This window comes from Copadichromis virginalis, linkage group LG16 (assembly GCF_057382275.1).
Source record: "Copadichromis virginalis isolate Kocher_CV1m ecotype Utaka linkage group LG16, C_Virginalis_male_GT1.1, whole genome shotgun sequence".
Taxonomy (NCBI): Eukaryota; Metazoa; Chordata; class Actinopteri; order Cichliformes; family Cichlidae; genus Copadichromis; species Copadichromis virginalis.
In genome coordinates, this window is record NC_140633.1 from 26405872 (window position 1) to 26550050 (window position 144179).

At 38.7% G+C, this 144179-nt stretch overlaps 4 protein-coding genes across 10 annotated transcripts in view; 1 reads left to right on the forward strand and 3 right to left on the reverse strand.

The window, feature by feature from the left end:
* LOC146690935 (uncharacterized) overlaps positions 1-19028 on the reverse strand; it is a 99018-nt gene extending 79990 nt beyond the window's left edge. Inside the window, exons 1-6 of one of the 5 annotated variants that reach the window (XR_014915510.1) lie at positions 18809-18995; positions 18394-18441; positions 15200-15276; positions 9892-9952; positions 8932-9089; positions 7029-8471 (exon numbers count right to left, since the gene is read on the reverse strand). The gene's annotated coding sequence lies outside the window, so the exon portion shown is untranslated. Of the gene's footprint in view, positions 1-7028; positions 8472-8931; positions 9090-9891; positions 9953-15199; positions 15277-18393; positions 18653-18808 lie in introns of those variants that run through there. The other 4 variants (XM_085434129.1, XR_014915511.1, XM_085434131.1 and 1 more) reach the window with 4 other exon arrangements.
* Positions 19029-40477: 21449 nt separating this feature from the next.
* Positions 40478-64227, reverse strand: kcnj3a (potassium inwardly rectifying channel subfamily J member 3a). The gene is made up of 3 exons (XM_085434132.1): positions 62665-64227; positions 61488-61704; positions 40478-42337 (listed from the first exon to the last, which is right to left on the reverse strand). Exons 1-3 carry the CDS (start codon positions 63340-63342, stop codon positions 41742-41744), a joined length of 1491 nt encoding a protein of 496 aa, XP_085290258.1. The 5' UTR covers positions 63343-64227; the 3' UTR covers positions 40478-41741.
* An 8413-nt stretch (positions 64228-72640) lies between these two features.
* Positions 72641-111480, reverse strand: galnt13 (polypeptide N-acetylgalactosaminyltransferase 13). Of its 3 annotated transcripts, none has more exons than XM_085434134.1 (13): positions 111045-111480; positions 105652-105932; positions 101146-101311; positions 98668-98834; positions 97591-97798; positions 94459-94629; positions 93724-93841; positions 92612-92792; positions 90791-90930; positions 87393-87491; positions 86144-86278; positions 82696-82918; positions 75278-75339 (listed from the first exon to the last, which is right to left on the reverse strand). In XM_085434134.1, exons 2-12 carry the CDS (start codon positions 105791-105793, stop codon positions 82733-82735), a joined length of 1713 nt encoding a protein of 570 aa, XP_085290260.1. In that variant the 5' UTR covers positions 105794-105932; positions 111045-111480; the 3' UTR covers positions 75278-75339; positions 82696-82732. The 3 variants fall into 3 exon arrangements, with proteins under 3 accessions (XP_085290261.1, XP_085290260.1, XP_085290259.1); XM_085434133.1 differs by having other exon boundaries at positions 101146-101314; XM_085434135.1 differs by lacking the exon at positions 82696-82918 and having other exon boundaries at positions 72641-75339; positions 101146-101314; positions 111045-111478.
* Positions 111481-120026: 8546 nt separating this feature from the next.
* Positions 120027-121183, forward strand: rprma (reprimo, TP53 dependent G2 arrest mediator candidate a). The gene has a single exon (XM_085435216.1). It carries the CDS (start codon positions 120294-120296, stop codon positions 120600-120602), a length of 309 nt encoding a protein of 102 aa, XP_085291342.1. The 5' UTR covers positions 120027-120293; the 3' UTR covers positions 120603-121183.
* Positions 121184-144179: the final 22996 nt, after the last annotated feature.

Consider the following 144179-nt stretch of genomic DNA (forward strand, 5'->3'; position numbering starts at 1 on the left):
CAATACATTAATAGATATGGACAGATAATTATAACTGTCTTCAGGAGCATGTAAGAATGTATCTACCCATTCATTTTGAAATTTAGTACAAAAACACCATTAGAGGTGAAAATGTTGTGACTGTGAACGTGAGTATTAAATATAAAAACAGAAGCACGCATATGTAAACAAAACAAAACAAAAAAACAAGAAACATTGTGTTTATTTAGCTGCTCATATAGGGGATGCAAACAGCTCTATATGTATTTTGGTGTTCTGTAAATGCCAGGGAGACACAGCAGCATCCGTTGGAGTTAACGGTGCAGCACTTTTGTGTTCAGTAGCACAAATCATTAATCATGAGGCCGGCCATATTCTTGTAGTGCCTGTGCTTTCATTACTGGGCCTAATTAAACAGTTCTGTGAACTGGAATCTCAGATTCCTCTGTTACAGATTATCATTAATTATGGTGAAAGTGCTCAGAGATGTTGGACTCAATTATATTCTGCTCAACCCTGGCAGTGGGGTGATTCATTGTTCTGAGCACTCCACAGCCGTACTGTCTCTGCTTATCACCAACCTCCACTTTTGTAAATTGGGCTCTGCCAGCCAACAAACTAAGAATTATGTGCTGCTTTTTTCATTACAGACATGTTGGAGGAGCACAGACCAATTAAGGGTGGGATATTTTGTGTGGAGTGATGAGGCAGGCATTGGTGCAAGGAGATGGGGGTTGGATGGGGGTACTAAGGGAATGAGCTCACCACCATGCTTAAGTTGGGGCTTTATTGCCATGTGTGGTGGATCTCTCCACCAGGTCTATTGACTGATTATGCTAAGCATATTTTCTCAATATCTCAATGCTCTCAGTATTGTAATTGTAAAATTAGAATGTGGACAGATATGATACTGATATTTCGCTGCCAGTACTGTATACAAACACAGATTTTCAGTGTTGTGGAGAAGGGTTTAAGTGGAGATTTCTATTATAGTGGCAGCTAGATTTCTATTATAGTGGCAGCTTGGAGTGTGTCTAGCTGGGAGGAAAGTGATAACTTTTCATAATATTTGTGTATGACATGCAACTTTTTATGCAGCTGAACAATGTCAATATTACTTCTTTGGTCTTATGCAGGGTATGTGGGGGTCTATGATGGAAACAGTGTATGAATGAGATTATTGGTCACCTTTTTTGAGGGTCAGAGAATTGAGAGGAAAATCTGAATCAAAGGGAAGTCGACGTTCCAGTGGTAAGCTTAGGCCTTAGCGGTTTGTACAATTTCATATGCCACAGTAGGTAGTGATTTTAATATATATGAAAATCAGGGGGAACTGTGTGCAGGTGTTGCTTATAATATCACCAGTGGGAGATTTTACAAAGCAGGGCTGTTTTTGTTTCCTCCCACTACAGGGCTGTCTCAGAATGACTCAAAAAAAAAAAAATAAAAAAAAAAAATCAGTCTCACTTCCATTTACTTCAAAAATTAACACCTTGTGGTAAAAAGGGAGAGATGTGAGAGGAAGACAAAGCCCAATCTGAAATGTCAAAATTTAATTTCACAGTATCTTTGTTTTCCTCATAGTTCCTTAAACTATGGCTGATCTAATCCCATAATTCCCTCGGCAAAGGGGCAAGAAATGGGATTTTTCCTTCAAGTGACATAGCACCAGCTCATTGAAAATGTAATGCACTACTTCCAAGTCACAGGTCACCCGGCAATCTGAATTTTAAAAGGACTGTGAATAATATTCTGTTTTATTTTGAAAATGAACTTTGTGGCCTCCATCCTGAATCCAATATATGTCTTAATCTTCTGGGCTCTTGAAGCTCACATCTATGGAAGAAGGCCTTTGACTCCTGAACCTAATAAGGAAATCACTTGTTTTCTCATCCATCTTCCCAGTTTTATAGGGCCCGACGCAAAACAGTCTTTTATTTTAAAAGTATCAGATGAACTGTAAAATATGTGTTATATAATATCGAGGCATTTCTTCACTTTTATATGTACGGAAAAAAAATTACTCAAGAGAGCCAATACAACACTAATCTGTCAGTAAATATAATGATAATATTATTGTCATCATCATTGTTACCATTTTTTTTATTATATTTTACAAATTCAGATAGGGTATCTTTTCCACAGTGCATCCTAAAGATGAAAAGATTATCATTTGGGCATTTATTGTTATTCTGAACTGAACGTGGCTGACAGTGGCAGTGAATTTCAGCGTTAATTACGCACTAACCTTTTCAGAATGGATATTTAGACATGCTGTGTCCTGCGACTCTGAATGTTTCAGAAATGAAAACATCCAACGCCCGATCAGTATCTACTCACATTAGCATAGTGTTTTAAAGCCCAGTGCCCTAAAACATGCCACGGAAATCCTCTCCTATTTATCTTAAAATAGCCACTTAACTTTGACTGACACTAATTCTTACTACATGAAACTGTAGAAACCCCTCCATTTCCCCCTTCTGTCTCTGTCAGAAAATTACAAAAGACAGAGTTTGTGATGTCCCCAGTGTGCAAATCCTTTTATTCTGTCAGATTACAGCATTTGATATGACGTAGTGCGGCATTCTGGCCTCACATGCCTGCCAGAAAGAAGGGACCTGTCAGCAGCAGAGGAGAGCAGTGCAGATCATCACTCTGACTGATCCACAGGCCCAGAGACTGTCATCTCCTCCGACTGTACAAGTCAACACAAATAAAAGTGAGGAAGCAAAAGCCATAATGACTGGGAGAGATCCAGGCTCATTGTGGCCATTACTTTTATTCAAACCTTACAGATGACATGATGTGAAAAATGAGCCTGTGTCTAGTCGGGTGCCCATTAGTGAGTGAGCACATTATCTCCCCTTTTTCACATTGAATCTCCTCCCTGCATGCAGTGGCAGATGCTCCCGAGGAGTCACTCACTTTTATGGGCTTTTGACTGCAGTACTCTTTTAAATACAGGGGCCTCCACTAGGCAGAGATGATGTATGGCTGTCAGTGCTCTTTACCTCACTGACAGATGCCTTCAGTGGATCCCTGCTTAAACCTTCTGTCTAAAACTAACGGGGACAGCTAACCTCTTCCTTCACAGAGCAGACAAGCATGCATCAAATTGATTATTGCTGGAGAGGGGGTGATTTCTAAAAAATCTCTATTACCAGACAATTACAGTGCAATTTACTTAAGTACAGTCTGAAGGCAATCATGAAATACAATTCCCCAAAACCCAAACGAGTACTATACTCAGAACCTAAAAATTATAAATATTGAATCTATTATATGGAGTATAGGAGAAGATAAATTTGATTACCACAAAATGAAGATGGACTAGTGGCCCACACAAAAAAGAAAAAGAAAAAAAGAGGAAGAAGACCCATTGAAGAAATGTTAAACCTCTCGATGCAGTAACACCGCTAATTGTTATCAAAAATCCCCAAGATGATGAAGGAAAATCGGTTACTTTGTCAGATTACTATGTTTAAGACGCATGGAGGAGACTGACAGGAAGAAGAAAAAGTGCTTCTCTTTCTTTTCCATCTATCTAGGTGGCAAATTTATGTGGTACACACTCAGGAAAAAAAAAAAAAAAAAAAAAAACTTGCTTGGAGATATTTCAACCTATTTTTTGGCACATTTTCAAAGGAATGAAGCAACGCAAATTTACAAAGCCTCAACTTTGATATGAATTCTACAAATTCTTTCAGTGAACAGACATAACGGCAATTCTTTGCAGACTCTTGGCAAAACCCTCCATCTGATCTTTTAAGGGCTGATGAAATGAATATGTAAAAAGTGGAACTGTAGGAAAATAAGAAAATGTGTGAAGTGAGAAATAAACATAATGTCAGCTGAGAAACATGTGAATAAATCCCCTTTTTCATTCCCAGTGGCCAGTCATGCATCAGTGTACAGTGTGCTGCAGTGAGCAAATATTCAGCAGCATGGAAACCCCCAGAGAAGGTGGAGCTTATTTTTAAAATAACAAACTTTATTCTACAATAAGAAATACATCTAGATTCGGTGCTACAGAGCAAAGCTCAGAGGTTGTGTTCGGTGACAGGGAGCCTTGGCTTCTCTCAGGCATGAGTATGAACCACAGCCGCCTGGTTCAATCTAATCTCTGACAAGAAACAACAAGCCTTTGGGACACCCCTGGGGTCCACCTCAACACCACACAACATCATAAGCAGCTCAACTCAGAGGGTTAGATCTACTGTAGCTGTCAGGGGAGAAATATGTTTCCATTTTACTACTTCAGTGGCAAGGAAGACCATACAAATGCTCCTCTATTGCCTTCACTATTGCTCACTCGTTTGAATCTCTCTTTTCTCTCTTTCGCCTCTGTCGGTTTTCTCCCAGCACACATACTCAAGGGGTTCCTTGGTGACTGCGTCCCATTACTAGCAAATGACAGCTGCACAACAGAGCTGAATGTCCCCAGTGACTCTGTTCACCACATTCCCAAATCCAGAAGTGTGCAAGATAAACAGGATTTGGTAGTTTCAACCCAATTCACTTCTGTCTGTTAAATTAGTCATTTGAAAAAAGTTGTTCCAGGGATCAACAGTTATGCAAAAATTGTTATAAGATATTAATATTTTCTGAAAGAAATTACAGCATTTTATCATTCCCTTGTCCAACACACACAAACTTATCAGCTGAGCAATGTTAATTTATCAAAAGGTGTCAATACTTGTCAGTGAAGTACTAAAACCAAAGATATACAGAGAGCAGTTATGCAAACTTAGTTTCATAATTTTTAATCAATTCCAATTAGTATATTTGCAAATACTGACAATATGAATGGTACGTCAATATTATATACTGCAGTATCTAGGCCATTTTTTAAATTATATGTTTATAATTATTACTGATTCCAATAAGCCTATTTCAGTAACAGTAAAGTCAATTGCAACAGGCTGTCATTAATTTCAGCAGCAAGGTGACTAGGTGACCATTTTATCTGGTCACAGACAGTAAATTTCAGTACCACAGGGTAATGTTAATACCATCAGGGCAATGCCTGTTATGCACAGAAGGCTTCACAGTATAATAGTTTATAGACGCAAGTTACTGTTGACTGTTCACATTGTTCACACTGTTCAGACAGTCTGTTCCACTGTCAGTGTTTATCCAAACATACTAAGTTCCAGTGATTCCACAAGGATCTCAGGCATGATTGTGTTAATCACCTGACACACCTGATTTACCGATTCATTTTCCCCATTCATCTTGGGCAAATGTAGCGACAGCTTGCAATCTGTTTGTTTTGAGTTGTCAAAAAGGAACCAAAGGCATGTATCAACACGGAATAAATGCTACTGCAAGATGTCACCGGCTGCACATGAGATGATGAATTGCAATCATATGTTAATCAGTCGAAGTTGCAGTGATGAGTTGTTTACATGGCGTTCCGTCACGAACCTTGGGCTGCTTTATAGATATGGGTTCTCAAACTGACAGGAGCAGGTTGCCATTTGTGGTACTAATGAACAGCCTTAACTTTTTTTTTTTTTTTTGTTCTTTTTATCTTGTTTGTTTTCCAGCACCATAGGAACAACTAAAAATGCATTTATGGATTAAAAAGTGTCTTCAGTGAAAAATTAGCTGAGTTTGCTCATGCGATTATAATTACTTTCTTTAAATTTGGCCGCTTGTTATTGTTGTTACAAAATGTATGCACGACGAGCGCTGCTAAGACTGCCTGACAATACTGCAAAACCAGTAGCGTTTTCATCCTTCATCACTCACTGTATTGCTCTCTGACATGCATGCAAAACCATGTAATGTATGTGTGGGTGTGTGCGTGTCTGTTGTAGAAAGCTGGCCACAGAGCAAACAGCAGTAGGTCCAGCAACAAGGTCAATACTAGCGTAAGTACCTTTTTATTTCCCTAGCCTCCCACAGTGTTAGATCCCACAGTTTGTCCAGCAAACGTACTAATGACTGGGATAGCCTTTCTGCTTTGCTTTTGGTTTCCATTGGTAGGAGAATGGGCAGGAGCTAGCTGATACTTTAGTAATTAGAGGACACTAATATGACAACACATACACAATCTGTAGACTAATATTGAGATAAAAGGGAATTAGGTACAAGAATCAATATCTCAGATATTAAAACGACCTTAGTATATATATTAACAATATTTTAGCACATAATTTAAAAAGAATATCTAAAATATAATTATTCTCTTCTATTATTAGTATTCAATAACAATATCTCAGAAGTGACCTAACTGTACCTGAAATTTTCTTTAAAAATAAATGTGGAGCTACTTGGTACGGTTGATAAAGCAACATTATTATCAGGCATATTTTCATGCAATAATTAACAGCACACTACTTGACAACATTGGTGGCTCTGCAATCTTGCATCCTGTCCTACTGGCTCAATACAACCTCTGTCAGTCATCTAAAGTGTACAGTAATGCTGGGGGGTTATATTTGATGCACTGGCATATTATTTCTTCAAATGCTGCTATAGTAAAAGTAAAACAAACAAAAAAAAACACCATGTTTCAAGAGGTGTAAATGTATTAAATTACTTCACGCCAAGAACACCATGCGTTCAGGAGCAGCCTGTATTAGATGCACACCTTTTTTCATCATATTGCAAAACAACTGATATCAGACTTCAAATTAATAACCCACAATAACACAACAAGGGACACTAGGGTCATTTCTGGTCATGCTGCATCTGTGCCGATATTATCAGCCAATATTCATTTACTGATCTATTGGTATCAGCATTTAACTGCCAATAAATGAAAGTAAAGAAGAAACAAGGAGAAGGTCTCTCAACAATGCCATCAGTGTTGTTGCATATTTCGTCCACCAGAGGGCACTTCACTATTGGCATCACATGTTTTTGAATACCACAAACACAATAATCAGCTAATCTGAATAGAAGCAGGTAGAATAAATAAACAGCTACACTTAAAAAATGTAAGAGAAATCTGTTTATAAAAATCAGTTAAGAAAAAAAAAAATAGTCCTATATTTCATACTATCTGATTTAAAAAAAAAAAATCACCAAATATCGGTATCAGTATCGGTCGTAAAAATTCTGTATCAACTGGGCTCTAGAGGACGTGGCACTATATGGCATTACATTTAACCAAAAAAAGCATAACAGGCAGAAGGCTAAGCTTTGTGTCAAACATTAATTTTTTGATAAAAGACTCAGGGTAGAATATTTATGAGTTTTCTTGGGTGATTTTATTTTAAGCTATTTATGTTTCATTTCTTTTATGATGACATTCAAGTGTTTAGTGAGCCATTGTAAACCTTTATAAAGCCACTTTTTTGCAGGAATAGTAACAATAATAATAATAACAGTATTGTGACACACTGAAACTGCCAGAACCTTTAAAAATTATTGTGATGTCAATTTCTGCCCAGCACTAATGCACAGCACACTGCAAGTGAAGTATAGCGGTGAAAGCCCATGAAGTTTTTAACTGTTAGCTGATGCTGCCTTGAGGACTTGATCAATCCTGCTTAATGAAAATAGCCATGACTCTCTAAGGGATTTATTAAATAAGTGAAAATGCAAACAAGGTAATATTTTTAGAGAACTGGAAGTGACAATATAACGAAAGTAATTATAACAGTATATGAAAAATGCAGCGAGAGGCTGCTGTGTGTAAATAAATTAGAATCAAGAGTAAATAGAAACATCACAAGCACAGACACACTTATAAACTATGCTACAACTAAATTGCTTCCACACTCCATGGGCTCAATATGCGATTTAAAAGAACCTAGCGGTGGCAATATTCCTCTGATATGGTGTTTAGTTTTAATAGGAACCCTCAGCTCAAATATGAGCTGACAAACACAGCAAGACAAACACAGTCTCTCTCCGGCAATGAAATATACACTATCAAATAGACCTGTACCTTTTTGAATCCGCCGTGTGGGTGAAACTAAAGCGCAGAACAAACAGCATTCTGATATGGCTTTGAGGGTGATAACAGCGTCTGACAGGGTGGAGAGAGCAGCCTTTGGGCTCGGTGCGAAAACACAACCTGTGATTGACATGATTCCCTGGCCTTAGAGAAGTTTACCTTTTAATAAGGGCTCAGAGAGGCCCTCTCAACAGCCTAGGCTCTCACCGACAGCAAGGGACGTTTGGGGAGGTGTATGTGCATATGTATTTATGTGTGTTAGGCTTATTTGTGTGCATGTGTATCGACCCACATGTGTATCTGTGCCCACTTGTAGCAGATTTCAATCAAGGATTTCAGCCATGCCCAAATATCCCTTCTCTTTTGGGCTGAGTTGTTTGAAGAAAATGAGTGGATTCAGGATCAAGAGCCTTTCTGGAGGAATTTAAGTCTGTTTGAGGATTATGACTTCTTCATCCTGTACAAAGCCTGCAGAGACAGCTATATGCTAGCCCTTGGTGGCCGGGCTTAGCAATGCATTCCAGACTGCGATATAGAAGAGATAAAACCCAGGAAAGACATCACGGCGTTGGGCACAGATCTGCAAAATAAACAGGGAAATCTGAACCTTTCCAATTTTCATGTTGAATAATTCTTTCATGGTCTTAGAATATGCATGCTTAAAAATGTTACAGATGTGCTGTAATAGGAGGATATGTGGGAGGGTGAAGAAAGTTTTTCCTAGTAACCTCAAATAATACTGATGAAAACACTGCTCTTTAGCTGATAAACATAATTGCAAGCCCGCTTACTGCCTTTGTGAAATCCTGCAAACATTTCTCTGTACTTCTGACTCATGATTTCCTCTTCATGCCGGGGCTTGTTTCTTTGAACTCATCAAACTGCTGCAAAAGCCACACCTCTTTTCCTCTGACTTATAATTACAATTATCACGCCAACACATCCCCTGCCAGCTCTGCTCAGCATCTTCAGGTTTCAGCCAGGCTTCCTGCAGCATTGACAACATGCCGGATCTATTTCTGAGAGATGCCACAACTAACCTAGCCTCCAGTGAAAGCCACAGTGACTGTGAGGGCCACCTCGCATAAACTTCAGCTGATGAGAAAATAATGTCTGCACCGCGGCCAGCTACTTCTGGATCATCTCTGGAGCGAGCGCTGCTCAAATCTGTCATTATTTACCCTGTTTACAGCATAACCTGAAAGCAAAACAAGAAATCAATAGAAAATGGGGACAAATTACTGTAAGCATCAATATTTAAGACAGCTGAGATAAAGGGCTCTGAGCTGGTAATAGATTCTTTCCATTTACCATAAGCTTATTGAGAAGAGGGTTTGTCAATTGCTGATAAGCCCATTAGTTAGTTGTTGATAAAACAATTTAGTATCATTAAAGCTCTAAATATAACAAATAGAGCTTGTTAAAAGATAAGATTAATATCTAGCAATCATGTTGCCTCTCTTTTCTGGTGCATTTCTTTATTTTGACATAAACTTCAATGTAATTGTGTAGCTCATAATGAGAATTTACAGCAACATTATGCAGCAAAATCCAGTGAGTACGGTTGTTATGCATGAAATGATCCAACTTCTGATACCAAGTTGCCTCAGACTCTGACATTACAGAACAGAACGTTGATCTTGCCTGTCTACCAAGAATAATGAATATTACCACTAACTATTAGAATGTTAATACCATTATAAAGTATATTATTAATACATCGCACACCCAAATGTCCCAAGTACTTAAACAGATTAAGAACTGTAAGCTTAATTTTCCTTATAAATCCTACTAACTTGAATTATTTGAGTTCCTGGGACATTTTCTTCCTATTTAAGATGTAACTGATTGACTAAGCAAAAGATACGTTTTGTTGTTATGTGGACTGTGTAAGGAAAGTTTTTGCATTAGTAAAATATTATGTATGTTTTTCAAACCACGTTGTTGTACGTTTCTTCCATTGTGTTTTCTTTTTATTTACTCAGGCTGTGTTTTAGTACCTTAGTGTTGGATTAGAGAAGCAGTGGCACCATAGGTGGAGTGACACCCCTTTGCTGGTATCTACACAGAGAAAATTATTTCTGATCAGAGAAATTCCATGCATGACAAAAACAATATCAGGACATTGATTTTACTCACGCTACAGTCCTTTTGTGTGTTTGTGTACCTTTAATCCCATGGGGTATGACAAAAATGATCATAAGTAAAAATTAAAATGCAGCATGTAATCCAAGTACAGTTTACAGTGATTTTGAGAGTAAACATGCTTTATTCAGCAATAAAAGACACATAATAGAACACACACATAGACAGCTAAAACCTCCTAACAGTATGTGAATCTCAAGAGTGCTTTGCTTTGTTGTGAAGGTTACCTGACTTTGCTTTACCCCAGAGCAAAGAGACTCAACTCGCTTCACTCTTACATCTTTTGTTCTTGATCAAGTTTACTAAACCCCGTACAAAATGCAGCCAAACGCACGAAGCAAAGCGATCATCCCGGGCAAAGGAAGCTATGAACGAGCAGGAAAGAGGAAGTAGCATCTCCAACAGACAGTCGCAGCAGGGCACGGACTAACTATAGCCACATCAATGACTAACTCTCACAGCAAGGACACCTCCCTTCACTTTGAAAAGAAAATAAATTAAACAACAAAGGGGGACACTGACATTCACAGCCTTTCAGTTTTATTGCACCAAATAACTACTCGTCATACTTCCAGCACAGGATCATTGTTAAGTTCAGTCCATAAAAACAACACGAAGAAGAAGAAAAAAAACATTTTGAGAACAAGAAGTTTTCTTCCCAGCTGGAATGATGATTGCTTTATGAATTTGTAGTTGATGTAGAAAAAGGTTCCCTCATCTCCTGGCCTAATATGGTCATTCCAACACAGGAGGACACCCATCTTTGTACTTCTTCATGCATTACACACACAATCAATAATGGAAAAATATACACTGTGAAAGGCCTTAGTTGCACTGCCTACAAGCGGCATTGATTAATGATTTTGTGCCAGTTATGACAGCAAGGTGCATGCAGTGAAGAGAGTGGAAGGCCTTTTTAATAGTGCAAGGAGAGAATTAAATCAAACCCAGGAGGGCCTCCACTGGAAAGGAGAGATGCTGCATCTCTCTGCTCTAAATCACAGCTCTACTTAAGCCCAGCCTTCTCTTTCCCCATTTTTCTACATTATCAAAGGAAACCTGTCACTGCTGTCTATGGTAAAGTTTACAAATCATGATTTATCAGAGAGAGGATCTCTAAACACCTGTGTGAGAAAATAAGCATCCCCTGCATTATTATTTATAGGCCAAAAAGTTTGTTTAGTCTTCCTTTGACTTGAGAAAGCGTTTCAAAACTTTGAAATCCAAGTTTTGAAAAATGCATTTAAAAAGCATTTGATTCCATTTGCGTACCTGCATATGTCATGTCCAAACAACGTCTCAAGTCGTTAAGTCGTCAGTGCAAAAACAAGCAAAATGCAGCTTGATATTATCCCAGAGTTGGCTAAGTTAAATTTAAAATTCCGCAAAAACAAATTAATAAATAAATAAAATACACTAGGAAGAGAAACATGTTTAGCAGATTTATAACCTCTATTTTCTTTTCAAAAGGCTGGAGATTCTCAAATAGCCATGAGTCTTTAGTTCTAACAACATAAGGGAATCCTAAGGATCCTCCTAGGTCTGCTGCTAGAGATGCAAACATCACACTTAAAACCTGCAATCCATACATTTAGCTCAGACATCTCTAGAAAAACAACATTTTAAATACACAGTACATTCTGAAATAGTCCATTACTTATTTTTAAACCTTTATGTCTTGAGAGCCCTAAACCACAACCCAGTTTTGAGACACTTTGTGCAGTGCAAACCGACAAAGCCGCAGAAGCTGGGGAGAGAAAATCCTTCTTACTGGCCACCAAGGCCAGTCGCTACCAGAATACTCCAGAAAAAAGCAGCAGCCCGAAAGCCATATAAAGAGAAGAGACGAACCCAGGGTGATGAGCACTCACTCTGTCTTCTCTTTGTTCCTAATACAGAACTTTCTCCAGGCATGAGCTTTCTGAGTAAGATATATACGACAGAATAACCACAGTGCTTTGTTTGTATAGAAAATACATTAGGATAAGACTGCTGCAAAAGTTTGAAAATGCCATTGGGGATTAGTGTGTAAATACACATTGTTGATGGGAAACTGATGTCATTAGAAAAAAAGATATATATATATTATTTTAACAAAGACTGTAATTAAATAGAAAACACACATTCTACACATGTGCACTTAAAAGGAAGCAGATGTAACACAAACACTGAATATGAACATTTTTTTCCTTTTCTATTATTTTGTTCCATTAATATTTCAGTTTAATAATTAATAATATTTTTTTCATATCAATGCCTAAGAGTGTGATGTGAGCTGATTTGTGTTGTTAGGTTAATGGCCTGTGCATTTCAAATGTTTCACAGTAACATTTGAAGACAACTGGTAAAAGTGTCCACTGACTACAAATGAACAGAGCTTTAAATCCACCACACTTCCTAATGTAAAACAATTTCTTTTAAATTTAAATGGGGGTTTTTATAACCATAACCAAAGCAAATATCAGTTAAATAATAATTTCATAATTTCCCAAACTTTAAACACTGACCAGGCCTGAAGGTTAAAGAAATCACAAACTCTTTTACTATTTAAAAAATGTTAAAATATTTATACGAGAAAAAACAAAAAAACGAGGGCTTTGGGAAGGGGAAAAAAGCAAACAAGAAAACCGTTGCTCTAAGGGAAGTCCAGGCTGTAAATGTGCACAATATTCCACATTATATACATGTCATTTCAGAGTGCGCTCCAAGTGACGCAGTGTCAAATCTGTGTGACAGATTTAGGTGAACGCTGGTGAAGGGAGCTCTGCGTGGGGAGAGCGGCTTAGGGCTGACTCAAGCAGCCAGTACAAGATCTCCAGCAGGCAGAAAGGAGCCCTTCTCAGTGCGGAGCAGATGCCTGTCCAGCCCACCAACACCGAGTGCCAAGCAATAACCTGACACCATTGCCATCTTCTGACTATATTCACACATGACTCTTGGTATATACTGCGTATGGCGAAACACTGACAAGAAAAGAAAATGCAAAGGAAAATTTAAAGCTGCTTCAAAAGGCTAAAGTCGAGTGTTCTATAGATAAAACCAATATTAGGAGTTTTTTTATTTTAGTAAGACTGAATTGGTTCAAAAAGTTCATGCTTTTCATGATATATACAGAGATGTGAACTAAGACACAGAGCCAGTATGTTGATTTATAATGTAATGTCTCCCTCTTTAGGTGGATATTGTGTGAGTCTTTCAAGAGTCCAAAACAAGAGGATTTGATTTTGACTGAGGACTACTTTTGTCATTTTTTTTTATAAATAAAAATAAATCTGTGTTTGTGTATTTTTTTTTTTCACATAATGTTTTGTGTTTATGTGCAGTGAAACTTGAATTTAAAAAAGTACCTGTGGACATTTTAATTGAACTATGATGAGATTTAACAGTTTATTTTGAGGTAGAAAGCAGTTGTTTACGCTGAAGTTTAGATGTAATAGTGCTCTGAGAGTAGGATGCTGGGAAGTTCATTCTGAAATCTGGGCGCTTCCTGACATCTAGTGGACAAAACCGAGACTTCGCCCATGCTAGTACAAGGCAGCTGCACTATAAATGCAATTTTAAAGAGTACATTTTTCCTTAACAGTGCATATCTAGCCAACATATTCTGGCAGCTTGCAGATACCATTTAGGAGTTGTGGGGTTTTGTTTTCTTTTGTTTTAAAAGCTTAAATGTTTAAATTCCATTCAGGCATATTCATCACAATAGTAGTAGAGCCTACAGTATTCTTAGTACTTATTATTTTTTTAATACATTATGAATCTTCTTCTGAATCTATCACATTCACCTTTATCATACATTATAGGTACAAAGATAATAATAATCTAGGAAGACAAATGAACCCAGGGTAAATACACATATGTAGAAATATGAGATACAGGAGATTGTTTTCCAGCAATAAAAATCTTTTTGCATTTGAAAAACATGGTGGTGAGAGCCTGTTCTCCTGTATCCACATGGGCCAGAACAGCTCGCAGTTATTGACTAACAGTAAATTGTGATTAAACTAAGAAACTTTGAAGGAAAATGTCAGAAATCTGCATAATAACAAATCGTTCTATCAAAGAATGGTCAGAGCTAATGTTTTGGAATCGCCAACTTATAATTCAAACTAGGGCTGGGCCATATCATACCGTTCACGGTAATACCAGTATAATGTTAGGCAATGATAAGAAAATGAAATATCGCGATAGAATATGGGTAAACACGCATGCGCAGTGCCTTTGTTTTCATACGCACATGGCGGAAAAAGCATGGCGGCGACGGAGAATGAGGAGGGCGAAAGCGGATCGTTGAATGAAACGGATGACCAAAGTTTAACCAAAAGGTATTTCCAGTGGAAATTGGCCGACATATCCAAATTCCACTGGAAATACCTTTGGGTTAAACTGTCAGCAAGGAATTTGCATTTGCACTGTTAATTTATATACCTGTTTAAGTGAAAATACATTGATGGGGTTCTTTTGCACTAATAAAGTTGTGGAGTTGTAAAGTATTTTGTCTTGCGTCAATTATATCGTTATCGCAAACGTTCAAGTATATATCGTGATAAATATTTTTGGCCATATTTCCCTGCCCTAATTCAAACCCTAATGCACTACAAATGTCAAAGCGCCTCACAGAAATGTAAGAAAGCCAATCAGCATTTTTTTGAAGTTGGTCAAGGATCACTGTAGTGCTTTACTCAATGTAAACAAAAAATAGGCTCAGAGACCCAATCTGTAACCATCAAGCTACCATGGATAACAAAGGAAAGATTTGTACAACAATTACTTGCAGTTGCTCTGACAGTGAGTACTAAAGTCCCATTCACAGGCCTAGAGAATGATCAGTAACAAGAATGACGGCACTCACTAGCCATTGCTTGCAAAGAGGTATATGGTGCTGTACCGAAAATCTCATTGTATACACAAGCTGATAAAACTGCAGTTGGTTTGGTCACTAGCCTGTTGCTGCGGTCACCAGTAGCTTGTATAAATGACACTGACTTCCTGCAAACTGACACAAAACTTACCAAGCAGTACTGAAAACACAAAAGAAAAGGAGAATGTCCACCTTCAAAGTAAAGGTGAAACTTTTACTTTGAAAGCAAACATTCTCTGCTTCTGGTCAGTGTCAATTTCAAGAGTCACTACAGCTCATAAAGAAAATAGAATTTTTCTTACCAGAGGTTATCATGGGTACGGCCTTAATTGGTGGTTAATAGGCTCAGACTCCCCTGCCAAGAATGGATGGACGGATGCTGCAGGAATAAGTATAAACAGAAATGTATGATCTTAAAAGCCTGTCCATCTTTACCTACAATTAAAGTTTGTTAAAGACTCAGTTAATCAGTAAAGTTGTAGTTTTACAAACAACCTACCTTAAATGTTTCTTTACATTGTTCAAAATATATCATTCATCAAGCGTTCTATATTAAATTATTATGGGACAGGTTAAGGGTAATTTAACACCAATTTCACTTCATGCTGGCCAAATAATAATAATAATAATAATAATAACAATAATAATAACAAAATACTACTATTACTACTACTAATAATAAAAATAAAACCAGATGGTATATTTGAAACTATTAAACAGCCTGCTGCTTACATAAACCGCTGTCTAAACTGTTCTACATTTAGTATAACATCGCAGCTATTGGATACAAGATTATTTTATAACTAAAATTACTGTAGGGCTTCATTTTGGTTTGGGCTGTATTTCAGCCACAACACATGTAATTAACTCAACTAATAAAGCAGTCATTACCTCAATAATCAGTATCAATAATTAAAAATTGACAAAAAAAAAAAAAAAACCTTCACTCATACCATTAGGTCTAATAACTCTAAATTAAATGCAGCTGCAGAAGCTATATAAAATGTGTCATCTTGCAAATATTGAACGTTTTGTGAGTTTCATTTTGTACTTTTCTCCCCAAAGTCACCTTGACATTAGTCCTTCTCACTGAGACAGAGCAGCAACATTGGATAGATGGAAAGCAAAGAGGACAGAAATAGAAACTAACACAAAGAACTCATTTTGTTTCGTAAGTAAATGTAAATTAGTCTCACATTCTGCTTGTAAAAAAATGACTAAAAATGCCTAAAGGCCTACTTAAGATAAGCTAGCAGACTGTTAAATTAAGTTCAACTTAAAGCAGTCCAATTAGCCATTGGAGTTTGACCAGAATATTAAAGAAATTCAAATTAAAGTGTGGACAGGTAATGTTAATGAGCTAGAATGCGAATTATTTCTATTTTAATGTGGTTATTAAAGAAGACAGGTCCACACATAATCATCCATTCATGTTAATGCTTCTTTTGAACACCATCATTTAATGTTTTACTGTAATGACCTGGTCATTTTGGAATATTCTAGCAGCTTATGCACATGCAGAGACACACAAAAACACATGTGGGTACATCCTGGACAGGTTACCAGTCTATCACAGGGCTAACAGTAAATCATTTACTTTTTGTATGACTTTGTTTGGGTACTGACAGCACTGGTTAAAGCAAACAAAATATCCTAGCTTGGTTTGTTACCCTGTGAGTTGAAAGAAGCTTTTATTTAGACTTACTCGAAACCACAATCGTTTTGTTAACTACATCAATGTGGATTTGACCACAGACTATCGGTTTCCAAATTCTGGTCTCTAATGTAAAAGTTTGTATACCTCACCAACACGCCTAAACCTTCCATCAACTCTAAGGCAGTTTAAAGATGTGGTACTTCTTTCATTTAAAACATTAATTTTTCATAAAATGGAGTCCAGCCAAAAGTTACAATGCCAGCACAACATAATTGGGAAAGTAATGAAAGTGAATGTGATTTCTGAGAAGTGGCTAAAATTATTCTTCAGAAATGATTCACTGAAAAACTGTTAAATAATGAGTCAGTCATTAGTGCTTTTCTTGAAAGATCCACTTAATTCTTACAAGTTTCTAAGGGCCACTTAGATATGCAACTTCACAGGATTAAAAAGCGTGTGCACCACCTCTTCAAAGAATGGTTCTGACACGTGTGGATAGCTGGGTGAACTTTAACTCCATCTGTTAACTGGAATTAGTTATAGCTGTTCTAGAGTCTGCTAGCCCTCTGTTAAATGGTGAAATGGACCTCTTCACTGCCATCGTGCTTGTGGTGCCTTTTGGAGCAATTTGGAGTCATTTTACAAATATCTGGCCTGCTGTTTGGTTTAAACTGTCCAAAAATTTTACTTGTGGAGAGTGAAAAATAAAAATAAAAATGAGGGACTTTTGCTAGCTGTCCTTGAATTTACTTCTACTACTACTTTCCAGCAACGGTGGCAAGAGTACAGACTTTTTTTTTACTTAATTAGAACTACAGATACCTGTGTTTAAAAATACTCAATTAAATACTGAACTATTGAAGCAACTTATTTACTTAAGTACAAAAAAAAAGTACAGGCTCTGAAATGTACTAACAGTAGGAAAGTAAAAAGTAGCTCTTTGAAGGACAGTTCTAATAACTTTTTGTAAAAAAGTAACTGAACTTGTGCTATAGTAATATAATATAAAACAATATTAGTACATGGAAAGGAAAATATTATTTCAATCTAAATTCTAATTCTCATGAAAGCTTCGATCTGTTATGTAGGACTCATATGGTGAAAGAGGTTTTTTTATTTTTAAAAACAGCTATTTTTTGTTGCCTGTGTTGTAAAGGGTGACTCTGCCTCCACAACTAAGCAGGAAAGTTTGTACAGTCAGGGGCTACAGTTGGATGCCTCAGCATAGGGAAAAGAATCACAACTCACAGTAATTTCTAATGTGAGCTTCAACAGGTTTTCTTAGTGTACATGCTGTGATCAACTGACCTGCTGCTCGTTGTGGATTTACAAAGCTAATTTCAACAATATGTAAGCAGTTTCATGAGCCATCTTGACTGATATCCATCCCCTACACTGACACTATATTGTTTATACTATCTTTATGCTAGATAATACACAGTTGGTATAAAGTTGCAATTCAGTTAATTAATGGAAGCATCATCAGCGTAAATGCAAATTTATCTCTGCTACACTTGATGTAACTAAAATCCGACCTTCAGCACCACAGCCACTGTGTATCAATCCAACACAGAGCTTTACTCTGAATTCACCACAGTATTGCAAACTAACCTGGTTTTTTTTTTTTTTTTGGAAAAAAAACTACCCAATGTTTTCATGCAACACTGAATAATAAAGTTAGTATAGTTTGTTTTGCAGGACTTTTGACAAAATAAACATACATAATTTATCAAAACACATGATATACAAATCAAATATATGAAAATTGAAAAAAGTCTGTAAAAATATTTAAAATTTTAATCTGCAGATTTAATTCACGTTTGACTGAGTAGCCCTTACCATTAAATACAACCCCTCTCTTCCTCTCCAGCTCTTTTCTTTCTGGCCCTGGGAAATACAGCAGCTGGAATTTTAGCTAGCAACACAATGTGCGAGAAACTGCACACAAACAGTTTGCTGGTGTTTCTTGAGCAGACAGAAACGTTACATTTGAAATTACAGTATCTCCTAATTTAAAACTCCCCTCATGCGTCCCCAATCTTCTGTAGAGCTAGCTAGATGCTAGTAGCACAAACACAACTTGGACACCTGCACTCCTTCCGGCCTCCTTTAACTGCCCTACGAATGATACTGTTGAACTTAAACTAACAACTCGGCTTTAAAAGGTAAGGAGTAGAAAGTACAGATATGTGTTTAAAAATGTAGGGAGTAAAAGTAAAGACTTGTCGGTAATGCTCAAGTAAAGTACAGATACCTGAAAAATCTACTTCGTTACCTCCCATCTCTGGAAGTATGACATTACTTCCGTTGTAAGTTTCTTCACTTCTCTAAGGGATGCAAATAGAAAAAAAAAATGAAAATGAAAATTTTGCACCCTATAACGTGCTGATTTTAGTTTCTGTGTTCAGGATGGGGTCACCATTACTGTTCTGAAGGCAGGACTGTGATGCAGTTTTCTGCCTCGCCACTAGAGGGCACGGCCGTTTTGTGAGTAATGATTTGACTGGGATGAAAAATGGTGTTCATGGAGACAGTGTGAATCACAAGTTATGCTCGGGAGCAGTTTATGTGGGTTCAATGAGAGTGTGTGTCTATAAGACTGAACCACCCACACACATACCCACACCCACGCTAAATCTGCCATTAAAGAGCTGAACGATCATCCCCTGTCCTCGTTATTTTCTGGAGGGTCATAGTGGCACTTGACCTGTGCACACCCTGCTATCACCACCGTAGAACTGAACCTCATATCAGAAATCATCATAACAATTACACTGCCAACACAACTTTGCACGCTGACTCAAAAGTAACCTAAAATCCAGAATGATATTAAAGCTCCGTGATTACTGACCCCAGCCCAGCAGTCAGACCATGAACTTCAACAGGTAACGAAGGCAGTGATGAACAGTCACGTTTGTAGCATAGCCTCCATTTCCGCCTGTGCAGTGCATGTTTCTTTGGTGTGGCTGTCGCTTTAAAGTCTCGGTGGGCTGGTTTTAAACTTGGCTTTTTGTTGGCCGTTTTGTGTCCACACTAAAAACTACAGACAGCTATGTTCCCTCATTAGTCCTCAGCAGCAATTATGTGATCGGCATGACTGAGGAGGACACTGAGCAGATGCGCCTATGCAGGTCAGACTTTTGGTAGTACCCCATATATGTCTTTGGAACCAAAAAGAGGTAATTCATCAGAGGTATGTAAACCTACTGTCTTATAAAATTATTTTAACATTAAAAATACTAATTATTACTGTGCTGAATTTGTCTTGTCCTTTGAGAAACTTTGAAGATAATTTTGTCGACGTGGACAAACTAAGATAAATATCTCAAACTTCCCATCACATCATTAAGCTGTAAATGCAGTTTTTCATGTTAACATCCTTGAAAATCTAATTGAGAAACAGTGGTGGGGACTCTTGAAACAGCAACCTGAGACTGGTAGAACAAGAAAATCATTCATATCTCCGCACTCAAACAACAAACACATTGTAAGTGCCTGATGTGAATGTAATGTTTTTGGTTGATGAGGCACAACGTTTTTGTGCAAAATAGTGTCTTTTGCCAGCTCTGTGTGAAATTTCATATAATCTGAATTTTAAAAAATGTAGACAGGGTTATTTATTCTACATTTACCATATACTGCAAGCTGAATAGATTAAGTTGGATCTTACACATTTAAAAATTACATTTGTTGCAGAGTGAGAATATTGTAGGTATATAGTGGGTTAATAGGATTTACATACGGTATGTCTCCTCCTGGAAAACCAATGAAAGTGTGAAATTTCACTCGTAGGTTTGTCTAAGGTGTTCAAAGCCTCAAATTAGTTTGAAACACGCCTTGGTGTGCATTTTACAGTTGGTAAAATAAGATTTGGGTTTTATATACAATGTTTTAGTTGAAAGATTTATGTCAACTTTAGCGAGGCTTTCACTTTGTGGATGCAGGAGACTACAGGCAACAAAAGGAAAGCCTTTGCTGCAGCAGTCCAAATGAAAAATTAATTAAAAAAAAAAAACTCCAACAAACTAGAACCCAAACAACACAAAGTGTGACAGCAAAAACAGAGGGGGGCATGGCAGACACTTTGCTAAAGACTAAGGGGAAGACAGGAACATAAATACACAGAGGAGTCATTAATCAACAAGAAACATGAGCAGAAGACCGATGAAAGTAATTAACACATGAGAACAATCTGGGAATTCAGCAGAAAACAGAGACAGGAAGTAACAATTACAGGACATGAAAGAAAAAAGAATCTTCAAAGTAAAAGCGAAAGTAACCAAAATACAAATGGCAAGGAAACAAGAAAACACAGTAAAAAGGGAACACGAGAGGGCAAAGACACTAAAGCTAAAACAAGACAAAGAGGAGGTGTAAGACGATAAAATCAAAGCAGGTCTGGAAGATCTAAACTTAAAAGACTAAAACTCGTAATATTTAAGAATAATAAAGAAATCCAAACAGGAATAACCAAGAAATAAAAACTGTCCAAATACAAAGAACCTCATAATATCATGACAAATATGACAACATATATATGTATATAAACACAATTTTTACACCAGAACCTGAAAAAAAAAAGTCCCACGATACCGATTAAGGTACAGCCTACTTATAATAATGGAAAATTACTTATATATATATATATATATATATATATATATATATATATATATATATATATATGTGTGTGTGTGTGTATGTGTACTGTTAGATCAGCTTTACTGTGAGGGAGCATCACGACTGCGAAGGTTTTTTCTTCTTTACAAAACAGCTTGACAACGATGAGTGAAAATCAAAAATAACAATATTCAGAAAATTCAATAATTACAAAATCCATAGTTTCAGCCTTTCACATTGTCTTTCAAAGGTTTCTTAATTTTAAAACTTGCCACAGTCATACAAATATGTTATTCATCCAATAAGGCCCTTAATTACATCAGTTTTCAAGAAATTCCACCTTGACTTTACACATTACCTGCAACCAGACTGTTGTGATAATTGTGACCACCTGGTGGCATTAGAGGAATATGTGATTGAATGGGGGGGGGGGAGAGAGAGAGAGATAGTATTTTTTTTTTTTATGTGAATACTTTTATGGAATTGAAACAGCAGTTTGTTGTTACAGGAAACCATGAGATCAACACAGTTAACACTCAAAGACATTTGGTAAAGATATGAAAGTAATGATCACAACATAGCAAAATATCCAGTGTTAATGATTCTGGCACAGTATATACCAGACAGACCACTGCAGCCTACTTTGAAATTTCAGATTCCTCTGCAGCTCACACAACTATGGTCATCACCCAAGCAGGAAACTATTTTTCTTTGTATTTTCATTAATTCATTTGGATCTTCTCATCTTTTCTTGTTGTGGCTGATTCTCCAACAACAGTGAGGAGTTTTAAAATGTAAATATTTCACTATAGATACAGATTTTATTTAGAAAAATCTATCTGATTCTGGAATCAAACCCAAAGTATTTTATTCTATATAATTAAATTAAACAATCAAATGAGCACATGATTACTTATAGGTTTATCTTCTGGGATTAAGTCATTTAAAAGCACCTAAGGTACCACTTTTATAAATATATATTCCTATGCATTTAAAATTTGAATATCTTATAAGAATTAAGAATTTCAATTGATTGGGGACCCAAGTGGACCAGCAACACATAACAACATGGGACAACATGACAACAAGCAGAGGAAGAGACAGAGCACTAAATACACAGAGGTTAACGAGGGGATGGGAAACAGGAGGGAAAAACAGCTGGAACTAATCAGACTAACAAGCCAGGGAACATAATGCACACAGGATAGGAGACTATGAAAATAAAGCAGGAAACAAGAGACGCACAAGGACACGGACTGACTGAATACAGGGAACAGAGAAACAGACATTGACTGATGAATAAACATGGAGACAGAACTTAGCATACTTGTTAGACATGACAGACTACACAGGGAGGCACAAAAGACAACAGACTAAAATGAACAAGAACCTAAGAACTAGGAACTAAACTGAAATTAAATGAGAACATAAGGAACATATAACACTGGGTCATAGACTCAGTACCATGGCAGTTTGCCTCGCATCTTGCTGGGATTATGCTTCAACTGAAATCCTAAAAAGGATAAGCTGCAGGTAAATAGATGGATGGATGCAGTAAGAGAACTGGAGTAATCAGAAAAAACTCGAGATGTTATCCAAACATTTTAAAGATAGTTGGAGAGTCGTTGTCAACATAACTAAAGCTTTATTAATCATGCAACAGTATTTAAAGCCACGTGCTTTCCAACATGATATTTCACCACAAATGAGGTGATTTGAAAAAATGACAGGCAACACCACCAGCTCATCTACCTTGCCTGAGAGTGAAGATTGTATCAGACACTAAAAAATAACCTCTGATGGGGGAAGAGTAGTGTGTGTGACCACATAAATATAAGTCCAAAATAAAACCAAATATAAGAGAATGATGGTGACAGACAAGTACCACATATTGGTTTAGAAAAATGCTTAGGAGAAACTACAGGTTGGTCTGTGCTGGGTTGATGTTCTGAGTTGTCAGATTAATATTTTTCCTAAATGTCGAACAAAGTGGAAGGGTTCAGTACAGAAAGTTTTAAATAGTGTCAGTAACACTGCTAATCTGCACACATGAAATCAATATTTCTTAATGTTATCACTTTTGTCTCCTCTCTGTCGCATCTCCTAAAAATATGTCCCAGATTAAAGTTTGTCAATTTTAAAATGGTTGGGGGAAATGGGATTTGGTAGCAGCAGAAAAGCTGCCACGCCCACATAATATCCAAATTCAGCTAATAACATAAAGAAAGGAAGGGAATGACAACAACTGAGGAAAGAACTTGGCAACCTTGTCACACTCACAGGAGAGTGCTGTCAAGTCATACTACTGTACTACCTGTCTGGAATGATGGAGAGGCAAATGATTAACAGCGACGTGATTTGAAGCCAACACACACTGCATTCAGTAGATTACACAAGACGGCTTCAACTTTGACGTGAAAGTGGAAATAGACAGGGAGATTCAAGGAGACTCTTCTTCTTCTTTGACTGAAAAACCCTCTAGCCCCAAAAGACCTAAGATAGAGATCATAGATAAATACTACTGATTCCAACAAGAAGCTTCAAAGAATAGTAGGTATCAATGTGTTTTAGTTTAAACTCTTAAATATTTTCCCCATTTTCTTTTAGTGCATTAGATGGCGCCATTGTCCTTTTATTGTGGTTATTTTCAACCCACAGTCATATTCACATATTTTTTAATCACCAATAGTGATTAGAGCACTCTGCAAATTGATAACATTAGGCTGAATAGGGTTTCTATTTTAATTTAAAGCATGTTTCATGACAAGCTTTTGATGTGTGCCCACTTTTTTCTATAATCATTAATACTATATGTGAGCAGGAATTGATGTTGGCTTATATAACAACCTCACAGCTGAATAAATTTTGTCAACAGATAAAAGAATCAGTAACTACATCACAAATAATGCACCAAAAATTAGTTTAAGGTTATTTAGAAGACTAACATGAATATAAGTATAACTGTATGACAGTACTTATGCTCAATTGCACGGCCAAACCATGCAAGAGATAGCTGGATCCTTTTGTGGATAAATAATTTGACTTGCCTCTTCTCTTGTGACACTTCCTGACTCTGTAAAGGCTGATTTGTTTGCTTCATGTACCCGCACAAGTCCAATGTTGTCATCTTAAATGAAGATCCATGGCACTAACAGGCTTACATCCTGCAGCCGCTTTGCCTTAATGTGTTCTTGGTGCACTGAAGGATCACCGTGCATTCTCTATATGTGTATGTATATATGCTTTATAGCTTTTCCCACTTTTATGAAGGGTATCAGTGGTAAGCACACAGTGTCTTAATTTTGTGTAGGTAAACTATAAAGACTGCCACACCTAAAAAGTATATGGAGTATAAAGCAATAATATAAGTATAGACACACAAGTGGAAACATCATCACAGAGAAATTCATTTTTCCCCTTTTGGCTCTGTTGATTTCTTTACTTTTAACTATTAACCTGCACTGAAAAGAGAGATGGTGCTTAATGTAATAAGTAAAGTTTTTTTTATCCAAAGCCCTTTGATCCTGAGCACGCCTGTATATGATGTATCCAAAATGACACACGCATATATGTCGTTAAGAGCGGCCGTATAAACTGCTGTTTGTGCTGATGTTGAAAGGCAGGATCTCAGACTGCGAGATTTATTTGCATCTGTAGTTCGAATTGTTTCGATATGAATTTAAAACCAGTCCCCGGTGTACAGTACGAGCAGCATGAGGTGTTATGGACGAAAGAGAGAAGCACTTTTTCACAACCCCTGCAGAGCAAGGTGGCCTGCGCTCCATATCAAAACGGAAAATCTTCTACACCTGACAGAGCTCGTCTGACAGGAGAGCAGTGTGTCATTATAGGTGACTCATTATCTGCTCTCCTTGCTGCTTGTGTGTGTATGCGTGTTCTTCCCTGCGCATTAGTTTGTGTGTGTATGCACACGTTTGATATGGCATTTTCCCTTTTTGAGTATACATAGCAATTATAGAGGCATCGTGTTTAATACAAACACTGTGTTACCAACAAAAGGGGAGGCAAGTTTCATAAAGGTAAAATACAGCAGTGAGCATTAAAGTCAGCATTTCACAAAACACAACAATTCTCTGACCTTCACCGCATGTTCGGTAATTATCCTCGTATGTTCTCTCAAAGTGTGACAGCGTCTGTCTTTCTCTTTGCTCTCCCTCTGTATGTTTGCAGGTGTTTAACTCACCTGTAATATGACTAAACCTTCATGTGACTCTGCCTTTACCTGTCCTAATCCCTCGTCTTATTATTTAAAAAGGTGGTGTGGACTGAAAAACACAGCCTTCTTCACTGGAGTGGCTGTGAGGATGATTTTAATTAGCATAATTGCAATGACCATGTGGACCGAGATTATTGTGTGGCTGCTAGGCTGTCTGTTCTATTGTAGCTCCTCTTAGAGAGAGCCTGTGGATTGCTCATTGACTCACCCAGCAGTAGCGTTTCCTAGCAACGCCTCTTGAATGTACTGTACAGTACTTCCCCATCTCATGGGCGCCTTTAATAATCTGCTTTGCCATTTCCATGTAAGCTTTGTTAAAAGATTTACTGTACGAAGCATTTGAAAGTGTGGTTTTCCTGCCGCTGTCCGCACAGAGTGTGTGCAGCAAACGGTGCTGATTCGTAGGATAAAATGCCGTTTACAGCAGGGCTTTTCCATGCGTGCAAGCGAATTAACGTGATGCAGGAATCCAAGGACTTCAGCTCATACAGTGAGGGGGGAAATGCTGATTGCTCATAATGAATTGCCATTAATGATAACGCTGTTCTGCTGAAGAACAGCTTTGACCTGGGCAATTTTATTAACTGTACCACATGCCTGATAGACAGTTTTAATAACTGAGGCTAATTTCACTGAAAGACCTCACAGTCAAGATGAAGCTCCCTGAATGTAAATGTTGTGGTGTTACACAACTTAACCATGCAATGGCCTCAGTTTATTCTGCACAATTTAACTAACAAGTAATTGTGATACTCCACAAAATCAGTGCAAAAAGGAGTGCATCTGACAGCCAGGAGCCGAGGGCAGCAGCAAGGTTATCATGAATCCTGGCATCACATGTATTGTTGCTGCCTGAGTTCTTGCTGATGGACAGCTTATATGCTCCGGGACAGGAGATCATGAGTCTTGCTGCCTTGTAAAATTGTGACTGAGTTGCTCTAAATCACCGCACAGAGAATGTGTCTGCGTGTGGGTTGATACGTAGACCTCAAAGCTTTGGTTTTGGCATGGAATTAAAGTGCGTATGCCCTTTTGTTTTATATTTTTATTTTCCATCCCCCTCACTTCTATCTTCTTACCTTTATCCTGGGTGATGCGTTTGTATCTTACCACTGTTATGACACATCCCTTCATGCACAGCCAGCTTATTCAGGGTTACACACACAATAATCAGCTGTTATTGTGTCTTATTAACTGGACACATATGAATATTAGCATCCACAGCACCAGGAAGAACCCTTTGTTTTCCCTACTTCCTTTTCACTTCTCTGCTCGTCCACCCCTTCACATTGTTTTGTTTTATTCATGTCTTTCTCTGAACTTCCGCGATTTCCTGGCTGCCACATCCGACATCCTTGTGTCGCGCACACACAGTTCCTCTAATTCTGCTTCAGTTGCTTTTATATTCTTTCTTTCTCTCTTCACCTGTTTCTGTTCACTGCTTTTCCCTGCGGTGAAGATGTCTCCCATCTGGCTGACTTCACAGCAGACTGACAGTCTCTTGCAGCTCTCTTGTGACTCCTTGCTCCTAGTGCCCACTGCCAGAAGCTCTACAGAAATAACACAGGTAAATTTCTTTTAATATAAGAAAGGCCAGAATTGCAAAACTTGGATTAAAGAACATAGCCTTAAGTATTCTAACACAGGTAAAACAAAGCACATTATTTTCCGAAGTTATGTAAATAAGGCATTTTATATCTTTTGTAATATAAAGTTTTGGTCAGAATGTTTCATACACTTATCATGGGCATGAATGTCATGGTAATTTTGGTCTTTTCATGATTTCTTTGCCCTGTTCATTTTCCAGGGTGGGATGAGTGTACAGCATACCTTTTGTGCACAAAATCTGCGTGCACAAGTTTAAATTGGTAGCCAAGCTTCTGGCTTGATTCTGGCTCAATATTTGAACGATCCTCTTGGTAGAATTGGTTTAATTGGTTGGTTTCCTGCTGTAGACCCAGATGTTTTAGTCCACAACATTCCTATAGGGTTGAAGTAGGTTATTTGAGAAAGACATGTCCATAAACTTAATGTTACCTTACTATATCCATTCCAAAAGTTGAAGTTGAGGAATTTGTAAGAATTGCTCCTTCATTACTTTGTGCAATGTACCATTCCCACTCGCAGCAAAGCAGCGCCTCAACATGATGCTACAGGCACCATGCTTGACAGTGGGTACAGTGTTCTTAGGTTTGAAAGGCTCACTATTACTCCTCTAAACATAAGAAAACCCAAATAAATTTAAACTTCTGCTCCCAGCTCTTGTTTTTTTTTTAAAGTTATACAGTTCAAGTAAATCATTCAAAACCAAAAATTGACATGACATTTATGCCCACGATTATTGTATATAATCTTCAAACCACTACTATAAATATGCTAGCCACATAGAAACTGCTTTATTCTATCTTATAATCATTCTTTATTTTCAGCAACAGCAGGGAGGAAAGCTGTCACTGATGTGACCCCACTAGGATAAGCTCACGGTAAGATTCATACATTCTTTTCCTTAAGTAAAGTTTTATTATATTTTCATAGCACACCAACTAAATATTGCATCGAATATTCAGACAGCTCTAAAAGTAAGATATGTTTTGAGAGTAGGTTCGGGTTCTTTCATATAAACAATTTCAGGTCGAAATATTGCAGCACAATACCTGCAACCCCACACTATGTCTTAATTAAGCCATTAGGAAGCGCGTTTCCTAGACTTGGACACGTCTGTTGTTAATGAGCCACCTCAGCTGTCCACTGTGGTTACTTGCAAGGCTAGGTGGTTCTCTTTGGGCAAGGATAAAATGGAATGAGGAAGCATGAGCCAGCAGTGAGAATTCACAGTGAGGTGATTAAAGGTAGTAGTGAAAGCCCTGTCTGGGAGCAAAAGATTAAGATGATGCTACTCTCTCATCTTCCTCAAAGCCAAAGTCATTTGATGTGGCCCCCACAGGCTAGTTGCCTAGAGCCAACGTTCTTCGGCAGAAGATCACAAATGAAGATACACATATTCAAATATGTTTTTGATGAGAGTGGCTGCCATTAGACGATAAATTGAAAGATTGGCTTGGCACATCACAGAGTGCATTTGAAATTCCTCCTGTGGAGGAATTGGCAACACAGAAGATTTTATGTGTCCAGAGCCAAATGTTTGCAAATATACAAAGTACCGTAGCTCTCTAGATAGTGATGTATCAGACGTGGAAGCAGAGGACGTCAATTTGTAACAGAGTTAAAAACCTCAGTCTTTGCTCAAAGTGCTAAAAAAAGATTTTTTACACAGGTAGATAGTTAGGTATGGCAAACAAAAGAAGAAGCCAGAGCAGCACGTGGAAGTGTGACAAACACTGAGATGTAATCTCTGACATACGGATGAAGATGAAAGGCATTTTTAAAGCAGCTACTGCATGGAAAAAAAAGAAACAGGTGTTACCAGTGACAATGATGAAGATTAGGTGTCTATTTAGGGGCAGTGCCTTGATTAATGTAATTAGTAACACCTGTGTTTACCTACTAATTTCTGTCAAAATGTCTGCTGTGAAAAAAAGTGTATCTGGCAGAGGACAAAGGGAACACGTGAAACGTAGGGAACGAGACGACAGTTGGACACAGGTGCAGCACATTAGGGTGGGGCAAGAGATCACACAGGAAGGGCAGCAGGTGAAGGATGTGCGAGCACATTTAAAACAGAATGTGACAGCGATAGTCCAAGGAAACAAAAACATAACTGAACTAATTAGCTGAATGCTAACAAACAAAGCGCAGGCAGATAATGCCTGTGAGGATTTGCTGCTTTTTTGCCTTGTTTTGCAGATTGTATCCACTCTGGCTGGAAGACTCAGAATGACCTTTTTATTGTCTTTTTTTTCTTGTTTGTTTGTTTACAATACTTATAATGCAAAGAAAAAATGCCTGGTGTCATATTGTTGAAAACTTTTTTTTTTTTAATGAAATGTTGTTTTTCCATACTGCCACTAATATAAGCAGAGTTAGTATTCATGGGTATTAGGCTTACAGCATGACTGCGACATGCTGGGTGTAACTAACAGTCTGCTGTGTGTTGCGCAGAGACGGAAATTACCATAAGAAAAACGTGACTCAAGGGCACTGATCTTTAGTGGTGTGCTGCTTGACCTTATACAGTACTTGAATTCAAGGCAAATTCAAGTACTGTAATGCCACAAACTTTGTTGAAAATGCGTGTCTTTCCTGTTGCACGGTTTATCTTAGCGTATATGCACATCCCTTAAGGATTTAATTTTCTAATCACTGAGTTGGTCAGTGGAATGTTAGTGTTTGGGAAACCTACACATGTAATTTCAGTCGCTTCTGTGTTCTTAATTGTGTATGTGTACATATATTTAAAGTGCAGCATGTGTGTGGGTGTTTGTGTGTATGTGCATGTCTTATACAGTATATGTATAAGCAAATGTGCCTGGAAGGGCCATTAGATATTCCACTTCCATATGTCCCCCATATATTACTCAAGGGAATGATCTTATTAACGTCAATCAAACTTAACCTCGCAGGCTAAAGATTTAAATAGATCTTAATACTGCTGTAGTGTGGTCATCTTACTGATATATAACTCTGTGTATTTCATACTTTTCAAGGCAATGTATATTTCAGAAGGTCGATTATGTATGGGCATTGTCCGTTTCACCGGCAATGAAGCAGTTTATTCAGATAAAAGGTCGTTTTGAAAGCATTCATGCAGCCAAGGTCTCCCTTTTGATTGCTTTCACTGATTTCCTGATGTAGAGCAGGCCATTGTGCTGTACATGGATGATGCTATTATCACAGATACATTAAACATGAGCCATGAGCCAGGCACTGGAATAAAATGGAACAGATGGTAAGCATATTTTGAGCTGAGCCAGAATGAATAATTCCCCCAACTGATGACACAGCAAAGCCTCAACAGCTTTGAAAACTTCTAAATCGTTGTGGGAAAAGTTTTAGTTTCTATATTGGAGTGATTTGTTGTTGTTGTTGTTGTTGTTGTTTTTGGATGTCAAAAACCTTGGAATAACAGATTTTTTTAAGAGATGCTTTGAACAGATTGAAAATGCAAAACTATGAAAGAACACTGTGTACAAATCGTAACAGCAAAAAGCTCATTCTCAAACCAATTCCCTCTAGTTTTATTCCTCCTCTCGCTATGATGATCTTTAGTTTACCTTTGTAAACAAGCTGTTGCTGTGTGTGACATTCTCCTTTTACAGCAGCTTAGCTTTCCAGGTCCAGATGCCGGATGTTTGTCCTTGAGGGGACAGTTGCCCTCAGACCTACCTGTCAGTTTAAATAAGAGGTGGCAGGGCACTTTGCAGTATATTTCCTCAAAGTACAGAGGTTATAAACCATTTTTAAAAAGTAATAACAGACTTTTGTCTGCAGTGAGAGGTGTGTGTTTTCAAATTGTTATGCATTTATGACTTCTTTCACTAGAAGTCGTGATTTTTGTTGACCTTTTTGCTATCCACAGTTTGCTTTAGCTCACTGCTGTCCATAAATCACAGTTCAGACCTAATGGCCCAGTCATGTTTTCTCTGCACAGGTTACTTCTATCTTTTTTTCTTAGTGATCATTAGTTTAAATGGCAAGGCAGTACCACCAAACCATGATGGTCATTAGTTCTGTAGCATAGGATTATTTTTCACAGCAAAGTTTTGTTATTGTTTTATTTTTATTATTTTTTGACTCCATCGTTCATTACAGTCGGTGAATGATTTATTGTGTCTGAAAAGCAGCCCATAACTGAACGTAACTTTTAAATGCAATCTTGTTAAAGCTATCAAATTCACCAACTTTCAGCTTCATTGCCTCCAGGTAGTGTCCTCCCCATTATACCCTAATTAAGACTGTTTCTCCATTCTATTACTTTCAGTATGACTTTAAAAATGAAATGCAGGGAAACCGAAAGAAAGGTCAAATGTACGTTTGAGTAAATCAGTTAGGATTTGTTTTTCTACAGCTATTACCCCCCGCAGGAGATTTAGTTTATAATTGACAGGCAAGTCAGTCAATCACTTGTCGGGATGTAAAGAGATGAAAACATCTTGTCCTCTTCTATATCTACTGTGAGCTTTCTATTCCTCTTACTCCATAAGTCATTAGTTAATTTATCTGAAGTCAAGCTGAAAGGCATGTTTTCCTTTTCATGGCCCTCACGCATCACTTAAAGTGGCCTTACCTTCCTCAGCTCATGTTAATCTTTATTGTCCTTCCTCTTGTCACCTATTGATCTTACCGGTCCTTCAAAATAACAATTGGGCAAGAAAATTAAGCTCTTGTGTGCTTACATGACCCTGACAAAAAGGAAGACAGAGGGGGGGGGGAGAGAGAAAATAGTTCTTCATTCTGCAACATTTAGTCCAATCAGCTTCCTGAGGCTGAAAGCCGACGGGTGGTTCGGCTCCTGTGGTGAAAGAAAGTGGAGGCTGTAAGCCTGCTCCATTTTTCTATAGCATCAAAAATGCATGGGAGTAAAGTGCATTATGAATTACATGCAGGGCTATGTCTAACAAATTTATATAGCCAATAAACACATGGCTGTTCAACGTCTCATAACTGGCGTTTTCATCAGATTCAAACATCTGGCATGGATTAATAATGTATTTTTAAAGGAGAGTCTGCTTTAAAATTACCCTGAAGAGACACGAATCTAACATTTATTGTTATATAAGTGCTTAGTTTCTTTACAATGCAGGCTAGATTTCTTTAACAGTGATTTTATTCCTGCATGTTTATTTAAAATGAACACATTTTAGAGTGGAAAATAGGTGAACCAACTCAGTTCAGATGCATAAATCGTACGGTAATAGCATATTAGCAAACAGCCTAGTGTTTGTGTAAAGTGAACAGAGTTTTTTGGCAGCATGTAAACACCATGCTACCTGGGGAGGAGTCCAACACTGTTTACAACCAAAGTAACAAATGGAACATAGTGTAGTCTCCTGAAATATTCATCCCAGAGCCACAGCAGACACTGCAATGGCAAAGAAAAGACAATGATGAAGTGAATGACCAACAGCAGGGCAGAGACTTTGCTCAGTCAAGTGAAACCACCCTTCAGTCTTCTCCTGGTTTTTACTCCTGCTGCTCAAAATGGAGAGAAATCATCATCAGTCAGCACGTCTTTCCTATAGAAATCACGCGGTGTGCAAAATGAATCTAGGTTTACATTAAAACATGTTAAGTTGTGGGAACATGCAGATGTAATGTATTCCGGTTGCAGTTGCTAGGTAACAAGTGTTTCACGGGGAAACCCTCATTATGAAGTGTTTAAAATGCGTCATTAATTGCCAATGTGCAGATAGAAGTATTTGAACGTTAACCTTCAAAACTAGTGCAGTACAGAGCGATTGCTTGTGTGGATTGTGGTTCACGCGCCTTGCATACTTGTCTGAAATAATCCAAGCATTGCTCGCAAATTGCCTTTGTGAGTTTAAGTCATATTCAGGACAAATGACCGGATTGTGTGCTGGATCAAAAACCTTTATGTGCGTGCAGTGGAACAGAGGCACACCGTTATGTACAATCTCTTTCTCATAGCTCTACACTTATCAAACAGTTGCCTCCACAGCCACAGAGCAGAGGATGCAGCCGAGAATCTGCCACCCTCGTCTGAACAGGATTATTTTTAGCAAGCATGGATTGTGAGAGAGCACTTGTTTTATTTCAGTCCTACTGGCTGTGCCTGAAGCACCACAATTATTTGGTGCCCTTCGAGTATGCAGTCATTTTCCTCAAGCATACATCCAACACAGGGATGGACAAAAGGTGGCAGGTTTTATGAATTCTGCTATCCTCTATAAGAGCTGTTCACTGCAGCTTTCAAAAGCATTCCTCGTGGCTAGTTTCTTGGATAGTGTCCTTTTTTCTTTCCTTTTCTTTAACAAGTTAAATGCGGGGTAATGTGTTCGATACTGACTTAAGTGGTTCCCACATTAAAATCTATTTATTCTAGTTTTCTTGCTTAAAGGCCCAAAAAGAAAAGGAAAAAAAACCAAAACAAAAGGCATACTCAGAGCATTAGCATTTCAAATGATTCTTTAGTCCCAAATTTCAGCTGTGAATCACATTTGGCTTCTCATAACTAAAAAAAAATAAAAATAATAATTCTTCACTGCCCATCCTCTAAAAGCAATAGTTTTGGCAAAGGAGGGCAACAGTCACTTACTGATCTTAAACCAAACATGAAATGGAAGGGAGCAGATAAAGCGAGCATCAGGCGAACAGGCTCACTATTCTACAGAGAGAGTGGGCTTGGTGTGATGTGTCCTACTCAGCTCCTTTTCCCCTGTGCTGTTGGCGACTACAGCAAAGATGGATTTTGACTCAGGTGCAAACTGAGCTGTTTTGCAGACGCCCACACCAGCCCGTTATCGTACAAATACAATACACCAGAGACGAGGCATCTGTTGTGGCTTTTTGTGTGCATGTGTGCGTGTGTTTCAGAGTAAGTACGGAGAGATGTGTTTTCATGTCCGTGAGCATGAGCTTGTTTAAAATGATGGAAGACAGATGATACCGATTTTTTTTTAGCATCACTTGTTCTTTTTTTTCCCATTTTTTTTGTTTGTTTTTTTTACAATGCACTTCAGAAAAAAAAAGAAAAAGAAATGGTGGGTTATGGACCTTTTATAAATGCACCGCAGTATGCTGCCTCGACAGAACTTGCATTAGGCTGTGGCAGCTGTTTCCACACCGAATTATCAAACCTATTTGTATTGCCAGGAGAGGAGCTGAGGGATAAAGAGGCAAAGTGTAAATGTAAAACAAGTCATGACAGAATCTGACAAGAGACAGAAATATTCTCTATCCCCCTCTGGTGTTCTCTTTTACACTCTCTCAACCATTTTAATCTCCCCCTTAATACCATCCCTTCCAGACTCAACTTTGATCACTGTCATTTTGAAAACTTACAGGATTGGAAGGATTGAGACAAATGTATTATTCATCCCACACACCAATTCGGCTCTCCTCTGTTGTCTGTAATACACTTCTCTCATTTTCCTGTCAGTTTTGTCTTTTGTTCACTTTGCTCTGTCGAAGCCTCATAGGAAGGTACTGATCTTTGATGATCTGTAATGGACTACAAGGAGGAAAATGTCACAAAAGTCACAAAAATGTTTTTTTCAAATATAAAAGATATTGTAAAAAAGTCATAAAATCATAATTTGCACGTATATACAGTCTTAGGGTATTGATTCGCTAACTATGAAGAAAAAATATTTATATATTAGTAAAATATGGACTCAAAATTCACATCACTCCCAGAAGCAGTGGGGTTCTTCAGTAGTCTGTCTTGGATTCATGGTCTTGGAACAACGGACAGAAATGCCACCCTCGTATTTGTTTCATGAAGCAGATATCATGATCACCTTCAGCTGGCGTAAGCACTAAGCTCCCTAATCCAACCGGCACCTCAGAAAATCACACCCAGAGCTCATGAGTCAGGAGCTACGGCAATAAAGATGAATTGGAAATCACTACGAAGGCCTTGAAAAGTTGATTTACTCTGGCCAGAAGGGTTTAAAAGTAATCTGACAATTTGGAGGAGGAGCAGTGCAAAAACGCTTGGCATTCCAAAGTCTGATTGTCAAGCCAACAAGTTTACATTTACCCGCTGCAGCTAGGCTCATAGTGACAAAACTGAATCCTACGGTCATGCTGGATTTTTTTAATGTGTTTAAACACAAGAAACTTTTGCTTTAGGAAGCAGAGCTTTGTAAAAGGAAACACTCACCTACATTTGCTTGCATGTTAGATAAAGTGAGTAAAAAAATAAATAACAGACACTTCATCAGCTCACTAAGCCTCTTTTTCTCTACTTCAGCATATACTGTGTGCAGTTACCTATGCATGACAACAAGCAGGGTAGATTTACCACTTGGAGCTTTTCGATAGCAGACATTTTGACTTGCCAGAGCAAAAATAGCACAGGTGAGACTAATTTGGTTTGTGATGGCTCAGTTCCATCAAGTGTCCCATTATGCTATGACTGTGAGCCAGAAAGCACTAATTTTTGCTCCAATGGCTCTGAGGTTTCAGAGAGATAAAGACAGCCTTCAACCTTTGATTTTTGTCAGCAAAAATGGCAACCGTACATAACATGCAGATATTGTTAGCTGTAAGAAATCAAGACTTTAGGCTAAAATGTACTTCTCAAGCAGCAGATGTATTAAAACACGTAACTGCTAATATAATTTAAATATTCTCTTAGTGTAGACAGTCCATAAAAGACTGAGACAAAGGGATACTGTATTTGACTAGAGTGCTTTTTAAATAGTGAATGACTTCACCCTTTATGCATGCAACTTTCCAGCATGGAAACCAGCAGCTACTTCCACCACCAATCTTCTGAAACTGACAGGCACTTCGTGCAGTGGCCCAGAGTGTGTAGGTGTGAAAGTGTTTTGAATTCACAACTCAGTTTTTACACATAAAACCAAAACAACAAGTGTGGCTTTTTTAGTTTTCACTGCTTAACGAATTTAACAAATCATCACCCACTGTAAGGTTTATGCTACAGCTGCCCTAAATCAACAGTATTGGTGATTACCAAAATTCTTTCTTTCATGTTTCTGTACTGGTTAATACGAGGTCAATCCCAAAAGTAAGGTCTCCTATTTCACAAATATAAACAGCTGTTTATTTTCTATAATATTTACATCATTTATCATTGAAGAATCATTTCTTTTTAATGCATTTTTGTTGACACTGTGGCAATTTTAGAATGCTGATGTTATACCAGCTTGCCGTCATGTCTTTCAGGAAGCATTGAACCTCATCTTTCACCTCTTCTTATGGCGGTAAACTTTCTACACCACTTGGTGCTGAATTTCAACCAGTTTAATGCCTTTTGAGTTCAAAAATTGAATAACTGCGCGAACTTCATATTTGGCGGTAGCGTTCAAAGGGAGCTCCATTTTCAAGGGCTGCCAAGCATCCCAGCGAAACCGTGCATGCTCATTTGGGGGTGGAGAAAGCACCAATCGCAACAGTGTGGCCAACAGCCGTACGAACAGTTTCTCTACGTCCCCACAGCTTTGGATACCTTACTTTTGGGATTGCTCTCGTAAATAAAAGTATAATTTTTAGTTTCAAACAAGTTTCTGAAAGAACTCTAAAATATTTGCTCCTTGTTTCTGTTACAGGTGGTCTGATACATTTGTTAAGCACTGCGATACATAGATTGTTGCATGTCGCAGGCAAGACGTCAACATCTGAGACACCTGTTATTAATATGACAAGGAAAAAAGTAAGATAAGCCTGTTTAATTCAAGTTAACCCAGATTGGTTACCTTGGATTTAATCAATACAGAAAAAAGAAGTTTGACAAGTTCTTCTAATTATCTCAGAAATTCAGAGAAAACTTGTTTTTCTGAATTTACAAAAGAACTTAAAATCCTGAAAGAGCCTCTGTTGACTTCAAAGCTTGATTTAATGAGCAGTAATGACCTCCCCTTCCAATTAGTTTAATACACCTTTCTTTTGGTTTAGCTTTGCAACATTGAGATATACAAGCGTCTTTGTGTCTTGAGTCACCACAGAGAAGCCAAATTGAATTTTAGATGTGTCATCTTGTATCCTGGAGCCATACAGGTTCAGTGCCATCTTTACTACTGAAAAAAACTGTATCTCCCAATCTTTTCAAGTATGTCTGCAGTGGGACCATTATTCCACGTGAAATCTTTCAAGTCCAAAAAGACTCTTTAGGGATTTTAAGTTATATTGTTAATTTAGAAAAACAGAGTACATTTTTGTGTTTCAAATTATCTCTGAATTTCTGAGATAATTAGGATAAATCTTTTTGTTTTCATTTGCTTCCATAGCTTTTTGGCCATGCGTCTGAAATGCATGTCACAAGTTGATGGATCGAAATTTGCTGAAAAAAACAATGAGCTAGAATAGAACCAGCAAAGTAGAAAAGAATGTTTATAATATAGTATAATTATATAGTATTAGATAGCAAAGATTATAACTTTTACTAAAATGATGTTTAATATGCTATGATTGAATTATTTTTGTTAGCTTAACAGAGTGATTTGGATGCTGAAACTCTTTTGGCCACACAATTGGCATTGGTGGGATACACTGTGAGGAGATTTGTGTTGCAATATTTTAAGCAGTGCAAAACCACCAACAGTTCAGTCTTATGTCGCACCACTCATCATGTGTGATGTGTCATATATCATCCCATCTTGATGCTGGCACAGAGTGAGTGTTCAAACAGCTAGTCAGCATACCATATTTAACTTTGAATGTTCAATGAACTTTCACTGTCACTGTATTTTTTACCAACAAAGTGTTAGATTTGCACATTTCTTGAAGTTTGAAGACATTCTCTTCTCGTGCGTCTTGTTTCTCTTTTCTTCATTTTGGAATAGTTGAGAAATTCTGCGGGCAAGCTGATATTGTTGAAAGTCTGAATGTACAGTTGTGTTTGTCTTGCATTTATGTTGTTTTCTTTGCCACAGGTTGAGTTTGTGACAGATTTTTATTGGTCAAGGATTCTGATGATAATTTTAAAAAAATCTCTCCAAGACTTTATTTTTTCTGGAATGCGAACAAGATTTTCAGAGAAACCCTTTTTCTGCTTCCTACTACAGTCCTCCTACATCTTCTGAATCTGCTCGTGTCAATTATTTTAGCATTTAATTACTATGTTGTGGAGAAACATTGGCAAAAGAAAACCCCACCACCATCATCACCACTCAAAAGAAAGGCAACATCTAGATCAAAGATCTCTTAATGCTGATAAAGGGCGATTGTGTGTTTTGGCTGTTTCGAGGTGGCCTAAAAAGATTTGAACCCTGTTTCCAAGATGTTTAAGGATAATGACTTTTGCAATGTTGATATACTGATTCATCCATGGGCTTAAAGACATTTTTTGGGGGGGAAAGGTTATCTTAGGATAAGGACAGCATTAACCCAACTTCCTGTGATGCCTACAGTCACACCACTGACTTTATCTCCACAAGTCCTTTAAGGTACCTCTCAAAAAAGACTTATTTCCCATAGCATATTTAACGGTAGCGAAGGCTGTACTGTGAAATTCTAACGGCAGCAATGATTACACAGAGTATGACCAAAACAATGAAAGATGCTGAAGAAAAGACTTCTCACAGTGTCACTGGCTCTGTCGATGTGGAATCCTTTATCTGACTCAATTTTTGGCCCGATTTAGAAATACATTGCATCACTTTGCAGCCCCGAATGTGTCCTCGGCAAACAAAAGTCAAATGTACAAAAATACCACAATGCTTGATCTCCTGTTAGTATTGTATCTGATTTTTAAAGGGCTGAAAAATGTGCCACTCACTGTAAAAAGGTCCTCTCAGTTCTCAGTTAACTCCTATGGCGATTGTCATTATCAATCCTGCACAGAAATCTGAAGTGATCATTTAAGTATGTAATTTTTAACAGCGTTCTCTGAATCTGCTGATTAAAAACACACAATACATGTCCCTCTGAGACATTTACAAAGAAAACAACTGGTTAATGAAATTGCTGTAGAATTTACCTGGAATACAGAGGCATCCTTGCTTTTCAGGAAAGATTTGCATGCATTTTGATATCGCAACCCTAAGCATGATACTACATTTTACACCAGTATTTGAACGTTTTTACACTTCACGTTAAATTACAAATGGAAATATAGAGAGCTTATACAAGAAGTTATGTGTCAAAAATGTTTCATGTCATGCTGTGGCAAGTGGACCTTTTTTCATCTTGGAGTGGAAAAAGAATGGGGGTCATATCAATAGTCTCATCTTACACTCGGAAAGTAACGTATTTTCCCAAATGTCAAAGCATTCCAAAATTTAAAAAGAAAAGGTTGCATAGCCAAACTGAACACTCCCCAGACACTTTATTAGGCAAACTTTTCCATGCTCAGAAATGCTTTAATTCTTTTTGGCATGGATTTAGCATTCCTCATAGATTTTGTTCTATAATGGCAGGGTAGCATCACACAGTTACAGCACATCCATTGATGTGAATCTCCTGCTCCCCCATATCTCAAAAGACCTCTATTGGATTACAGTGAATTGACTTAAACTTTGTGACATGGCATGTTATCCAGCTGAGAGCAGCCATCAGAAGATGGGTAAACTATGATCATAAAAGGATGGACAGGTTAGCAATGCTAAAGTTGTCTGTTTAAAATGATGCACAGTCAGTGCTAAGAAGCTTAAAGTGTGCAAGAACATATTCCCACATCATCACATCTGAACCAATGCTGAAACGAAGGATAGATCCATGCGTTTATGTTGTTTACATCAAATTATGTCCCTACCATCTGAGTGTTGCTACTGAATCTTAAAGAAGTCCAGTCGCTTTTCTTTCCTTAGATTACCATGACCTGGATGACTGAGAACCTTCGCAGACAATCATCACATCAGTTTTCTATTGTCCAATTTTGTTGTGAATTATAACCTCAGTTTTCTGTTCTTAGCTGACAGGAGTGAGACTCGGTGTGGTCTTCTGCTGCTGTAGCCCATCTGCTTCAAGGTTCGTTGGACTGTGCATTCAGAAAATGCTCTTCTGCATACTTTGGTTTTAGTGAGTGGTTATTTGAGTTGCTGTTGCTTTCCTTTGAGCTTTAACCAGTCTGGCCATTCTCCTTTGACCTCTCGCATCAACATGGTATTTTCACCTGGAAAACTGCCACTCAGTATTTTCTCTTTTATGGGACCATAACCCTAGAGATAGCTGAGTGGGAAAATCCAAGTACAAACATCATGCCACATTCAAAGTCTTGTCAAAGTTTAGTCAAAGTTCGAAGTCACTGCATTCTGATGCAAAGTTAAAATTTCAGCACGTTGTTTTGATCATTTCGAAGAACATTTGGGTGCATTTTGCTGCCATGCGATTGGAAGTGGCCAGTGAGTGTACACAGCTTTGGGTAATTCACATGGCAGTAGATGCAGCCACACAGGTCAGCTATTAACAGTAACGAAACAATGGTGTTGGTCTTCCATCGTTTTGACCGCCCTTAACACGGTGACATTTTTTCACCAACTCAGTAAAGTATGCATTATATCAAGTCAAAGGAGCAAGATGCTCAACAGTTACTTTAGATCTTTATTCCTGAAGAGATTGGGTATCATACAATGTCTTTGATGCATTTAGAGAAAACCAGATTTCATGGCATGGATTCAGTCAACAGAATGAATATGGGGCTGTGGTAGACCCTGTGGCTATATAAAGATTATAGTCATTATAATATTATTGCTTTCATCACAGAGGAGGAATATTATGGGCCCCTAAAACAAAGGTTATGATTTTCTTATAGGCCCGGTAAATCTAAATAGTAACACCTAAGTTGAAATTCTAAAGGAGTGTCTTGTATGACCACACAGGCCTACTATAGATTGTATTCTGTTATATAATGAAAAATGTGATTGCACAGTACTAGACTACTGCCCTAAGCAGTCAATTTAAAACAGAATGCCCATAAATAGGTTTTAATATCACAGGGTATAATATAATGATTGTTTTGTGCTTATCAGGAACAAATATTCAATCTTTCAACTTAAGTGTTACTTTAATAAGTGAAACTCATTGTGCCCAGTTCCGATAGGTCATATGAGGCTGATAATGCACTCCTACGTAAATGTAAAATGCATCATTTAGCAACATATTTTGTATTTGATCATCTAATAAATTCATAAAATCGCACATGGTAAAATAGTCTATATATGAAATGCCAAAAATACGGCTGTGAACAAACATGAAAATGGAAACAAGGTAATATAGTTAAGGCTAAACATCTTTGTCTATTACCTTTGTATAGCTAAGTCAATAAGAGAAGCATGCAGTTAACATAACATTGCCACGATTTTACATTAAACAACAAAAGCAATCAACTCAAAACAAATGTATGTGCCTGTCGTCACCACAAATTAGAACCATGTAATGTAGGTTTTCCATGTTGTAAATCATATGGCTTTGTGCAATTGTTCCACCGTCTGCAAATTCATTAATGAAATTCTTTTTGTAAAATAATATATCAATAAATGTCATGCCAGAAATTATTTAGATTCTGTTCTACATGCGCTGTTTCTTACATGCCAGATTGTGCTAATTGTACATCATCCTTAAAAAAACAACCCAAAAAAAATCAGAGGTCTTTCATCAGAGCATGTACACTTACATCCAGAGACAAATGTGCTCAATTCCATCCCCACACTTTATATAAGGTTTTTGTGCACATATTCTACATTTCGTTTAATATAAGAATATTGTCCATTAATAAATTAGGAATAGTACAAGGACTTCAGTTAGGGAAATAAAAGTGGATGGCATAATTTAAAATATGTTGCCTGCTTTATGTAAAGCGATCTGAATTCATCTTTCTAAGTTTAGGCGGCAGGTGTCCGTCCATCCTGCCCGCCCCTCCTCCAGCCAGTCGCTGCAACTTTGGAGGTAGGTCCGCCACTGACTTACTGATGGGCTCTGTGCTGATCTTGGAGGCCTTCCCACCCTGCTTGTCGTCAGAAACGCCAGGAACAGAGCTGATTCGCTGCAACTTCATGGGCAGGTCGCCAAAGCTGTAAGTCATCTCTGAGGTGGTGGAGCTCATTCTTAGTAGCTTCTTAGGCAGGCCGTCCCGCCCTGTGATCTTCTGGAGCTTGGTAGGCAGCTTGGTGGTGCTGTCATTGTCCTCCAGGGTCTCCAAGCAGTCCAGAGAGCTGTTCTTCTCCCCGCTGTTGCAAAGGGATGGAGCCATGAGGGGCGAGGAGAGAAGCAGGGCCTCCTCCTGTTCCTTCACGCTGTAAGGAGGGGTGGGCACCTCGAATGTAGCATGAAACTGAGAGTAGTCCACTTTAAAGAAACCTTCTTCCAAAGATATGACCGGGAAAAAGCGATGTCCCCACAGAACCTCGTCCTCGGTGTACGATGTCCTCGCTTGGCAGGTCATTCCTGTGACGAAAAGACAGAAGACCCTTTAAGTTTCACAAATTATGTGTCACTGACTTATAACAGTACAGTTAACCCCAAAAATTTAAATATGAAATATTTCAAGACTCCACTATTATACAGCAGAGCCCTGATTTAATTATGTGCTTGGCACTCTTCCATAAGAGCCAATATGTTATTCACCAGAGCTATTTTTAGATGACAAAGCAAACAATATTGCAAACAAAACTGCCTCAATGATTAAGCATTTACTGTATTACAGAGCCAGCTGCCTAAATAAAAAGCTTAATTGATTTTCCCTTCCTAAATGTGATGTTTATGAGCAATTTCCAGGCTAACATGAACATTAATTAAAAGTATAGTTGAGTAATTGGCCGCACGTGTTTTATAAGAATGAAAAAATAATAATTACAAAAGTCCAATTTTAATTAAAAATGATGATTAGTAAGGAACTTCCACTGCACCTGTCATGTATTCAAAGAGTACAGTGCATATTAATATTACATTTACTCTTTGGTTTAGCATCGTCTTCACTTATGGCAGTCCAGTACAAAAATACAGGAAAAAAAGACCTCAAATCCACTCTTATTCTCTAATTCTATCTGTCCACGCCTTAGCAACTACAACAGATAGAAGTAATATTTCTTTTTAAGACATTAAAGGGGAATCAGATGTTATGCAAAGCACACATACACACACACACACATACAGACAAAAAAATGTTCATTATCCTTTTTCATGACATTGTTAAGCCAAAACCAGCGTGACAATTTGGGTAAAAGTGCTCAATTCTGTCCTTTGGAGATTACAAATTAAACCACAATAGCCTTATTAGCATGTGTCTGGCTTGTGTGTGTACTTGTAACCATGCCTTGCAAATTTGGCACATGATAGCAGACTATTATACATTTGGAATAAATGTTCCCTCACTGGGGAATTAAAATCCTGCTTTAAAACTCCCCTCGCATCCTCAGAAACAAATTAATGCAATTAGAAAAATCCCAAGGTTTGAATTAAACAGCATTAAACATTTGTTTTCATCCAAAGTTATTGGATGCTTGTAAGTGATTACTCATCATCATTATTCAGCAGTAGCTATCAAAGCCATGTGTGCATTATGTCACACTCCCCTGCTTACAGGAAAGCCTTTTCTATCCCAGCATAGTTAACATTCCGCTGAATAAACAATTTTAATTTCTAGCTGAAAGTGAGTGCAGAAAAACTATAATTAGGTTTACATCTTGAACAAAATACTAAATTGATTATATCACACAGCTGAATGGCTGGGACATTCATGTTAAAACTTGTTGAAATCCATCAGGAAATCAGCAACTGCGGTTCATAATTATCACACATTTTAATTACCAAACTAATATTGTTCTAGCAGCGACATTTGGGTCCAAACTAAGAGAAGCGCTTATTCACAGTGAGACACTGCTGCTGATTGCGAGGATGTCATCATCGAAACTAGCAGCATCTGCGATTCCGCCTGATAAAATAATTCACTGATAACAGCTCTGTACACAATCACAGATGTGAACATCAAGTGCGTTTAGGGTATTCAGTGTATTACTTCTGCACTATTGCCTCAAAGTCCCCGAGCCTTTTGGGCATATACAAATGTGCTGCAGTGAATAAAGTGGGCAAAGCTAATGAGAACTGTAGGGCCAGAGCGATAGAGTTAAGCCTGAATGGAAATCTTATTGCATAGTGAACCTGTTAAATTTCCGCCAGCCAAAACACAGTCGCCATCAACAGGCGTGCAAACACCGATTGTGAGAAAATTCTGGTGGAAAATGCTTTCAGATTATAGCTTTTGACAGCTACTTAATCACCACCACAAATGAGCTGCACCTTCTTAATCAAACATGTTGCTCAGTGCTAATTGGACATTGATACTATATCTAAAAGACTACAACACTCTTTAGTTATTATTTTTTAAATCAAAGGAGTGAAAGGGGTTGCTACAGTAAAAACAAAATCCAAATAGCTTCATCTTACATCTATTAATAACACTATCGGCCCTGCAGATAGTGTAGGAGTTACTGTAAGACCTCTGTCTCTGGAAACCCATGAACCCTGCAGGCCTGGGGCCGAATCCCTGCTCAACCTGTTCCCCTTCCTCTCAACCCACTCAGCCCACTACGGCAGAAACCTCTCTGATGTCAATGATCTAATCCGCTGTATCATCCTTCAAGAACTAACAATAGCACCAGGCTTAATCAAGATCATTAATATAGATTTCAATTCCATACATTATTCAAGAACAGATACTTGAGCCATTGCATAATTGTAGACACTGTTGCATCAGATATGTACAATTGTGTTGCTAAAGACCTGCTGTTCTGCAACGCCCACATTCATATGGCCACACCATAACAGACACAGCAGTGATAATGAACTGTGCACCTCGACTTTCAGTAAGGCCAAGACACTGCAAATTTGTATGGAAATTTAAACATTATGCTGTGTATATCGAAGTTTCGTATCAGTTAGAGAGGCAGCCCTAGATCGAGTAACAGAGTGCAGTTACACAGCCTAAAATAGCAGCAGCAAGAAACCATAAAACCTCATTTAGATATTTTTTTTACAGTTACTATGTATCATTGCTAAAAATAGAAATCTACTCAAATGAGAATGCCCATATTGGATTGTACAATGTATTACTGGTAAAGCCTTATGTAACTCTTAAACACACGCCTGCCCAGAACTCAGCGTTTCTATGGAAACAAAACTGTAGAAATGTGTGCATGTGACAGCCATAAAGCTTTTTCTCTGCTTAGTTTGGTCAAAAGTAACAGTGACACAACACAAAAGTCTCTCAACAGCTGAAAAAAAAATGCACAACCCAACTGCTCAGAATGGATTTTCCACTGAGGACGGGCTCAGATCCTCAATATGGCTCCCGAGCCAGACCAAAATAGTTTTATTGTCACTGAAATGTGACCTTTTACAACACAAAACCGCACAGCTCAAAAGTGTCTGCCTTTTGGTGAAGTGGGGAAAACATATATTCTGGTGACATCTCATCAGCGAAGCCCAAAACTCATAATACAAATGTCATTTTTAATAAAGCGCAGAGCAATTTTCTCATCCCCTTTCATCCATCACTCGGGCGGAATATTGCACTGTTTCCCTCGGATGATCTTTGCGGCACGCACGTTCTGTATCACACGAACGGGTCATAAATGCACGCGAAGCAGGGGTAAAAAAAAAAAAAAAGAAGAAGAACACAACAAGCAAACGCACAAAAATAAACATATCTGTTGTGCTCTGTGCTGCTGGGAACAACAGCAGGACGTCACAGCAGAGAGGGGGAGAAAAAACACCTCTGATATGTGGTGTACAGTGTTGTCACTGAAACTTAGGTTTATTGATGTTACCAACACCTCTATGTCAAAAAAGTGAAAGCTAAAATAATTTTGTAGTCACAGTTTTTATACTGTATGCTTGATATAGTATAGGCTTCCCAGTTATACTGAGTTGGTACCACTGGAACTACGCTACATGGATTTTTAACCACTTCTGGGAAATTCAAATTCTTTTTATTCACCCCATCACTTCAAAAAGAACAAGTTGCAGTTAACATCCATGGCTGTCCTGATTAAAATATTATCTTTTCTTATTAAAATATGTACATTGTGAGAGAAATTTATAGGTGGATATGAAATATTAAAGCCACTATTTCAGCATCTGTGAAAATGTAAAAATAAATTGTCACAATCTCCCCTTCTGTTTCTGAGTTATAGCATTTAATAATGGTGAGAAAAGATCATCGCGCCACAATGAAGTTGATAAAATTCACTTATTCACTTCACTATTTCATCCGATCAAACATTTATGTGTAATTATTTCAGTTTCGCATTTACAGCCCAAAAGTTGTTTTGTGAAATGTCGTTAGCATCGAGGCATAAAAACGATGTGCTGTAACAATAATTTAACCTACCTCTATGAGTCATGACAGAAAAAACAGAAAATCAACATAATGTTTGAAATTTTTAATCCAAAAATCACTAAAACAGCGCTTTCCAGCTTTTCCAGTATTTAGATTTTTCTTTCTTTTTATGATTTTTATGATAAAAAAAAGTAATTTGAATATGTAGAATTTTTTAACTGTCCTTTGAGGAGACACAATGACTGACAGATTTATTAATTACACTAATAATCATAATAATAAATCAACCTGTGGTCAGTTTCATTCATTCTTCAGTTCATGTAAACAGAAAACCGTCAGGTTTCACCAACTCTGTTAAAGAAAAGAGAAGCCAGAAGAAACTAAGTGGGGGAAAAAACATCACTGGAATCAGTAAAGAGGCAATTCCTCATTCAGCCCATTAGGAGAGAAATTTGTAACTGTGTGGATCCATTACACTTCTAATTTTAGTAAATCGTTATCTGTTCCCTTCTGTGACTCTGTATAAGGCAATACCAGTATATTTCAAATCCTCTGTGGAGTGGCTCTTCTCTATAAAGTGCTCCGCAATAAGAGATTCTGAACACCCCTCTTACAGATTCTCTGGAAGACAAATCAGGGTCTTTTGGCTGTTTTATCAACAATACACAAGTTTCACAGAGGAAGACCTCTCTGTTATCGACTTACAACATCTTAAAAAAATGTATCTCTCCTTTTGTCTGATTTTTTTGGTGTGTGTGTGTGTGTGTGTCGATAATGCTGTTGCAAATTACTGAACCACCTCAAAGGCACTTATGCTGGCAGGCAACATATGGGGGAAGAGGGTAGACTCGGATCAAATTATTATCTGCTTTCAGTCCCTCAATTAACCTAAGCGAGTGGTACAAGAAGTGCAAAGTCCTTTAGTAAAAGTAGCCGTTCGACTAAAGACAAATACAACAGTAGAAGCAGAAGTCCCACATTGAACACCGAGCATCAAAACGCAGACAAAGTTAACGTCTGACTGCTGAACATAGTAAACAGAGCTAAAGATGACTTAGATTTTCCATCTCCACAGCTGTGAACTGATGTCATTGTTGGTAACATAATGAGTCCATCTGTTACATGCTTTAATTCTTACTTTATTATGTATCGCTGAAACAGGGGTAAAAACTGCGTCTCTCTTCAGTTTTGATTGACAGTCTTTCAGATAAGAATCATTTCCCGTTTTACCTCAACATGCCAGTATATTGGTTGTTGAAAAAAAAGTGAAAGTCACAGATATTACTTAGTGCTGACTTTTATTGCACAGCTTTTTAAGACAGATTATACATTCCCAAATCATTGCAACATTTAAACCAGTATTATTACCTGTGAACTTTTTAAAAAACATTTTAAGGATCTCTCTATTCATAAAAGTATCCCTACATTGCACAGTCTGTGTGATATATGGTATTTTGGGGCCTAAATTGAAAGTATGAAACCCCATCAGAACCGCCCCCCTTCAGAACAGGACTCACATGATATGTAATATTCATGTAACAGCATGAATAACATTTGAATAATCCTCTGCTGAACTCAGGAATGTTGCACAGATATAAAAATGCAGCTCATTAAAAGTAGATTTCAGAGAGGAGAGAACATGGAAAACAGAACGAGCATGCAGATCTTCTTTTGTCATCTCAGCAACAACCATGTTTGAAAATCAACTCACAGGTATTTTGCTAAACCCTGAGGAAATTAGTAGAGAGCAGTGAGATGTAGAGGCTGCCTGTGCCCTATCTGCACCATATTTAAAATATTTCACCGACTGACTCCACAATGGAATGAAAAAAAGAAGAACAGGAAATCACGTCAAGAATAAGCTTTGAGATTTAGGCGCCCAGAAAGCCACCTCAGTTTGAGACTCTAAATAAATGCTCTTTTGTGATAAGACAGAGCTAGCTTCTTCTCTGGGCTAACAAAGTGAAGCGGATTGACAGCAAAGATAAAATGGGTTCTTTGGTGACTGGAACAGAAAAGCACTGTAAACTCAGAGGCAGCCTGCCAGTGTTTCTTGATAGTAGCTGAAAAAAAACAAGACAAGTGGTATTCACAGACACGACGGTCTAAAAGAAGCTTATCCAGGCTGGAAAAGCTGCAGGATCATATCCGATTGGTACTCGGCTCCGTAAAAATCACCGCTGCAAATCTGCACTTGACATACTGAGGACAGAGTAGAGTCAAGGGGCAGACGTGAGAGCAGAGGCCTATTAATTTCAGCTCTGTCAAATTATCTAGGCAGAGTCTCGATCTAGATTTTCAAATAAATAAATCAGAGCTATTGTATGATTAAACAACCCACAGCCACCCGGCAAACGACACTCAAAATTGACGGCTATGTGAAAATGAAGGTTTATTCAAATGACTTCTCATCTGAGTGCTAGTCAGAAGAAGAAAAAAAAAGGGAAGGTGGGTGTCAAAGAGTTCTTCGCAACCTCATATTTAGTGACAAAATCACAAATAACCTCCTTATTCCTCGCTCACTCTCTGTCTGGCTCTCCCTTTCGCTCAGTCACTCAAATGGTTCTACACACACACACACAAACACCAGCGCAGTGCTGTCAGCAAAGTCCCCTGACAGTCTATCACGGCTGTGGAAACAGCTCAAGTGTTATGTATGAGAAAAACGCTAGCAAAAACAAGCATGAGAATCTGGACATTGCACACACACGGTCACACAACATTATTCAAGATTCAGCCTTTTATCTGTGCGCCGCTCCTGTCAAACATTTGCTGCAGCCGAGGCTATCCGCATCACGTCTTTGTCTGCAACGCGCGATTGCGAGGTATAACAATTAATTCATAATAACTGCTCTGTTCTTCAATTAAATCAGGGAGGAGCATTCCCCTGTCTGTATTAGGTCATGAAAAACTGAAGAATATCAGAGGATGATGACGATGGATGCCATATCTGCTTGCTGAAGAAAGAGAAGTGCAGCTCACAGGTCTGAATAACATGTTTTTAGTTTGTCACAGCTATTTTTTTTGTAAAATTTGACTCTAGTATTAAATTTTTCCTGCAACACAATAAAATTTCTTATTTGATAGTGATAGTGCTATTGCGGCCACAAGTCCTGATCAGCTGTTTCTATGGTGACCACAATCAACTGGTAAACTGTAGAGAAATCCAGAAGCATTCAGTGACCTGTTTTTCACAGTTGGACTTTTCAAGGATGCAAATAAGTCCCCTCCCTTCATTAAATACTGTTTTAGTGCGTAATCCCTTTGTGAAGATGGCTTCAAGTTGCTTGGAGCTCTCAGATTCTATTCCAGCCCCACAGCGCGGGGCTCAGCAATGAGAACAAGAAGGAAGCTGATGGAGGGAAAAGGCAGGGGAAGTGCACTGCTATGGGGGAGGGGAGAGACTGGATGCTGTGGCAATTGCTTGAGTGTGGAGGCTGTTGGAAAGGGAAGGAAGGAAAAGGAATAGGAGCGGGGCTGCCAAGCATCTCCACGCAAGGTGGGGTGTCGGGCAGGCTACAGGAACATATGGCTGAGGGCCATTAACACAGCCAGAAGAGCGCATATTACCAAATGAAGGCAAAGCTGATACCGTCATAAAGGGACGCAGTTGAGCAAAATGCCAATCAATGGATTTCCTTTAGGCCAAAAAACCTTTATTGTTCATACAGGAGAAATCACACTGAGTAGGTGTCCACACCAGCTGAGAATATGAAAGATTTGCTTCTCATTATAAAGTATATTGAGTTCAGAAACGATCAGAAAGCCAATTTCTTTCCTTAAAACAGACTGAATGAGTGAAAGAAGCTATAATCTCATATTGATCGCCACTATTAAATCTTCTTAAGTCATGAAAAGGAGTTACAGCTAAGAGGGGGGCAGACAAAAGAGGGATTTTCAAGCCTTAAGAGATCTCGCTTGGATGGTATTAAAAGGAGTAAAGAATCTCTATTGTTTTTTTCAAGTTTGTCACTTGAGCTTGAGAGCGCATTATTCCAGTAAACTAAACCATGTCTGAGCGGCAAAAATAGAAAGAGACATCCCAGAGGAGGGCCTTGCAAGAAGACAAGCCTTCAGAACAACATGTTCATGGGGCTCTGTGTTTAGGCCTCGGGATTGATTCACCTGCACTTCAGGGACGGTCACAGCTCCGCAAATCAATGCTGCGAGTGCATCACAACCTTCTTTGGGGTGATAACCTCTTAAACAAGCATAACAACGTAACACTTGCCCTGAGTGTCTGTCCTCTATTATGGCTGGAGTCATGTCAATGTTGAGGTCTCCAGTTTGTGTTATTAATAAAAATAAAAAAAAGAAGTGTCCTCACAACAAAGTGGCACACACATCTTCTGCGAGACAACATCTATTCAAACCAAGTCAGTTATTTCTCGCACTCGGAGTAGAGGCAAATATTGAGGTACTGCTATTTTATCGCGCAGGTTCATTCCAGGTCTGCCACCACACCTCTTCTACCAGTGATTTATTGCCATCCAACAGAGACTTGACAAATCCCTAAAGACACAATTACCGTGCTCACCCCTTGGGATGGCAGCATCTGAAAGGGATAATGAATCCGGTATGTCATAGCTAGTTCGTTGCAATGTCCATTATGAGGGGTTCAGCCCCAGAGCAATTATTGTATGTGCAATAGCCATAAGATGTTAATCTTACACGTCTTCCTAGAATATCCTTGTTTACCTAAAATTTGCAATGCTAATGTCGCAATACGACATGAAGGAAACGCATTTGTGCAGAGCAGCAGTTGCTACAGGTGTTGGACAAAATACGTTGAACACATTTTAAATATAACATAAGCAAATCAGCTTTGAAATAAATCTGTCTGATGCCTATAAAGCTTTGGCTACGAGACGCTCTGACTTGTTTCTATGATGAATATGAAGCTTCAGTTTTTCTTGTTGTTGTAATGGAGTGAAATATATTGCAAATAAAACCCAATTACCCAATCCAGTGCAACTACAGCATAATCTAGACTCAGACTTTAGCTGAACCAACACCTCTCTGACATTCTCATAAAATGAAACGGTTTGCTTCATAAAGTTAGTTCTTACTGTGGGACTAGTGTGACGCATTGCATTAAATTTATATAGAACTTTGTGATTCTGTGTCATTTCTTTTTTCTTTCTGGATGTGTCACAGCTACAGATCTTTGAAGTTATTCATTTCAAGTGAGAAATACATGCAAAACCTGATTCTTTACTCAGGTACAATAAAGCAGTTTACAGTAAAGTGGCTTTTGAAATACAGTACATAAATGAAAACACAACTGAATTCATTAAATATTAATGCAAAGTGAAGCTATACTGTAGGTAAAGTTTATATAGGAAAGTCTCATTGAAAATATTTAAAGTTAAAGCTGAAAGGCATCCAACACGTGGTTTATCTCCTCAGCTGCACAGGTGGATCTCTGCGGGGACAGACACCTCTCTCAGGAGCTCTCACCCCGAGCACGTTAGATTTAATTGGAAAGCCTTGCTCTCACCTGAGCTGCGACTCTCAACTTCTCCACCGAACCCACTTTAACCCTTTGACCCGCAGGCCCGAGACAGGGAGCATGACACTGAGATGAGAGGACATGCTCTCGCTTCAATGACTCAAAATGAATTATGGTCAGCTCCTCTGATCTTTCACAGCTGGCTCATAAACGGGGTTTGCGTCTGTAACTGACGTCAGGTGACCCCAGACCTCCGGGGCAATGGCCTCTTGCTCATATGAATGAAACTGTGAGGCCTCTGGCGTAAAAGAAAGGTCTCAGTGTTCATTTCAATTACTGCTGCTGCTGATGATAAAGCACAGATCAAGCCATGACATTGGCTGCTCTGTTAATCAGTGGCAATGAATGTTCCCAATTAATTATGCTGGCTGGCTTTACCACTAGACAGAGTCTACATCAAAGTGATTATTACTCTTAATTTCATTTTCCAAGTATGTGTATTTGTTGCACAACAACTTAATTGATGATATTATATAACTTAATAGTTTTTCCTCCACACAAATCAGTATTCATTGTTGTTTATTTACATAAAATGAGTGCCAAGCCTTTTTAATTCCTTTTTTATTACTGATTCCACAATCTGATGATAAATCTCGAGCATCTGTTTATGTAGACGAATCCAAATGCTAATATTTTCTGCATCGTGTTTTAAAACTTTAACGCATGCCCAAACACAAACTTCATTTATAACAGACACACTGCTGTTCCAACAAACTGAAGGTAGAAGATTCATCATTCAGGGCTGATCTCTCCAGTCAGTATTTATACAGTATTTATGCATACAAAAGCACATGAATAAACATTAGTAGCTGCTCCAGTCTATAAGCAACCACCCCTGCCACCTACACTCATTTAACAAAAAATGAGCAGATAGCTGGGTTATTCTATTTTTTATTCCATAACAGTAATTCATGACAAATCTTTGTAGCAGTATGAAAAAGAGGGGGCCGAAAGAAACCTTTGCAAACAATCCAAATCAATGCACAACTTAATCGATGAAAAGAGAGTGCTTTTGATGTTTTACCCATAATTTCCTTCATTATCGGCCTCAGAACCAAATCAAGAGATGAAGCGAGATTCAGTGTTTCATGTACGACACAGAGGAAAATCATTTCGAAACACTGAGATCATTAGTTAGTGCAGTAAGCTGAATGCGTTTGTGCCCGCGGTACAAAAGTGATGCGTCACCAGAAGAATGAAGCAAAATCTGAGTGAAAACTGAGAAGAAGAAAAAAAGTAATCCAACCAACTAAATGACATCTAAGAGCACCGAGTTCATCATGAAGTATAAATCCTGAAGAACCTTGGCAACTGTGCTTAAAAACATTTCTAAATATGACCTATATGCAGCACTCTATGAATTTCGCAACAAGTATAATGATCACACTCCACAAATTTGCATGAAAGTCACATCTCTCTGAAAAGATAAAGAGTTTATGCTGATGATACACTTTATGCTCATGAATCACTGCTTTTCATAGCCGATGAGTGAATTTAGAAACACTTTTCGGAGGTTTGCGAAGATTTCAACACTGTTTTGCCGCCATGTTAGACTGAAAACATAATACAAAATTTCAGGGACAGACTAATGTGCTGACTTTCACTTCTGTAATGAAAATGAGGCCCCACGAAATAAATCATTAGCTTGTTTATCGTTATTTATTACGTCTCTAATCTGAAAAGTGCATGGTCTTAAATTACATAGATGCACATTAGCTCCGTGGGAAAGAAAAAAACACAGCATTCGCACAGGAGCGCTGTGGAAATCATGAAATACATTTATTCGCAACACACTAATGAGTTTCATGGCTACAGCAACCTAAACGTCTGTTACTGGCAGCTACAGTTTATTTTGAGCTCTCAAGATTCACCTCCACTAACGAACAGATTGCCTCTGGCTCGGTATTTAAGCCTTCGTAGTGCTGAGCAGCATTACTGGTGTTAATGGGACACTTATCTAAACTTCTGATGTATTTTAAGACTGCATGTAGTAGTTGTGATTCATCTGGCAAGTCAAACTCAGGTCACCATCCGCGCTGCAGCAGAACAGTGAAAATGACCTGCAGCGCTATTAATATGTCATTATATCACAATTTGTTTCTATTTTTCTGACATTCAAGATCAACTTTTTTATATATATTTAGAACAATACTTGTCATTTGCTGTGCTGCACAACAGCAGACGTGCGGCATGTCATACCAGGAAAAAAGTGTGACTGCATTGTATTTAGGTGGGCTGGGTTTGGGGCCCTGCTATTGTGTATGCTGGCTGCCTGGTATGAGATAAACTGTTGCCCATGAAGAGTATGATTTCAGTCAATATGGGTGATGCAAGGTATTATATGGTAAAAGATAACGGGAGTCATACTGGAAATCATGTCAAAAAGAAAAATAACAGGGTTAGCTATCAGATTTTTTTAAAAGCAGCTCTGTACATTCATATTCTGTCTGGTGCCTGTATTATATTCTGATGCCTATACTTGTTTAGCACAAATAGTAAATGAGCTGGTTCTTTTATAGCACGTTTCCACTTGCTCTACTTTCCTATCTAGCATTCACACACACTTCAATGAAAGCACTGGAGAGCAACTTCAGTTCAGTATCTTGCCCAAGGATACTTCAGCATGCAGACTGGAGCAGTCTGGGATTGAACACCAACCTTCTGAGTTGTAGTTGACCTGCTCTACCTCCTGAGCTACAGTCATCCCAGTCCCAGCCTGTAGAAACTACATTTATGTAAAACTAACGTGAATTATTTTCTTGAAAAATATGTTCTTTCTGACCTGTGATTATATGTGACACTCGTTTTAAAACACATAAACAGATTTTTCAAGAAAGGGCTGGTTCAGTTCTGCACCTCATCTTGGAGGTAATTTAAGTGGATGGTTGAGTGGAAGGATTCAAAGTGAAGGGCTTTGACACTAGAGTTTGCATCCTGCATATCTTGTTGTTCAAGCCACTTTAAAATTATTCTGTATGAAAGCAAAACCACGATCTTTCCTCACATTCAATTAATCCCAATGAGTGGTTGCACGTTCATCAAACTATACAGCCCGTACTGCAGACCAGGAGCATGCCTTGCAAGTTAACAATTTGCAGATGTTAAAATGCATTTATAGAAAACAATCAGAGTATCTTTGTTTATTTATTTTTAACTAATTTCATATTTGAGGTAAGTTCATAAGTAGAATATTTTCTGTCATTTCATTTCCTCCTTATGCAATTCCTTTTAATTGAGTTTTATGCATATATTGCCGCTTCACAATAACAGTCATGTCAAGGTGTTTAATATCATAAGGTAAGTCCCTGCCCAACTAGAGCTAAACTCTAAGGGATGAGCCTGTATGATCAAGCACTTGGCAACTGTGGGAAGGAAGAACTCCATTTTAACATAAAAAAAAACCCTCTAATAGAACCAGGCTCAGGGATGGGCAGCCATCTACTTCAAGAAACAAAAATGAGAGCACAGAGATACAGAGTCAAACATTAATGCCGGCAGAGAGAAGACAACATTAAACGCAAAAGTCCAAAGGTGGTGTAGAAACACATGAGTGAAAAATGGTGACAGAAGAAGGAAGGTTCAGGGCATCATGGGAAGTCCCCGACAGAGCCTATTGCCGTGTAATTAAGCCATGATTTAGGGTGACCTGATCCAGCCCTAACTATAAAAGGGAAAGTTTTAAGTCTAATCTTAAAAGTAGAGAGGCTGTCCATTTCCCAAATTCATACTGAAGCAGTTCTTCACAGAAAATGAGAGGAACTTTGTAGCTGAAGGCCTTACCTCCTATTCTACTTTGAGAATGTCTGAAAACCACAAGCCTGAAATCTGAGAGCAAAGTGCTCTATGGTGGGGTGTTATTGAGAATGATTTCAAATTCAGTTAGATAGGTCATACAAAAGGCCTGAGTCAGGCATAGGTAGATGATAAATGACAAAGAAAACATTTTTTATGTGTTTGTTTGTTTTTGATTGGATATATAAGAGTAAAACATTCAAATGAATTATAACTCCTTTTAGGTCTTTGTAAGCTAACATGAAAGATTGCTGCCACTCCTCCTCCTGGGCTTATGCTTCAAGACACTTAACAGTTAGTATAATGTGAGGGGTTTGATTCATTTAAACTAATGTATTATTCCTGCCATTGCCAGGTTTCTGTAAAGCAACATAAATCACAACTGAACAATTATAAAATCATTTACTCATAAGCATTTAGAAGAGAGAAATCTAATGATTATAAAACCATATTTCATTGTTTTGCTCTTTGGTGCTGTTTCAAAAGTCATTTTTAATGTAATTTTTTGTGTTGATCTATTGTAGCTGATCTGGGAGCAGTCACAGTCTCTGTGAGGATGAGGTTTTGGAGGGATAACAATAGAAGGGAAGCTGCAGAGAGGAGCGTAAGATTGCAAGTCTGCTTTACAGTCCAAATTCTGGAATGTCGGGTTTTGGGGAAGTTTTACGTATTCAGCCATTCTTCTAGAAATGGGAGCAGCACCATCCAAAGTGGGATGGATCTCTCCTAATAAGACCAGGTTTTCCCCAGAGAGTTTGTCAGGTGTCTATAAAGCTCACATCATTTTCTGGACATGATCTAGACAGCCAGAGGTTGAAGGACAGCATGCAGCTGTACACGTACACGTACACAATTATAAATATATATTTTAACTCAAAAGTACAGTTTTTAAATGTAATGTTGCTGAAACAACAAAATATTAAAAAAAAAAAATCTATCTGATCGAGAAATCACTCATCTTTGGAAAAAAGAGTTTATTACAGACAAATGGCTCTTTCCAAAATAAAAGCTATACTATACGCTTCTTCTGGGCTATATTCTCAGCAGCATATTAAACATATCAGGTCCCCATAAGGAGAATCATGTGCTAATGGCTGTCTAAATGACTCGGGTAAAGTTTGTAGCATGCATGCTTGTTGTTTTTGTCTGCTTCCACTTGTCTTTGCACTAGGATGATGTCGGTGTAAATGTGCAGTCATATGTATTGTGTTCCCACTAGTGCTGTCAGCGTTAATCTTGTTAAAATGACATTAACGCCATAACGCCGCAAATCTCCGTTTAACGAGTAACCGCGGATCGCCCCGTGCATTTGGCTGGACGGCGTCAACACGTTAACAAGCTAACTGCGCTAATGCACTGGCGTGGCACGTCCAACATACTGTTTTACTTTCTAATGTCCATGACACGCTTACCATCAGGGTCATACTTCACATGAAAACCAAAATAGTTCCAAACGCCAGATCTGAATGAGGGTGTGAGAGGTTCAATTTCGGCTAGCGTTGAGGCAGCTGCCATGTTGCAACTAGCTTAGCTTCAGCTTGCGCTGCGCTCAGTGGATCTGCGCAGATCTGTGCAGATCAGTGCAGCCTAGGCGGAGTAGTCGAAGGCAGATCCACTGAGCTCTCAACACAGACAGCATCGTCAGAAGGAAAGTTGATAAAATAAATTTAAAATTTTGTATTGTTCGATACATATGCGTACCGAACCGAAAGCACTGTATCAAACGGTTCAATACCGATACGAGTATTGTTGCACCCCTAATATATATATATATATATATATATATATATATATATATATATATATATATATATATATATATATATATATATATATATATATATATATATTTTTTTTTTTTTTTTTTTTTTTTTTTTTTTTTTTTTTCTCAGCAGGTGTGTCACCAAGTGGGGAAAATCAATTGTGGTTATATGGGCTATTCTTGCTGCCCTGTTTTCATCATCGCTTCTGTTTTCACACACTGTCATCCAAATTGTGGACTTACTACTTTTTTCCAATGATTTATCTGCCCACATTGTCCAAATCAATCCGCCCCTGTTCTTTTAATTCTTTGCGATCTGTCAATCTCCCTTTCGAGCTGTCCTGACACCCCTCGTCCCTGTCGCCAACTCTTTGAGGTTGTCCAGAGCACCTCATCCAAAGTCTCGTCACTCATCTGCTTACTCTGCCTTCATCTGAGACTCACTGAAAAGGACTTTAATTTTGCATATTCAAATTTTTTTGTGAAAAATCTTTTTTTGTTGATTCCATTATAAATAGTATACTGCTAACTAATTCTAGTAGTAAATAAAGAGAAAAAATAACGTGACCACTAATATCTTCGGTTATGAAAAAATACAAAAAAACGACAATCTAAAGCTTTATGTATATTTATATGTATTATCAGATAAATAAATTGAGACTGTAGGCAGGATGGCTTTGTTGCAGTCTTGCTGTATTAACAGTTTCTATGAGACAAACTCTGAATAATCACAAATGGACAGCGAGTGTAAACGGCCACTAGACCACTTGCCAGGATTGATCTGGGACTCAATAGACCCTACGTCCTCTGAAGGGTGTTCTCTGCTTTCTCTGTATTATTGCAGGGTCTTTATCTTTAAATATAACACACCTTGAGGAAACTGTTGTTGTGATTTGGTGCTATATAAATAAAATTGAATTGAAATGAATTGTGCAAATACTATTGTGTTCTGAGACAGCCTCAAAAAAGGCAAAACAAAACAATACACGGGATGTATTAGTGCAGGATATGGTAGTCCTTTTTCTCACTACCCTAAATAGCTGGAATAACCCGTACATCTTGAGCCATTTAGGGTTTTTTTTTGCTCAACCTTGCTAAATAAATTTTTTGCTTCACTGGCGACAGACAATAAATTTGACCTTCTAGCGGAAGTGATGTAGAAAAAATCAGAGCACGATTGGTCAGCGAGACACCTTGGAGACACATAACGACACATGACACAGGTCTATGGTGACTGAGCCACGCTTTTCACACCTAATTACTCTTCAGTCTGACTGTTCGAAATGCATCTTAACATCCAGTTTAAACAGAGTCCAGCATGCACAGAAAACGCTTAAGCATATAATAATCACTTTTTCCTGCAGACCCTACCTTATTGAAAGTGAGCAAATATTTCTGCCCTACAGTCTTAGTCTATCACAGACTGTGCATTTAATGTCAAATGTATAATCACATATGTACAAAATGTTATCATTACTCTAAAAGGACAAAATGCATTTGTATTTATTAAGCATTGGAGTTATACCAGAGTCGCAAACATCAGATATTAGCTGGTTTATAGTCATTACTTGTTATCCACTCCTGCTGCAATAAATTCCTCCTCTTTGATCCAAGCACCTGTCAGGCCTGCAGTGCTCGAATAATGCTGAAATAACTAAGCCGGGTATTATTTTACAGAGATCCAGTAAGTAATAGGTGGATGAAGCACACACAGACACAGAGCCTGACGCGTACTGCTCTGTAGCCCATCACACTGCTAAAATTTCTTGCTGGGAAGTAAATTGGTGTGTGTTGCTTCTATTGATTGTTTGACATTATTCCTGTTAGCGCCATTAACTCATCTAAAACTTGTTACTACAAGCCTATGCTGTTTTTTTCTAAAGCTAGTCTGCTCTTCTGGCAGCATGCACAGTACATTAACTGCAATTTATCCTCTGGAGCACAACTGGTATTACTGCGGAAAAGAAAAAAGATAGGATGCCACGAGACAACCTACACGTCTCATCTGGAAGCTGTATCACATTGAGGCAGTGATTAAAAACACCTTAGGCTCTTGTTTAAAAGAGAAGAGGGTAGGCTTGTGCCTTTTTGCACAATGTAGGGGTTTTCTGAGGTTACAGCAAAATAGAACAATTCTGAGTTCCTTCACGCTCTTCTTTTCTTCTTTTGTGCAGAAAAAGAACTGACAAAATATTTTCGTGTGATCTAGAGGAACGAAAGGTTAGTGTGTCAAAAAGGGTACAGTGTTGTGTCTGTTATTATCTAATGGGAAGCCCAACAGCCCAGTGATGGCGAGGCTTTAATCTGGAGAGTATTTTAACTCATGTTCCAGACAGTGTTTTTCCACACATAACAAGAGAGAGAAAAAAGAAAATAGTGGGGAGTTGGGCAGCTTCTTCACTAGTAAACACCAAGCCTCATAAATATTTCATCTTATTCTTTCTCTGCTGTATCACCTGTTCTGGAAAGCACTTTATGGAAGAGTAACGCCTCTGTGTGCTTTTCACATTTCAGAGGAGAGTCTCCTTGATGCCAGGTGGTGTCAACAACTGGAAATTAGATTCATGTTTAAAAAACATGTTTACCCAATTTATTACCAAAATGATTATATGATTCCTATACCATAAGAATATAAAAAATATCTAAGTTTAGGTGCAGTGCTGCAATCCTGAATACTTAAGGAGAGGTTGCCATGGAAACAGAGTTACACTGGCCAGAAATGAAAGCGTCTGAGGATTTAGACTTTCACTGTACATCAATTTTTAACTATAGATTGTTTCTACATCACCCTTCTCACCAACTTCACGTAACCGCAAGTGCTCCTCCATACAGACACTTCTGTGGAATACAAACGTGAGCACAACAATCCCCCCCAAAAAACACACGGATGATGCGATGACACATGCTTCAGCGACAGCGTAACGCTATAAATATCTGCAAATATAACAATGATGATTTTTATCGCATTGCTACACTGCAGATTTGCCGCACTTGCTTAAAACAGCGAGTTTTAGTTGTCTAGCCAAATGTGCGACAGTCACAAAAGATGTACAATCACAGCAAGATGAAAGATTAAGATTTAGATCATTTTACACCAGATGTTTAGTGATTATTTATTTAATTTATAATGAGACATCCTCAATTTGTCTTTCACAGAATTAAGTCTGTACAGATGCTGCGTACTGGAATATATTAAAACGTAATACAAACTGCAATATATTAACACAACTCAATAATGTGCAGCGCACTTTCATCTATGCAACATGCCAGTGAAATGACGAATCATAAATACTGCATGCCCTGAGCTGGAGGGTCACAGTGAGCTCAATCTTTGATACAACTGCAATAAATTGCTATCATGATTATCTATCAGGAATTGAATGTCTATGCTAATTACTGTCTGCAGTGTTGGCCTGCAAGCTTCCCTGTCACATCTCCATATGCTGTTTTCTCTGAACCAGCCTATTACAACTGCTCCTGTGTTCACTCTGTAACACTGAGGGAGCTCGCCCCACTCTTACTATAGCAACTGTGTCAAATAAATCGTCGAATTTAAAATGACCACGGTGGAGAATTTTACTCGGGGCATTGCTCATCTTGTGGAAATGGAATTCCCCTAATTCTAAAGGGACCTTAGAAAGCAAATTATCATGCCCTCTGAGAACAGCAGCCAAGAGGTAAGAGCTGTTCAGGCACAAAGACGGAGGAATGGAATTTACTGCAGATGACAAAAAGAAAAGGTGTAAAACCAAAACGGTGACCTGCTAGAGCTTCAAGTGTTCTGCACTTAAGTGTGGTTTAAAATTCTGCCTAACTTCTCAAAGCACACAAGGTGTTAAAATTCATTTAAAGCCTGCAGACAAAATTAATCATCAGTGATTTATAAATGCCAACCACTTTCATTATTAGCAGCTCTGTGTGTTTGCCAGAGAAATAAAAATCAATGAATTGCAATCAAGAGGTCAATACCAAGTCCATTTGGATGTCAACCATTAACACCTATGAAGAAGCTCAATATTATCCATTTCTGTTACAGAAACACATCAAAGTACTTTAGCACCATTAAAAAGACAATCCAACATGCTCCTATACTGAAGATGTAGACTGCAGCTATGACTTGAAGTAAAACAGGCTACAAGCTGTCATTTTCACCACAGCAAGCCAACAAAAATGCATGTTTGCTCTTACTCACCTGTGGTCTCCACTATTCCTTCTAATATAACCACAATTTCAAACTGCTCTGTTTGCATGGACCTCTGGGAGAGGTCGTAGAAGGGGCTTTTGGTGTCAATCACATGGCAGATCGTGAGTGGTGAGACGAGAAAGAGCTGATCTGCTCCGGTGCTGAAACCCACGTCCAACTCCAGCTGATCCAGCGGAAGAAACTCGCCTTCGGGGGTCTGGCGAGACTAAAGAAGCATACAGAAAGTGACAGAGAACTCTTCAGTAGAGAGAAGGAAGGGGTAAGACAGCTATCCACAGCTTATCAAGAGCCTTTGTGTAAGCTTTTCACATTTTATATGCAATCAGATCCAACCAGTCTATCAGGAAAATTACTACAATTTTCTTAAATTAAGGCAAAAGAAGGACACATGCTCTGAGAATATCCATTTTAGCATAGATTGGAGGTGTCACTGACTCTTTACATGTGTAATTAAATAAACTGGATTTAGTTTGATCCACTTGATCAAAGTGGATTCACCTGCATTAAACTCACCTGCCGTGGCTTATTTGCCCCTATGGAAAAACGAACAAACAAAGCAAAGCAAAAAAGCAACTGTCATCATTTACTAACATGGATGTTGTTGCAGTGTGGCGTATACGTCTTTAATGTGATAGAAGCTGCAGGGTTTTTTTGCAATGTTTCTGCTGTATTGTCAGCATACTCTTGTCTGTTGTTATGGTAGTGGATGTACATTTACATTATGGAAAGTGTTTATGAAGCAAAGCAGTAAAAGGCATGGGAAGTGAAAAATAAGAATATTCTTGTGTAGAGAAATGAACTCATGGACACACAATGTTATTACTAAGGTGCAGGCCGCTTGGAAAAAGTTGCCAAATTATTTTTTACTGTTATTGTTCTTTTTGTAATTGTATTACAATTCCTGGAAACCATATGCCTTTTGTGTTTTGATTTAGGGTAGGTAATGATCTTCCTGGAGTTATGTCACAAATGTGGTGTAACGTGCATCCACTGCAGTCTATGAAATTTGGAAATACAAATGAGGATTTGTCCAACAGATGCCTATGAACAGTTAGGAGTAGGCTTAAATGTCCGTGTGTAGGCCTTTCTGTATCAGTTTTCTAAACAACTCATGAGGTGAACTATGAGAAACACTGGGGACAAACCCAAAAGCATCATCACTCACTTTTAGCAATTTGCAGCGGATCTGTGCAGAGACCATATGGCTGTTACGCAGGTTCCCGACCCTGAACATGAGAGTTAGTTTTCCATCTCGCATAGAAATCGCCGCATGTTCACTGAACATCAAAGTCTCGGCCCTTTTCTTGGGCTGAGACATCTTGATAAACATGCAGCCGATCAAAAATGCATCGACGATCGATCCGAGGATCGACTGGAAAAGGAAGAGAATGATCCCCTCGGGGCATTTGTCTGTAATGTATCTGTAACCATATCCTATCGTGGCCTCGGTCTCTATGAAGAAGAGAAAGGCTGAGGGAAAGTTATAGACATTGGCCACACATGGAGTGTACTTATCATTGTGGGCTTTGTTGAGGTCTCCTCTGATGTACGCGATGAGCCACCACATAGAGGCCATGAAGAGCCAAGCGACTGTGTAGGTGAGGATGAAAATAAATAGATTCCAGCGCCATTTCAAATCTACTAGTGTTGTGAATAAGTCTGAGAGATATCTGCTGGTTTCACCACCCAGGTTCCCATGCTGGACGTTACATCGCCCGTTCTTGTCCACGAACCGCTGCCTCTTCTTCTTTTTCTCTGGGGGAGGCTGATTGAATCCAGACCCGCTAGATGAGGTGGTCACTACCTGATAATCGTCCCCAAATTTCTTTCGAAGTGCAGACATACTACGATGACAGCAGCGAAAGAAATAACAAATGATTCAATGTTGTTGTTGTTTTTTTTTTAAGTCTGGCTTTTAGTTGCTGCAGTCGTTAGTGCCCGTGCGCAATGTCTCCTTTTTGGGAAATAAGGCGATAAAAGTGCGATGTCTTCTCCCGAGTTAGACTTGCATCGTCCTCTTTCGCCACACACTACTGTTGCTACACTCTACAGCCATGAAATATCAATAATGGACGACCAGCTTACAAACCCCAAAGATAGAAGCCATATGAAAAAAAATAAAATAAAATAAGCGACGCACAGGATAAGGTATCCAAGCGCGCCAGTCGCAGTCCAGGTTTTAGAGGTTTATCAGTTGCAGCGTCGTGGATTACTCATCGCCAGTGAAGGTTGGGGGGCTATATCGACTTGTTCAAAACTGTACTCACGAAGTAAGTTTTCATTGGAAAGTTCAAAATCCTTAAGTGGTCTATAAAAGACAATTATCTCTGCGTAATTAGTCTGTGGAAACGGTTTCCAAGATGAAAACGCTCTTTGCGCACTTGCGGCTGTGTTGGAGATAATTCGGTTTCCAGTCCTTCCTTTGCGATCTCTACACATAGAAGATAAATTGCGCCCAAGTATATGACTGTAAAAAATGACGAGCTGGAGGAAGAAAATCACTGTCCCACTGTCGTCATTTGCTGCTGCGCGCATCGACGCTGTTTGCCTGGTTCTTTTCGGGCACCTTTTCTCCTCTCTTAGAGAAATATCGACTGGATTCTCATAGTTCAGCGGCAGAGATCCACCAGATGCTCTTTTGGCTGCTTAAATCATTCTTTCCCTTCGATTTCCCTGTTCGGCTCCTGCGCACTTCCACGATTTCAGTGATGCACTCACTGTTGCCTAGTGGTACTACAAAGACAGACAATTTGGAGGAGGAGGGAAGAGGATTCGCCTGATTTGACAGGGTTTTTTTTCGGGTTTTTTTTTTCAAGTGATCAAATATGGGAAATTGCAGTCAAGATGTCTTGATGACTTTCAAATAATTGCACCGAAAGCAACATTTTAGACTCCAATAATGGAAGAATGAACCCCTGGCTTAGAGATAGATTGCCAATAACAGTTATTAAGGATATTATAAATGCCTTTTGCGTGTTTTAAAAAGCTACATTTTCCTCCTGCAGCTTATCTCTATTTTGCAAAAAATAAAATAAAATAAAAAGTTGCCAAACTAATGCTCATTAGTCTTTTTAAGCAAGTAACCAGTTTAAGGAAAAATCGTCCCAATGCCAGTGAACATTTTGAAATGTTTAGTGGCTATTCTTCTGGGTCACCTGTACCGACAGCCACAGCTGACCCCCACATTCATCGATCCCATGGGTGACTGCACCCGATCTATGCTACACACTAGATCTCTTAACAGAGTAACACCTTCAGCGGTGTAGTTGCTGTCACTCCCAGCAAACTCTTTTAGATCTCAGGAGGACAAAAAAGCTGAAACCAGAATTCACCCATCATATTACCAAGATCAAGGCCACGGGGGAATACACCCACACCATAGTTACCCAGGCTTTCTCTCAAACACATGAAGCAGGGTGAGCAGCCTAAAACAAACAGCTTGTCTATTGTATCTCCATCTCTATTATTTTCTATTTTATTTTTGTGATTATGTCTTTTTTTCTTGCTAAAATCACAATTACCCCTATCGAAGTCAATGATGTGTGCCTCTTAGATATTAAAGCATTAAAGCAGGATACACACTGCATCATCAGCGCAACAGCAATGTGGATTGATTTGGCTGTATTCATTTTCACCCCAGAAAGAGTAAATAGATCAAATGAATAAATCACCTTCTGAATCAGGCCTGACAGTCACCTACACATCTTGTTGCATCCGGTGTAGTATCACACACAGTCATCTGTGAATATCAATCATTTGTTTTGTATTTACTGCCATTTCATGCGGTATCTCTTGATTTTGTAGTGTAAATATCTATAATGGCCTGTTGCTCCCTTTTCTTTAACCCTTTCTCAATGCAAAGTCTCTGCTAAGTCAGTCTGGTTCCAGGCGAAATCTACCTCCCCTAATATCTTTTATGTCCCTGTACTTAACCACATGATATTCCTTGTCCAGTCAGAACCCAGCAAGCCCTACTGTACCAATGGTAGCTTCTAAAAACAGCACTAAGGCCTGACATAACTGTTTCCAAATGAATGATTGCATGGCAGCACAGAGCAAAGTTGAGATGCCTCTGAGCACTGTCTGCAAGGCACTGTGATTCAGTCCTCTTGAGGAGAACACACAGGAAAAGATTTCCCCATCAGTCACCAGGCCATCATAATTGCCAGGTGAACATTGGCTTCAGCTTCTGCACAATTCTGTGCTTTTATAATGAGTGCAGGGGGACACAGGTCACCCAATTCCTGCATTCTGGCCCTCATTAAGAGGAAAAGGCTATTCACATATTTGCAGAGCAAAAAATATGGCTATTAGTTTGGATTGGCCATCAGCCAGCCAGCCAGCACCACAAGCTAGAAATTTTTAATTGCTGTATTTCATACATATGCTCACTGAAACAAAAGTCTGTACACTACTTTTGTCAAAGTGTCTCTCCTGCATGTACTTCCAGAAAAAGAGCAATTAACTCCAGGATACAGTGGAGCTTTTTTAATGACAAAGTCCCTTTGGATTATCTTCAGTGTTCATGATTTAAAAATCCCATGAGGCCTCCAAATCAAGAGAAAATTAAATGTTCCTGATTAAATAGGCACCGAGTAAAGTAAGAAAAAAACACTTTTTTTTTATGAATATAAAAGAGCCAAAAGCCTGTGTGCTGAACACAGCACCCTGCACACAATGCACCCAGTGGCTTACTAACAATGACTCTTGTTAATGCTTACATAGTAAAATCAAAATTCTAAATGTGTGGAAACTGTGGCAGAGTCAGTGATACTGACAGACAGATATAGAAATTGGCTTTAAAAGTTTGAAAATGTAAGTTAGTCCATTTCAAGCAGGGCTTCGTTATCAGATTCAACCAGCTGCCTGACAGAGAGACAAGGTTCGAACACTTTGTGAACACATAAAAAAAAAGCATTCACCAATCAGAGAGTAAGAGTAGGGAGATTTGAATCCTCATCAACTGTTTGTCTGAAATGTGAAATGTGCTCGCCCCTCCTTTCATAAAATTGCTTGCATAGCTCAAACTGTAACTCAGATCAACCTGGGTTAAAAAATCATGAATCCTCTTGCCTTTATTTTGCTTTGTTTTTTATTTGTGTGTGTGAGCATGTGAGTTTAGCCCATGATTTTCATTGAAATGCTGCCAAATTCTAGGAAGTAGAGAAGAGAAATGTTTCATCACTCATCCAAGTGACTTCCTCAGTCTCAGCTGACTGCGGGTTTCCCTAATCTTATAAACAGTACATTTGCATAATGACCAAACCTAGCACCACTGACTAACAGCATTGTGAGAAGGTGAAAGATGTACCCTCAGGCTCCCTCCTCAATTCAGAGATGGTATGCAGGAACCTTTGAAACTGCACAGTCCTGGTTACTGGAACCGTTTGTCATTGTGTACCTTTACTTTCATGTAATTCACAACAAAAGCTCCCATTTCCACATGGATTGATTTCAGGTTAACTTGCAGCCACAGAGACAATTACAAAGAAAAAAGATCATGCAGTGTTAGTAAGTGTTTTTTATCCAAACATGCAGAACTTATCAACTGTAAGGGAGTCTATAGAAACCATTAATTGAAGCATCATTCAAGCATCCCCAACCCTGCAGACACGCTTCCTTAATTCTGCTCAGCACATACGGTAGGCCTTGTCAGTGACAGCTAAATCCAAGAAAGAGGTTAAAGTCCGGGCTTGTTCTTGTCACACACCAGGAGGCAGCTGATGTGTAACTCTGTGCACTAAATTGGAATATATGCAGATAAGTTCTCATCTAATAATGAGAGAATTTTAAAAAAGTAGTGCATTTTGCTTCAACAAAGAAAAAGGGGTTTTCTCCACCAAAAGCACTTCTTCCATGCAATGTTAGTTATGCAACAGCTAGTGTCATGTGTTAGTCAGTGATCAGAAATACTTTGATGATCTTCTGTAACCCATTTCTTAAAAATAGCCTGGGCAAAACCTGATGGGCGGGTGAGGATGGGATTGATTTATTAATCTAATCAGACCAATGTAGGACACTAGATGCATTTGTCCCCCTCCCTAAATCAGCTAGGATAGCACTTGAGGTTATTCTCGGAAGATCAGCCATCATGTCAGGCAATCTTCTCTTATTTTCTATCTTCCTTTATAATCTCTACAATCAAAGACAGTGCAGGGAAAACCGCCTCAGCTTTGATGCTGGCTTTGATGGATTTGTTCTTCTACGCCCCCCACAAATTTACGACTTCCTCACTAAAAATTCTCTGTAATCTTATTTAGCTGCTACAGTATTGATTTCTTGAATTTTGAACAAGCAATCCTCTTCTTATAAAAGATGTGTGCTATGTCTTTTCTCCCTGCAAAGATTAGGCTTTAACATGATCTGAAGCATGCTGATTGGATGCTGAAGCATTATCAGACTCTCCTCTATACTTGGCATGTAATGTAAAACCATGTGGTGGATAAGAGGAGCAGCATCTCTAAACAAAAGGGCACCCTGGGAGTGCATTCAATGAGCCCATGGGGCAATGCCCTATTTTGCAATTTAAAAGAAAAGGATATATTGCAGACACAAACCATACACATAAACTGAACGGCTTCTTCCTTTGCTACACCTCTGCACCAAGTTTCATGACATTCACCTCAGACCCACCTCAGCCCTTGCTTTGGTGGAGAAATGGGAGTAAAGCAATTGGGTCACAATGTGGTGCCTCCAAGGGACATATGAAATTGTCAGCATCTTGTGGTAATCAAATGACATTACAGCTTTTTGTCAGTGATTGAAAGAGATGGCAACATTTAACCGCAAAACAAACTATCATACCTCTTACAGCTACGCAATCATAGATTTAAAAAGAGATAAAAATTGTAGGTACACTGAACAGCAAATGGGAATATTATTCTGCGTCTGTTGGTTTTTCTGTCCCTAGCTGAAGCGAGACCTTATTAGTTGTTGCCTGGGTCAAAAATAGCATCTGAACAGGAGTGCTTTGTCGAACAGCTCCTGGAGATTGATGATTGATTACCACACAATTACTGCTGAAAGCAGCGGGGCCCTTCCTCCTAATCACTGCTTTCGTCGTGAAAAGGAGATTATCACATAGGAGAAGCTTGTTAGAGCCACTTCCTCCCTGAAAATCAATAAAAATTACTCAAGAGATGGCAAGCATACATCAGAAATGTCTCAGTTGAATCCCTAGGCTGGCTCTGCACATCTACAGGCAGGTACTGTACATTATTCTCGGTATGTGTGGGTGTGTGGGTGCCTCCTGTGGCAGTGGATGTTACCCCATCTGAGATATTAGCCTCAAACTATGTCTAATTAAAGCTGCTTTCCAACGTAGGCGCTCTGGAACTTTAGGTCCCCTCAACAATTAAGTGCAGGATTTCTCCTTTGGTCTCAAGCGAGGCGAAAAGACACATTCAGAGGTTTGATTATCCCCTCTCTCTCTCTTCTACTACCCATTATTGGATTCACTTAGTTGATGGAAACCTATATATAGTGCAGGGGAGAGCCAGGCAGACCGGTATACAATCAAGCAAACTGCAGATACTTGGAGGGATAGGACACAAAATGTCCAGCCTTGGATTTGAAGTCAGGGCACGAAAGTGTTGAGTTTCTTGTCATGATGGTTTAATGGAAACGGGTTAGGGAGACTATCAGACTTAAGGAGACGAGGTTCAATCGCTCCTGTTGCGTCCTTGGAAATTCCACCAGGATGGGCTCAAGGAAAAAAAAACAACAAACAAAAATGAGCTTTTCTATAAGCAACAGTAGTCATGATTTAAAGGGGAAAAAAACTCAAGTTAATGCTTGGATTTACCTTTAAAAGGATGGCATTTACCAACCTTATTAATAGCACTATTTATAATAACCCACTAAAACACATTTATGCACTTCAACACAATTATTCTATTGTTCATACTGTTACTTTTGTATTAACTATAACTAACTGCAACACACAAGACACAATTTAGTGCACACAAATCACACACTATCGTCTTTTATTGCCACATGTAGCTGAATGCACTGCAGTAAGTCTCACACACCGGTGCTGCAACTTAAATATTTCCTTTGCACTCATTTGATTTTGCTGGTGACACAAATACTACTGTAAACCTAAAGGTACTTTTATAGTGTGCATGCTTGGCTTCTGAATGAATTCACGGTTTTGAATAAAACATTAAATAATTCCCTTGTGTTTTCTAAACAAACAGTCTCAGGAATAATAGGGACTTTGTTGTGTAAAATGGGGGAATTAGACATGGTGTAATATGGTCTTTGGTCTCTAGATAAAACCACCTATTTATACAGTATTTCCTGAGCATAAAAAAGACCATGTTTTAAATAGCGGAGAACTGCAGAGTCTTCATCGTGAGGATGTTCTACCTTCCGGAGCGACAGAAAGCTGCAGACAGCCACAGATAAGGCTTCCATTAGGGCTATTATTTTAAAGCATCTCACCCCTTAATGGACCCTCCTGGTGTGCCCACAAACCCGCTATCTTATCCTCACAGGGCCCGTTAACCAGCCTGGGTTTCGCTTCCTACAGGTGTGAAACTGTCTGAAACCACAGTCAGTCCCCTCAGGGCAGCTGCTGGGAGCGCTGTGAGGCACTGATGTTTTGTCAGCCCCACAACAACAACTGTTAATACCTCTGCAGTGGGCACCTTAGAGAGCTTTGAGAAATACTGATCAAAAAGCTACCATAAGTGAGGACAATGAAAATGCACAGTATATCTGCTATGAGTGTTTATTATTTACCCACTATGTCTAATGAGACTTTAGGCACAAATAGTTTTTGTTTCTAATTTTATGCTTAAATGGTTATTCTTTCTTTTATTTGATGAAAAAAATGAAGACTTACACCACTCTCCTCACTGTACTTTAAATGCGAAGCTGAGCAGAAACAAGGAACATCAGCACACCCAACACAGTCAATATTCATTATTGGTCTATTTTTATATTTTTTGTACAAATATTTTTGCATGGACTTTGTTCTGGATTGCACTTCGAGCCAACACATCTCTATGAGGCTGTCAGGTTTTATTCAAAGCCCCTCCTTGAGCCTGGTTCTGCCAGAGGTTTCTTCCTGTTAAAAGCGAGTTTTTCTTTCCCACTGTTGCCAAAGTGCTTGCTCATAGGGGGTCGCCTGATTGTTGGTGTTTGTCTGTATTACTAGGTCTTTACCTTACAGTGTTAAGTGACTTGTATTGACCATTGTTGGGATTTGGCACTATATTAAAAATATATATATATATATATATTTTTGCTGGATTAATGATGCTATACCCAACAAGTTAAAAAGTTAGCTTCAGAGATTCTTTGTTTCATGTAGATGTGAGAAAGGTGTTGAGACTCACATACTGGCTAACATCATATCTAATCAGCCAATCACAGCCAGTGAATTTAGGCATGCAGATAATGACAGGATTATCGGCTGAAGTTCAAATCGAGCATCACCTAGGGGAAGAGATGTCATCTGAACATGGCGTTGTTGTTGGCGCCGGGTTGGCTGAAATTACTTATGTACTGGAATTTTCCCACACAACCATCTCTGGGGTTTCGCGAGAATGGATCGAAAAAGAGAAAACACCAAGTGAGCGGCAATTCTCTGGTCCAATGTCAAACTGGAACATGACAGTTCATTGTACTTAAACGGCCTTCATAGGCACCTGGTTACAATCTAATATAGCTCATGTGGTGGAAAGAGGCAGTTGCATCATTGATGTGCAGAAAACAAATCTATGCAATAGCAAATTCAATTAGTTCGCAAGGCAAAAGTGGGTACTAGTCAAGCCTAACTTACTGTATAAAGTGATGAGTGTAAGGATGTTCGTCAGCATGTTCAAATCGTTTTCTAATTCCTACGCTCTGTGCTAACAAAGAGTGGCAGCAGATAATATTGTGCTGGATAAAAATGCCGATTTCAAACACATTTGCAGTGAGGAAGGTGTTTTATGCCATTTTTAGTCGTTTTACTAGTTTTTAGTTGGGTGACTAGACTGACACCAGCTGTTCTTGAAAGTATTAACATGATTTGCTATGAAGTCTATTATGAAGCCTGATTTGATAGCTATAATAGAAGAAGTTGGAAATGCTACCTTGTGTTATATCATGGTGGCCACTGGACTGTGGGCAGCACTTTGGAAATCCTGGTTCCAATCAATAAGCCTGACATTTATTGAGTAAGTCATCAAGCCTTTTTTTTTCCTGATTCCAGCTTCTGAAATGTGCAGACTTGCTGTTCAGACAACTTTGCCTGTAAGAGGTTTGAGTATAGAAAACAAATATTAAAAATATATGCTGTCCTTTTCAACAACTTAAGGCTTCAAGGCTAAGCCGTTAAGTAATCAACTGAACAAAAATCAGAAAAATGAATGAATATTCCAAATAATAATTAGTAAAGTTGTATAATTCATGACGTCCAGTGTCTGCTGGGTATTCTGCTAGCTTTATTTTTTCAAAGCTTTGCTCAAAAAGAACAATTTTGTGTCTCAGACTTTTTCATAGTCACCTGAAAGGTCGAGCCTTCTGTGATTAAAAGCACACAGAATAATGACAAACTCCTTTACACATAAAGCAAAAAACCAACAACTAACATTCATTACAATGTAACTCTTATAGTATCCTGTTGTATTGGTGTTTTTTTCTAGCTCATAATAAAAGAGACGGTACAATTTGCTACATTTAAAAAGGACAGAGTAACCCCGGGTAATGAGATGTACGTGAGGCCTTAAAAGCTTATTAATCAACCGTATATTTTGGTGCGACAAGCTGTCAGGTGCTCAACAGTGAAGCTAATCATTATTTTATGTTCAGAAGTTTTATTTTTTCTACAAAAAAAAAAAAATTTAAAAAAAAAAAAAGCGAAATGTACAAACAGATGACAAATGTGCAACCCACACATTGAAACATTACATTCCTGTTCTAACAACATGCACTTTAAGATAATGAAAAACAATAAATGTGTGTGCGTAATATCAAAGAGGTCACTGGTTTTCAATCTGAATGCCAAGCAGGCACCTGGCATCAGTTCAGTATTCAAGCAGCATGGGCAGTATACCCCACCCCTCATGTACTTAGTCCTTCAGATAGTCTCCGAATTGGTTTTTGTGGGACCAATGAGGATTTCCAAAACACAGCACAATTTCAAAACCCACAGTCAGCACTGTTTTTATTACTTCCAAATCTATCACGTGGTTTCGTTTAATCATCATTCAGTATGTTTTGCAAGAATATTCCAGTTTTACAGCATCTTAGAAAAATAATTGGTTCTGTATATATAACAACAATGGTGCTAGATACATCTGAACAGCATTATGTACAATACAATTTGTTTGCCGAATGTGGTGAAAGATATCTGTAAAGGTAACGATGAGTACTGGTATACTTCATATTCACTTAATGCAATGATCAAGACTTTGTATCATTTATTTATGAGATATGGTAATTATTTAATATCAATAAGCTGCAATATTTTATCTCAAACCATCCTTTTCAAACATAAAACGCCTCAACCATCCAAAATCACTAAAAACCAAACATGTAACAACTTTTATAAGGAAAGATTTGCACCCGGATATGTCATGATATCTCCTATGGAAAGAATTTGAAATCATATGGAAACAGACTTAAAAATAATCTTTTTGATGTAATGATGTTTTGATAGCTATAATATTACAGTGTGATTTTCTCAAAAGTACCTGTTAAAATCTACATTCATTCAAAATGTATCACTTGTATTTCTAGTCCAAAACCAACATCATATTTCTCATCACCTGTAATAGATTAACTTCCATGATGTAATTCCTGTTGGAGTAATACGGAACATCAACAGCTGCGTCAGTTAACAACCGACCTGGAATTTCAAAGATATGTTTCAGGTATAGTGCTGTGCAAAAGTCTCGAGTTGCCCCTCATTTCCTTTTGCTTTGCTTCCAAAGTAGTTAGAGTTTCATGCAATTTTTAAAGTGGTCTTGAGCAATAATTATCATTTGAATCTTTAAAATTTTGTCTTTGGACATTGACTGCTTTTTTTGTTGTTGTTTTTAATTTCAGACAAGTTCTTGCACCTGACCATTTTCAGACTAATGTTTTGGGGGGATTTTGCATTTTCTTTGGGGGGGGTATCTTTAGGCGCTTTGTTATTAGCATTCTGTTGCAAAAACATTTTCCCCACAATTTCTTTAAACCAAGACTATGAACAAAGGCATTCAGGAGAGAGGTTCAATAGTGAGTCTCTATAGCCATCTGTAAAACAAGGTGGCGGCTCTGTCATGGTTGTGACTGCAATTCAGCCACTATTACTGGGGGATCTTCAAAACTCATCAAAATTGATCAGATTTAGATCCACCATCCCCAAACACACCGCCAATGTAGCAAAAACATACCTGGATAGAAAAGCACACAGTGAAACACTGTCAATCATGGACTGGCGTCCCCAGAGCCCGGATCTCAACATTAATAAAGCAGTGTGGGATCAACTTGACAGAATGGAAAGAAAGGCAGCCAACATCCAAAGACGACCTTTGAATGTCTTTTAAAAAGCCTGGAGAACTATTCCTGAAGACTTACTTATGGAAGTTACAAGAAAGCTGCCTAAGAGAGTTCAGGCTGTGTTGAAGAATACTAAAAACTGATTTTTTTTAAAGCTCCCTAGAATTATACAAACTGTTTTGTCTTATACTGCATCTCCATGTATGTTTGCATACTTCAATAAAGCACTGCAAATATCAAGAAGTTAAGGGTGGCTCAAGACTTTCTGCACAGTACTAGAAACTTTAAAGAGATTAGTACAACTCTTTAACCAAGTTTAAGGGATCTTCATAAAAATGGCACTCCTCTCAAGTTAAACTGTAACAACTGATATGGGTGTCAGGGCTTCAACTGAAATTTGATTGTTCAGTTTGTTAAGGTTGGGCTTCCGTTTTCTCTCGAGCAGATTTATTACCACACGGTCTCATGAAACGTGATAAAAAGACACGTCCTAAATAGCTAATGCTACAGTGGGCTTGATAAAGAAGAAGGAAAAGCATTTGTAGGTTATACAGGGCTACGACTTTATCCCTTCAGTAAATCACCTTAAGAGGGTAACACCTATCAGTGCTGATCTCCATATGTTAGTCAACAGTTGCAGTTAAAATGACCACCATTCTGCTTCAAGCATAGACACAGTAGACACCGACACGAAAAGAGAATGAGCAGCAAACCAGCTGTTTTCTTTTACAACTGTACCTATAGTAGATACATCAATGCCTGTCTGGATACAGTGGTGGTTATAGAATCTCAACCATTGCAAAGATACGTCTCAGAAAATGACAAATGGTCTCCTGTTTATGTTTTTCCAGAAGCTAATCAGCAGTCAGTGCAGCAGATTCACAGCTAGCAGGTGTCCATCACAGTGTGACTCCTTTGATGTGAGTGTTTTCCATGCACGACCCGATACGTCATTATCCTAGTTCAGATCTGTAAAAGTTCCCAAAGCTACAGCTCATCATATTTTTAGAAATGCAGGTGCCAGTGCAGTTTATCCTCAAACCTGTGTTGAACTGTAATACGATCAAATGGAAGAAAAGCCGCTGCTGCCCAGTTCTCTGCATTTCTTGGCCAGGATGTAAAAGCAAGAGGTGCATGATGTGTGGTAAGAGCCATCTGGTGAGGGTAAGGAAAGCCAGGACTGGTTGGGTGGAGAACGACAGAGGACTGAGGTGAAGAGTCAGACGCTAAGGGTCATGTTACGGAGCAGCCACTGCTGGGAACGGCTGCCATTGCAGTCTCTCAATGTGGGGACCATCTTGTCGTCCTCAGAGGGCATGTCCAAGCACTGGTTGCTATTCACATGCAGCAGAGTAAGTCGCTGGAGAGAAAAGATGAAAAAACAAAACAACAGGCAGTTACAACTGATGTAAATATATACGCATGACATTAAACAATTACAAGTTGAAGACCAACCTCCCCTGTGTTTTACAGTCATGTACTCTCAAAGATGCAGGTCATCACTGAGGGCATCAGTGTCAGCTGCCAGTGCCTCACTGCTTCAACTGTGGTCTGAAGAAAAGCTGAATCTATGCGCATCACTCAAACCAACCCTCAGATTCATTTTAACTACCAATTTCCCAAATTTCAGCTTTGTTGTACCATTGACCCAGTAAATAAACTTAAGTCTGTGCCTGCACCATTTATTAAAACAATAAAAACAGAATGACAAAATAAGGAACATAAAAAAGGGTTACCCCTCATACAATACATCTCTCACTGTGAAACGCTGTGGAAATCGAGGCTCCTGTCGGGGGAGAAACTTGTCATTGGCACTTTAACAAAAGGATGTTTCTGTGATTGACTGAGCTTCAAAAGCATCAACCTCTCTAGAGCCAACTCCCCCCCACATTCAGTGGTAATGGGAAAAGGAGTTGTTTTAATGTTAAAACCACTGCAACAAACTCGCTACAGTGTTTTCAGTTTTATCACTATGTTTAGGTTTGCAAACTCCTGTATGTTCATTGAATAGCAGGTGAAGACACATCATGAACAAGTGGATCGCATACAAAGTAAACGTAGACCTGTGCATACATTTGACCTTAACAAGGAGGTCTACTGAGGCGTTTTCTAGTCTTTAAAGCTGATTTTTGGACCATTAAAAAAGTGATTATATTCTGATTACGAATGTAAATAACACATTCTTTACACATCCCGAAATTACAAAGCAGCTTTAAAAATTAATGTAGGGTCTGTTTATACTCCGTTTTTATCTCTGTTTTGGTCTGTGCCATCAACAAAGGAAAAGATCCGGTCCTGTAGCTCCTAATTTTCACCAACCATTCACTGCAGGCCAGAAAATCAAACCAAAGAGCTGAAATGATAGCGATGTGAGGTGATAATAATGTTTGTTCCTCTGAGTGACCCTTATCACATACATGTGGTGATCTGGTCCATTCTCAGGAACAATAAGTTTTAAATATTTATTTATTCCAATTATTAAAATAACCTAGGAAAAAGAGTTTATTGTTAACACTGCAGCTCATTATATTTACTTTTTGATCAAAGTGCTACAGTATAATAGGCACCATTAGCACCAGCAGTAATACTGCTGGTGCTTGTTAGCACTGACCACATCACGATTATTTATTCAACACCATGCTTGGGATAAACTGTGTTTTTATTGTTAATGCGACACATTATAGCAGCATCTTTTTTCAGAACACATAAGTAACCAGGGATCACGAGGAGAAGAAAAAGGTTACAATGTGACATTAGTTGCAACAAATATCTCTACCCTAATGATTGTGTGTGCCTTAATCAGTACACCACAATGACCGCCTCTCAGTTGCAAATTGTGTAAAATCTGATAAAAATTTTCCATTTTTGTTACTATGGTTGCTGTAGCTCAGGAGGTAGAGCAGATCATCTACTAATCAGAAGGCTGGTGGTTCGATATCTGGCTCCTCCAGTCTGCATGCCGAATATCCTTGGACAAGATAGTAAATCCAAGTTGCTTGTATGGATGGGTGAATTAGGCAAGTTGTATAAAGCACTTTAAGTGCTCAGTTAGAGTTGAAAAAAACCTATATAAGAACCAGTCCATGTATTAGCAGTGTGTCACAAACAAAAAAAAAACAAAACAAAAAAAAAACAAAAAAAAAAACCACAATTTGTTGCCATTTTTCAGCTGATTCAAAGACAACACAGTTTGACAGCATTAAATTTTTTGCACCAACAAGTAGGGATGGGTATCGTTTAGGTTTTATCCGATACCGGTGCCAAACCGGTACTTTTGAAACTGTGCCGGTGCTTAAACGGTGCTCGAACCGGTGCTTAAAGAATGGAGAACACAAAATTGGTCCAAAAACCTCTCATGTTCAGCTGTTTTTTGTAAAAAGATAACAATGTTAGCCTTTTCTGCAGCTATGGGGCATATATGGTATCACTCTTAGCTGGAAGCAGTGCTTAAACAATGGAAAAAACACAAACTTTGTCCAAAAAACCTCTCATGTTTAACTGTTTTCCACTTTTTCTTTGGTCATTTTAGCCTTTTTGGCCATGATGAAGGGAGTATCTGCCATCAAACAAGAAGACAGCCGCATGTAGCTATGATGATGTTTGCTAGTTCACCTTACATGCATGTCAGAGATTTACAGTTAACAAACAGTCAGGTGAATAAACAACACTGAGACACTTGATACTGATAACGTGCGGCACGGGTGAAACTCAGAGAGAGTCACACCGAGCTGCAGTATTCGTTTATTTTTATAGTAGCAGGGTGGGACAAGCATAGCAGTTTCCTTTAATTTTGCATACGTGTGTGTGGGTGTATGCGTCACTAAGTTCGTGTGTGTGCTAATCTCTTTGCTGTAAATGACACGGGGTCAGCTTCCTGTTTCTGCGAACAAAGCTGTGGGTGTTGTATCTGTGCAAAGGAGCAAGTCTTTCCTATAAGAGTAAAATATGAACATATACTTTAATGCAACATAAAACTCATAAAAGCGTTTCTTCCTTAACAATGCATTAATGTAATAACGTGGTTAGCCTACTCAACGTAAATTACACACGGACAACATTAAGCTACTCACGCAGAGAAGAACGGCTGCTGCTGCATCATCATCCGTCATCATTTCTGCTACACTGGCAGGGCTAGGGGCCAGGACTCTATTCTTCGGGTTTTTGGGGGATATTGCTCCGGGTCCGATAACAGGTACCACACCCGCAGTAGATGTGCACGGTGTGAGGTCTCGCAGCAAGCTATCAAATACGGCGCATTTCTCAGCTTTTAAAAAAAAACGCTATGCGTCGCCAGGTGTTTCATCGGATTTGAGGTGTTACCTCCTTTGACAGTATCACAGTATCAGCTTAAAGCACTTGTTGCAGGCTGCTGAGTTTGCATCTTTTGCTGTGAAGTACAGCCAGACTTTTGACCGCTTCGCCTTGGGCATTTTTAATCTGTAGCTCTGCTCTAAAAGAACGTAGGTACCTGGACCCGCCTACTATCCTCGGAAACGTAAAATGATTGGCTAGAATCTAAAGTGTATCACAGCTCAGGAAATAAAGCACTGAAATAAAGCACCGTAATAAAGCACCGAAATGTGCGCTGCTTTTCGGTCTGGTTACTACCGTTTATGTCAGAACCGGTGCCATCATGGCACCGGACACCGGTACCCATCCCTACCAACAAGGTGATTTGTAAAGAGTTATTAGCAGAAAACCTGCCATATTTGAGCAGGGTGTGCAGTGTGTCCTTAAAATTTTTGAGGAAACTAGACAAGTGAAGGACAAAAGAAGTGGCTACAGCAGATTCACTGTATTTGTCGTGTCCTTATAAAATAGGGGGGGGGGGGGGGGGGGGGATCCAGCAAAGACCTGACACAGAACCAGAGAGATGTATCTGGCCATTGAACTGATCCATCTCTTGTTCACTGACACATCATAAGAAATTGTTTGAAATTGAGGCAGAGAAGATAAAAGGCCAAGACATGCCAAATTATATTTATAGAGTGATAAATCCAGTTTAGAAAATTTAGGTTCAAATCATCATGAACAGAGGAGTTCAGGAGAAAGGTACAACAGGGAGTGTCCACAGTTATGTATTAAACATGGCGGAGGATCGGTCATGGTTGGGGGTTCAATTCAGCCAGTGGTGCTAGGGACCTTGTCAAAATAGATGGAATTATTGACACCGAGAAGTAAAGTCAGACTCTGACCCACCAACAACTATAAGGCATCTGATTGGCAGCAGCTTCAGTTTTCAGCGTGGACTCAAACACACTGCAATGCAGTAAAAGCACGGAACAAAAGAAGAGCTTTGACTGTCCTTCAAGAGGCCTTGAGAATTATTCCTAAAGACTACTTTAACACAGAGTGAACTGTCTTAGGCAGCTTCCATGTCATTTTTTTAAAGTATAAAGTCAGTAACACCAAATATTGACTTTCAAGCTCATTGCAATTGCTCAAACTCTGTTGTTGCCTTATAAACTGTATTTCTATGTATGTTTGCATGTTTTGAGAATCACTGCACTTAGTTCCCTTTTTCCTAGCAAAATATAAAGAAATAAGAGGTTGCTCTAGACTTGCACAGCATTGTATACCAGTAAAAACACCTGTACAGAACTAATGAAGGTGTGTAACTGCAAAGCTTATCATTATAGAAGTATTTTAATAACCTTACATTTCTCACAGTGGCTTCATTACACATCACAGGCCAAATATGCCATCATCTGCTAACTAAATTGACCGTGGGACAAGTTGGATTGGGCTCTGTCTAACTGGGCTCAGGTGACAATGACTGATTAACTGGCTTTCTTCATGAAAGACATTTTAGTAAAATAATGATGAGTGAAAACCATTTACACTCTCAGGGATCTGGTACTGTGCATACTGGCTCACTGTCACTGCCATAGCTCATCAAGACACTTAAATAGAACAGGGTCCCCGTTAATGTAATTACAGTATTCCTTCTCCTGCTCCACTCCATCGCTCGTGTCTGTCCTATGTGATGCTTTTTCGTGGAAACCAGAAAGGCTAGAAAACAGGACAAACTGGACCAGACTGGAAATAACACACCTGTTGTGATGAGCTCGAACTCAAGCACCACACAAGTGGTATGTACCACAGGAGAGAATCTGTGGCTATCTGCCACACGTCACCAGAGATAACACCCCCCACTAACAACTGTGAGAGAGCCCTCAATAGCCTTGATTAACCATTTATGTTTAAACCCTCAGTAGTAACATGCTTCCGCAATTTCATTCCTCACTTGAGTTGCTTTTCTCATCCTAATGATCACATGCAGAGGAGTAGGGGACTTGAGAGTTGGTTTGTAAAGAGAAGCAGAGCCTCTGCAGAGAAAAACAATGCCACGAGAGAAATTGGGAAAATTATGTTAGGAGCTACAAAGATGCCATGTAATATATGAAAATGTATAAGCGTATAAATGAAAACCAAAACAGAGATAGCCTCAGGTTTAGCAGTTTGCAGCTTAACACAATGTTATATTGGCATAAAAAATAAAACGCAGGTGAACAAGTAACCTAAAAATACATCATGGCATAAAAACTGGTCATTAAGCATGATTTGGGGGTTTTTAAATTCTGCAATCGAGGCATAATTCTTCATTAAAACAAGATTGTGCTTTGACAGTTAACAGAGGATATTCAGACTAATGAGCTCACGGAGACGCTCAGGCCATGTTTGATCTCAAGCTATAAAACACAAGGGCCCAACACTATCTGCCTGGATACAAAGAAGTGCATGCAAACACAGCCACACACACACACACACACACACACACACACACACACACACACACACCTTTCCTGAAGTACACATTGCAGACTGCCCTACAGGGCACACTTGTTCAAACAGAGTGAGAACAAAGAGAGCAGGTGGCACACAACCTCACACACCTGTCTAAAAACAAAGGAAAAGAACAGTAAGCTTGTGCTACACTATACTTTAATTTAAAAAGTAGTTCTTTAATAGTAGTTGTAACTTCATAGCAAAGTTCTTCCTAAACTATTGAGAAGAAGAATAAAAAAGAAGCAAAGATCAACAATTTTTTCCTAATCCAGACTGAATGAATACTACATTTTTGAGCCATGCGCAGGGCATAATCATTTACAAAGCCTTTCTAAACAGCCTTAAATCATAAAGATACTATTTTTCCTTTCATTCAAAATCTAAATTTACTCCAGGGGAACATGTGGCACAAGAAAAGTATGATTTGAAAAAGAAAAAAGTTCCATGTTCAATGAAATTACTCGAAATATGGAGGCCCTGTCCTTTGCTCATAATTATTTCATGCTTGCTTTGGGGCAGAGAAAACTCCCATCTTCCTCCCAGCAAACCAAGCACAGTCTCCAGAGCAAGAAACCGAGTGTGTGCACAGCTGAGACCAGCTAATTAAATGATGACCGTTTCTAACCATAACCCAGGTTGAGGAATAGCATCCTCTTTATCACCACACAGCACACTGGACTTGCTGAAAGGCAGAGAGGTTCTTGTTTTGACGTGATCTTCTGTGCTTGCTGCTGGGGATCTAGATAGAGGAGTGGCTTTTTTGTGGGATACAAACACAGCAGATACTTTTGTATCTCAGGGCAGATTCAGCAACAGTGTCATTTGCTTTAATGGAGCCCTTCTCTTGTGTACGTGCTCCTCTCTGCTTGCTATGCTAGGAGGACGTCTGAGAGTGAACAGCAAATCAGGCCATCTAACAGCAGGTCACTATACTGCCACAACTCTGACACACACCAGCAGTCCCGGGAGCTCCTTACCCAATTTGCCCTGCTTGGACACAGAAACTGTGGCATGCTACAGTGAAATTGCTCTTTAGCGTTTTGAGAGATACAACAGTACAGGATTCTGAGATGTTCACTCCAAATTACTCAACAGAACAGAATTGGCTACAGAGAGAATGACTGACAGACACAAAGCCTCGAAAAGGCAGGAAAATAACAACTCCGAAATGGACAGAAATGCTGAGCTGAAGAACATTCCTCACAAAAGTATGTAAATAAGAAGGCTTAGTGGTGAAAAAACACTGATAATGGGCATTTTACAATGTACATGGAACACTGTGTACACAGCTGCTTTTGGCCAATAAGAGAGTGGCCTGAGCAACTACAGCCATGAAAGATGGGTTCACAATGAAGGATCACTTCAAAAGAACTTGTAAACAATGGCGAGCCCATTTGAATAAGCTCCGCATGCAGATAATCAGCTAAAAATAAGCACGTCCTCCATCTCGGCCATCATTCATCATGTGCAGGCAGTCCAGGGGACAGCCAGTGAATTTTCACATCAAAATATAATATTTATTTTGGAAAATAAATGTCAATTGAGATGTAATTTAGCAAAAAGATTAGCTAAAGGTCTTCCAGATAGCATCTTATACAGAGAAGCATCTTGACAGGACATCTGTCATTGTGTAATGAAGCTCTTCCCACGTCTCTGTGCACTCCCCCCTTGAAAGGTCACCAATAACAAAAAAGTGTTAATGCTTCCTAAAACACATGCACATTCAGGCGTACACCTGGAAGAACCACAAGTCTACTCTCACTGACAAAAATCAGAAAATCAAACATACTCTCAAAACAGCCAAAGTTGCCTATTACAGCCCAAACAGGTCTAGTGAATTCTAACAGTGTGAAACTACATTGCTACAGAGCAACTATGATGACCACCAACCTCTAATTCTACACCTAACTTGTGCTAATCTGCTCACCTCACGCCCCCCGTAGCCCCCGAGAGCAGACTTGAGTTTAGAGAAAATAATCCGTGGGACTGAAGTAGAGGTGTCTAGCGACCTCCAGACGAGTGTAGTTGTGGAGGATCCACGACTGTATTGGACTGTTGTTACAGTACTCCACAGTGGGGCCATAGGTGCCGTCCTCCAGACGGCCGATGGTCAGACATGATTGGGTGATGATGTGGAGGAAGGTGTGCTTCTGCAGTGAGCCAGGAGGGAAAAGGGACAGATGGTTTTCAAGGTAAGTCAGAGTCATAAAGTAATTCTTAAACTGATGCGTCTGTTCTTCGCAGTAAACTTTCCCAGACACTGACTAAATGTCTGACTTATTTGGTCCATTTCTTGTTTTATTTAGTTATTAGATGGACCATATCTTCATAAGCGATATGGGTCATGTTTCAAATTATTCATGTGACTATTGGCTCAGTCACCCACGAAAAAAGGTAACAGGATGGCAACCTCCTTGCATCAAATCAGTAGCAACAATCACTTGTAGGCAGATCTCATTGATGCAGACAGATTGGCAACACATTAAAATCTGTCTGCATTTATGAATCTGAGTGTGTTTGCACCAATAAGCGCTTGCCCATTGAAAGTCTCCTGGTTAAATTCCTATATAAAAGCAAGCAGAGTGCCTATGTCATTCTTTAGTTAAACTGCCATCCTGCAGCAATTACATCACAGTTTAATGTTTAATATAAAGGTGCCATATTCTGCTGATTTATCACAGTGAATCCCTCTGTTCTCACAGATTGCATGTAACTGCCAACTTGACCCCATTCAATGGCAGACTGTTGACAGTCTGATAGGAGACCCACTTATTTTTAATAGACATCTTGATGCACAAAGTGGCTTTGGGGTCAGCAACTGACTGCAAGTAGTTGCAGGCCTGGTTGCTGTCTCCAAAGCAACCACTTGAAAGTCTAGGAGGTTGGTTTCAAAGTTCAAACCCCTGAGAAAATGACCACATCAACAATTTGAACATGTCCTTACAATGAGGCAGACGATATTTGCCAAAATTAGCACAATGCAAATAATTTTGGGGGGCAATTTATAAAACGAGATGGACAATTTAAAAAAAAAAAAAAAAAAAAAAAAAGTTAGATGACATGTTTTTACTAAATATCTATGTTCTAATTCGTGGCAGGGCGTGGTCGGCAGGGAAAGCGGACCCAGCTGCACAGGATCGCAATCACGCCTCGCCAACTTAAGATCGGTATAGAGTCCTGTTGTGGTGTTGCTGTTGTTGTTGGTATGTGGCTGGCAGCTGGGAAGCTGAGCCGACTTGTGTGAGCTTCAAGCGTAATAAAGAGAATGTCCAACAGTGGTGAAACGCGGTCATGTCATGCCCCTTACCTGCAGGAATTTGAGTTTATCTATTTGATTCTCCCATTTTACTCCCTGATACAGCCTGTGGCTTAGTGTGCCTCACTTGTAAATAGCTATTCAATCAATATGCCAATCCATGCCTCAAACTCTTTATCTCCAATAAACTCATTACTTGCATTTTGCTGCAATAGTTCAAGTGTGAATTAAATAACGATTAGCTCAAATATTTTAAGTCTTAAAAAAATAAAGAACATTCTGGGTTTCTTTAGCCAGAAAACTGGCTGGAAAAAAAAAAAAAAGTTTAAAAACTACATTAATTAGACTCTACTAAAGCTAAAACACAACTTGACAAGCACAGCAAAGTTAAAAAGTACAGATAAATTGGTGAAAACTTCAGCGCACTTAGAAATTTTGGCTATCATGTGTTTGAGTGGGATATCCATGCGAGGGAAAGCACAGCAAATAGAACTTATTGCTGGCTGAAACAGCAGAGTAGGTGAACAGGAAAGTGGATGTCGGTCACAACTGTAAATGAATACAGGAGGAATATGGAGAAGCCAGGTATTTCTGTGAAAGTGAAACTGATGACCAGATGAAATGTTAATGGTACTGTAGTCATCCAGGATTCAGTCCCTGTCAGTCACACCTGGGCTAAAAATAACACCGGCTACTGACAGCGATGAAACCCCAGAGCTGTTTACAACAGAGACCGGTCCTCTTCGTTATGAATTATTCATTTTATTCTCTTTTTTCCCCCCCATTTTAAGGAAAACACACTGAGAGCAAAGTGTAATGAAAGGATTTCTCCATGGATTTGTTCAATGCTCGATGGAAAGGCCTCTGAGCTTCCTCACTTTGTCATACCGCCATGTCAGTGATAGGACATCTCAATCACTCATAGACAACTCTGCATGCGACGCTGCCTCGTCTAACCATCTCCCAGAGGATTAAAAATGCAAAAATTGTTCATATAAAAATGCTTTTTGAGTTGTGTAATCCATAATGTATTTTGATGTATTCTAAGGAAACAAGGCTTGAGAAGAATATTTAGTTTTCCTATGAGATTCAAAATGTCTTTGTTTCCTGCCCACAACATCTGTTTCTTCATTTGACTGAATATCAAAAATGCAAGCTTATTACTGCTTGCATACCCAGGAATATTAGGTAAAGTGAAACCCTGGTGTTCAATATGCAGCGTCTAGCTTTGTCAATTATATTTTCTAATTCAGTGCTATTGCAAAAGGAAAAGACTTTGATACATACATATATACACATATAGAAATACCTGTAATGAGCAACACAGCTAAAAAAAAAAAAAAAAAAAAAAGAAAAAAAAAGAAAAAAAAAAAAGACATAAGGTTATTATTTTTTCACCTCACCATTTTGCACCTAATGCATGCAATCATTTGTCTTTGATATTTGTAGGTGATACTTGTGTTTTGGTTTGTTTGCTTGTTTTTGGGGTGGGGGGGGGGGGGGGGGGTTATAGGTTAGACTTCAGTTTCTCTCTGCGATGTAAATTATTTGGTGACTTGATTGTTCTGCTGCACATACAATATATTTGTCTACAAAATATAAAAGGATAAATTGCAATGCGTGATTCCAGGTCACCGATGTAGAAAAAGACTTCAGTACACATCCAAAAAATATATTTATATAAACGATCTACCGTACTAAACACTAACACTTCAGCGTCCACACACTCATACTCACAATACTAAATCACAATGTGGCACTTCAGGAGGGACAAATTGAACAGCTTACCTCAAAATCATATTCCCACTTGCCAACATACTACATAATGAGACGAGAAAAGAGAAACAGCTGCTGGGTTGAAATAGCAACTCAACTTCCGTGGTGCTTTAAAAAAAAAAAAAACTACAACAACAACAGCACACAGCACCATCTTGTGGCAGAAAACAGTCATTCTAGTTTTCCCACGACCAAAGATCCTCAGTGTCCTATTGCTCATGAAATTACCTTTTGACAGGTAAAGGTACAAACATTAAATTGAGGAACAGGGGAAAAGAATGGCCACTTGCTTTAGAACCCTTATTTTGAATTATTTGGATCCTAAAAGGGCCACAGATCCTACCTCAGCATCGTACTCAAACATCTGATTGCCCTTCATGTGGTGACACTTGAGCATGACAACAGGCCCGTTGAGGCGGGAGACATCCAGGCAGAGGTCATCTGTTCTGATTTCTTTATCCGCAGTGTACGAGAACACCTACAGGAAGAGGTTTTATTTAGCTCTTGAAAAATATCAGTAACATCAACATCACAAAAAATAAAACAACAGTATTGTAAGGGGTTTTAGGGATAGATGACTAAACTGTAAATATTTTTTAAACCTTAATTTATTTTTTATTTTTTACTTTTTGTTTTTATTTACACTCCAGAGCTTTTTAAAAATTTATTGTGTACTTTATTGGGCATTTCCAGGATGTTCTACAGATATTTTTTATACAAGACTGGACAGATATTCTGTCTTGTGTGCTGCAGAAAAAAAACTATAATGAGATTCGAGTATAAAGAATATTGATTGGACCAAAGTGAATTCTGGGTTAGAAATCTTTGAGTCTAATCAACACTGGGCTTCAGAAATGAGAGAGAGAGAAAGCATTGTATTGAAAATCTGCACATTGACTTAGAAGTTGGAGATTAACACACTCCTTGCTTCCAACCTGAAGTCAAGTTTTTGGGCAAGATAATGTACTGCTAGAGGCTGCACTTTAAAATTAAGTACACCCCATGATTTAGTAGCTTGGAGAACCATCTTTAGCAGTAATAATTTGAAATGATGAGCAATAATTTGAAATCATCATTCTCTCGAATCACTGTGGAGAAATTGAAGTTTGTTTCTGCGCAGCTCTCTTAAGCTCCTGCCATAACATTTCAGTCAAGTTGAGGTCTGATTTGACTGGACCATTGCAACACCGTGATCATTTTATTTTTCAGTCCTTCGGCTTTAACATGCTAATTAAAGCCTGGATGGTCTGAGATCTAGTTCTTGGGATTGTGCTTTAAATATCTTTAAGTATTACATGCCCTGACCTTGGAGTAAATTTGTTGGCATGTCTACTCCTGGGAACATTGTGTTAACACCTAAATGCTCCAGATCAGCAAATTATAGAGGTGCTCACACCTGCTAATGATCAATTAATCAAGTATGTTTAGTTAGCAACACCTGGCTGCTACCCAAGTAGAACGCTTAAGGCTGTGCTTAGTTTCATTCAGATTTAAAGTTACATTTGCAAATTCTATTATAATATAGACAATAGTATTTCTTTTCACAATTAAGCATAATACTCTCAATACAGTATTTCCTGTTATCTCCTCACCTGGTTTCCACCCATGCCATGGCAGTTGAAAAAGCCAACCTTCTCGTTCTCCTTTCTCCCCATGTTGTCCATACACTGGTTGGTTTCAACATTTCTGATCTATAGACAGGAAGTTCAGATTTACAAATAAGAAGTACAAGTTTATTAACTTTGTAACACTAAAGTCTTAAAGGGTTACATCATAGCATTTTATTTATGTTTCTTTTGACAACAGCTAGGCTACAGGAACAGGAAAAAACATACATTACCAGAATAATGACGTCCCATTTAATACTAGAGATGGACCGATCCGATATTACGTATCGGTATCGGTCCGATACTGACCTAAATTACTGGATCGGATATCGGAGAAAAATAAAAAATGTAATCCGATCCATTAAATATCACGAAAGCACCTCACAAAACTTGCAACACGCTGTAACTCGCCTCAGAACGACGTTAGCACGTCGGAGCAGTATGCATCACGTGATAGAGCAGCTGTGGCATGCGGACTGGTCTGGATAGCATGTGGAGCTTCGCTAGCAACCTGGCATTTCATCTCCGACAAAGTTATCCCCGAGAGAAGTAAAGCAAGTGTGTAAGTCCATCTCTGAATGTTTGTAAAGCATTCCCACGTTAAGCTTAACGAGCGACTGCCTCTCGCTCTCCGGCTGCTACTTCAATCGTGAAACTGCTAATGATCAGCTGATCGGCTTTTCTGTGGGGAGTCCGTCTCTCTTCTTTGTTTTTGGTCCACTTTGCACCAGAAAGAGGAAACCAGCGGCTGAACAACAGCAGCACGTTTAAGCTTGATCAGCTGTTGTTAGAATTTATTTAATATTTCTTTCTACACCAGGATCTTTTTCTATGTAGCTGACGGCTGGTAACTGTGCAGGGGCGGATCTAGCAAAGTTTAGCCAGGGGGGCCGATAGGGCATTAACTGGGAAAAGGGGGCACAAAGACATACTTTTCTTTCTTATTCTCATTTAAAATGTCGAGCTTTTAATAAATAATTATCTGACACCCAAAGTTTTAATTTGATGTAAAATGAATAGAAGTCAATTACTGTATATAGTAACTGTTAAGTCTAATATATATACCCTAGTAAGCTATAGTACTTTTTACTTTGGGAAGGTACCATCTGTGCAGTCTGCAATTTTGTTGAAGAAAGATGTTGAATCTATTTAATATTTCTTGAAAAATAATTGATTTCTGTGCATTTTTTTTTTTACACTGCATCAAATTAAGGTTGATTACGTCGATTAAGCATCATGAGGTGGAGCGTGAGGGGTGGTTCCCTATTTTTTATTTATTTATTTTTGTTGTTGCTGGGAGTTGGAACCCTATTAGTTAGGTTGCTTAATATTTACGCTAAGTACTCTTTAAAATACCAGAATAGGGAGGATGGTGTAGGTCTAAGTTTATTAGATTGATCAGTATTGCTGAACTATGAAATATTTTTTTTGTATACAGGTATAACAGAATAGCTTTAGTGTAGTTGTTGTTTTAAACTTGAGTATGAACTTGCAGACTTGCAAAATGCAGCAAGATATTTTAAAAAACAGTTTTGTTGATTAAAAAACACTATATCGGATTCATATCGGTATCGGCAGATATCCAAATTTATGATATCGGTATCAGTATCGGACATAAAAAAGTGGTATCGTGCCATCTCTATTTAATACATCAATAAAAAAAAAATTCCTTTTCTAAGTCCTTGTTTTTTGTCCTCCCTTATTGTTTGAATTCTTCATCCAAGGATCTCTTGTGCAAATTGATTATCAATCACTACATCTTAAATATTGTCTTCCAAAGAAATTAATCTGTTAATATATAATTAGCAACAGCATTTTAGTTCACTCAGTTGTACTGAGTATCTTTAGGGTTTGATTAGTTTTTTAATTAACCTTTTAAACCCAAATATTTGATCCATGAGTTTTGGAAACATACATCAGTGTTTTGTTTTTAATTCTTTGTCAGAAGGTTTAATAATCACTCGATTTCCAAAATCTTTAATTTTCTGGCAATTATTTCATGGTTCAGGCTTTAAAGGGTTAAAAAATTAACCTATTTCTTGGCATTTGATAAAATAATCATATAAGCAAATAACAGAGAATAATGTTAGTTGCCACCCCAGGTTTGCAAATATTGCAGCATCACTAATGCTGAAACCACTTTAAATGCAAGTCACAGATTTAATGATGCTTTCTTTTTGGAAACTGGAAAAAGTTTGTCACCATCTTCCATAAATCCTATAGCTAAAATCATGTATATACCATGTCACTGAGTTAATTTAGTCCAACCTCTGCTCATTATATCCACTTTTAAAGATGAAACTGAGCTAAGTTGACTGCACACTTCTCAATAAGCAATTATCACAGCTCCTACTGACTTCCAGTCAACTCAGCTATCTAATGAACTCCTACATTCACAGAGCTGAAGCGGAGCTGACTATGTATGTTGCCTAAGCCATTACCATGCCTATCATGCAGGAACGGAATGGCATTCATAATAATTAAGTGATATAAAACCTAATGGTTCCGGCTGTTAAGGAAAGGCTGACTGTGTGTTATGGGGGATGAGAATCAGCCAGAAGTAGTCTGGTTTAGAGGAAAATGGAAAAAAAAAAAAAAAAAAAAAGGTGCTGCAGTAGCTAAAGGGAGATAGAGAAAACCAGTTTTTACTGCAGTATAGGAGAGCAGTGCAAAGGAGAGAGAAAAGTCCCCTCATCCTCAGCTGTATGAGTGTTAGAGGATTACAACCTCATTTCACACTCAGTTCTTAGACTGACATTACTTTTACATGACCTCCATCTATGTCCAGATAGCACGGCCCATGTTAGCACTGAGTTGACCCCCGCTTCAATGCTTCCCGCACAAAGCTATGTTCATCAAGAAGCTGATTGTGGTCACTTTAAAAAAGCAGAAGGGAAATAACTAAAAAAATCTCTCGTAAAATAAGCTGTGTCAAAACTGTAAATGAGTAGTTATCAAACCATACTACATGCTTACAATTTCTACATATTAACAACCCTATGAAAAATCTGATTTCTAAGGTAGGTACTCGGAAACAGTCTTTTTTTGTTCTTTAAAGAGCAGAATACAAAACTATCTAGAATGCATACACGAGCTTTATCTCACTGCCTCAACATGTGGGGGGGATCAATACCGACTCCTTGAACAGCCAAACGTCTGTTTATTATGCACGTTCAATACAAACTTGGTTGTTTGTTTTTCAGCTTTTTTTAAGCCTTTCCTAGATCCTGATATTTTCAGGCTATATCTCACAGAGATATTGTCTTTCTGAAAGAAAATGAAAAAAATGAGGCCAGGCGCTAAAAGGATATATCTGACTGAACGCAGAAGGAGCCGGTGTATGCGATACATTATAGAAGATTAGAGTATAAGAGAGCTCATACTTCACCAAGAGAGTAGTATCTTCTTGGGATCTGGGAGTCTGGGTAGATGTTCTCTAGATACCAGGAAAACGGTTTGCACTTTAAGGCCTCACGGAGGGTTTTGCGAGAGGAGACGTCTCCGTACTCCACCCGCATCACGCCTGCAAATGAAATGTCAAGACAGGAAATGCAGCCATATGTATCAGTGAACATCATCCGTCACATTAAGAGACACATTTTCTGCTCTGAAAAATAGGATGGTTGTGTCTGTGCACCACCGAGACCCGACACCAGAGGGAACCTTTATGAAGGGAAACAAAGCGCTTTACCTGAAAATATCCCAATCATAATGTTAGCCTGCAATCCCATTTACAAACAGTGTAATGTGGAAGATGCATCTCCTTCAATAGCGCACAAGTGCAAAAGCTGTGCAATAACTGTGGGCCATGATGTAAGTCACTTTAGCCAAATGTGAACTGCCTGATGTATCAGCCTTGATGAAACTAAAGACTAAGAAAGGATTAGACAGCGACTGGGCACAGACACTTACAAACACATTAGACAGATGGTTTCTTCCTAAAGTGCCGCTTGAGGACTCGTAGCTTGAATGCAGATAGACTCAAGGTGGTAATTTAATATGAAAGAGCATGATTGCAATGAGGGAAAATAGAGGACAGCTTTCAAAAACCAGTCAACATGTAAGACGTACAGCACTGTATGTATGTATGTATGTATGTATGTATGTATGTATGTATGTATCTATCTATCTATCTATCACACATAACTAAGATATTGCAAACAGCTTACCAATACCATCTCAGGCTTTAATGTGGGAAACAGAAATATCAAGTTGGCAGATAAAAACAGTGAGCTGAAGGCTACTTTTCTCTCCCTTTCTTTTTTCTATCTGCGGGGGCTAAGCATCACATATTATAGCTCTTAGATCCAGTGCAGAGGAAGGACAAGGAAAGGGGTACACTTTTAATAGGATCACCAGATGCCACTCCCAAATTCAGCCTGAGCAACCTACTGTGCTCTTCGCCACCAATAAGGGAGGTCTGGCAGCAGCACAACCCAGATCATTCTCCCTAATGTCCTGGAGGAACAGACAGTCATCGCGGGGCCACAATATACAGAGAATCATCCATCACAGCCCTGGCTCTGTCTGCACACATGCCCGTGGAGAATCCTGCCTGACTGAGAGGAAGAGAAGGTCACAATTTGTGCCGTAAGATCGAAAGATTGGGGATGATCCCTTATAGGTTGGCTGGCATCTAAAACAGTTAACCCGAGATTTCTGGGATACCGCTTCCTGCAAAAGGGTAATCACATTACTAAGTCGACAGATGGAGGGGTACTCATCTCTCAATCTGCACAGTCGTATTGTTCTAGTTTGTCCATATGTGTTTGAGCTCTGTTTGAAAGATGGCCGTTCGTGACTAATTTCTGAACCCAAGTTCAAGAGAGCACTAAAAAAAATGTATCTGAGAGAAGGAATTAATTAATCCCACTTTGAAGATGGCAAAGCTGCATTAAATTCAAATATAAAAGTAAAAGAAAATGTACATTTGCATAAGAATAAAAAAAAAACCTTGCAAGAGAATGAAAGACTAAAATGGAAGTGACATGTCTTTCCTTTTACACCAATTTGCTAAATTAACCACACAGGGGTCCAGCAATGAGGTTTGTTCACGTCTTCCTTTGACCAGCAGTGCACACTGAAACCTTTTTTATAACATGTAAAATCAGCAGAGCTGATTTAAACTCTTGGTTTTCAGTTTTCTGCATCATTTTAGTGGCTGAGAGTAGTAGTGACATGGTGGCGGTTTCATTGCTCTGTACCTGGTGATATGATATAAAAGAAGTCTTTGAAATCATCCATCCAGACTTCGGCCAGGCGCCTGTTGTTCTTGTTGATGACTTGGCCCGTTCCTCCAGGGAAACTGTATGGGGTGGCCTTCCGGAAAACATGGCCCACATGTGAACATGTTACAATTTCCAAGGAGCCACCGCATTGCCAAATCTGCAAGCGTAGAGACAAGGCAGATTTATGTAGTATGTGACAGGAAAGCAGACAAATAGGCTGGATAAAAACTGATGAAACAGTCAGTGAATGCTTGTTCCCTTTGTTCTACCCCCTTGATGCTTAGGTGACCTACATAAATGATAACGTTTGTTACCAGTAAAAAGATTTGTTCTTAAATTTTAACAGCGTACCATCGTACCACACACACACTTACTGTAGATCTGTTTGTGACTAGATGCTGCAGCTCACAGGCATGCCTTATAACAGCACTTCATGTTTTCTGATTACTAACGACAAGCTGCGACAGGAAGACAAAAACACCTTCTATAAACTGCCCTTGTCATAGTTTCTGGTACAGTAAGTGTCCCCAGAACTAAATTGTCAATGATAGCAAATTCAGAGAGACTCATGAGGTGAAGTACGAACCACACTATCACTAACTGGTAATAATAACATATACTTTTTACAATAAACTGTACAAACATAAAGCAAAGAGACTAAATATTTTTCCCTTATGTTTGTGTAAGCTCAAAGCTAAGTACACACCAACATGTAATATGAGCACACACATCTAAGGCTTTCATGTGATGTCAGTTCCACATCTGCAAGGTTTCATGAGTACATCCTGTACAGTTGTGACATTACAACAATGACAAAAATCTGTCCACAGATGTCTGCCAAAGTGCTCAAACCCATCAATGCACAATAGTACATTTGCCAGGATGATGCACAAAGAGAGACTCTCACAAAAAAATCAGCAGCAGCAACCACATGGTTGCAGCAGGAAACAAAAAATGTTTGCAACAGTGTATTTTTTATTTTTTTTATATTTAGAAAGATCATCCAATTTTATAATATCTATAAATATCTATAAAAAGGGAACATCAAAAGGCAGAAACATGTGCTGGTACACAGAGAAACCACTCACTCTAAAAGACATTTCCAGGTTTTCTCCTCCCCAGATATCCATCCCTGGATCGTAACTCCCAATTTCTTCAAAATACGTCTTGTCTATAGAGAATAATCCTCCTGCCATGGTGGGAGTCCTGCAAAAAACATAAATTAAGGCAACAACACAAAACCTTTTTGTAATATTTCATTTCCTCATACTGAATTCGTTAGCATCTTTTTGTAACTAAGAGGAACATTGGGGATATAATAACAGGCCAATTTGTTTGACAATTTGAAACAAAGCCTTAGAGGGGCAATTACTTTTATCTTTTAATTCATTCTATACTCAAGTCAGTCCTAAATAAAGGATATTGTTTGCTGCTTGGAGTGATTTGCATACAGATGAGTTCTGTGAAGCCAAAAAAGGCAGCTCTAAGCAGTTTCTATTTTCCTGTTTCAAAATACATGGATGCTTATACTACAAAGAGAAACATCACAACTCTGTGGATGCCATTTAGGCAGAAGCTGGCATCAGTGGGACACAGAGGGAAAGATGATCTATTTCTAGCTCTAGATAAAAATGGAGCTTTTTATAAAATAATATTTTGTAGAGAAATTTAACTTTCAGCATTTCCTCTGTAGCCTGCTGTACAGAAAAAAAGCTGCATTTAATTAAGCTTACAAAATATTTCCAACTTTTTCAGCGTTTAATCTGATCTCGCCTCTCTTATTTCAAGACGATATGCAAGTGCAAAGCCACACACAGATGTACCTGACAGGGAGTGTTCTATCCCCTTTGCGTCGATCCATCTCCCGCTGGGGAACAGGATACCATCGAAAATTCAGCTTCCAGTTGAATCCACCGTAAGTCATATCAGAGCCTGCCATGTATTCAAATGTCTCGTCGCTGATGACATCTATGATAGGGCACACCACTGCAGTCCTGAAACACACAAAGTGCCATAATGTTCACATGTATGATGAAACAGGCTTGACTGAAATGAAGCATGTGGTTCATTATCATATTCAACGTGCCTCAACATCCCACCATCATAAAATCGACCGCATACTGTGAAGAAATCAGGTTCTGGGTTGTAACTGCAAATTCTATGCACACCATGCCAGCAACTAGCTATTACTCACATTATTAAATGTTCTGAAGAAAATGATCATTAATCGTAAAGCGCTGCAATCAGCTGAACATTCACGTTTTGATTAATCAATTAACTGGTTAGTCTTTAAAAAGTTACAAGAAAATATGAAAATTAAATCATCAAATGTGTTGTTCTCCTTTTGTCCACTCAGCTGCTGTAATATAAACAACATTTCTGTAAAAACAGAGATGAATCCCTGTTTCAACTTATGAAATACGAAGTCAAAACAGAAGTCATTTAAACCCTAAACACAAAATAAAGACAATATATTGAATATTAGGTGGAATATATGATAGCTTAATATGTTGAATTTATATCTAACAACATTTTTAAGGTGGAGCTGGGGGAATGAGGATTGTGTAACAGTTTGAAGGGCAGAATGACATTGTGTTTTAAAGGACAGGGATCTGAGAGGCTGATTGGCTTTGGAGAAGGAGTCAAGAAGATTACGGGATCAGAGGGGATGACGACAAAATTAAGAATGAGTGGAATTTAAAATAGTGGGAAAGCGGAAGTGACCAAAGAAAAGATCAACAGTGACAACAAAAACACCTAGAAAAGCAGGCACATGGAATAACACAATAATTTCATTTCTGAAATTATGCAAGCAATATTCAGAAAATCCGGGGAGATCTCGGTACACAAGGGACACGGAGAAAACCAATATTGAAGCTTGAATATTTTGAATTTGCCCTCAGGCAACACTGCAGTAGAAAAAAAAAAAAAACAACAGCTACAATTCTGTAATGGAAATCACTTCACGGGCTCTGAAAATCATTGCAACTGAACGCAATTTTATCGCAGCTAAAAATTTACCATGCAAAGAAAAACGGAGCCCGAGCTCATTTAAGATGGATTGAGAGGAAGTAGGCAAACTGTCAGGTGGTGTGATGGAAATCACAGATCCTACATCCTATGGGATAAAGAGGAAAAGGACCACCCAACTTATTACCAGCGCAGTTGAAAGGCTAAAATCTTATGGGATATATTTTTAAAAAGATATATTCTATGTTTTATATGCTGCCATCCAGACAATGTCTATGTTTATTTGATCGAGACAATTTTCTTGCATGCATTACAACAGCACAGTAAGACTGTAGCTACCCCACAATAAGAGGTTTTATTTAAACATTTTACATATTATACATTGAACAAAATCGAACACAGGACCACCGAAATTCTTGGGCAGCTGACAAACAACGATAAACATTCTCAGTTCTGTGTGTTGGAAGACAATGTAAATACAGTTTCTTGGAATCCCTGCGTTGTTTTTATTGAAGGGCGGTGCAGATGTGTAGGAAGTATGGTTGCACAGGTATTATTTTGTAAGATAAATGCATGTACTTCCTCTCAGGATAGTCACAGACAAAATGATTTCTTTATCAAAAAGAGCAGGTCTGGAAATTTAATCTTTGAACATACAGTGTAATTTCTGCACCATCTCAACAGTCTGCACTCAGACTTAAAGACATCAATACATGTGCAGCAGCATTCAGTAAAAGTGTAATGGCTCCATAATACAATATTCGGAGTCATATGATACCAATTTCCTCCTGAGGGTAAATTAATGTGTCTGACCTCAGATAAGGTAAGAATCACAAGAGGCTCATCATCATTCATTACTGTCACACAGAAACAGTGGATGGCATAAATGTGTCTACAGAGCATGGGCAAATGCCTTATGTAGTATCTTAATATTTTGATAAACAGCATAAATTAAATGAATTCTTCATCACTTTAAATCAAAGCTATTTGTTTAATGGTTTTACAGATGCAGCAAACTCAAACCTTTGCCCACTTAATACAGATACTGCGTAAGTCATATAGTGTTGACATGATGACGGTGTTAATTGTCATGGTCCCAGGATTCTTATTTGTTGGTGGTTTTGTTTATTATTACAGTTTCTTTTTTGATGCTGTGATTATTTTGCTTTAATGACTTTCTTGTATAACTTTACTGAAATTTCCCAGTATTTGCCTTAGTGTAAAGCTGCTGTGTGTAGGTGTGTGTCTAATCTCTGCATTTATTAGCCATTTCCCTTTTTTTCCCTGTAATGATTCGTCTCCGGTGTTTTGGATTTAGTCTTACTTCTCCACCTGACTCGCTGTCTTTGATTATCTTCACCTGTGTCTCGTTACAGGGCTGTGTCCGCTTTCCCTTAATTATAAATACTGTCATATAAGTGTTGTTGTCTTCCCCTCTGTCCCTGTCTGTGATCATCACCCGGGTGGTTTTGTCTTCATGCTCTTGCGGCTTAGGTTTTGTTTCTCTTCGTGTTTTGCTCTGTGGACGTCTGCCATCAACCTAATTAAACGGCTTACCTTTTGTTAAACCCTGCTGCCTCCTGTGTCTGTTTTTTGGGTTCTCAACCTTACACTCTACACAGTTTGCATAACCTGCAGATTGACAGAAGCTATCTTTTCCTCTGAGGTTGCAGCATAATTATTATCTCATATCAGCAGTGCCAGGCAGCGTATTAATAACTGAAAGTTTGCTTTCCCATCAGTATTCAGATAGTTTTGGCTCAAGTACCCAGTGATGCAACCAAGGCGAAATATGATAACAACTGCAGTAATAAAGCGTTTTTAGGGCTCAATAGTAAAACTAAACTGTCAAAACAATAGGAGGTTTTGCAGTAGTGTGGTGCACTGCTGCAAAAACGTCAAACATATGTGTGATTTCCTATCAGTGCCTTCAAAAAAACAGCATTAAATTCAAAATACTTAGTGATGTCAATTTTAGCTCCTACCTGTCCTCTTTGATGCGAGCCAGCAGGGGCTCTAGCCAGCCAACAGTACACTCGCAGTGAGCATCAAGAAAGGTGATGACCTGACCGGTGGTGGCGGCTGCCCCCCTCAACCTGGCTCTGATTAGACCTGAACGCTGCTCCATCCTCAGGATCCTCACCGGCACCTCCAGAGTACGCACATAGTTCTCCAGTTTCTTCTTTAGGAAATCTGAAAGAAATTATGCAAAAGAAAATTCATAACAAGTTAAATATGGACAATATGATGATGAGATTTCAATCAGGTCATCAAATTATCAATTCGAGCTAGTCAGCTTATGTCCAGCTGAGATCTTATGGATTCCAAAATAAAATAATAACATTTGAAAACAAGGTTTTTAGCTACTACCTATTGGGATTATATGTCATATTTATGGGTTACAGAACTGCAAATTAAAAAAATAAGGTAAAGATAGTAAGACCATAATTACTTGAGCGCATAAATATTGTTTCTTGACTCATCAGAGGTGGATGTGCCACCTAAAATAATAGCATAACCAATAAAGGAAGAAATTCTTTACTTACATGTCTTTCAATATTTCACGATTCCTTAAACTGTGATATGGCTGAATCAAAACCTGGAAACCCGACCGTTATTTCTATAATGCTCAAAAATGTACTTATCAATGTGTTTTTACTTGAGTCTTCAACATCACACTCCTCATTTGTTTTTTCCAGGGTTTAGTGAGGAGTTCTCAGAGTAAAAAACCCCAAAATTATGTAAATTTGAACCACAAACGTTCCATTTGGCTTTTTTATTAATCTAAAAGATCTTAAATGGTTATTTGAAGATTACAAGAACAAATGGGACTCACAGCCTTACATCGAAGGTTAATTGGTGTATTTATTCATCAGGTTCTAAAAATAAATACTAACACCATAAAGTCCTTATGTTGTAATTTAAAAAAAAAAAGCTAGATTAGCTTTAATTTATCTTGCTACACAGCCAGAAACTTGGGTCCCTTTTATCATAATCATCCTACAGTACTCCATCACATACATCCTGTATGTATACTTTGTTAACGTACACAGATTACAAACCTCGCTCGCTGGCATCATCAACTAGGATAATTTCCACCAGCAAGTGTTTAGGAGAGCGATTGATGACGCTGTGAACAGTTCGCAGCAGCGTGCTCCATGCCTCGTTGTGAAACACGATGACAATGCTGGTGTTGGGCAGGTCATCCGAGTACACTTTGGTCTTACAGCTGACAGAGTAACACAGGGGGGGGAAAGGCAAATCAGTGACATAAGACTTTACAGAGGAAAGTTCCCTTAGATATGCAGAGTCAACAAACTAGGTGAAAAGTCAGAGCTTTAATAAACCCTATTAATTTAAATCCATATCTGCTGACAGTTAATTTAAAGAGTGTTTTTGTCCTTTGTTGATAAAATAACATTAAATTTTTATTTTTTTATAGTTCAAATATTTCACAAATATTTTAACTATACTGGATGTTTTTCATACTGATAATTATTAATATGTAATCACCATTTTACAATATATTAATCTTAGACTGTTTAGATTTTTACACTGACAATTGTTGGAGATTGCAGATTATTGTGTAACAATATGTATTACTGTATAACAAATTTAAAAAATATTATTTCATTTTTTGAAAGAAAAACAATTATACTTTTAGTCTCAAATAATTTAGTCCTGTAAAATTACAAGCTGTGACAATTAAAGTTTCTAAAAGGTTAATATATGGTAAAACTGTAATGTTACGATAGCTGATGATCTGATTATCATTTGTTATAATCTTTGATATTCTGTTTATTAAAAGGATTCATACTTTGAAAATGTATCCCAAAACTAAAATGGTCATTTACAATGACAAACATAATTTTTCAATATGTTTGAACCACTGCACAGAGCATCTAATCTGTTGCTGTACTACTACTGAGTTAGTTTCAAAATGCAGCCCATTATTTTGTATCAGAGAACATAAAGTTCCCAAGTGTTATCCAGTTTCGCCATCAGTGCAAAAACACTGTCACAATAGGTTTACTGAAAGATATTGAGAAAGAAAGTAGAAAAAGTTAAACCAGTGTTGACAGCTATGTCAGCATGTCCTTGGATTAATGTGACGTCTGTCAAAGCCAAAGGGTGTAAATGTGGGACGGTGCTGTAGTCAGTGCTGTTGAATAAAGAATTAGCTACATTACAGAAGAGGATGTGGACAGTGAAGGCAGCATGTATGGCTAGAGGAGGTGGTGATGTGGGGGAGGGGGGTTACCGGAGCAGGCAGCATTGCTAGTTCTGTCCTGTCTATTCAATGTGACAGCACTGACTGACATAACTAGGCCAGGAGGCTGCCTTGAAGACATAATGCTGGTGAAATTTTGCACAGCTCAGCTGTGCGCTGTAATAAAGATGCTGTATTATTTATATGGACCCATATTGGGCAGAAATACAGAGTTCACATCATCTGAATGTTCAACTTTTTCTCTCTAATATAGATCTTCTTTTGCACTGTATAAATTTTTATGTATTGTATTTTATACAGTTTTTCCACATCCCAGACAATCTGGAGTGGTCTTCTTCTTGAAACAGGCAAAAACAGGAGCTAAAACAAAAATAATGTAGGAGTTTAGAAAGATAATTTTGTGGCTTATTTCTCATTTGACAGGTAGAGACTCTGATAACCACTTAATGAAAAGTGCCGTGAAGAACTCAACTGGAATAGTTAAACATGAATCACTTGGATATTGTCTCCGCACTAGGCAAACGTCTGTGCATATCAGCAGCCTTAAATGAATGTGCCCATGTTTCATACAAGATGCATTTTGAATTTTCATTAGGTGTTCAAGAGGCTCTTGAATGACAGTAAACAAACCCTACTCCCATTCAAATGTCAAGCCTAATGCAAAACGCGAGGGACCTAATAGATCCTGCATGGAAATGATAGTCATTATTAAAGATATCTTTCACAGTGGGTACAGTTGTTATTACTAATAACATGTAATGGACCCAACTGTTTAAATTCTATTTAAATTATCATAAAACTTTTCTTACATTTCCTTAGTTTCTGCAGTCCTTATGAGACTAGATAAGCATCTTTCAATCAATTTGATAGCATAATTTCTTGATTTCACTTTCAGATATCATTAAGCTCTCTCTGCAGTCTCCTTCGCACTCAAATAGTCTCCGTACAGCTTCGTTCAGCTCTTGCTCAAAACTGTAAGTGCGTCACATACTTGGCTCTGGTTTTTGTGTAGCGGCTTATCACTATAAAAATTCCTCCAAGAATAAAATGCCAGATATGGTGTCGACCATGGAAGTCACCTCTGTATTCTTACCAGGCTGTTTGCTTTGAGTAGAGTGAGTCAGTCTTGTTCTATTATTCTCTGTTGCTTTCTCAGTAACTCTGAGTTAATTATATGTTAGTAAAAATCTGACAAAAAAAACCAAAAACAAAACAAGCCTCTTAGCAATGACGGTAAAAACATTATGTGCCATGAAATGTGATGGATATCAAAGATCTGCTGTTAGTGAGGACACACGAGCCTACGCACCCATCCAGCCTCACATCTGGCAGACTCCTGTTGAGTGCAATCATATCACTGGCCATCAGATTGAACTGGTTAATCTTAAAGAGCTCCTTCATTTTCTCCTGGTCATCCTTAGGGATGTTTACCGCTTTGCCCATCTCACCTGGACCCTCGTGGCTCCGTGATATCACTGCTGTAACGTAACAAGGACACCACAGAAAAATATTTGATAAGAAAACATATTTTTTTCTCACCAATGAGGCAAAAAATTAACATCAAACTGCATCATAAAACAAATCCTACTGCATAAAAAAATGGACCTTGTGGAACAAGGAGAGTGCAGAAAAGCGTGCGTGTTCTATTTCTGTCCACTTTGTAAATTTTCTAAACTCATATAGCACCCAGAGCATGAAAACCTAATTTTCCAGATCAATGTGCATGTGCGTTTGATAACAGAAATAAATGTACTGGCAGCTGGTGTTCACATATGAACAGTACATCATGTTCACATTTATTACATTATTATAATACTGTATATACAAAAAAAAGTGAAAGCCTCTAAAAGCCTGTGCTATTAAAAGCAAGGAAAAATGTGTTTCTTCAAACATCAGTGCATGCTCAGCAGAGAAAAACCTTTAACACAGCGACAGTGCATCCACTCCGCTTAAGCCCTCTCCTGGTGGTTCTGGCTTAGGCTGACAGGGTATTAAGCACTGTACACTTTGCCAGCTATATTTAATTTAAAAATTTAATCTATTAGGAGGTTTTGAATTCAGAGATTTAGGCCGATGTATTAATAGGTGAAAAAAAAGCAGCATGACAGCAAAACAATTGCTACAGTTTTTGCTATGAAAGGCCTGGAAAATATCAGAATTGCTACTGGTGCTGCACAGCGCAAGCTTCTTTCACCGAAGGTAAGTAACCACCCATTGATTTATGGCTCTGCTCTCTCTCACTCTCTTTCTCTCTAATAATCTCTTAGAACAGAGGCTGTGATTTCCATGAAAGGGGGACACATAGTTCACATTAGCTGCATGGCCTCCTGCTAAGAGGATTTCCTAAGACCCCTTTGTGGAGACGGACTGGGATCGGTCGGATTATAACCTAAACTGATCCTGGGTTTTCTTTATAATGCTGCTGACACTCTTCATTTGGACACCAGCTGACATCTGATGGACACAGCTCTCGAGCTGCATGACTGAGCATCAAAACATTCTCAGCCTGCTCCAGCCATACTCCAATCCATCATTCTTTGTGTGTGGATAAACGTCCTGCTGAAAGAGAGAGAGCACCAAGCAAACCATCAATAGTAGTTTGGGTTTCTAAAGAAATTGTAGTGAAATTGCCAGCTGCAAAGCTGAGACTGTGCAATATTGCTTGATAGATGGATGGCGGCCAAGCAGCAGTGCAATGACTAAAAGCTGGAAGCTGTACAGTACAGGTTTGTGTTATCTGAAAGCTAATTTGTACTGCCTAATTTATAGCGGCTGACAAAGTATTAGATATGCTAATGTGAAAATAGGGTTAAAAGGGCAAATGAAAGGCAGCGAAAGGTGCTAAAATGAGAGTTAAATGTGTAATTATGTGTAAATTCTCAAGATCCAACTTAAACTATACAGGTAAGAGTTGTCATGTTTTGATTGTTAGCTACGAACCATGTGCACTAAACACATCCGTGCATCTTTGTTGTGAGCTTTGTGTTGGCATTGTGATTTTTTTTCCAAAGCCTTCAATGGTCATAAAGCTTGTCCTAGTGGAAAATGCAAGCTGGAAGGGACATCTTTTAATAGTCTTCCCCTACTCTGTAGGCACCAATTAGCTTCACTTCACATCATCGGTCACTTTCTTAAAGGAGCCCATAACATTTGAAGGGCCTGATAATTTATCAGTCTCTGAATTATCATACTCCCTAATGACACTTCTTGACCTGGTTTCCAAGTCCTTATCAGTTGATTAGGGCCCAACTTCCTAATGACGTTCTGAGCCCGAGTCAGTGTACGCATGGATAAGTGTTGAAACAGTCTGAACCCAGGATTTTAACAAAAGAGAGAACCTAGAGGCCTAAAGAAACACTTCAACAGACCAGTGCAATTAGCAATCTAATTAAATTGCTTGGTTTTCTAGAATATTTCCAACCTTCTGTAATGCTGTGGTAGCTAAATCAGAAAGAAAGGTTCTGGAAGAGAGAAAGATGTAAAAGTGGAATATCAGAACAGTAGCCAACATGCTATTTAGGCAATGCCAGGTAAGAGAAGAAGCCACAGCTGAGACCAACACACACGTGAGCGTGCAGATTTTGTGCAGTCATCATCACATGGCTCCTAAGGTTCCCCTGTTGTTTTCATTCTCGTTTACGTAGAAAAAGATCTGTGTAGTGTTACACAGTTGGAGTCTCCTCCTTAGGCTCAATCCATTCTTTTTCATCCAGACATTACCTCCTCTTCTTCCCTCTCCTGCTCTGCTCTGCTTCCTGCCTGGCACAGCTGCCATTTCATTAAAGATCAGAGAAGCTCCTCTTGAACACATAACCACAGAAGACCATGAACACACATCACACAGAGTGCTTCTACACGTCTCTGATATGTACTTTAACTGTAACTCTCTCTGGTGGTACATGACAGGTAAGGGGCTTTGTTCATAGAAAGATTCCAGCCAATTAGAATTAATGTACCATCTGTGAAATGTAAGTACACAGAACTGGCTTAATTATTCTTGGCATAGATGTAACAAAGATTCCAGGAAGATTTTGGTCTATATTGATATGACAACATCACACAGTTGTTGCACATCCAAGAAGAGAATTTTCAGTTCCACCACATCCCAACGTTGCTCTATAGTATTGAGATCTGGTGACAATGAAGACCATTCACAGCTTGAGATGATCCGAGCTTTGTAACAAGGTGCATTGTCCTGCTGGAAAATGCCATCTGAAGATGAGCACATAAAGGAATAGATATGATCAGCAACAATGCAGAATGGAGATCAAGTGAGACCATGCGAATTATAGGAAAACAGGCAACTGAGGCTGACTTGACAAGAGTGGCACCCGGTGTGGTCTTCTGCTTCATGGTTTGACATGTAATAACGCACCCTGATTCTACCAGCCTAAACCAGTGTGGCCATTTTCCTCTGACCTCTCACATCAACAAGGTATTTTCACAAAGACAACTGCAGCTCATTGGAGATTTTCTCTTTTTTGGACCATTTTCTGTAAAGCCAAGTTTATGAAATCTCCCCATCTGCCACCAACAACACCACCAAATTCAAAGTCACTTAGTTCACCTTTTTGCTCCCATTCTGATGATCCACTTCAGTGGGTCATCTTGACCATGTCTAAATGCACTGAGTTGCTACCACTTGATTGGTGTCATTGATTACACATTTTGTTTATCAAGCTGTTGCACTGGTGTACCAAAGCAGCCATACTCCTGATAACCTAAAACTGCCTTGTAGATATTTTTTAGAAAGAAGAAATTTGTTATGGAGACATATACAAAACTTATTTTTATATTAAACTGCAAGAAATATGAATTTTCTGTCTGAAGTTAAGCATTTTTAAATCATATTCTATAGGGAATACTTAATCGGCCTCGAGCAGTCATTCGTGGAACCCCAAGGGCTTCATTATTCAGCCTCAGAGCTTGTTTTGTCTACTTAACATACTAACACGTGCTTTATTGTGTTTTCAGCAGGTTTGCAGTACTGACAAAGCAAATTTTTCATGCAAGACTTGTTTTCACTAATGTGAATCCAAGCAAAGAACTATTTTAAACCCAAAATATAGCAGTGAATTTGTGCTAGACTAAAAATTATATTTTCATTTGACAGCTGAAAAAACAAAATAAAACAGGGGTACACTAAACAAGATAAAACTTGAAACACCTGCAGAGACATTGCAAAATCCAGTGTTTGACAGCAATCCTAAGATATAGTTCATATACACAGAAAATCCTGCGATCTTAAATGCAAAATAACATCCAATGTAACTGCTGACTTTTGTATGGTAATGAGACAGTAACTTGGAGCTCAGCATCATTCTAACCTTAAAAGCAGATTACTAAGCTTCTTAGAAACCTGCTTACTTGAGGACATGTGAGGAAATTAACTCTCCAAGAGGAAGTGTGTTAAAGTGATTTGAGCAGCACACCTTTTATACAGAAAAGCACAGTTTTACAACAACAACAAAAAACTCAATTTCATCAGTTTTGTTTCATAGTCCATTGAGCAAAAAAGACACTACATCAGAAATGTCTAATTCCTATAAATGTATTAATGTTTTTGTAGTTATAAAACCAGAATTCCTACCTTTTCTTACATTACCATCAACTATTAACTGTTTCATATGTTTTATGTGTTTTTCTGCTCTTTCAGGCAAAGCTTTCCCCTCAGTGAACAGTTTTAATAGGATTTGTCACAGATGATGAATATTTTACACTCAAGTGAAATTTTAGAAGGTATTATTGTCTCCAGCTTACATTCTCATGCATGTTTGATACAAAATAACAGGGAAATTCTGCAACATCAACTTACCTCGAAGAGCAGGGAGCAGCGAGCGGTCCTTCCTATCATCACATTTGTTACACTCGCTGAAGTACAACAGCAAGAACACATCCACCAGCACCCACACTAAAGAGGTGGTCAACACCACCTTGCAGTAGACAAACCGTCGCATCACCTCTCTAGGATGACAGCCAGGCAAGTTGATAGCGAGCACTTAGGAGCGCTCAGGCTGCCAGTGAAACATCTGAAGTCCAATGACAGGGTGAAGTAACAGGGACGAAACCAAGCAGGTTTGACCGCGGGGCATCATCCTTCAGGAGATGGGAGAAGAAAAAAAAAAAAAAAAAAAAAAAAGAGGACAGAATACTAAATTTAATGTGAAATGACATCATAATAGTTTAAGTATTCCTGCTATGAATCCAACTGATATCAATCCTTACAATAAAATGACATAAAATGCAAAGGAGGAACTACATTAAAGTAGATCAATATTAACCTCTTTTAACCTTTCTCAGGCTTCACTTTATCAGTTCCATTGCTCTGTTAGCATCCTCTGTCAGAGGTTTCCAGTAGCTACTTAAAAGACCTGCAAAAACATTAGTATGAGTATGACCTGCTAAACTTAAGTAAAATTTCTATGATCTTTCTAAGATATTGATTGATCAGCTATAATCTAGTAATGACACTGCTTCTTCACTGTTTTAGGAGGAGGACCATTATGAAGCTCATCACTTTAGCCCATTCATTTTCCCACTTTCTACAAGCTAGTGACCCACTTTTTCATGTCCTTCTGATCTCAGCGCTCTTCTATCATTCTGCCTTTCAGAGTCTCATTCGTGCGACCTGCCTCCTCCCTGCCTCCACCTAACTAAAAGATCTTCATTTAACTTTTCATTACTTCTTCTCCACCGTCACCAGCATCTGGGTTCCAGGGGATCCTGTCCCAGCATTGTTGGGACTCCACTCTGCTATATGGAGTCACTGTAAAAGTACACTGCTCTTTCAGTTCAATGGTTTTCATGTCAGGACATAATAAACATATGGTGAGATCTGCCAAAACCAGCTGTTAGTTTCTGTGGAGCAGTAAGGATGCACTTGCATGTGACACAGTGCAACAGCTGAGAGGACCACCAGGCTACACCCCATGAAAAATGATCTTGCTTGACAGTAGCCTGTTTTGTATTCAACTGTATATCACACTTAATTTTTCATTTTTTCTAAGCATGACCTCCCTGTACTGATTTTTGCAAATCATATTTTCTTCCGGTGAAGTATAACTGACAGCATATACAGACAAAAATATACTCTTCTTCAATGCAACAAATTCCTTTGTTGGATTATTTTTTCTTGTTCAGCTACATGAGTGTGACTTCAGTGTCTGATCAGGTTTTTTGATAGGAACATTTTCGTAGTGGTCCCCTACGCTTTGTTTTGGTGAACTTTGGGTCTTCGCTTACAGTGAAGAGCTTTCATGCTAACAGCATGTAAGTGTGTGGCTGTGAGTGAACACTCCACGTTTTTTATCACTATTTTTTCCACTGTCCACATGTTATGCAGGAAACCCATGAGCTACATCTCAGACTCAGTTAAATGTTTAAGTTTAAGACAATATGTTTAGAAAAAGACTGAACAAGAATGAATGGCTTTTTCTCTCAAAAAAACAAAAACAAAAACATGTCAGCACAGCCTAGCTTTGCAAAATCTGGAACAATTTCCTTTGGACAGATGAGACCAAAGTGGAGATGGTTGCACATAACCACGTTTGGTGAAAACTAAACAGAGCAAATCAGCACAAACATGTCATGCCAGCTGTCAAGTACGGTGATAAATTGGTGATGATTTGGGTTTGTTTTGCAGTCAGAGGATCTGGGCACTTTGCAGTCATCGAGTCAACCACAAACTCCTCTGTATGCCAAAATATTCTAGAGTCAAATGTGAGGCCATCTGTCCGACAGCTAAAGCTCAGCCAAAATTTGGTCATGCAACGGGAAAATCATCACAAGCACAGCAGCAAATCTACAGAATGACTGAAAAAGAAAACAGGCTGTACCTTAAGAAAACTGTGCATGAACAAATATCTGCAAAACTAAATGAATTGAAGCAACATTGGAAAAAAACAGTGGGACAGAAATCCTCCACAGTGATGTGAGAAAGTGAACAAATAATACAGTTATTGTTGCTAAAAGTTGTTCTATAAGCCACTAAATCATGTGGGTATGTAGCTTTTCACACACCGATCTGCACTTCAGTTCATTTTCTGTTAAATAAATAATAACATAGCGTACTGCAATTTGTCATGTTTTATAGGTCATCTGATGTCGTATTTACTTAACTTTATGACCTGGTAACATTTACATGCTATGTAAAACCATAGAGTGTAAAACCTTAGGGCATACTTTCCTTTTATCATGACTCTAGGTTCAGCTGAGTCTAATTCACTTTAAATTATATAGCGCCAAATCACAACAACAGTTGCCGAAAGAAGCTTAATATTGTCAGGGAAAAGACCCTATAATAATAGAGAGAAAACAGAAAACCCAACAATCAGACAGCGCCCTGTGAGCAAGCACTTTTGCGACAGTGGGAAGGAAAAACTCCCTTTTAACAGGAAGAAACCTCTGGCAGAACCAGACAACCAGACAGGGGCGACCTGTTGGGGGTGAGGAGAGGAAGACAGGGCAAAGACATATGGTGGAAGAGAGCCTAGATTAATAATAACTAATGATTAAATGCAGAAACGTGTATAAACACATAGAGAGTAAAAAAGGTGAGTAAAATAATAGCCAAATAGCTTATTACTCAAACTCTGTGCTTCTATAAATCACGGTCAATTCTCAAGCAATCTTTGCTTCTCTACAGGTGTTTAACTTTACTGCAAACATTTTCTAATTATAACTAATAATGATGAGCAACATATGAGACAAATAGCACTACACATAGTATATTTTCTTCATACACGGTTCTCATTTTCTATTTCCATTCTTTATTGCTTTTACAAGAATAATAAATAAATAAAAATTAAAAACTGAGGAATGAAGGTCAAATCCAGTCTCCCACATTGGACTGACCACAGTCCCTTCGCATTCTTCCATTTGAGAGGATGAGTGAATGCTCATTTCCCTTGTACAGTCTTCACCCACTTCATCAGTAGTGCTGCTAAGACCATCTGGGATGCTTAAATACCAGAGGCAATTTGCAGAGGTTAAATATCTCATTGGCATGGAAAGTGCGCCTCACAATATTTCTGATGAAAGACAACATAATTTTCTGTCTAAAAGGATACTTGACTGAAATTATAGGTTTTTGTTAACTGAAAGACTTACGAAAGTACAATCTGGATGATATTACAGTCATGAATAACGCTTACATTCAAATACACAAACCAAGCACAGAAATGGTCAGGAGTTTTTTGAACATCTGTAACAAAATACACCACAGTGCTTTTACATTACTCTGGGTAGTAAAACAGATCAAAAAGATTGGATGGTCTACAGATTGTTTCCAGCCTAGGATGATGTGGTACATCCCATGTATTAAAGCCACACGAGCCTCTTGATATTCTCAAAATGTAAAATACATTAAACATAGTTTCCATAAATAACTATGCATTTAATTGCCAATGCATTTAGATATAACTTACCTGAGTAGTTACTTTCATAACTAGCTGAAAAACGCCTGCAGAGGAGTAAGGACAGATTTCCTTATCTTTCGCATGCAGCATGGTAAAGACTTTGCACTACACACACACACACACACACACACACACACACACACACACACACACACACACACACACACACACACACACACACACACACACACACACACACACACACCTCTCAGTCCAACTCTGTGCCCCCTGTCTAAATGTCCATCACAGAGGCTGACACGCTTACCTTAGGCTAACTCTTATCTCATTCAAAAACAAGGCAGCCTCTACCCAGCTGCATCAAGACTGAAATCACAGTGCAGTGGATGATTTCAGTCACTCAGACAGAAACTGCACACTACTCAATAAAGTAGATGGATGCAGTCTACACTTAATGATTGTAATGAACAAAACTGTGACATTAAAAGCGAAACACAAGTCTGCATCTAGCATATCACCTCCACTCACACTGTAGACAGATCAATGATGATTCTGCCTTTATGATGTCTGTTTGCATCTCTAACCATCTGCTTTGCTGCATGTGTGTTACAAACATATTTGGGTGACTATGACTGCACCAGCCACACCACCAAGAGTTTGCTGGTCTGAAGAAGTCTGACTCAATTAGTCCCACCATCTGGAGAGATGAATATTTCCTGTCTGCTGTGCACAGCTCTAAAAATACATGTCTACATTCTCGACTTGAAGCAATTTTTTTTTTTCTTTCAATCTTTTCAATAGGAGTGTAAACCACTGGCCATTATTAACTGCTTCTCAAGTGACACTTAATTGTGTTGTTAGCAACACTCTTTGTTGTGAAATGTCTGGTGCAGTGCTACAAGTTAAATTATGTATTCCTCGCCCATTCAACAGGAGTGCTTCTACTGTATGAAAAATGAAAGGCTGTATACTTAAGCTGCCAAACTGCGTTTCACAGTAATATAATTGGACACGGCTCACATCAGCATCTGACAATGGAGCTGTGACAGTAACAGGAGACTAAAAATTTAATAAATTAAAAAAACATAACATTTTTGCATGAATCTTTTTCTCCTCCACATTTACAGTACAAACCCTGCTGACCATCAAAGCACCCACTGAGGTTTGGGTGCTTTCTTAGGAGTAAGAGAGACCAGGCCAGCTAATAATTGACTTTGATATTTTCCCATCACGCACCTGCATCTAAAAGGTCACAAGCATCATGTAAAGCTGCAGTACTTTCTTAAGTGTTAAATGAAAACTGTATTTGTTATGTATGGTAAAAGAAAAAAAACTGGCATACAAACAATTAATAATTGGGTTAAACATATTGGTACAAACTGGAAGTCACACTGGCAGTGGCACTGAAAAATAACAATACATACACTGATCTTAGATTGCCCACTATGCATATGCAAGAGATTGTGGCAGCAGAAAATCATAGGCTTACTGGAAGAAAAGACTCCATCTATATAGCTCACTGTGGTGGTCTTAAAAGTGTTGATTACCCTCAATCTGTCAATCTTTCATTCATGTTCAGGTACATTAGGCCTTGGCTTCAAAGACTGGTTTATTAATTGTTAGATGTCACATGAACAAGACGACAAATACTGTAAGAGCAGCCAACCAAAACCACTCATTTTATGGTAATATAGATTAAATCTAAACTATAACCAAGCTCTCGACCACATTAAGATCACGGTTTAATGGTGTGATGTGTAACCATAGGAGCCAAATTTTAGTCTTGCTATGCAAGGTGTGCACGCAACAGAAAACGGGGACACTCTTTGCTTACCTAAATTATGGATGGAGTGAGCCATTGACCTGTTCCTGACTCGCTCCCGGGCAACGTGTTGAACGTGGACGACATACCCAAATCTAATGCTAATTACTGGTTTAAAAAAACGGGGCCAAATTTACCGCGCGAGCGCATAACATCTCGTAAAAAGACACCTAAGTTGCAGTCCATCTCAGCGCAGAGTAGTCCAAAATCCAGTCCGTCCAGTAAACCTTCTCATGGTACCTGTGTGGACTCCTTAATGTGATAAGTCTCCGGCTGAGCCGCACTAAACCGGTGGATATGAAGAGTCTCCATTATTTTTCCCCTTTTGCGTTTAAATGGATATGCGGTCACTGCAACAGACGCCTCTCTCCGCGCACCTGTTTTCCGAGTGAATATTGTAACGCTAAGAGGACAGGCTGAGATAATAGTCAGCACAATCTAACCTCAGCTCAGACCGACCTGCATATATACCGAGTCTCCTCTCTGATTGGCTCACAGCGACGTCGCTCACGAAATCCCTTTGAAGTAGGGCTTCACGGGCGTCTGGTAAATGTAGGCGCGTGCATGCCACCAAATATAGTGTTTGTTTTTTTAAATCATATATTAACATACATTTATCGAAATACGCTTAATTTGATTTTAGATACTTGAATTTTTATTTTGTTTTAAATTCGTTTTCACGGAATCTTCTCAGACATATATTAGGAGGTCAACTTGATGACAGTTATTTCCCATACTTTTCATTTAGCATAGGTTACCTGCAGCAAGAAATACAGCTATAAAAGCAATCAAAAGAAACGCCCAAATACCTATGCTCTTTGTGAAATGATCTTTTATTGACATTCTCGGTTTTAACTTTGTCCTAATATTCTGACCTAAGCCTGATTCCTCGTGTGGTTTTGTAGTTTCGCCTTTATAAAGCTTATAAGCAACTGTTAGAGCGTTTTCCTGTTTATGTTTCCAGTAGGGACAAGGAGAAAGCTGGTTAAAATGCACTCTAAGGCAGATTACACCCGGTCAGGGTCTAAAGGTCAATTCACTGAAAATTTCCAAACGACACAGACACTTGTGTACATCACAGCTATTTTGAAGCAGACTTTTGGTGGATCGTGTTGAACAATGCTGCCATCTACTGTTATTGATAAGAAACTCGGTTTTGCCCCTGGGCAATTAGCCAGATAAAATCTAACCGAAGCATTTAATAAACATTCAGGGAATCATAATAACTCTGATGTACTGTCAACAATGTGCAGCCACAGACTCCAAACTCTCCTTTATTGCTATTTCATTTACCTCAGCGACAATAAAGAAGCTGCAATAAATACTGCAATCTGTTTTCTGTGAAATAAATCTGACTTCCGTTCATATCTGCAGTGTATGCAGATGAACACTGGCTTCAGATCAGACCCAAATTATCCACTAGATGTCACTACACGCCCTCCTTGAGTTAGAAAGTAATAAAAAAAATTGAAAATAATACTTCTATTATCATTATTATTAGTAGTAGTAGTTTTAAGACTTTGAGTAACTAGATGGCTTTGGGGAGTATGTTTTTCTACGACAGCTGATGTATAGTATAAAGTTTTTTTCAAGTTTTAGAGTGAGCTCTACTGGCTGGGTAATTGTGAGGGAAATGTAAAGTAAAACTCAGTGGAAATAACCTGAGTTTTGAACTCAAAACTTTATTTCAAAAAAATTCAGAAAGGATTCCTTTTATTGTTTATGACAGGCCAAAGCTGTGAGGTGTGAGGCATAAACCTCCTAAAGGCAAGATAGGAAAACACTGTGCTATAAGCAGGCCTTTTGCATGTGGCAGTGGAAAAAACACTGATTCAAATTATTAAATTTGCCTCCAAGCCATTTCAGGGTCCTCATATTGTGCATGTTGGTTCACTGTCATGAACAAAGCCATTGTTACAAACATCTGTAACACTTGTGTTCTTATTATTATCACGGGGAGCTTAAATCAGCCAGCTAAGCATCCAGTCTGGGCGGCTTTAGATCATGTGTAGGAGGGAATATATTTTGGACTTTTAACTTATATTCATAGGTTTCAGCTTTTCCGGGTAATCTGATAATCATCGTTGCCATTCATAAAAAGGAATTAAGTAACAGATCAACAATAACAATTAAAACTACAGAAATTTCTCTCTCTCTTTCGTTTTTTGTTTGCTTTTCAATTCACAGACAAATTCATCAGGACTTTTTCTGTAATTTTACGCATGTATTAACTACATCTTACTACATTTACTACATCATTTACTTCATGTAGAAAAACTGAGACGTGCCGTTTCAGCTGCAACAAGCATTTGTAAAGCTTATGAAGCTCACTTTGCATTCGTACACTCTAATAAGTAAAACATTGGTTCAAATAAAAAAAACATGTTAATGTTTTCCACTAGAATTTTTGAGTTAAGCCAACTTCTGGCAGAATAACATTAATTCAAAGCAATATTTTTGAGTATGGTGAAGTAGCTTTTTTGGCCACAATTAAAAACATTCTTAAGTAAAATTAACTTAATAATTTTCGACTAGAACACAAAAATTTAAGTTGATCCAACGTGAATTTTATGTATAGTGAAGTTACTTTTTGGCCACAAAAAAAAAACACATTCTGAGTAACATGAACTTAATAATTGTCAACAAATACACAGGAATTTAAGTTGATCCAAGATTATATTTATGTATGGTGAAGTAACTTTTTGATCAAAATAAAACACATTTATAATTAAAATGAACTTAACTGTCGGCATAAATAGTATTTATGTTGGTCAAATATGATATTTTGGTTACAGTGTAGTAATTTTTTGGTCCCACAGGAGATTCTATAAGGGTATTTACCTGTTTCCCAGCAGGCTAATTCGCTCCAAAATACAACCTTGATCATTTGGCTGTGTCTTATAACCATGACTACCGCGTAGGCAGGCTCATGCATGGTGGTGCCTGCCCACAAAGAAGTCAAGGTTCTAAGACCTTAGAAACTTGTCGATCACTTTTTTCCCCAAACGAACGTCAGCCTTAACATGGGCTGTGTGTGCGCTTGTGTCATGACCTTCAGAAAAAAGAAATGGATGTTGTGTGTATTTGTTTGAATGCGGCAGATGTGATGCCAAATACCTGGACATCAGCTAACGGACTCGTACCTGGTGCTCAGAAAGAATAGAAATTCAGACAGATGTATTCAAATGAGTTAGACCCATTTAATTACAATAACAAACATCACAATTCTTTAACGTGCATGCGAAGTGCAAGATTTGTGGGCTTCAGTTTCCTAGAACACAAATTGCCCGCTGAAACTTAAGGAACTGTGTATTAAAATTGTAATAAAACCTACTACTTGAATCCTCTTTTTTTTACTTTAACATGTGACAGTGAATCAAAACAAAAGATGACAGGCTGCTATACATTAAATGCACTAATTTAAACATAAAATGAGCAAAGCTTCTTTCATTCAACTTTGTCAGCACTCTTACAAAGTATTCTTGATTCTCTTCCATATTTGACTTTTCACCCTCAAGATTAAGGCCAGCTAAAGAGGGCATTACACAAACTTTAAAACACACCAATACCCTCAGAACACAGGTCATGGGAGAAATTAAACGCATTCCTTAAAAATGTGCAAATAACAGCATTTAAGACACAGCAAACCATTAACTCAGAAGACTTAAGAACAGCGCTTTAAAATTTAGTAAAACACAATGAAGTAGTGCCAGAAATGCAGGAATAAGGTTTTTGTGAAACTCACTCACGAATGGTCTATCAAGTCTGCTCTAGAAAATACCAAACTAAAGATTCATTACTTTAGAGCTGGCTTTTTGTCCATCAAGCTCAAGGCATAGCTTTTGAAATACCTCAAAGGTAAATTTCAGCTGCTTGGGATAGGTAAGGTTCAGAGCGTAGATTACTCCCATCATCAAAGCACAGGATCTGGCAACATCAGTCCTCTCCAGGATCTTGGATCCCTCAACGATGATGGTTGGAGGCCCATCACCAATGATAGCAATCTTCATGATTTGCATTGCAAGGTCTGCGTTGAGCTCCTCCTCATCCTTGTAGGAGAAATTAAATGTTAGGATGTATAAAATACATAGCTCAAGCACTTCAGGATGACGTGCATAAGGGAATGAACTACTACAGGTAGGAAAATAAGCTAAAACAGGTTGTCTTTTGTGTTTTTCAGTGATTTTACTTTGTCATTCTGTAATTTTTAAAAGCTAAATTAAACCATAATCCAACGTTTAAAATAAAAAATGTCTTGTTTTTCACAGTTTTGTTTTTCCACTTTGAAAAGAAAATCTAATAAATCATTTTTAAGGGTTATTCCACTTCTAAGTGAAATTTTATCTATTGCCATATTGCCACAGTTAGAAAGTGAGAAACAAGCCTTTTGTAAACAGCACACTAATTCTCCTGATCCGGAAGCAATCCATTTGCTTTAGCAGAGCACAAACAATGGAAGTGAATAGCAGGTGCTAGCATGTTGTGTGCAAAAGTGATTAAAATGACTAACAAAAATGAAAACAGTAATGAAAACAAATATTTCTTGGGAGCTCAGTAATCATGTTCACGGCAAATGAAAAGTGCAAAAGTAACACGGAAGATTTGCAGAAGCTGATTTAGACTTGAGACTACATTGCAGTTACGACAAACACCGCTGTAAACATCCACTGCATGGTGCATGGATATAACGCAACAGTTGGAAAAGCCTCCAGCTTCCATAAACAAACACACACAGCCACTACTATACAAGCATGGTAAGCTGCAGTAACAATGGATGGGTCTTTGATTTGTTGAAGAAATATTGCACAAATAGCATGTTGGTTTATAGACACTGGTCGGCAGTGGCTTCAACTGCTGTGTTATAACCATGTGGAGGCTTACAGCAGTGCTTTGTCGTAATGTAGTCCCAAGTCTAAATCGGCTCCTGAAAATCCTTCATGTCAATTCATACTTTTCATTTGCAGTCAGCATGATTGTTGAGCTCCCCAGGAATACTTGGTATCATTATTGAGTGATTTTAATCACTTTTGCACACAAAATGCTAGTACCTGCCATTCACTTCCATTGTTTATGCTCTGCTAAAGCTGCTGCCAGATCAGGAAAATGACTGCGCTGGCTACAAAATGTTTTATCCTGTGTGTTTATGTTGCACCTTATCACGGAAACAGGTTTCTATTCAGCAAATTATGTTCAATGACAATGGCAATAAACATCTTCAGATTGTAATTCTGAAATGCTTTTTTCTCACTTATACATGGCAATAGACATATCTTCACTTAGGGTTGGAATGTCCCTTAACTCATTCAGTGCCAGCCACTCTCAGATTTCATACTCCCCTCAGTGCCAGAGATATTTAGCTTTTTCACTGATTTTGAAGGCTCACAGAATATTTTGTTCTATGACTATGTGAATTCTGAAACCACCATGACAAAAATGAGTCTCTCTTCTTTCAGCAGCAAAAAAAAATGTTTCTACCTCTGTTATTTAGAAATCTGCAGTAGAAAAGAGAAACTTTCATGACAAAACACCTGTTTCTGGATCAAAAGCGCTTTGTGTAAATAGGTTTTTCTAGCAGATCAGTGACTTTGATGTAAATATTTCGTGTTTCAATGATTCATGCAACATCTCAACTATGTTTTACTACTATGAAGTAAAAAAATCACCTGTAAAAATGTACTTTTGGCAGATTATTTTTTGTATAAAAATAGTTGTTTATAGACAATTTCAACATTTGAAAAATATATAAGAAAAAAGCGACTGATTTATGATTCAGAGAGTCTGTGTGTGTGTGTTACTCCCGCACAAGTGAGTGCGCGACTTAGTCTGTTCACCCCCCACCCGGCCATCGGTTCGTCTATCAACAATTTCTGTGCGTTTTATGCAGCAAATCGTTCATTATTCTGGTCCCTGCTGCCTTCAGAAGTTTCTAACAGGAGATACTGGTCAGATAAATCCGGTTCATGTTCACTGGAATCGCTAGAAAAACCATGACGTCAGGCTGCAGACACCTCAAGCTCGAAATGACGAGCTGGATCAAAAATCGCGCCACAATACTCGTTCTCAGTAGAGCCGACTGTCACGCTGGTGGGATTTTATCCATGTAATCAACTCCACCACCTTCTCAATTCAATAAAAAGCTCAAGAGGCGTCTATGGCACTGAGCGTTCGGATTCATTTTGACGTCTAAAGACGTCTATGGCACTGAATGACTTAAATACTCAACCCTGAACAGAAAATCCAATGAACAAAACACAAAGACCCAACAGAGACATGCATTCAAAACTAAACAAAAAATTAAAAACCAACTCAAGTACTTGCGCTGTATTGTTTGAAAAGATCCTCCTCCTTCTCTCCAAGATAGACTATGAGGCAGCGAATAGCAATTTCTCTGCGCTTTTCAACTGTGTTGTCCTGATTGATAGAAAAAAATAGAAGGTGTTCAAAATACTCTTTTTCAGTGGAAAATGTGCCCACATTACAGAACTGGCAACAGAAACTGAGTATTTCAGAGGTTCTCATTGTTGAGTGAGTTGAGTGTTTCCTTGATCTGTGTGATTTTTGGCTACCCCATGACTTAAATGAACAAAAACAATCTAGGTAAGGACATGGCAGAGGCTGTACACTGGGGATATGGCGTAACCTATAATGTTTCATCAGCTCTTCCTTAGTGGAGGTTGCAAATTTACAGATTTTGCAAGGCCAATCCATACTTCATGATTCTGAATTACTCAATTCAAGCTTACTTGTTAAAGCTTACTTCAGAAGGTCCCTTGGTATTCGATACCAGGAGAAGATGATGGTTTGAGCCTTTGTCCTGGCAAGAAACACAGCAAAGTAACTGAATATTTCGGTGAGATTCCCACTTTCTTTAGAAGGCTGACCACGTCTTAACTGGAACCCCTAGATCTGCAACGCCAGGACAGTGTATAACACCAGAAAGTTGTGCCTGCACAAAAATACAAAAGATGGTATTTTCAACTTCACCTGTGAGTCTTCAATACAGTGAATAAGTTTCACCTGTCAAAGCTGTGTGAGCTAGAACCAAACATTCAAAACTACATAGACCTGAATACACTGGGTGCTGGAAGGCCTAACGTGGCTTTCCATAGATCAAATATACATAGAGGTGACATGGACTGGGCCAGTCTGTTGGAGCGTGTATCCCCAACGACCGCGATCTTGGAGGGGTCTCCACTCGCCCCCAGTGCATGTATTTCTACTGAGGAATGTGTTAACTCAAAAAAAAAGATAAATAAATAAATAAAATAAAATTATATATATATATATAGTTTTTTTTTTATCAACAAAAGCAAACATAAGGTGTGGCATGACAGGACAGAATCATTTCTGACAGTAAATACGAAAAAAAACCCAAACTTTTTTATACACAAGCTACAATGTCAATAATCCCACTTGATCTGTTTTCATTTCATTCTCCAAAACCAAATTGGAATCAATGCTGAGTCAGCAGCTATGGTCATTTTTGTGCACCCTAGTGTTGCAAAAACTGGCATACTACTGAAACCATATGTGGGATTATTGACCTTTCTTGCCTTATCTGTTTGGAAAAATATTTAAACATTTTCCTTATTTACCATGGGTGAATACATTCCTCAGTAGAAAAAATGCACTGGTGGCGAATGGGGACCCAACCAAGATGGCGGCCCGCTATTGATTTTTTTCTTACTTTCAACCTTTATTGAGGCATATCAATGTTACAGCCAGTGCCAATGCACGTCGCCTCTACGTCTCTACAAAACACGGAAAGTACCCAAAAATTAGGGACAGCTAACTAGCCTACCATATGCGGCACAGTGCACTTAAGTCTGGTCTTTTACCTGTGAAAATAGGCCGAGCAGCCGGTGAAGAACCGCTCTTAGCGGTCAACAGACACACCGGACTAATGGCGACCGCACTTCCTGCGCAGAAGCCAATGGGGTTGAACTTCACCCCGTAACGTTACGAAAATTTAGAAGCGTTTCTTAACAATTACTAACATAAAATGCTTCCCTTCAAAAAATAAATTTCACATTTCAAAAATAAAATCACAGTGAACACAACTTAGCTTGGCTAGCTACGTTAGCATAGTAGTTTGCGCCGGGGCGAACAACGTCCGCTATCTTTTAAAAATTATAAGACAATTACAGTGGTCTGCATTAGAGTAACGTCAGTGTTAAATTTTCCAAAAAGAGCCCAACAATTTATGCTATCGCGGAATTAGCTGCTGTGTGTATATTAAAACACACAAACGCGGGGGCAAGCTAAGATGTATGTTATGTATGTTACGTCGTTGTTTTAAAGTAAACTAACAAAATCCAGAGCGACTGCAGATATGTGTAATTTCGCATAAAATTACTCACCGTTCGCGACGAACACAGCTCTTGATAAACCTTGAACACGTGCTGTTGAATATGTCCGCTTGTGTAGAAGAAGGGAACTATGAGCTGTTTACACGTCATCAAGTTGTATTTTACATCGACAGAACTTAAAATTATATTGTTTTTTGATTAAAAGAAGATTTTAAATTCAGACAAATCACGATTATATATTGAGTAAAGAGGCATAATTTATGTGTCACCCGAACTCAATAAAATAAAAATTTTAATTAGGAAGTCTAACAGTATTTATGAACTTGATTTTTCATTTCACAACAACATATATATGTAAGTAATGACTAAAGATCCCATTAATTACTTTTTAGAGTGTATATTGAACAGTTCTGGTCTTCAGTATGGCTGCAGGAACACGATGCAAGCTGCTCTGGCCTCTCTCTGACACGGGGTCAGCAAAGACCTGTCAAGGTTTTGAATGAACCACCAACTCAGTAAACCATGCATGCATACACACACCAACACACAGATGGCCGCAAACACCCAAACATACGTAACAGACAGTACGTAATGTCCTACATACATGCACATTAGTAGCACGCATGCGGTCCGGTCGTATGGTGGCGCTCTTGCTGTGCCTTCCTGCCACTGGAAAACAGCGACAGTCTGGCTATTTAACGGCGGGGCTGGTGGCTTCATTCCGCTCTGAAACTGGCAGCACACCACATGAAATCCCCAGTAATGCGATGCCAAAGCAGCTTGTTAAACTCAAGAAGAGCGCTGTCTGATCTGAGGGAACTTGTTCAACTCGCCGCCTCCTCATCTTCACTTTTCACTTGATGACAATTTCTGCCGGATCGTGCCCAGCGCGTCTTTCTCTCTCCGCCTTCCGCATCTGTCGCACTGAAAGTTTGGTTTTGCGAAAGTAGACATGAATAACACCGGCTTCAACCAAACAGAGAGCGGCCTATTCAACAAGACAGAGGAGGTTTTTTGCTGCAACTTTTCATCCGTGGTGACTGATAATGGCTTTGTGGCAGCCGCTCCGGATGAGAGGAGCCTCTTCATCATGAGGGTGGTCCAGATAGCTGTCATGTGCGTTTTATCCCTCACGGTGGTGTTTGGCATATTTTTCTTAGGCTGCAACCTCCTCATAAAGTCAGAGGGGATGATTAACTTTTTGGTAACGGACAGAAGACCGTCAAAAGAAGCGGAAGCAGTTATTGTTGGAGCCTACTGACTGATAAAGACATATACAGTGATCACACTCTGATCAGATGGCCACAGATCGGAGACAGTGTGATGATCAGCCGCCAAAACCGGGCCCCGTTTTCATAATGGTACTTAGAAAAAGAAACAAGAACTCAGAGGAGCGGTCACCTTGCAAGAGGTAACTGAACTCTGCTGGTGGCTGATACTCACGGGGTGGGTCTACCTTATTTCTGCTGGCCTTTAAAGCCAAGAAAGACTCATTCATCTTCTAGAGGTATAGTGCGTTTTAAGCCTATTGTTGTATTAAGTACTGTAGGCTATTTAATCACGCACTGTTGTCATTTCAGTATAGTTTCCCTGTTTGTAAAGCAGCATCCTTTGTCAAAATAGTGGCAAAGTCTTTGTATTTGCTGCTTAGAAATACCTCCTTGCATCGAAAATGCAAGGGCAAAATACATGAATGTTGTATGCCTCTGCATGCAACATGCAGCTCTCTATTTTCTGGTGACAGTTGTTTGCGTGTCTTTGTCGGCAGCGGTGAAAGTCCGTAATGCTGTGTATCATGTTCATTTGAATAAATTCATTCTGTAATTAAAGTTTTCTTCTTAAGATCTGCTTTTCTGTCATATCCTCCACCACGCCCTCTGCCAAAGTAACTGAGATCTCAGAAGCTAAAATTACAGCAGGAGAAAGAGCTCTTTGATTCATACTGTGATAATGACATGATGTTAAAATACAACAGAGGGTACTGATCCCGATGAATATATATTTTTAAGCTTTATCTATATCTATGAAGAGTTGTACAGTTACAGGGAACAAAGAAATAGCTGCTTTTCCCTCTTTTGATTTTTTAAATTAGATTTAGATTTAACATCTAAATATGAATTATTTTACCCAAAAGGATGCCTTAAAAATGCTCTAGAGTCCAAGAAAAAAAAAAAGCCTTCCCGCCTTCCCAAGAGAGCCCTGTCTGGGTCAGATTTTGATCCATGCAGCTTTTTACATCCTTCCTCCTTCTGCCAAAACATCTGTTATGCTCATCCCCTGCTTCACCTGGATTCTACCTCCCCTGGAGCCTTAAAAATGACTTGCTTTCTCAGTTCAGAGACAATACGCTGCTGTCTGATTGCCCACCTGTGCTCCGCTCGCAGTTAAATAGAATCAACTTAATTTAAAATGCCCTTCACCCCAGTTACTCCATCTGTTTTACCCTTTCTGATCTATGCATCTTGTCTGACACGGCCTTACTCGTCTGATGAATGTTTGTCAAGGTGGAAACTGTCTCAGGCCACATTTGCTGTCCTCATGCTGGATCTGAAGAATTCAAGCAAGCACTTATTTTACTAATCGTGCTGAGGAAAAATAAATGAGTAAGCAGTAATTAGATTTTATACTCTTATAGGTGGAAGACCTACACATGGGTTACATGAAATTAAAACAACTGCTATCAAATATGGCACAATCCAGTAGAGTGGCAATAAATGCTGCATTTGTGAAGCTTATGATGTTGACTTTACTGCGGCTATATTTTATAGTCTTCAACAGTGGGGGGCAAATATTGCCTAGATTCTTTAGAAGAGAGGAGTTTAATGAAAAACCACCAAAAACAACAGCTTGAGAAATTGCAACAACTGAATCAACACCTCTCGGAGTCAGCCTCCACAGAAACCCAGAGCTGGAAATCTTAAATATACAGCTGAGCTGGGTTTATAGGGTTCATATTCTGTTCTTGTCTTGCCTTCTTCAAATTTCTAATAAGAAATAACTGCAAAAGCACACAATCCTGGGAGGTTATTCATAGCAAGTTAATAGGCTTCTTTACATGTAAAATTCACACCCCATAAATTTACCTCTGAATAATTAAGCCACATTTAGTTTTTCAAGCTGAGCAATAGATTTTTCACATTTTCACCTCAGGTATGACTCTCTGTAGTTAGAGTAACACATTAACAAAGCAAATGATGCAAAGAGAAACATGTCTTTCTCTGTTAATAACAGCATGAAGTGTTATTAATATAAGTAAACATAAAACATAAACACAAAAATTTTTTTGGCCTAACTGAATATGGGATACAATAACAGTAAAAATGCAGCAGGTATAATTGTATTTGTATATATGACTCCAAGCGTTTCTCTTTTCTGTGATTGCTTCTGTTAGGTAGTGCTGAGAATAGCTCTCAAATATTAAATATCCAGCAGAGAACAATCTTCTGTCTGCAGCTGAGCTGTAGTTAGTTTATCCCACAGTGCTTCATACACATTTATATAGGCTGAAATCTGGCTCATTTTAGAGATCCTGAAAGAAGCAGATCTAAAGTTGGAAATTCAAGTTTAAATACTATAATTTTTCTTCTTATTTAGGATTTTACTTTGGATTTACCACTAGAGGCCATCTCAAAGAATACACACACCTGTCACACACCAATGCTGAGGGAGATTTAGGAGATTCTAACAGCAAACAGTCATCTATACCGCCGGCCTTCCTGCTCTCAGCAATCTGATAGTTCCCCGCAAAGCTTATGTTAAAGTCCTCTCGATATATTTAGGCACACATTAAGAGTTTTACTCGGTGTAAAACAAAAGCACCAAGCTAGGGCTTCATAACATGGTTCAGTTTATAACTTGATGTTACCTGGTTTTGTGTTAATCATCATTTATTCACAAAGTGTTTGGGATTTTAAAAAAAACAAACAAACATGTTCTTATTTTGTTAATACACTTGCAGTCTGGTTAGAGTAACTTATATCACAACCGCAGCACAGGTAAAAACAGCATTAACTCACTTTATCCCATGTGGACTGTATGCCAGCTTTGTTCAACTGTGACTGCATCTGCAGGGTGTTGATTGTGGGCTAAAAGAGGCTTCGGGTCCTGACTCGCTCTCATATGATTGGCTGGTAAGCAGAGATTCAGTCGATGAACTGGATAGTGACTAAAAGCTCCAAATAGCAGCAAGGCACCACAGCCACCTCCTCGGTTTACTCCTATTCTCCCACAGCTTTATTCCCATTCAGTTTATTTTATAGCCGTGATGTGGGAGAAATAAATCTGTTAATGTCGTCTTATGTTTATCTCATTGAATTGTGGTTTGATGAAGTTTTTCTCTGCTGTGTCTTTAAACAGTGAGATGTTTCTTCTCAAAACTACTCAGGCTCAATGTAATTCTTTATTACTTTCCCATTTTTAAAGAGTTGGTACACTGAAATAAGAGTGAAAATTAAAATGTGAAACACATTTTAAAAAGAGGAAAAAAACATAAGCAAATTTAGCCAATTCTCTATTGCTGAATGTGATTAATTTAATTGTATTTAAAACAAAATAGTGTTTGTGCCCATTTCAAAAGAGTTAGGACAGGGGCTTGTTTATATCTACAATTCACTTCTTCTTTGAAAAACCTTGCATAAGCATCACAGGCAAGAGATTTAACTCGTACTATATTTTTATTACAGATACATGCTGCTGCAGCATGTGCAGAATCTGGTTTGACATTGTCGTTCAGAAATAAGCAAGCCTCATCTGGGTACCATATGACACTCCTAAATCTGTATATAATGCAGTTTACACCCAGAATATGATATTATTTTAATGCAGTGTTATCCAAGGGCCTTAAGATTACAACCCTTCTGTATTGGTTTTCACCCATATCACTTGTATGTGGACAGATTTTTAAAGATTTTACATACCACAGCTGAAATCTACTGAAATCTAGACATTTAGACATTTTATTTTATCTTTTATTTTTCTAAAATCTCAAAGCATTTACCGACACCAACTTTCACAGAGACCTGAACCCCCCTTTATCTGTACTTCTGAAAAACACAGGATTTATGGGATTTTCTTTTTATATCCCGTCATTTTCCTAATTAGCGTCATTAATTGTGAGACGTTCTACCAGGTGTTTCTTTTGCAGTATTTTCATACCTCTACTCCAGTTTTTTTACAATGTTTGTCTTGCACCCAATTCCAACTGAAAAACATTTTTCATTTTATCTTTGTTGTGCTATTAAATCAATGTAGGGATTTGCCAGTCATTTGGATAGTTTTTTTTTTTTAGCATTTACCACAGCCTTCTTGCTTCTTTGGAAACATGGCTGGAAAAAAGCTGAATGCAGACTATAAAATGCAGATATTTTCATCAACAGTAAAATGTATTCGGTCTGAACCAGCTGGTGCAGATGTCATGAGATGCCAAAATCTAACAAAAGCAATAATTGTGGAAGACAAGTTGTGATAAATCCACGAGGACTAGTTCTGAAGACTGATTGCATTACTTCACATCTCGAACAGCAGTTACAGGATGAGTCATGGCTCTGTTGTACTGTTGATTGTTTCACACTGAAGCATCACTGGGATTTAACATCTGAGGAATCCTGCCACTAACACTTTAGTGTAATCCAACGTGTGTGTGCATACATTACTGAAAGAGTAGGAGCAAAAGTCTGTTCACTTTTAGATTACTCTCAAGCTGAACAACTCGTTCACTTTTTGTTTCTTGAAGTGCAGCTGGTAATGAGTAATGCAAAATCCCAACTTGGCTGAACATCACAGCTCCATGAAGCATCATTTTCAGTTTACGGAGTGACTTTAACTGCTTAATGCTGTTGTGTTCATTCATGTCAGGTTCCCGTTTTTTGTGAAAAACCTCTGATTAAGTTACCGTTCAAGCAATTTTACCACTCAATGTAAGGTTTATGGCACAGCTGCCTGAAATTAACACCATTGTTAATTATTGAAATAATTTTTTATGTTTCTGTGTGCCAAATTACAGCTATTTGCTTGCACTCCTGAACAGGAAGAAGTGGAGGAAATTTGATTAATTTCATAGAAATCCAGTGTGCCTGCTCAAATGTTGGTATAAAAACATGAATTCAGTTAGGTTTTTGTTTTTTGACTAATATATAACAATATGATTTATAGTTATAAACAAGTTTTTGACAGATTTCTAAAACATTTGTTGCAGAAATTTAACAAATGACGGGTTGTTAAGAACGCTAACTTGGACAAAACAATAACTGACTGACAAGACTGACAAGATTACTATCTCATAATATAAATGCTAGAATCTATTTATTAATCAACCAACAGGAATACCACATGAGAGGTACCCTGACACTCATGTTGGTGTGAAAAAACAAAGCAAGTCCAAACCCAAAAGCTCATACACTGCATGTGCTAAACAAGAAAGAAAATCTCATTTAGTTTGGCCAGCAGACGCCTTGTTCGTAGAATGTGTCTTCCAGCTGTTATCATGGCTGCATCAAGGAGGAGATAATACAGGGATAGAGAAACTGCATCCATGCATGCTAGCCTACAATTTAATAAGTATTATCATCTCTCAGTCTACTTACATAAAACTTGATGTTGTGTATGCAGGTTTGTTATCCATGCTGGACAGCGTGGCCTGCAATAAACTTATAAGACTTCTGAAATCTGACAGTCAGTTGGTGCCTTAAAAAGTAGGTTAATATGAGTTTAAGGACAGAGTTGGGATAAAGGTGTGTGTGTGCATGTGTGTTAGTGTGTATTGAAGAAGTAATCGGGTATTTCTATTTTCTAAATAGACACTTGTTAAGTTTTGTAACAGGATCTTACACCGGTTGTGATGCTATCGTGTTGGGAAAATCCACAGTGATAATAAAAAGAACCTGTCAACGTACTCAAAACCTCTTTTGTGACAACGGCCATAATAAAACATCAATAAGTGAAAGACATAAGATACATTATCATGTAAATAAATCTTTAAACATTTGATAAACTTACAAATACAGTCAAAATTTAAAAACAATGTGGGAAGAAATGTGAAGTGTCCCTTTGTAAAATAAAATGTCCCCTTACTCAAAATTTATGGATGCTCTCAGTGCTCTCTGCCAGCTCATATTTGACCTGTAACGCAACAAATGGGCCTTTTTTTGAAGATCTTTACTAAAATGGTGAAAGTGAAAACACATTTTTGTTGTTACATCACTGTTAAAAAACCTGCTTCTGAAGATTGACATGAACCCTTGTTTCAAAAAAAAAAAAAAGCAGAGTGCTTTTCACATATCTAAACTTGAAAACAAGTCAAATGTGACCCAAACACAATATAAGCGTTCCTCCCTTGTAGTTTTAGGCTGATCGACCACCTTAATCTTGATTATCCTCACTCCATGAGGCAACATCTTGCATGGACCTACAGGCTGAAGGCGATTGATGGTCATTTTATATTTCTTCCTTTTCCGGATAATCGCACTAACAGTTGTCACCTTCACACCAAGCTTCTCACTGATGGTTTTGCAGCCCATTCCAGCTTTGTGCAGGTCTGCACTCTTGTCCCTGATGTCTTTTGACAGCTCTTTGGTCTTGCCGGTGGTTGTGGAGAGTTTGGAGTGGAAGAAACTGATTATGTGGACGGGTGTGTTTTATATACATAGCATTTTTTATTTATTTATTGTGATTGATTGATTGTAATCACAAAAAAATCAGCACACAGCTGATATGTAGGACTCTGGATGAGTTGTAGGGGATCAAATTTCACTCAGTAAAATACAAATCAGTTCATAGCTTTTATTTAATGTGATGTTTTTTTCTGAAATTTTTGCTTAATATTCTGTCTCTCACCATTAAAATGAAACTGCCATAAAAACTAGAGACTTTTCATTACCTTGTAAGTCAGTAAACATACAAATTCAGGAGGGGATCAAATAATTATACCCCCCACTCGGAAGACAGACAAAAATGCACCTGCCAAAGTACGCACAGCCACCTTTGTCATAGATGCGGCTGTGGTAGGTGTACCCAACACAGCGCAGTCACAAATAGACTCACAAGGTAAAAGCAATACCAGCTTTGCTATGGCAGCTTGTAATTAGAGGATACATCAGATTTTGCTAAACCAAACAATTTTCACGCTAAAGACAAGATTCATGACAGACAACAGCAGGAACTCATCATTCACTGCAGTCATGCAAGCACAGTGCAGCACAATATGTAATGAGTCTTTGTTGTTTTAAAATAATAGTGGTGTCGATGTGTTATTGAACCTGCAATCCATTACAGCTGTTGCGTGAGTGCGTTTCAGACTTTACTGACCTTCTAACCATGCCACTCTCTGCCAGCTACAATCAGAACAGTGTTGTCACCGAAAGGGAATTATTACTTGACTTTCGGGGGGAAGTTTCTCTATACACCATTACCACCAGGTAATAACCTTTTCAAGAGACCACTCTGACAGAGTATCAAGGGAGGGAGTTGTTTTTTTTGTGCTTTTTTCTTAAATTGCACTTTCAAACTGATTTTTGATGAATGAGAAGACTTTGCTATCTTTCATTCCTGATATACAAACTGTTTTAGTGTAGTAATATTTCTGGGTAATGATTTGAATCTGTAATCTGTTCATGTGGATGTAGTGTTTTCAACAGCGAGAAGTAATACTGTAACGTGACAAAATGTGGAAAAAGTGAAATGTTGTGATTATTTTCCACACATCGACAGTCAAGAAGTCGAGCTCACTAACTCAAATCACCAGAATAAGCTACAGCTCCTGTCAATCAAAGCAGCCACACCCCTAACTTATTGTCTTATAGATAAGACACACACGAGGGATATCAGTGGCTGCAAAAAGACCCTCAGTTCTGTATGAATCCATAAGAAAAACAGTCCACAGCCCTGACCTGAATGAGTAAATGACTTTAGATTATGGTTTCAAAACATCAAGATGGTGATTTCAAAAACACTCATTGTAAAGCTCACAAATCAGTAGATGATCTCACAGTAGGATCCATCTATTATATACCTTTAACACAATGGACTGAGCAGGAGAGAAACTACAGTTTTTGCCATTTCTGCAATGTCTTCATTTTTACAACTGCTTGATTCTCCAAGAAAACCCATGAATTTGAAAACATTTGGTAATCTATGAGGAGCTGGACAAGTTTTAGTCTGTATTTCTACTCTACCTGAAGCATTCATCCAAACTACTTCAAGCTTGGCTCTGCATTATCAGCAATAGGCCTAAACCCACCAAATGTAAAGCAGACTGGATGAATGGTACACAACAAAAGCTAAGACCAGCCCCACACAGACAGATTCTTTTATTTATTAATGAGATGGTTTCAACAGAACAACAAAAGACCTTCTGCGCTCTTCCTGCTTTTACAGTTTGCTGCATCACATTTTCCCTGACCTGTCACCATGACCAAAGTGTATTTTTAATCAAGCGGTCTTTATTTTGAGTCAATTGTATAATGTTGGGCAACGATATGAAAAATGAAATATCGCGATAGAATATGGGTAAAACACGCATGCCTTTTTTCATACACACCGTGGAAAAAGCATGGCGGTGACGCAGAATGAGAAGGGCGAAAGCAGATCGTTGAAAACAGCTGAAGACCTCAGTTTGACATCTGGCTCACACTGGCATCACACACCCGTCTGTGGGCTTTCATCATCACCACCACCACCTGCTCTCGTGAGACCTGAATGACATAGAGGAGTACTCATTCGAGTGCTTTACCGTTTGAAAGGATAGAGAGAAACAGTGATGGTGCAGTACAATAAAAACAAGCAATTATAAGGTCACACAACCTCTAATTAATAGAGTTAATAACTATTCTGTTTTCAAAAGTACAAAGTCTTCTGCAGCGTTTATGTGAAGAGCTAATCTTTTGGCTGAGCAAAGATACACTGATGAGAAGTGTACTCTTCATTCCTGACCGTAGAAATGAGCCGTGACAGTTTTGGCCTCCCTGCCAAGCACCACTGTCCTATCTGCCTATGCAGTGCACTCCCATGCCCCAGCTGTCAGCTGCACTCAGTCACTGTACCATTAATGAACTACTTTTGGCCAAGCCATACTTTACTATAACATACAGTATTTCTTAACCTGATCATCTTCATCCAAACTGCATCATTTCTACGCTTTGGCCACAACAGACTTTATATACAGCTATACAGTTTGCCCCATGCAGTATACAGATATAGAGTCAAGTCATTTTATTTATATAGGAAATGTAAATACAACAGATGCTGACCGAAGTGCTGCACAATGAATAAAATCATCAAAACACAATGTAAATGATTTAAGGGCAATAAAATGAATAAAAATAATAATTCAATATTTTAAAAAAACATGTAAAAATCTAAAATGATCACAGTAAAAACAACAATTAAAATAATAAACGTAAACAAGAAAGCACTAGGGGAAATGCAGCATGTTCAAAAGTAGTACGAAGCCCAAAAAGCTATTGAAAGGAAATATGTCTTAAGATGGGATTTGAAGAATTTTAGCGAGGTAGATGGCCTAATCTGAGGAGGGAGACTATTCCAGAGTGTTGGTACTGTGACTGAATACACAGTCACCTTTACAAGCCAACTGGGAATTCATAATAATTATAATAATAATAATAATAATAATAATATATTTTATTTATACCACCTTTAAAGAGCCTTAAGGTCACCTTACATTAGTGCAGCAAAATAAAAACCTATACAATAAACAGAATCACAATTATAAACCTAATGAAGGTAACAATAGACTAAGACCAAGAGATACTGGATGATGATCCACAACTCTAAGTGAGCAATATGGGGCATAGGAATGTAAAAAGAAATCCACTAGATAATCTGGGGCAAGCCCTTTTAAGCACTTGTATATCACTTTTATATGAGCAAATATATTTTAAAATGGATCGAATATATTATTACAGGACAGATCTGAAAACAGAATGACTACATTTGTAACCTATTCTATGCATCCAGTATGAACAATAGGTCAAATGTGACTTGCCAGCTGGGCAAAGTGTCCTTTCTTTCCGATCTGATGCCGTACCTTGGGAATTCATGCCTAATGGTGCACCTTCTGATTCTGTCACAGCGCATGAAAGCCTGAATGCTGCATGATAAAACCTCTACAGGGTCATGACTTATTGAGCTACCTCAAATTGCTTCTCACGGTGTTGCAAGCTCTTCCTCCCCCAGGCCTGGCTCCATTATCGCCTGACTCTGTCTGCAGGTTACGGTCACATCCCTGACTTCCTCTATTTAAGTTATACTGCAGCTTAACTCCACAGTGCATGCGATTGATTTGAATTTAGAAAACTTTTAAATTATCACAGGAAAAATAATAATGCCACATGGCTCAGTTTGTGTTAAAGGTGAACACATGAAAGTATACTACAGTAAGCCTTATGAAAGACAATAATTACTCCCATGTATGACTTTTCTATTAAAAGCATCATATTTTATAAGAAAAAGACAGACTTGGTGAGTAAAGATAAGAAGTTGCGTTGACAGAACAGATCTATCATATAGCCGAGGAGACGTGGCGATAGAGAGAGCGAGCAAGAAGAAAAAGTAAAGATAAGAAAAAGATGGAAGTTGAAGCAAATGAGTCAGAAAAGCAGATAACTCGAAGTGCTCTTTCTGTGCAAATGATTTTCATCTGAGTGCAGAAGAAGAGTGCCAATCACTCAGTGTCAAAATTATCCAGCGCACAAGTAACGTGTGTGACATTCAGAAATGTCACTACTGTAACATATAACAGTGCTTCTCCCACATACAGTAAGTGCATGAGCAACAGCCGCTGGGAAGCTGTTGTTGTTGTGTTGCCAAAATAGAAGTAAATAATCTGGCAAATTGATTTTGACTACAGCCGTCCTGATAACATCTTCCTTTCAGGTCTCTTTTCTTCAGCTTGAGCTGCAGTCGCCGCGGTGTTATCTCCACCATGTGGCGTGCGTCTTTATGTGTGTGACACCTTTCTCTCCTCTGCTCATACACTATAAGGGTCTGCATCGCAGGTGCAGCTGCGACCACAAAGTGTTGCAGCAGCGCGTGTGCGAAATGACTTCTCGGCCTAGCGGAGCCGCACCTTACCGCACAACAGCTGTCGCAAAAGATCAGCGCCCAGCCTGCCACACTCCAGGAGCTGCTTTCTGAAAGACCTCTGCTGTTCTGTTGTCCGAGCTGCTTATTCTTACCAATGAAAGGTCAGCTCCATCATATGACAAATAAGCGCCCACCTGTTTGACTGTGTCGGTTTGCATCAGCTCAGGTGTACGGTGCCACAAAGAAGTGTTTGTGGGCTATTAACGGTATAACTTCCAGGTAAAATTAATAAAGAAATGAAGTTTTTCTTCAAAATTATCAAAACATACTTTGAAGTGTTTAAGAAGCTCTTGCTGGATATTAAATATAATGTGCAATAAACGTCTTATCTAAAGCACCAGTCATCCAATCAGCCACCTCAGATGCTCAGATATTATTAGCCTATAAATGACTATGGTGAGTGACGTCGCTGCATTTTAATTGCCATAGAACCACCAATTTAAAAGACAAAGTCTGACTATAATATTGTGAATTAGCTACACATAAAAGGTTTGATCCCAGAGCTTTGCACCTGGCTAGTGTTAGAGACGCTTTGATCTATTTCTCTGCTTGTTTTCCGCTTTTTTGTAACCATTAAACAGCTCTCTGGTTCCTTTGAGGGGAAATTGATTAGCGATTAAAAAAAGAAAAAAACAGGAAAGAGGAGGAGAGGCGTCTTTGTGTCTGAACAGACTCCCGGGTCTGTGGGTGGTTTTTACAGTGCAGAGTCACTGTTTGGAGAGGACAGCAAGAAGATGTCCGCAATATAACATCTATCTGAAGCTGCTAAAGCAATCGTTTTATGCATATGGAGGTAGTGAAACACTTCACTGTATTTCACATGTACTCTTACTTCCTCTGTGTTAGAAAATTGAATAAAAAGAAACTGATGATGTGATCTTGGCTCATGCAGTAGACAGACTGTGACGCTGGCTGCAGATTCTGAAAGTACTCAGACCCCTGCGCATTTTGCACTAGATTTAATTCCAGATGAATGAAGCTTCCTTTTCAGTAGAAGGCTTTACACATTTGATTTTAACAGCAGTGTAGGTGATTTTTGCTTTAAGGATCCTGTCCAGCACCTTGAGATTGGGTGGTGTCAGTTGTTACATAAAATCTAAAGGTCTGTGCACAGTCAGGGTTCAGTTTGCTAATATTTCCACACATTACCTATTATGTGGAGGTTTGAAGGAACACTTATAGAACAAAGCAGACAGAAACAGAAAAGAAGCTGTAAGAACTTGAATGAACTATTCAATAAAGTGCATTCCTTAAATCTGTATGAATTATCTGATCTCTGCATTGCACTACAAACAAATGTTTAAAGCTCACATTAAAGTCCATTCAAACTGTATTCAAAGATTGTTTGAAAGTATGCAAAGTAGGGCTGGGCCATATCATACCGTTCACGGTATGACCGGTATAATGTTGGGCAACGATATGAAAAATGAAATATCGCGATAGAATATGGGTAAAACACGCATGCCTTTTTTCATACACACCGTGGAAAAAGCATGGCGGTGACGCAGAATGAGAAGGGCGAAAGCAGATCGTTGAATGAAACGGATGAACCAGAATTGGTTTGTAAAAATGCTGCAACTTCAGGGGTGTGGAACTGGTTTAGCTTTCGTCCATCAGATACACAACAAAGCACTATTTTTGGTAGAGCATGCTAGCAGGCCGTCGTTATTACCGTGTTTCTTGGAAAATACGGCACACTTAAAATCAATCCTTTGATTTTTCTGAAAATCAACAGAAAAATAATACCATGTGCCTTATGTATGAATTCTGGTTGTGTTTACTGACCTCGAAACGATTTTATGTGGTACACGGAGCTGGAAAATCTGTCAAATGTTTCAGTACGACTTTGCTAAGCTACGAAGCCGCACCGCTTGATGGATTGTCGGAGCATTACGGCTATCGTAGGCAGGAGCCTCGAGGAGTGATACATACTGTGCTTCAACATAATATTACTGTATTGTGTGTGTATAACCTCTTTTGTGGATATTATACATGGTTATGCTCAGTGTTGGTCAAGTTACTTGAAAAAAGTAATCAGTAACTAATTACTGATTACTTCCCCAAAAAAGTAATCCCATTACTTTACTGATTACTTATTTTCAAAGGTAATTAATTACTTAGTTACTTAGTTACTTTTTAAAAAACACGATTTACAACCTGAAGAGGTGATAAAGCGATAGATCTTTCAGCCCAATTCTACTTTTTCTGCATAATCCATCATACAAAATGTAATCAAATGGAAAAGTCTCTTTTTTTAACTTGTTTTATCAGTTTTATTCTTTTAACTTTATGCATCAAGCAAAAATTTAACTATAAGCAACATTCTCTGACTTGAATAAATTCGTTTAACATTTAAACCTATTTTCTACACATTCCAGCACATAAAATAAAATATTTTTGGTGTTTACACTCAGTCTTTCAAATAGATGCAAGTAAAACACAGCAGAAAATAAATAAAGTCAAAGACTCAGCGGTCCTGTTGCTCTATTTTCACCTGTAAAGCAGGACTGCGGTAGGCGGAGGTTTACCCTGGTGCAGGTGTGCCGCGGTCAATGGAAGAATCCGCAAGTTTCTCTGTGAATTTCCCATTACGTTGTAGCGCACTCGGTGCTTGCTTGGAAGTTTAGGGGTTTTTTTCGCTGTAAAAAGAAGTTTTCTTCCCACGCACGATGGACGCTAATGTTTTTGTCACTTTTTATGGAATCAAACTCAAAGTAAGGTCAGTACTTCCACGCTTTAAACGCTGCACGCTCATACTCTCTCTGCACTCGATATATGATCCATTGTTGATCTGCACACAGCTGTTGTCACTAACGGCGCACTCGCTTATGTCACTGTCGTGAGACATTCTCGCAAAAAATCACGGTTTTAGTAACGCAGTGTTCCTACGGGAAAGTAACGGTAATCTAATTACCGTTTTTGCAATAGTAATCCCTCACTTTACTCGTTACTTGAAAAAGTAATCAGATTACAGTAACGCGTTACCCATCTCTGGTTATGCTGAGGATATGTCGGCCAATTTCCACTGGAAATGCCTTTTGGTTAAACTGTCAGAAAGGAATTTGCATTTGCACTGTTACATTTTTATATAACTTTAATGCACATAAAAAACAGCTGCTTGTTTAAGTTAAAATACATTATTGTTGTTGTTGGGTTTTTTTTGCACTAATAAAGTTGTGGAGTTGTGAAGTATTTTGTCCAGTGTCAATTATATCGTCAGTTATATCGTTATCGCAAATTTTTAAATGTATATCGTGATAAATATTTTTGGTTATATCGCCCTGCTCTAATGCAAAGTATGAACTTGGAGGAAAAGATGTGTTTAAAAAAGCATGAATCTAGACAATTATTTAAATTATTTTCTTTGGTCTTAGAAATGCGTTGCCATTTGGAATATGCTGTACGCAAAAAAGGTTGTTGTAATGTAGAGTAAGTTTTTACACTTCCACTTTTACATTAGTTTATTTTCACTGAAGTTATGCAGGAAACAGTTGGTTTAATAAATATGGTTAATTTGTCTTAATACATTATGACACTACATTACACTTTTCTTCAGTTATCCGTCTGCTGCTCCAATCCTTCCTGGTTTAAATAAAAGAGGAGGCTCCTGGTTTTTTTCTTCTTCTGCTACTGCTCCTTCTTCTTCTTGTGCAGAAGGTCCCAGCATTAACAACCTCTTGCAACAAAATACCCAAAATTAAGTCTATCTTTACTTCTCTATTTCACCTTGAGAACTTCTAAAGCTCTTCTATATATTCATTACCAGTGTTGGGACTAACGAGTTATTAAGTAACGCGTTACAGTAACTACGTTATTATTGTGGTAACGAGCATAGTAACTAGTTATTATGCCAAAACCGGGAACGCGTTACTCGTTACTGGGATTTAGATAGGCTCGTTATTCGTTACTTCGTGTGGTGGCTATCGCAGAGCTTCTACAGATTCAATAAAATTAGCAAGTGGTGGAAGCCAGCAGGTGGATGAAGGAAATGGGAGGCAAGAGGAGAGACCCGAAGCGGCCGCTGGTCCGAGAGTGTCAGGTGAACTGAACTTCAGGTAAGAAGTTATGACCTGCAGTCTCTCTGGGTCAGATATGAACCAAGTTTAGGTGGAGTTTATTTTCGTTATTCTGACTTTTTCGTACTGCATGCTAGCTAGCATGACGGAGTTTCTATACAGCTGGGTGGTGCTATGTTACTGATGTTGAACTTTATTTTGTTCATAAGGTTAATTATTAGAGTTGCCAACCGTCACGTAAAAAACAGAATCGTCTCGTATTCAGAGAAAATATTACGCATTTCGTATTTAGGTGAAAAGAAACACAGTTTGTCCCGGACTTCAGCTACAATGAAAAATACACAAAGCTGGAGTTACTGTGTGTTTGCTGCACAGCTGCCTCTTCTTCTCTCCTGTTTCTGCTTCAATCATGAAACTGATCAATGATCAGCTGATCGGCTTTTCTCTCTTGTTTATTTATCGCCCACTTTGCGCCAGGAAGAGGAAACCAGCGGATGTCGCGCTAAACAACAGCAGCACGTTTAAGCTTGATCAGCTGTTGTTAGAATTTATTTAATATTAATTTCTAGTATCAGCTGATGTTTGCTGGAGCCACAGCTGTAAAGCTGCTGGTCATGATATCGGTTTGGTTATGTGGTGAGAGGGAAACATGAAGATGAAACCAGGAGATGTCCTTACTGAATCATCAGAGCTGTGATGGAGAAACAGGTTTACCTTTTAGGTGACATGAATGAGTTGAAGGGAAGTTATGGACTGTTTCTGAGAGACAAATAACACCAGGATCCTTTTCTAAGTAGCTGACAGCTGATAACTGTGCAGGGGCGAGTCTAGCAAAGTGTTGCCAGGGGTCCATGTAGGGCATTAAAAGGGAAAGGGGGGCACAAGGAAATACTTTCTTATTCTCATTTAAAATGTCTCACTTTTAAAAAAATAATTATCTGAGTCTTGCAACAAACAATTGATAGATTGATACATATATACCATCAGAACAGTGAACATCACAGTCACAACAGTGTTTATTTTCATTCAAAGACTTTATGATTTTTCCTATAATGGTGGGCCGGTCTCTAGTCAAAATGCCCGGGACGATTTTTTTGTCCCAGTCCAGCTCTGTATGCAGCTCATCTGCAGTCTGGTGTTACCTACATCTTCCTATTCAGAAGGCAGAATTTCTGAGTTCTGAGTACAATCGAAAGCACCACGACTGCAGTTTTTGTGTTGGATGTAAAAAGCGAGGATAGAATGGCTAGGATAGAATCAGGCGTGGGATTTCTCTCGTGGAAATGTGCACATTATTTTTTCCCTTTCTATTGGTAGGTGGCACAGTGCACTTGTGGCAAGTAAGCAAGCTAGAAGACTGGCACTCTTGCTGGGTATCCAGTTACGGAAGCAACACATTAACAAGAGAATTCTGAGTTAAACCAAAGTTACTTTCCCTAGTAACTAGTTACTCTGAAAGTAATGAGTAACTTGAAGTAACCGAGTTACTTTTGATAGAAGTAACTAGTAATGTAACTAAGTTACTAATTTAAAGTAACTTACCCAACACTGTTCATTACACTTCAGTAACACTGCTACACTTTTCCTTTTCTTATCATTTTTCAGTGTCCTGTATAATGCTTTTCTAATAGCTGCATGGTTGAATTGAACCCTGTATGACCCAATCAAAACCTAGAGAATATGACTTGCCCCACTTTTTCTTATATATTACATAAGTGTCTTCACTTTGACCTGTTGTCTCACCTGTGCTGCAGCTTCTTTTTCATCGTCAGTGCTGTCAATGCTTTTTGCTTCCATTTTACTAAGTGCCATCTCCACCGTTCCCTGTTTAAGTGCCTGTTTGGCCCCAGTACCTGCCATTTCATTTCCTCTTATACCAACGTGTGCAGGTACCCAAATTAACTTAATTACCTTCCTCTTCTTTACCAGGTGAGAACACTGCAGGAGTGCTTCATGCAGTAAATCTGACCCGCTACTTGAACTAAAGTTATGTAAGCTAGTCATGTCAACATCTGGAGGAATTTAAGTACAATAGTTACACAGATAATATATAGATTGAGCTGTCTCCCATTTGGACAGGTCAGTGTGTTCAGATATTATTTTTTAAGCATTATTTCTTAGTGGAATTCACTTTAGGTGACTCATTTATTTCTTAAAATAGTTTTTTCATGATAATGTATTTATTTATATTATTTTGCCTTTTTTAAGTGTATAATAAAACCCTTATTTTGAAAATTATACCTGTCCCTGTACATCCTCAGTTGCTTATTCCCTGCCATGTAGAATTGTATCTTTCATCTTTAATTTTAGTTTAATTATTATGATCAAGTATTAATACTTTTGGCTTGTCTGGATGTACTCACACAACTCATCTCTTTTCTGAATTGTCAGCCGAGCACCGTCTTCAGTTGTCTTTACAGACGTTCTTTGAGATTGAGGGCTGGGCTCGTATCAAGCTCAGAGCACGAGAAACAGTCAAAAAAATTGTTTTCGTGAACTGAACTCAGGACGAAGTAATAACAATGAATGTTTAGAGACAAACACTACTTGTCATCAGACTGTTCGGCTCACGTGGCATAGCAACATTCATTGGATTGATAAGTATGAGCAAGAGGAACATGTGTGTTGTGTTGAACAAAAAGTTTTCTTCTAAAATTATTTCCACAAAGTGTCAGTGAGACAATATTAGTATATTTTATCTATTTTCAAGAGCTTTGTTTTCTGTGTCTAAAGTTAAATCAAAGACAGATGTGTCAAGTGTTTTTAAGAGGCTCTGCTTTGGGGCGAGAACAAAAAGAAAACTTGTGTGTACTAAATGGCTGTAAAAGGGAGGGGCTGTGCTGGGGACATATTCATAAAGTGTGAAAAGAGGGATCATTAGAGTGCTATCAGCCTCCTACTCTCCTGCTGCTGTCGCCTGATGCAAAGGGGTCATGGCTGCCATTAATCTGTGCCCTGCAGTAATGTCAGAAACTGCAGCTGGTGTCCCTAAGCCAAACTCCGACCCCCTCTGCTCCACTATTTGCAAAAGTGATCACATCCCTTGAAAATGCCTCACTTTTACCTGTGAATGCAAATTGTTCTGGTACCTTTTGCAGAGAATATGTCCTGTCTTTGCTCTTTTTAATGTTTTTGTTAGCTTGTGGACACGTTAGGCTCTAATTCGGCATGAAATTCTAATTTATGGGCATTTTATTGCATAATGATTGCATTATTTAGCATATAAATTCAATATAAAATAAATTTGCAGGAACATAATAATTAAAGCTAAAATTCAGAATGAATGCTGCTTTCTGGATTGCAATTTCAGTTCAGATATTCTGCCGAACAAAGCCACATCCCCTGCTGCTGCCACGCCTCCTGTTCATTCGTTCTCATTTACAAGACTGAATTAAAATCAATGTGTATGAATCCATGGGACTTTCCACTGCAGACAACGACAGCCATCCTGTGACAGTTTCACCAATATGTACACTTGGGTTTTAAGGGGTATTTATTATTTTCTTCTTTTTTTTTTTTGGGTTGTATGGAAGCCCCAAACGCAATTTCATTGTTCTTGACAATGACAATAAATAAATAAATACGAAATACGAAATACTATCCCAGTCTTCCTCTTACACTGGCAAAGACATATATGGATTACCTCAGTACGCTCACCGGGTTAGACCAGCTCAACACAAAATCCCCAAGCTGACAGCCAGTAAAGGTTGAGCAGGTCCTTGCTGAAGCTGCCCAAGGGCAGAGAGGAAAGTAGTGCTCTACTGCCCCCAGCTTTTATCACGCAACGCACATCAAAGCACCTCAAAACAGGCAGCCTGTGAGGGGGGACCTCTTTGTCATATGTCAGACACGGGCATTACTTTGTCTGGTTGTTTGAAAGATTATCGGAAAGGTAAATTACTTTTCAAAGGTTTGCTCTAAAAATATCTCAGTCCGGGTGGTGCCTTGTCATGTTAGGTTATTTTTACATAGCAGATGTGATACTGGCACAAAATGGATGGAAAAGCCTGGAGATGATCCGATAATATCACTAGCTCCTTTAATCTTTTTCTAACCTGATAAGATACCAGCACAAAACAGGGGCTGTGGAAAGCTAGAAGAAATGCACTGTTCTTCTTAGACTTGACACTGCATTTGTGTTTTTATGATTAATACCCTCTGACAAAGATGAAAGTGACAGCTGTCGTTCTCAGAGCCCTAAAGCATTCACTATATAAGGGTTAGTGAACTCTAAGAGCTTTCAATACCAGCAGCACACAGACACCTGAGAGTGCATGAGAAGCTGTCTCCATTACACAGACTATTTCAGCTGGTCAGCTGCTGATGGATGAAAGCCCTGAAAACTACAGGTGACATTTGGAAAGCTGTTCATTTCATGATGAAAAAGTAATAACAGAACATGGTCAGCTGCCAGATTTCTCAGGTAGACAGTGCTGAAATGGAGCTTCTTTTGTTTTTAGGCGACACTATGAAAACTTTGTCAGATATAAAATATCTCTCTTTCCGTGGATGTTTATCTGTGCATTTATCCATCCTGTTTTAATGGTCTTCAGTCCTCTTCTCTCTACTCCCCCCCATCTCTGCTGTGTCACTCTTTCTGAAGTCCTCAGTGGGACCCTGTTTGCTTTCAGCTTGCATTTTGGTGACACTAGTGTCAAAACACATCAGCTGTTTCAGCATAGGTTTCAGTGCCACCAGGCTCCACAGCTCTGGCTCTGTAAATGCAAATCTCTCACAGGGGCTACAGACACCCACATCTCTCCCTGAAACCACAACATTAAACCTGCTCCTTCATCCTGCAAAATAAATGCATTGTTTTTCCAATCAGAGCCTGCCAGACTGCGCTGAGCTGAAAGGAACATAAATTGAACTCTAATAATACCTATAAATGGGAGAATGTTTTTTGCTGAAGAATGATAGGGCTGTAGACAGCAATGTGCACATTCACAAGATCCAAGGTGTCAAAATAGGGTACATACGTATAAGACTGAAAGTGTTACACGAAACATGTACTGGGATTAACTCTGCCATTAAGAAGCGGCACATTTTTCTAGGCAACTGAGAAATTGTGACACTTATCATTGTTGGCTTTCGAAAAAAACAATCTTAGCTGCAAGGTTTCTGTCTCTAATCAATCATTCTCATTGTGGGTGAACTGAAATACTTACTTCTGGCGTCTGGTCAAGAATGAGACAAGCACACACTGCGAATGACTGGCTCGGTATTGGCTAGCCTCATAATCCCCACTTGATTTTGTAGCATCCAATTTCAGAGGCTCTTCTGGAAATACGCCACTGTGGGCAATGCTCTGATGGAGATCTCTAAGAAGAGAGGGGGGACAACTGTGGTATTAAAAAATCAAGAGGCTGCATCTAGAAACTGCCAGTTGTTGGTCTGCAAAAACATAGCTTGTATTATGGCCACAGTGCATTGGGGTACACACTAAAGCTAGCTGTTTGCATACTAATAAAGCAAAACCTTGAATTTACCCTCATTTGTACAAATAAATCTACGTTTGCACAAATCATTATTTTTGTAGTAATAACATTTTTTACATTTATGACTGATTGAATAAATGTGGATGTCAGGAATACAAAACGCTTCACTCTACCAGCAGACTCTGGACCACACCTCAAACACATGAAGGCTTAAGGCAGACCCGACACCATATTCGCACTTTTCAGCACACTTTATTACGGTTGTCGTTCTCTTACACTCAGCTGCAGCTTTTCAGCTGTCAGCCACACACACTACCACCAACAACAACGTCAGGACCCAGTTCATTCTTCCTAAGCAGGTGACGCATAATTGCTGATGCAGCTCCAGTGTGTCAGCGGTGCCACAGACCACGCCCCACCACAGCATGCTTTGAAAATTCAAATTATTTTTTTGTAAAATAATTCGAAATCATTTTGGGAGGGATGCATGTGAGCTAAAACTACAACAAACCCAAAGGCAGACTCTTTACAAATAAAATTTAAAATGTCTTTATTCTCATGGCGTGGTCACATTTATCCTAAAAAGCTCCAACGTGTTTCAGATTACAACCCTTAAGCGATGAGTTGATTACATGAAAACGCCAGTTGTGAATTTCCACAGTTCCAGGGTGTGAGTGTTATATTCAACCAGTGATGCTCCACTAATAAGAGAAATAAGGTGTTGACACAAAGCCCACAAAACGTAACAACTTTAAATCAAAATTATCCATCAACCACAGATAACATGAAAAAACTGTAAGATCCATGTCATTATTTAAACTGGGATATTTAGAGGTTTTTCATTAAAAATATAAAAAGCTTGCCTTTGGTTACAACTCCTTTGTCTGTCACCTCTTCATAAAGGGCTATGACTAAAACTTTTTTTTAAGTCCTTGTAATATGTTAATATAAATATATGCCATTAAAAAGTGTACAATTTTTTTTTGCATTTTCAGTACATTAAACCAAAATTCTACGTAAAATATCAGTCATTCTAAAAGCTGGTCACAAGACCATGGTCAGAAACCTCTTTTCCTATGTCTGTGCACAACGCTGAACAGATCCAATTTCTACAGCGATGCCACAGATATGTAGCTGTGAGCTGTAAGGCTGTGTCTTCTGGAAAGATGCGGTGGGTGACATGGTGCATCGATTTGACAACTGTCATGTTGCGTTAGCCTTTGAATGCAGGCACTGATTACTGGCAGGTTGAACAGGTTTGACAGAAGGCAACTGACACTTTGAGATTCAGTTTTGAGCAGCCAGGACACTGGAATGTAATCTGAGAGCTGGCTGTTAAACATGTGACTGTTGCCTGTGTGATTCTTAAACCATGTTTATGTCCCTCCACAGCATCACGTGCAGAACAGGGTGAGGATCGGTGGACTTCTTTCCTTTCAAGCCCTTCATAACTGAATTAATGTTGCCAACTCCTGACCTTTACTTCCATGTTTAGGTCTAGAGATAATAGGCATCACATCCTTCAAAGATTCCTGTTATGGAAATGAGCGTGTGAGTGGGCCAGCAGAATTAATAAGTGACTCTAATAAGGGGCAGCTGCCACTCAAACAATAACAACACAATCTTCAGTAAATTTCACTCACTAGATTATTTCATGTTGAATTGAACTGCATTGTACACAACTGCCTTTTAGCTAATGTTAGGATTTATTTTTAAATGGGCGAATGTGAATTTTAGAGTATGTTTCATTGTTTCTTATGATACTCGGACTCAAGATGAAATAAAATAAAAAGAAGAAGAATATTAAAGAAGTAGGATAGCATGATCAAACACCAATACCACAGCAGTACAGTACATTAACCTTTCATGAGGCTGTTAAAATTACTAATCAATCAAAAAAGAAGAAAATAATCACATGTAGGAAGTCAGTGAACCAGTTAATTTTACACACAACTGTTGCTCGTGTTGATTGATTTCTACAGTTTATCCCTACTTATTTCCATACTTAGTGAAGGTATTGTCATGGTCCCCGTGCCTGCCCAGCCGGCCTCACAAGGCTACACTTGTGTTTTTTTTCTCTTTCTCCCCCTATCTCTCTGCCTGGGCGGAGCTCACAGCTGGCTCCCGCCCTTGGCTCTCACAGCTGTTGGCGATCAGCTGATTATCCGTCTTCTATTTGAGGCTGGGTCACAGATCCTCTCATCGCGGGATGATTGCGCTACTGACCTTATCTTCCCGGACCTGTGACCTCCCCGCGGTACGAACGTGTGTGAGGACGTGAGCGAGCGTGAGAGAGAGAGAGCCTTCCCCTAATCCCCTGGAACCCTGAATTTCCCGTCACTGTATATATTATTGCACGGGTGTGTAAATAAATTGTGTTTTGAGACATCAACCTGCTCTGCGCTTGAGTCCCTGCTTTCAGCCCGTGACAGAATCATCCCGCCAGGAAATGGACTCAGCAGACTCGGCGGCCTCCACTCCCACTCTCGCCACCCTGGCCGCAATGCTGGAGCGACACGAACAGATGTTTGTTCATCTCCGTGGCGAGCTCGCTGCTCTCACGCAGGCTGTGGCCCAACGAACACCCCTGCCGGCAGTTCCACCTGCCGCCGCTCCTCTCCAGGAAGCCTCGGCCTCAGCAGTAAGTGCCACACCTCCTGCTTCTTCACTTTCCCAAGCTAACAGATTTCTACCCACACCGAAAGCTTTCTCCGGAGAAATTGATAAATGTGCTGGCTTCCTCACTCAATGTGCCCTTCAGTTTCGTCAGCAACCGCAAGCTTTTGCTAACGATGGTGCTAAGATTGCATATATAGTTCAACTACTCCAGGATCGGGCTCTGATTTGGGCTCAAGCTGTGCTCCACGCCAACCCTGACATAACGTATTCTGACTTTTTGGATAAGTTCAAAGGCGTCTTCGATAGAAAATCCACCACGCTCACAGCCGGCCAGCGCCTGCTCGCGCTCAAACAAGGCAAGCGGAGTTTGGCTGATTTCTCTATTGACTTCTTCACCTTAGCTGAACAGACAGAGTGGGGGGAGGAGGCTTTAAAAAGTACTTTGCTTTCTAATGTTAACGAAGACATAAAGAAAGAACTGATGCTTCGTGAACTGCCTTCTTCCCTAGAAGCGCTTATGACCCTGTGCGTTCGGCTGGATGACAGAGTACGTGCACACCGGAGCGCGCACACACGGACGGGACAGGAATCACTGGATTATCACGGGGCCTCTCCAGCCGGCCGCGGGCCGCGCGACTCTGACGCCGGTGATGAGGAGGAGCCCATGCA

Excerpts from the sequence above, each read along its gene's own strand:
- kcnj3a (XM_085434132.1), bottom strand. The coding sequence starts at position 63,342 with ATGTCTGCACTTCGAAAGAAATTTGGGGACGATTATCAGGTAGTGACC. Across the intron at positions 61,705-62,664 it reads TCCGCTGCAAATTGCTAAAA|TCTCGCCAGACCCCCGAAGG; the intron begins GTGAGTGATGAT and ends ATGCTTCTTTAG. Across the intron at positions 42,338-61,487 it reads AGGAATAGTGGAGACCACAG|GAATGACCTGCCAAGCGAGG; the intron begins GTGAGTAAGAGC and ends TTTTCGTCACAG.
- galnt13 (XM_085434133.1), bottom strand. The coding sequence starts at position 105,793 with ATGCGACGGTTTGTCTACTGCAAGGTGGTGTTGACCACCTCTTTAGTG. Across the intron at positions 94,630-97,590 it reads GCTCGCATCAAAGAGGACAG|GACTGCAGTGGTGTGCCCTA; the intron begins GTAGGAGCTAAA and ends TGTGTGTTTCAG. Across the intron at positions 92,793-93,723 it reads ACCTGGAAATGTCTTTTAGA|ATTTGGCAATGCGGTGGCTC; the intron begins GTGAGTGGTTTC and ends CTACGCTTGCAG.
- rprma (XM_085435216.1), top strand. The coding sequence starts at position 120,294 with ATGAATAACACCGGCTTCAACCAAACAGAGAGCGGCCTATTCAACAAG.